Here is a 109,036-nt window from a genome sequence, read left to right on the forward strand (position 1 = left end):
TGCTCAAGGCTAGCACTCTGCCAATTGAGCTACAGCGCCACTTCTTGCCATTATCTATATATGTGGTGCTTGGGAATCGAACCCAGGGCTTCATGTATGCGAGGCAAGCACTCTTGCCACTAGGCCATATTCCCAGCCCTACCTTTATTCTTTTATGTATTATTATAAAGGTGATATACTATTTGATCTGTGCTCCTTTCATCATGGTGCTAGGACATAGTTCTAGGCTAGGAAATCCTAACATTAGCAGATTCTAAGGCTCCATTCCTAGGCTAGTGCCTGACGATGAAGCTTCTAGAACAGTCCAGGGCCAGACAGACATGTGGCCTCAGTCTGTACAATGTCTGCAGAACTTGTATTACAGCTAGGATCATCTGTGGGTATAACAGCAGTGATAGCCTTGGCCCATGCTATTGCTGGGCTGGTCATAGTGGCCCGTGGATTCACTAACACTGAGCACAGCATTGGGGCACTGCATTCCGACTCCTAGGAATCTTTCAGTGTCTATCCACCAGGCCAGAGTCTTTACAGGTGTTTATGGGTGATCCTCATCCCAGACATTCTTCATGAGATGGGCTTCCATATTCAGCTCCTTTCCTGTTCATACTTTATAACATATGAACATGTGGGACAAACCTGCCCCCTTTGGATCACACTTTTAGTAGTACCATGGTGACAATAGAATAACAGCTGCCTCACAGCAAAGTCCATACTTAAAGCACCATTTTCTGCTAAAATAGAGTATCTAATTATAGGCCCAAGAAAGTAAGCAGCCTACTGAGAAATTGTGAGAAGACTATCACAATCAAAGCCAGAGTAGGAAGATTGGAATAAATGCAGACCAGTAAATACACAAGATAAACATCAATGTTCAGAGTCAATCAAACACAAGCATGAGGAACCCTTCAGAAGCCTGCCATCAGTGGGAGACAAAAATGGCCACCAGGGGCTGGGGATATGGTCTAGTGGCAAGAGAGCTTGCCTCGCATACGTGAGGCCCTGGGTTCAATTCCCCAGCACCACATATACAGAAAACGGCCAGGAGTGGCACTGTGGCTCAAGTGGCAGAGTGCTAGCCTTGAGCAAAAGGAAGCCAGGGAGAGTGCTCAGGCCATGAGTCCAAGGCCCAGGACTGGCCAAAAAAAAAAAAAAAAAATGGCCACCAGACACACACCTGGTAGTAACAATAACATGGCAGAAGTCTCAGAGGGGCAAAGGTAAAACAGATGTTTTAAGGAGACTCAGTGAACTGTGAGAAAACTCAGTACTGCCAAAGAGAAACTTAACAGAGAGAAGGAAGCAATTTAAAATTACACAAGAGGAAGTGGCACTGTGGCTCAAGTAGTAGAGCACTAGCTTTGGGCTGAAGAGCTCAGGAACAGTGCCCAGGCCCAGAGTTCAAGCCCCACAACCAACCAAACAAACAAAAAAATTGAATAAATAAAATTACACAAGAATACTTGAAAACCACACAATACCTGATCAAAGTAATCAGTAGCAAATCGAGAAAGCAGAGGAATTATGGGATTAAAGATAGGGCATTTTCTTATAACTTTTTAAATTGTCACTAGAAAGGCGATGTACAGAGGGGTTCGTCAGGTAAAGAGTGCATTTGTTTCTGGACAATCACTTCTTCATTGGCTCTCTCTCAGTTTTTTCCTACTGTCATCACCCAGATAGGCCATCTTCTAATAACTGTCAGTGGAGAAAAAGGAAAATGGAATACACAAAGCTTACAGCTTTAAAGAGCAAATATTCAGATTGGGCCCAGAGGTAGGGAAAGGCACACCCACTCCAGAACAGCAAAGGTGTAGAAAATGTATTGCAATAGGTAACAGGGTTAACATCTCAACTTTAAGAAAGAGGAAGATATTCCAGAAGTGAAAAATGAATGGTGATAGTTAAGTCAACCTAGACCAGGTAAAGGCATGGTTAAATCAAGCTCTCATACTGGCCTCAAACGCTGAATATCAGGAAAGCAATCAATGTATTCAAGAACAATAAACTAGGAGTACATTTTAGTCAGAAGTGTAAGATCTCGGGCTGGGGATATAGCCTAGTGGCAAGAGTGCCTGCCTCGGATACACGAGGCCCTAGGTTCGATTCCCCAGCACCACATATACAGAAAAGGGCCAGAAGCGGCGCTGTGGCTCAAGTGGCAGAGTGCTAGCCTTGAGCGGGAAGAAGCCAGGGACAGTGCTCAGGCCCTGAGTCCAAGGCCCAGGACTGGCCAAAAAAAAAAAAAAAAAAAAAAGAAGTGTAAGATCTCCACAACATCAACCCTACACCTTTTAACTCAAATGCTACCTCTTCCTTGAAAGGAATTAGAACACAAACACGGGGAAATTGGTGCAGGTTAGAGAGCTATTAAAAGGAGCTATGAATTATTGCATGCCACTCACATTACCATATCAATACCAGGGCAGTAAAAGGGCTTCCTGCAGGGTGCAGCATATGTTGCCACTCCCTAGCCTGTCACTCCCATCCAACTGCTTGGCTACACCTGTTGCTTGAAGTGGACATTCCAGCTAGGGTAGGGGGACTAGGGAGTGGCAACTTCTGGGGTGTCCAGATGGGAGCAGACCAGAGAACAGGGGTTTAATGATTTGAGGAGGGCAGCAAATGTGCTTTCCTGCGAGCCTGTGCTGTGGATCCTAACAGCCCTGTACCTACTGACTCAGCCTACCTGCCCTGCTCTGCTCTGCCCCTGATATTTGAGTGAAGTCCTGATGCTTTAGGCCTTCCCCCCAAAATACCCGGTTTGAAGTCATGGAACCAAAGAGACTACTGGTGCAATCATTGAAGAGAAGGGCAGCACCTGTAGACAGAGAGGTAAGTGGAGTCTCAAGTGACATTGTGGCTTAAAGTGGTAGAGCTTGTATGGAAAAAGCTCATGGATAGGGCCTAAGTCCCTGGAGACTCCTGTTCTCCTTGGGGTGTTTGCAGATGAAATGAGGGCTGCCCTGCTGGGACTATTTGAAATATCCATCCTCCACCTTCTGCAGCCTGGATTGTGTTCTTCCAAATATGGACTCTGCTAATGGAGAAACCACGAGGGAAAGAAGGGCAGGGGTTCCTTCCCAACACCATGCTTTCTCCGCCATGCTTTCTCCACCGACATTTTTTCTGTTGGGGGTAGGAGGGGCCATGAGGAACCAGCAAGGGGTAAATTGAAGGCCCTCAGGATTTCAAGCACCGGAAGGAAGACTTTACCACCCCTAGATCTCTCCTCTAGCAGTTGTACATAGGCTAAGGGAGTAAAAACAAGACAGAAGAACAGCCTTGCCTCAGTCCCAGCCAGGACTTGCAAAGACTTGCCTGTCTTTGCTCTTGTCTTTCTTGCCCTTCTGCCTCTCCTTCTGCCCAGGGATCATGTTGTTCCTCCATGCAGTGGGCCTGGCTTGTGCCCTGGCCAGAGGCCTGTCCTCAGCAGTGGAAAGGTGAGTACGCCATGTGGCTCATCAGCCTTCCATCTTACTTCCCTAAGGTGTTCTGGTATTAATGGGCATATGGGCACCAATCAGAATTGCTAGGCTGTGGCGTATTTTTTAAAAATTCTTTTTTAGTGCTGGTCTTGGGGCTTGAAATCAGGGACTGGGGCTGTCCCTGAGCTCATTCACTCAAGACTAGCTAGCACCCTCCACTTTGAGACACCGGGCCACTTCTGGTTTTCTGCCGGTTAATTGTAGGTAAGAGTCTCAGGGACTTTCCTGTCTGGGCTGTTTTTGAACTGAGATCTTCAAATCTCATCCTCAGTAGCTAGGCTACTGCTCTAACTTTTGACCCATAGTTCCACTTCTGGCTTTATCAATTAGAGATGAGTCTCACTGACTTACCTGCTCTGACTGGCTTGAAACTGCAATCCTCAGATTTCAGCCTCATGAGTCACCGGCACCTGGCTCCAGGCATGCATTCTTGTACTTTCCAAACTGCCTTCCAAACCTTGAATCTTTCCCTTGCAAAGAGACATAAATGGAAACAGCTTTTTAATTAATTTTTTATGTTTGCGCCAGTCCTGGGTCTTGGGCCTTGTCCCTAAACTTCTATGTGCTCAAGCCACAGCCCCATTTTAGGCTTTTGTGTTTTCTGGAGTGTGTGTGTGGGGGGGGGGGGGGGGGTGCGGCGGAGGTGCTTGGACTCAGGACCTGGGTGCTGCTCCTGACTCTTTGTGCTCAAGGCTAGGGTTCTAACAGGAGATGTAAGCATCTCCTAGGCTTTCCTGCACAGGCTACCTTTGAATTGTGATCCTCAGATCTGTTCCTGAGTTAGCTACAATTATAGGCACGAGCCACCAGCACCTGGTTTCTTCTTTTTTTGGGGGGGGGTGGCTGGGGGGGGTGCAGGTCCTGGGGTTTGAACAGAGGGCCTTAGTGCTGTCCCTGAGCTTTTTTGTTCAAGACTAACATTCTACCACTAAAGCCACAGTCTGACTTCCAGCTTTTTTGGTAGTTAATTGGAGATAATTTTCTCACAGACTTTCCTTCTGAGATGGGCTTTAATGGCGACCTCGGCACTGGTACACTGCCATCTTGACATTTTTCACGTGTGAAGTAATAAAAGGCGCAAAAGCATTGTCTGGGGGAACTGATCCTAGCCACTTAGATTGGCAAGATGGCTGACAACCAAGCCTCAGTAGTGAAGTCAGAGACCTATTGTCAGACAGAGAAGCTGAGAACTACAGTTTCAGCTCTAGACAAAGGAAGCAAAGCCCTAACTTCAAAATAGCTAGCACACAAAGGGCTACAATTGGGATAAAGCAGTAGAGTACCTGCCTAGCAAGGTTCTACTATCTCAGCCATTGTTATTATTGTACTTACTGATTGGTGCACACCAGGACTGCTAAGCTGTGTTTCTTTATTTTATTTATGCTGGTCCTGGGGCTTGAACTGAGGGCCTGAGTGCTGAGCCTGAGCTTTTTTGCTCAAAGCTACCACTTGAGCCAGTTCCATTACTGGCTATTTTTTTGTTATTGCTATCTGGGGTCTCATTGGCTGCAAATGTGGCTTCATGCATGCATGAAGCCCTAGGTTTGATTCCTTGGTACAACATAAGCAAAAAACAAATTAATTAATTTTGCTGGGTACCTGTGGCTCACACCTGTAATCCTAGCTACTCAGGAGGCTGGGTTCGAAGCTAACCCGGGGAAGTCTGTGATATTCTTATCTCCAATTAACCAGGGAAAAAACATAAGTGATACTATGGAGTAAAAAAAAAACCTAACAGACAGCAACCAGGACCTGAGTCCAAGTCCCATGACCTACAGAAGAAAAAAGATATATAAATTTCATTGGCTTTCCTGCCGAGGCTGGCTTCAAACCATGATCCTCAGATCTCAGCCTTCTGAGTATCCAGGATTACAAGCATGAACCACAAACACCCGGCCTTTGTTTTGTTTCTGGGCTGGTCCTGGAGTTTGAAAAGTCTGGAGGTGTTGCCCCGAGCTTTTGTGTTCAAGATTAGCACTAGCTTCATTTCTGGCTTTTTTGGTGCTTAATTGGAGTTCAGAATCCCAAAGTCTTTCTTGCCCAGGCTAATTTCAAAAGTCACTTCTCAGATGTTACCCTCCTGAGCAGCTAGGATTACAAGTTTAAGTCATCAGCATAAAGCCTTTGATTTCTGGCTGAGATGGGTTCACTCAATGGCTGGTACTATACTACCTGAGCCATGCTTCCAACCTGTACTTCCCAGAGATTAGTGTGTTAGTGACTTTCTGCCTGTTGGCTTAGAATCATGATTCTCAGATTGAAGTTTCATGAGCAACCAGGCTAACAAGGCTTGAACTGGGGCTGGATTAGGCTGTGATTCTTGTTGATAAAATGATGTGTTGTTGTGGCTGGGAATGTGGCTTAGCATTATTAGAATGCTTGCCCAGCCTGCACGAACCCCTGAGTTCAACTCCTCAGCACCACATAAACAGAAAAAGCCAGAAGTGACTCTGTGGCTCAAGAGGTAGAGTGTTAGCCGTGAGCAAAAAGAAGCCAGGGATATTGAGTGCTCAGGCCAAGGTCAAGCCCCAGGACAGGCAAAAAATTTGTATGTATGTGTGTGTAACATTGGTGTTATTTGAGCATTTACATTTGTATATTATGCCTTTCACAATTGTTGTAAAACAAGAATTTTAATAAATATCATGAGAGGGCATGAAGTAACTTGGCTTAGTAGGGGTAATGGCCCTGAGTTTAAACACTAGTCCACTACCCTAAACAATGATTTAATCACCACTGACTAGTGTTGACTTTAGGAGAGCTGTATGGCCTTTTATTTCTATTTCTTGGTCAGACCTAGGGCTTGAACTCAGGGCCTAGGTGCTGTCCCTGAGCTTTTTCAATCAAGACTAGCACTGTACTACTTTAAGCCACATTGCCACTTCAAGTTTTCTGGTGGTTAACTGGAGATAGTCTCACAGACTTTCCTACCCAGGCTGGGATTTCAGCTTCCTGAGTAGCTAGGATTAAAGGCTTGAGCCACCAATGCCTGGCTATTTAAGCATCTGTGTGTGTGTGTGTGTGTGTGTGTGTGTGTGTGTGTGTGTGTGTGCGCGCGCGCGCGCGCGCTCGTGTGCAGGCGCACGCCTATCTTTTTTTTTTTTTTTTTTTGGCCAGTCCTGGACCTTGGGCTCTGGGCCAGAGCACTGTCCCTGGTTTATCTTTGCTCAAGGCTAGCACTCTGCCACTTGAGCCACAGCGCCACTTCTGGCCATTTTCTGTATATGTGGTGCTGGGGAATCGAACCCAGGGTTTCTTGTATAGGAGGCAAGCACTCTTGCCACTAGGCAATATTCCCAGCCCGCGCACGCCTGTCTTAAGGCTTTTAAAGTTTTTGTTGGGCTAACAAGTATTTAATAATAATCGTCACAAGACAGGTGTGACATAACAGAATAACTTGGCTTTGTAGGGGTGATGGCCCTGAATTCATACTCCAGTCCACCATTCTAAAACTAAACAATAGTCTAAACACCCCTGAGCAGTGTAGACTAGCAGTGTAGAAGCTGTATGGCCTTTTTGGTGGTGGTGGTGACTATCTTGGGGCTTGAATTCTGGGCCTGGCTGCTGCTCCTGAGCTTTTTTGCTTAAGGTTAGAGCTCTACAATTTAAGACACAGCTCTACTCCTTGCTTTTTAGCTGGTTAACTAGACATACCAATCTCTTGGCCTTTCCTGTCTCAGTTGGTATTAACTGTAATCCTCAGACCTCAGTCTGTGATTTTTGATAAGATGATGAAATTATTTGTTTACAAGGTGAGTGTTCTTTTATATAGCCAAGTATTTAAGCACATATAGACCTGTTTTACAATTTCACATTTGTACAATTTCACAATTCTCCTTGAAATGTTGGAACCTCAGTCCAACACCTTAAACAACAGTTTAATCAACACTGAGCAGAGTCTACTAGTAGAGTTGTATGGGGTTATGGTTTTCTGTTTGCTTTTTTTTTTTTTTTTACCTGTACCATTTGAGCCACAGCTCCACTTCTGGATTTAAAAGATTCTCACAGACTTTCCTGTCCTAGCTTAGCCCACAACCATAATCCTCAGATCTCAGACTGGAGTAGCTAGGATTATAGGGACAGGCATAAGCCACTGGCGCTTACCCAAGAAAGCATTTTTAAAAATAAAATGCTTAGAAAAAAAAACAAACAGACAAAAAATAAAATAAAATAAAATGCTTAGGGCAGGGAACGTGGCTTAGTGGTAGAGTGCTTGCCTAGCATACATGAAGCCCGTGGTTCTATTCCTCAGCACCACATAAACAAAAAAGGCCAGAAGTGGCGCTGTGGCTCAAGTGGTAGAGTGCTAGCCTTGAGCAGAAGCTCAGGGACAGTGCTCAGGTCTGAGTTCCAGCCCCCAGACAGGCAATAAAAATTAAAAAAAATTAAAACTGAAACAATGCTTGAGTGAAATTGCACCATAATGGAACTAAAACAGAAATAAAAAATAAAACTGGAATGTATCTAAGAATGTGGAAAATAAGCAATACACTTGTAAATAATACAAAGGTTGCCAGACCCCAGAGGCTCATACCTATAATTCTAGCTACTCAGGAGGCTGGTGTTTTGTCCTGTACTTTGGCCTATAGTAAAAGTAAACTCAACCACAAACTTCCTTTTTTTTTTTTTTCCTCTATCCTTTTTTTATTCTTCCTCTTTTTTTTTTTTTTTGGCCAGTCCTGGGCCTTGGACTCAGGGCCTGAGCACTGTCCCTGGCTTCTTTTTGTTCAAGGCTAGCACTCTGCCACTTGAGCCACAGCGCCCCTTCTGGCCGTTTTCTGTATATGTGGTGCTGGGGAATTGAACCCAGGGCCTCATGTATACGAGGCAAGCTCTCTTGCCACTAGGCCATATCCCCAGCCCTTATTCTTCCTCTTTTAAGATAGTGTTTTTGCACTTAGTGCAGGCTGACATTGAAGGATTTATCAATTGGTCTTGCTGCTGTTAAGGCACACATTACCATTACTTGGTTGTGATTCCTGATATTCTCAATACTATAATGATGATTCTTGGTGTTATTTATTTATTGCCAGTCCTGGGGCTTGAACTCAGGGCCTGAGTACTGTCCCTGGCTTCTTTTTGCTCAAGGCTAGCACTCTACCACGTGAGCCACAGCGCCACTTCCAGCTTTTTCTGTGTACATGGTGCTGATGAATTGAACTCACGGCTTCATGCATGCTAGGCAAGCACTCTACCACTAAGCCACATTCCCAGCCTCTTGTAGCAAAGTAAGCTATATGTAATATTTGTATATATCTTTCCAATTGGGACATTTATACTTTTAAAAATAATTTACTTTATTGTTATTGTAAAGGTGATTTGCAGAAGGATTATAATTACGAGTCAGGTAATGAGTACATTTCCTTTCATACAGTATCTTCCCTTGCCTCACTCTCCCCCCATCCCTACCTCCCTCCCGTCTCCACCAGGAGTTGTATAGTTCACATTCATCAATGTCTAGGGCACTCCACTGCTTTGTCCCTCCCCTCATCCTCCCAAACATTTACACTTGAAACTTTTATACTTTCTTGGCTGTTGTTTCTTGTAGGGCTTGAACTCAGTGCTTGGGCACAGTCCCTGGGCATCTTTGTGCTCAAGGTTAGCACTGCACCACATTGAGCCACAATGCCACTTCTGGTTTCCAGGTGGTTAATTGGAGATAAGAGTGTCACTGCTTGTCTGCCCAGGCTGGCTTTGAACAGCAATCCTTAGATCTCAGCCTCCTGAGTAGCTAGGATTACAGGAGTAAGCCACCTGTGCCTGACTGTTTTCTTTTAAATATTTTCAGGACTGAGAATAATTGATTCTGAAATATTGCCTACATTGGTCATGTGGACCATGTGTTCAAACATAAAACATAAATAAACATATGGAGTCTCAAAATAGGAAGAATAAAGAAAAATCCCTGCCCCGCCCCCAAAATAACAAAATCAAAGAAATGAACAAAAGATAGGTATTACACTTCTGAACTCAGATTCTACTACAAAGTTGTGGGATGGCACAAATGCAGTAAGAACAGCTCGTGTTGAAAAAAAAAAAAAAAAGAACAGCTGGTGTGCTGGCTCATATAATCCTAGTTATCCAGGAGGCTGAGTTTCTGTGGATTGAGATTGAAACCCAGCCCAGCACAAAAGACTCCAAAATAACCAGCAAAAAGCCACACTGGAGTGCTCAAATACTAGAACACCAGTAGAACAAGCAAGCCTACCAAAGTGGAGACCCTGAATTCAAACTGTAATATACATATTAACAACCAAAAGACCAGTTACACCGAGGTGCTGGTGGCTCACACCTGTAATCCTAGCTACTCAAGGGGTTGAGATCTGAGGATTGTCCATGAAATTCATATCTCCAATGAAGCACCAAAAAGGAAGAAATAAAATGTGGCCTAAGTGGTACAGTGTAACCGTGAACAAAAAAGCTCAGAGACAGCACCCAGGCCCTGAGTTCAATTCTCAGGACTGACACAAAAATTAAATCAACAACAAGCAAATAAATAAAGCCAGAGGCAGAGCTCTGGCTCAAGCACTAATTTAGTATTAAGGAAAAAAGTGACAGACACTGAGGTCAAGCCCCAGAACCTGCAGAAAGAAAACAAACTATATGGTACCTTTTCTAAATATACCACAACTCTGTTGGTCATAGGGAACTTGGACAGCTGCATGCAGAATAATAAAACTAGGCATCTTCTATCACATATCTTAAAGAAATGCACTCCAATCAGATGAAACCCTTTAATTTAAGATGTATACCAAGGACACAGTAGTAGAGCAGTAGCAGAGGCCCTGAAGCTCGCTGAGGGTTCTACCTGAGTCAGAACTATCACTTAATCTCCCTTCTGTTGCTCTTTTCCAGGTCCAATAGAGAACATGAGATCACACCTAGGACACAGAGATGGGATGCCTAATGAAAGAGAATGGGTGACAGAACTCATTCCCTTCACTATACCAACTGCTCACCCACATCCACAAAAAGATCTCTAGGCAGCCCATTCAGGGATGAAATGTGACCAGCTTACCATCATGGATGTTCATTCAGTGCCCTTGCTTATCAGCCCACCAAGCATTCTATGCTAATTGTTTGGAGCATTAATATACTGTTGCTCTCCTGGGCAACCATGGGTACAGACCCCCTCAAAAGTGAATAGAACACACTGAAGATAGAAGTTGACACCTAACACACACAGTTACTCATGTCCCCCAAAAGTTTATCAGTTGAGCATGCAAAGAAAAAAAGATAAGACACATGATGTAAAATGAGCCACTTTTAAGAAGAGAAAAATAACTAGTCGCTTAAGCCTGTTATCCTAGCTATTCAGCAGGCTGAGATTTGAGGATCTCAGTTAAAAGCCAGACCTGGCAGGAAAGTCATTCTTATGTCCAATTCAGAAGCTAAGGGACAGCACCCAGTGCCTGAGTTTGAGCCTCAGTAGCATTCCAACCAATTAAAAGAATGGTAGTGGTATGCTTGGAACAAAGCTGTAAAGTTATGGTAAAGTATTGTTATGTGAAAAAGTATTGTGATATTTAATACATCTATGGCTTAACACTTGTGAGAGTTAGGAGCTTGACAACAATGGTGTTGACTACCTCTTAAATTACATGTCTGCCAACCATTGGCACCTACCTACCACAAGCACAAGCAACTCTGTTGCTCTTTTGGTAAGTGAACCCTGATTTCGATGTATTTTTAATATGGTGTTTATCTAGCATTTAAAATCATCCTGTGTAGTACTTACATTGCCTCATTGTCCATTCTGATTTAACATTGTTTACGAGTAAAAACTTAACCAAAAGGAAATTTTTGAGCTGTGCACTTGCCTAGCATACATGGCACCCTGGGTTCAATTCCTTAGTACCACAAAGAAAGAAAGAAAAGGCTGGAAGTGGCACAGTTGCTCAAATGGTAGAGTGCTAGCCTTGAGCAAAAGAAACTCAGAGGCATGTCCAAGGCCTGAGTTCAGGCACAAGGAATGTTAAAAAAAAAAAAAAAATGGAAGAGATGTTTCAGATGAAGACGCAAACCCCAATTCTTGAACACACTTAGGGAAGCTAGAGGAGGAAAAGGCTGACTACATATGTGTGACAGAGCCCTGCATCTTCCTCATTTCTGTTGCCACAGAGCAAGGCCCCAGGGCCTGAGGGACCTTGACTTCAAGTTCAAGGGACAAAAGGAAGAAACAACCAATGAACAATATATAATGTAAACCCTATAAGCCCATAGAAAAAAATGAAAGAAAATTGAAAATAAAGTATATTGTAGATACCAGCGGCTCATGCTTGTAATCCTAGCTACTCAGGGGTCTGAGATCTGAAATATGGATGGTGGTTCAAAGCCAGCCCTAGCAGAAAAGTCTTTACAACACTACCTACAGTAGAGTACAAGCTATAAGCAAACACACCCAGTGAGAGCTCAAGGCTCTTGGGCAAAAATGCTGAAACTGGCAACACACACACACCATATATATACACACAACACACACACATATATATAATGTGTGTAAACATATATACATACCAACACACCAGATTAAATAAAATTTGCCTCACAAAGGAAAAAAATAATCCAATTCTTTACATTTCCATGAGACTAGCAGAACTTAAAGGCTAATAAAACTGCAGATTCTCAGTGAAACTATGTGGAATAAAATATAATTTGGGCCCTAAGATTCCATACACAAGCTCTGCTTTAAAGACAAGCCTCATGGAGAATTTCATGAACACCTTGATGACAACTATACAATTTTTTTTAGAACCAGGATTGGAAAAACTTTAAATGGAAGCAACAAGATAAATCTCAAGGCAGATTATCATAAACATCAATGTAAGAAGTACGGAATTTATTTTACTGCCAGTTCAAAGATCTGAGGATCAGGATTCAGGACAGGTCCCAAGTCTCTTTTCAAGGAGCAAAAAGTCGAAAGTGGAATTCTGTGACTCAAATGGTAGTGACAGTGGACAACACATAGACCTTGAGCTTCGCATCCAGGACCGGCACAATAAAGAAATAAAAGATTGCCACAGGTGATGTGGCGAGATGTCTGATTTCTTTGAGTGATTTCCTGACTTGCATAGCCACTTGTGTGTGTGTGTGTGTCCGTCCCTTTGTGCACATGTGCACATGTGCATGGATGTATGTGCATAGAAATGTGCATATATCAAATGGTATTTTCCACAGGTTTGGGTCAGCGACCCTACATTATGTAACTAAAACCAAACAACTACTCAACATATAAAGGCCAAAAATAGACCCCTCAGTGGATCACAACAGCTCAAAAGCTATGTATGTATGTTCATATAAGACAAGGATAAGCAAACTCTATTGCTGACATTACATTTAAAGTCCTACGTGAATTTTCTTTGGCGTAGGCCACGTGGCCACTGTATGTTTTTGGTACACTGTAATGTATATATGTCTACCTGACATAGGGAAGGGAAAGCAAAACAGGGTGTAAGATATCACAAGAAATGTATACACTGCCCTATTATGTAAGTGTACCCCTTTTGCACAACACCTTGTCAAAATTTGTTTAATTAATAAACTATAAAAAAAAATGTGCATACATGCTTTGCCCATGCCAAAGCTTGAACTCAGGGATTGGCTTATCAGGACTATTGCTCTCAGGATGAAAATGTGGCTAAGGCTCTAGGTTGGATTCTCAGGACCACATAAAAATAAAAACCTGAAAGTAGAGCTATTAATTACTTTCATCCACACTAAAAAAAAAAAAAAAAAAGGGCCTGGAGCTTGAAATCAGTGGCTGGCGGCTTTTTATAACTGACAGCTTTTATTGCACCAATTGACCCATAGCACCACTTTCAGCTTTAGATAATTTCACCTTAAGGGGGGGCTGAGGATATGGCCCAGTGGCGAGAGTGCTTGCCTCCTATACATGAGGGCCTAGGTTCGATTCCCCAGCACCACATATATAGAAAATGGCCAGAAGCGGCGCTGTGGGTCAATTGGCAGAGTGCTAGCCTTGAGCAAAAAGAAGCCAGGGACAGTGCTCAGGCCCTGAGCCCAAGGCCCAGGACTGGCAAAAAAAAAGTTTTCTGCCTCAATTGGCTACCTTCATACCTATGAACCGCCAACGCTCAGACACTGAGTCCTTTTGTATGTTTAGTGTATGTTCTTAAATCTAATGTGTTTGCTTTTACATACATTGACCTTTTAGGCCTAGCATTCACATGCGACCATGTCAGTAAAGTGGCAGACCTCTAGCAGAAAGTTGAGGAGCTCACTTGCAAAGATGCCCTTAGCTGCAACTGTTAGCATATTTACTCCTATTTTAGGTTGCCAGCCCTCATTTTGAGCCCCGCATAGTCTAGGCCCAGCTTTAGTAACCCATTCCCAGCCAAACTGCATGTGAACACAGCCCCCACAGATCAACATGTTGAGCCAATCCCACAGCAATTCAGAGTCCAGATACAAAAAAGCATTGTCCTGGCTAAGTGCCAGGATATGGAATGCTTCCACAGTTGCCCATCCCATCTAAAATGCATATGCCTGAACCCTAATTTCTGTCACAATGCCAAGGCGGGTACCGTAGCTATTTCTACTTGTCTAGTCTACAGCTATAGCTGTAGAAGACATTGTCTCAGCTGTGGCAGATATGCTACGTTCCCCCCTCCCTGCCATAAATCACTGCCCCTGCTGTCTGATGCCTCCCATGTCCAGTTGTGGCTACAGAAAGTTCCTGCCCCCCACCTCAGCCTTTTTAATGCTATGTAACTAGCCCCCTGCCTGAGAGCAGGCTGCAACTCTGCTGACAGGAGAGCTAGCCTGTCAGCTTTCCCTAACATTAAGATGCAGTAGTCCCTTCTCACCCACTGGATTCACAGCCCCCCCTTTTTTCCCCCTCCCCCAAGTCATCCCACAATGACAATTATATCTAGACCCCACATGTTACTGATTACATTGCATGCTTATCCCCCAGTCTTGGCAATTCACTTAATATCCAGTTCCTGGTAGGGATATGATTTCCCTATAAGCTGTTGCTGTTATGGACACAGGTATGATGTATTTTGATTTACATTTCCGCAACTATATGCCTAAGCAGTTGGTATAATAGGCAGTTTTATTTTTTGGCCAGGGATGACTTCACTTCTATAGTGACACAACTAATTTACATTACAGCTATGCAGTGAATGAGGTTTCTTGTCTCCTTTTGTATTCCTAGCATTTGTTCTTTACAAAATGAGCCATTGTGGCTGGTGAAATTTGCATTTCCTAAAAACATGTTTGTCTTACTGTTTACCCCCTGCTTAAAATATTCATTGGCAAAAATTTATACTGACTCTTGAAAGCCAAACACAAATAGGTCATTCCATAGCACTGATAAAAAGCTAAGCTCAATTCCTCAGTAAGTCTAAGCCTCAGGACTGGAAAAAAAAAAAATATATATATATATATATATACTATAAACCATTTGCAAAATAATATATGAGACAAATACACATGCATGTATGGGAAGGGGAGCAACAGCACCCATTATACTTAATATGCATGATAAAAATGGAACTGGGTAGCTGTGATTGATGGCAAGCATTGGAAAGGTCCGGAAGAACAAAGAAGCCACACTAAAATCTCTGTCCCTCAAACTGAAGCCCTACCAAGGATGGGGACATATGTCGTTAGCAAGTAAGGTTTTAATCCAGAAATGTGGGCTTGCCTTATGAAAAATTAATTCAATGTGGCCAATATGTTAAAGTTAAGGACAAAAATGGCATTTGACTAAATTCTCACTTGAGACTTTAGAAGCATAACTGAGAATGAAAAATCCTAGTGTAACAAAGGAAATCTGTAAAACAATAGAACCCCAAAACCCCCAAGGCCAGACTTTACAGGTGTCTTTACCACTTCTATTCAAAAGTGTATTAAGAGTGAATTCTAGTAAGTAAATGAGAGGAGAATGAAGACTGCCAATGGAAAGGAATAAAGGTCTATTTATTAGCATATGAAATGTTACTTTCATCTACAATGGAATCTTTAATCCTTAGCCTAGAAAGTCTAGAAAATAAAATATACACCATCAACAAACTAATGCAATTATTTGCTTAAAAAAAAAACTCTCCAAGGGGAGCTGTGATCATAAAGCACTTATCTGTCCATATAGGTAGATGCATATGGGGAGTGAATGTGAGCTCAGGCCTACACACCCTACCCCATCAGCTTGTTTGCTTACAGCTCTACCACTTGAAGATGCCTCCAGCCCTGCCTTTGGCTGCTTATTTGGGCAAGGCAGTGAGGGAACTCCTTTTTGCCTTGAGCGAAAAAGCAAAGATAAGCCAAGCCAGTAAAAAGAATTACTCCGGGTTAGGTTTCCCTGCCCCAGCTCTAGGGAAATGACAGTTTCATTTTAGTGCAAAAAGCATTTAATTAAAAAAAAAAATAGGACAAGAAAAGGAAAAACATCCAACCTTCACTGATGTTGATCACAGATGCTGCCCTGATCTCGGATGCTACAATGACTGATACAGCAGCCTTGGACTTTCAAATAGGCCCCAACTCTAGCTAGCACTTAGCACCAACCAAATAGATCTGCCAGCAATTACACAGGCCCAGTGTCCCCTCCCCAAGAGCCTTGCTAAAATGCAGCCTTGATCCTCTTCCTTATCTGAGTGTTCTTGTTTTTCTTCCTTTTCATTTTCTTTCATTTCATTTTTGCCACCCTGCCTCTGAAATCTTTCAGATGACCAGATTTCTAGCTTCCTCAACTTCATCTCAAAAGTATTTCAGTTATCAAGTTAGAATATCAGGTGAGCCCTGATTGTCCCCTAAGGCAAATAAAAAAAAAGTCCAAGCATGAATAAGTCAGATGATTTTTTTTTGAAAGTTCCAACAGCTAAGTGTTCAAAGGAACTACAACTAAATTCTTTTCAATTGACTAAAGCCTTGAGTAACCTGTATTTCTGTCATTAGGATATACTTTTTAAAAACTATTTCCTGGAGTTAATTTTGATAAATATTAAAATGTATGATCAGATGCAGTTGGAGACAGGAGGGTTGGAAGTTCCAGGCCAGTTTAAAGTAAGACTGGTTTAAACAGTGGAGGATTCTTGGGATGTGACTTGCTGTTAAAATGCTTGTACAAAAACCTCAGTTTTGATGTGTCACACATACATGTAAATATAAAAATAAATGTAGAAGTAGTTGTCTACTTAATTTTGTACCAGAAAGGCTTGATAAAGAGGTTGGCATACTGTAAACGACACTTAGCCCTGTTGTTTTCTTTTTTGTTGGTTCGGCTGTGAACTTAGGGCATGGGTGCTGTCCCTGTGCTTTCTAACTCTAGGCTAGCACTCTAACACTTTGAGCCACTAGGTCACTTCCACTTTTCTGGTGGTTATTGGAGACCTTCAAATCTACCTGAGTAGCAAGGATTATAGGTGTGAGCCAGCTCCTTCCCTCCATACACAACTCAACTCAAAACTCTTGTTTTGTTGTTTTTTTCCATCACAAGGTTCTAACCCATTCTTACCAGGTGAGGTGAACACACCTGTAATCATATCACATGGGAGGCAGAGCAAAAGGAACAAAGGGGTGCTGTGGCTCAAGTGGTATCAGGCCCATTCCACTTTGAAGCCAGGTTTCAGTGGTTTATGATTGTAATATTAGCTATTCAAGAGGCTGAGATCTGAAGACTGTAGCCTGAAACCAACCTGGCCAGGGAAGTCTGATTCTTATCTTCAAATGATCACAAAAAAGGCAGAATTGGAGCTGTGTATCAATAGTATTGGGCAAAAAACACTCAGGGACAGAGTCCACAAGGGACATGCCACAGTACTGGCACAAAAGAGGGGGAGGGGGAGGAAAAGAGCAAGGGGGGAGGGAGGAGGAAGGAAGACAGGAAGGAAAAGAAAGAAGCACACAAACATCTGGGTGCCTGTGGCTCAGGGCTGAAATCATACATACTCAGGAGGGTGAGATCTGAGTATTGCAGAAAGTGCTGAGACCTATCTCCAGTTAATCACGAATATCCTGGAAATGGAGCTTTGGCTCCAGTAGTAGAACACTTGGCTGAAGGACAAAAGCTCAGGGATAACACTCATGGCCCATGGGTTCTGGGGAAAAAAAAAACAGAAAATCGAAATAAGCAGGAGACTTGGGATTTCACTACCATAGGCACAGGCTAGGGCAATAGTTCCAATGATCATTATGTTCACAAACTAAGATGAATAATGGGTAACTGACCTATTTGTCATTTCTGAGCAAACCACGTGAATTTAACGTTTTCCTGGATTCCTTTTACTTACCATTATCCGGTGTGCTGCTCCTAAGCTTCAACTCATGGCCTGGACATTGTCCCTGAGTTTGGGGTTACAACTAGTGCTTAAAGACCCCGCTTGAGCAACGGCTCCACTTTTGGCTTTTTAATGTTGAATTAGAGGTAAGAGTCATACAGATTTCCTGTACCGGCTGGCTTTGAACCACAATCCTCAGAATTCAGTTTCCTAAATTGCTAGAATTATAGGCAAGGGCCACAGATGTCTGGCAAAATGGAATCTTAATGTAATTTTGATTTTCATTCCCCTTAAAAATGTTAAAAACTTGTCATGTGATTATTGTTCAATTTATATTTCTTAATTTGACGACTGTTTAGTCTACAGATTTGTTTCTTGATTTCATTATTTCTACTGGATTTTTTTTCCCCCACAGGGATGTTGAACATTTCCTCATGTTTCTTTTTTTTTTTTTTTTTTTGCCAGTCCTGGGGCTTGGACTCAGGGCCTGAGCACTGTCCCTGGCTTCTTTTTGCTCAAGGCTAGCACTCTTAGACTTGAGCGACAGCGCTACGTCTGGCTTTTTCTACATATGTGGTGCTGAGGAATCAAACCAAGGGCTTCATATATAGAAGGCAAGCACTCTTGCCAATAGGCCACATTTCCAGCCACTCTACTGGAAATTTTATTTCTAACTTCTTTATATATTCTGAATATGAATCCAGTTTCACTGTCTTTGTTGGGCAGGTTTTTAATTTGATGAAATCACTCGTGAATTCTTGCCTGAGCAATTGGAGTTCTGCTCTGAATCATTGTGTACAACGTCAATTTAAACAGCTTCTGTGTAATGGTTTCTTTGTTCCATTTGGAATTATGAATCCAATTTCAGTGTTATAGATATGGATGTGCAGTTTCCCTTACACCATTTGTTGAAAAGGCTATCTTCATCATATATTTTTTTGGATAGCTACAGATAGCTGTACTATTTTATTGGATTTGATTTTATTCTATCTATAGCTTTCTGTTTTCGTCTCCAGCATTACTGCTGTGGTTCAGGATTGCTTGTGTACTTTCTTTTTCTATTCCTGTGAAATAACCTTGGAATTTGGATGGGGATGGCACGTCAAGAAAATTTTAGGTTACATGTCAATGTTTACAATATTAATTGTGCCCACTCATGAAAAACAAAGGTCTTCTGGAGCACAGTGCAACTTCTGGCCTTTTCTGCTCATGTGGTGCTGAGGAATCGAACCCAGTGCTTCATGCATGCTAGCTAGGCAAGCACTCTACCACTAAGCCACATTCTAAATTTCCGTTGCTAAATTTCCACATGTTTGGGTCAGGGACTTTACATTATGTATCTAAAACAATTACTAAACATAAAAAGGCCTAGGATAGACCTATCAGAGGATCACAGTAGCTCCACAGCTATGTACTTGTGATTATATAAAATGAGGCTAAGCAAGATGAAATCCAAGAGGACACAGGAGGACTTTATTGTTGTGGTTACATTTAATATTCTAGGTGAATTTCCTTTGGCATACATCATGGGCTTAGTATATATGATTCTGGTACACTGGATATTGTATATATGCTTACCTGAATGAAGGAAGGGAAAGAAAAATGAGGGCGTAACAACTATGACAAGAAATGTACTCACTACCTTATTATGTAATTGTACACCCTTGTATATCACCTTGACATCATATTCTTCAGATCTCACCCTCCTGAGTAGCTAGGATAAAGGTTATGAGCCACCAGAGTCCAAACTGTGTTTTGATACTTTTTTCACCAATTGCAGGTCTTGAACTCAGGGCCTGGGCACTGTTGCTGACCCTCTTTGTGCTCAAGGCTAGGGATCTCTCACTTGAGCCTCATTGCCACTTCTAGATTTTGAGTAGTTAATTGGAGGTAAGAGACTCACGGGGACTATTCTGACAGGCTGGCTTTGAACTGCAACCCTCAGATATCTGCCTCTTTAGTAGATAGGATTACAGGCGTGAGCCACTGGCAGCTGGCAATTTTTTAATACCAAAATGTTGGGGAAAGCCTTTATCCTTCCTAAGAATTTTCTGGAAGGTCTAGGGTCTCCTAAGTATAAGGCCAGATCATTTTAAAATAATGATCATTTGAGTTTTGCTTTTCCTATTTGTACCCCTTTAATCTCCATTCTTTGGCTTTATTATTCTTGCTAAGAAATCAAGCACTAGGTTGGAAAGAGTGACCTGTGTGCCAGTGGCTCAGGTTCTTTATCATGATGATGATATAGATCTTTTTAATGTGTTGTTGAATTTGGTATACAATGATTTTCACAAAAGCGTGAGCCATTGATAATTGGCTTGATATCCCTGCCCTACCTCCCCAGAATTGGCAATTGCCTTTACTGCTTGAGTTGTAGTTAAGACTACAACTTTGTGTTGTGTCACTGTTGCCTGGCTTTCGAAATATTGTGCATGTGTGCATGTCTGTGTGTGTGCACACGCATACCTGGAACTGGAGCATGAACTCACTGACTGGGCACTGTCCCTTAGCTTTCCTGCTACTTGTAAATTTTTGCTGGTTAATTGAAAATTTTTTCCTCTTCTTTCTGATTTCTTTAATGACTTACTGATCATTCGGAAGTATAATTCTTTTGTTGTTGATTTATTTTATCTCATTATGATGTGTAAAGGTGCTGATTGGTTCAGCTTTTTTGTATTTAAGATTTGCTTCATGTTGCAAAATGTTCTTTATTTTAGTTTCATGGGCTGAAGAGAATGTCTATTGTGAAACTGTTGGATGAAATTTTTCTGTAGATGTCCATTTAGTTAATGTGATCTCTGGTATAGTTCAAATTTTCTAACTTTTAATTAATGATCTATTAATTATGGTGTAACTTTGAGGACATTCTTCATTACTTTATCCAGCCCTTTATGCCCACTACTACTTGCATTTTATCAAATTCAGTGAACTAACATCCATGTTCTTTAGGATTTCTGAAATCTGTGGATATTGTGATGACTTTTTATTTCACGCATTTAAGACTTTTTGCTTTGCTTTTTAGCTCGAAACTGTCGCTCTACCACCTGAGATCCACTTCGGGGCTATGCTGGTTAATTCGATATAATCGTTTTGGATTTGCCTGGTGGACTGAGTTTTATCTCTGATCCTCAGATCTCAGCCACTAGTGCTCAGCACGTTTGATTTTTCCTCACTTCCCACTTCTCTCCCGTGGCCGTCAGTATGCCATGTTATACGTTGTGCATTTGAACTTTATCATGATATTTATCTGTGGTAGATTTTGGAAAACGTATAGTACAAATTTTCTGAGTACATTTCCTTTCTATGAAACAGGGTCTTGAAGCCATCGTTCTCCTGAACTAGTCTTGTGACAGTTGTTACTACGGAATGTGCCACCACACTTGGTTCATTCCATCGATTTTTTTTATGTCTCTTCTTCTTCATCTTCCCCAATAATTCATAGGTTCGGCGTCAATTCTCTTCCAATTTTCTTTTCTTTTGTATCAGTTCTAGAGGTTGAAATCAGGGTCGAGGTCTGTGTCTGAGCTTTTCTGTTCAATACTAGCACTTTACCAGTTGAGTCAGTGGTTCACTCACTTCTGCCTCATGCTTGGGCTGGCTTTGAACTGTCTTCAGATCTCAGCCTCTTGAATACTATTCAATCATGAGCCACTGGCACTTGGCTTGCTCCAGATTTCTTGAAATGTATGGTCATGGATTTTTGTTGTTTTCTTTTTTTGTTTTTGTTTTTTGCCAGTCCTGGGGCTTGGACTCAGGGCTTGAGCACTGTCTGTCCCTGGCTTCTTTTTACTCAAGGCTAACAGACTGCTACTTGAGCTTTTTCTGTTTATGTGCTGTTGAGGAATCAAACTCAGGGCTTCATGCATGCAAGGCAAGCACTGTACCGCTAAGCCATATTACCAGCCCATTTGGTTTCTTATTGCTGTTGAAAAATTAAAATTTCTCAAGCTTGGATTCAACTCCTGATCTTCTTCTGCATGATCTATCTAGTTCATTCTTCTTCACACTTATTCCTTCCTGATGCTGTATTGGTAAACTACCTTTATATTAGAGAATGCACCAATACTGAAGCTCGAACTTGGGGCCTGGGCACTGTCCCTTAGCTTGTTCACTCAAGGCTGGTGCTATACCACTTAAGCCATAGCTCCACTGTGGGCTTCTTGGTTGTCAAACGTCTTTTCCATGTGGCTGACAATCTCATTTACAACGTGAATAGATTTATATCCTACATTCACATTTACTTGAATAATCTTTGTGGTCAGTGATCACTTTAAATGCAGATGTTTAAATCCCTTGTCATTTGAACCATTTTAACTTCCTTTGATTTAGTTATTACAGAATTAAGAACTTTGGGGGGAGTTAACATTGCCTTGTTTTTTTCACATCATTTTGAGGCCATGTCTTGAATGCTCAATTTCATTTTACTCAAAATGGATAAAACAAACCAGTTGTGGTAGTTGCTGTATGTGTGCTGGGAAGGCCTGGCCAGTTCATTCCATGGTTGTTGTCAGTGACAGGACTCCTTCTCCTCAGAAGCTTCCTTTTTGCACATAGGGAGCTGTTAATGGCCTTAGTCAGCTTTGCAGCCTGGGCTGCAGCACCCAGGCAAAGTAAACATCTCAGCTGAATGCTGTGAAGAAAAAGTGAGGAAACAAAATAATGAGATCTCCCCTGGAGGGGGTTTACATGGAGGAATGGGGGCCTCTTAGCTCTTTCAGACCAGGCCTAGCAGTAAACAACCCTCTAAGAGGGAGGAAGGTGCAGAGTTCCGGTGATGCCTCCACAGCTGTGCTTAAAGCATTCAGATTTGGCCTGCAGCATACCACTTGGGGCAGCTCTAGAGACTGAGCCATTTGCTAGTCCCAGGCTTTGTTATCTCCTAAATTCACAGAAATCCACAGGCTATGGGGCTAATTCTGCCGCACAGAATGTGGGGGCTACTGGCCAAGGCATCTCTCACAGCTGGTATTTCCTGTTGCTAAAATTCAGTGTGTCTGAATGAGGAATCCCCTTTCTCCCCAACTGCCTTTCGAAATCAGTATTCTACCCGGATACTGTGGCAGGTTGTCCCCAGTCTCAATGATTGGAAATTCTTCCTTGTTTTCAATGCTGTAGTGTAGGTCAATCTCGAATGAGCATTCTTGTGAGATGGCGCGTAGCTATAGCTGGCCAGGGAACAACGTAATGCTGCTTCTCCTCCCATGAGCAGGAGTCGGTGTTACATTTTGAAAACTGACGTTTCTGCTCCAGCTAAGATTAACAGTTTGCTGTCATCAGTGTTGTGTAACTTACCTTGGTTATGGCTTTGTGGTCCCCTGTACCGGGTAATGCAAGGTTGTAGCAGGAGACTACTGCCTGTTCTCCTCTGTAGCAACTATATGCTGCTTTTTACCTGTGCTCTCATCTGCTCTGCTATTCTCGCTCTGTATCTTCTGAATAGTCAGTGTTATTACCCTGACTCATTTAGTCACAAGGATGAAATTTTTGTTCTGACATCTTACCCCAGAATCTCCATGGAATTCTTTATTTAGCTTTTCATTTCCAAGATTTTTTTTTTTTAAGATGGAGGTAGGGGAGTCCAGAATACAGGATTTTTGGTCTTGTTACTCTGTCTTCTTATTCATGGAATCACTCCAACACAGAGGAAATTTCTAATCCACTGTTTGCCCCAAAGTGATTTTTGACAGTATTTAAGTTTTGAGGTAGAGTTTATATAGACAATGAATTGAATATTTCCTCCAACATCTTGGATTTACACTGAGGGACATCATAAATGGTGAGTAAGTAAATTCCCCCAATATTCTAATACATTACACAGAATTTGAGATTGAGAAGAGAGAGTGTGTGGCTCAACTACTTGATGATTCTGTTTCATGCCCACAAAATCCACTATTGCTTTATGTACCTTCATCAGCTGGCATGTCTGATTTTCTGGAAATAGTCTTGGAGAGCTCAGAAATTTTATTTATTTTTAAATTTTTACCGTCCTTCCCCCCCCACCCCGTCGGTACTCAGGGTTCACACTGGGTACTGTCCCAAGCTCTTTTGCTCTACCACTTTGAGCCACAGATCTACCTGCAGTTTTCTGGTGCTTAATCGGAGATAAGAACCTGAAGAACCTTTGTGCCTGGGCTGGATCTTTCCAGCCTGAGCTCAGATGTCAGCCTCCTGAATAGCTAGTAATACAGTTATGAACCACCAGCTCCTGGCAAAATCTTTTTTTTTTTTTATAGTCAGAAAGACCTTATTTGTAATAAGATGTTCCTCATAACACTCTTTTCTAATATCCGTGGTCTGTTCATCTGTGTTTCACTGATAATCTTTGGGAGCATTCCCATTAAAACCTAGTGCTTTAACCTGGAATATACATTTTTTTTTACTTCGCCCAGTCTTAAGGAACGCATCTTTAAATGAAAGGTAAATAAGGACTTTTCTTCCTATACTTTTATAATGAATATTTCCTTTTCGTCAATTCTAGTCTAGTTTGACTCTTTTCTTGCATGTTCTCTACAGGCCTTTGGCAATTTCACGCTGCCCCCTGGCGGTTAATTATGGCCGCCATTCACGGGTCTTTTTTTGTTCTTAATGTTTCATTTTGGTTTTAGACAGTTTCCCAAAGTAGCTCAAGTCAGTCCCTTAACTTGCAATCGGAGCTCTAATCGTGGCACCTGAAATCCCAACCATGAGCAAATTAGAGTACTAGTTTCCTCACAAAGAGGGTAACCTGGTGGGTAGACAATCCCCATGCTTTTGTTATTCAAATAGGTTCCAAAATACCCAGCTCAAACATTGTTTTGAAATGTTAATTTACCCCTTTCAAATTTAGACAGCAGGTGGGTAAAATGTCTAGTTCTTCTCACACTTAAAAGTTTCTGACCACTTGGAAGTGCGTCTAGTATATAAAATCCTTTGTTCAAGTTAACTGTTTCCTAGGGACGTGTGAGCTCCAGCGGCAAGCTGTCAACCGCGGGTCTCCCGCGGGTCTCCCGAGCTCCGCGGCGCCCGAGCGCATCCAAGCTCTCGATTTTTACATAAGCTTTCTCAGGGTCCACTTGCATGTACTGTTATGACTGGTCCAATTTTGGAAGTCTGGGAATGAACAAATCGTAGGAAAGTAGAAAATATCAAGGACTGATCTTAAGCAATCCAAACAGATGGCCATCAGTCCTCTTTCATTAGTGACAGAGCAAATAGCCACTTTTAAAAATGTCCCCGTTCACATACAGCTTGTCTGGCGTGTCAAGTCCCTCAGAAACGCTTGGGAGTGTTCAGAAGCATGCAAGATAGAATGTTGGAGTAGAAAATAGACAGCTGTCCCTGAGTAGGTCGGATAAACTTTAAACCCCCAGAACAATCCTTCATTAGCATAATAAACGATGCTAGTATCTTTCTGTGCTTTGGTTGGGTTTCATATTTGCCCCTGGTTGTTCAAAATCCATTTTTTTCTTATGACTGGGTATATGCATGTATAGCAAAAACCTCCCAGAAGACGTTAGAGTGACTCTTTGTGGCCACTCCTCCTATTCTCTCCGCCTTCAGCTCCTTCCACTTTAAAAGCGCAGCCACGGGGTTCTGCAGCCATATTGCCCGGGTTCGCGTGATCGCGAGGTGTCTGTCCACGACATGGTGCCTTTGAGGCCATTTTTGGCAATCCCACGCCACTCGCAATGGTGTTTTTTACCAAACGCCATCCAAATTGCATGAAAATGCTTTGCAAATAGCACAGTTTTTACTGGTGATGCACTCTAAGTGTTCTCCATACTTTTTATTCTCCCCTAGGACATGGCACTTTTGTCATTTTTTTTCCCAAAGAAAATTTGTGGTTGTAATAGCTTTTTTTTTGGTTGACACCACTTTTATGTGCTTTAGTTTTCTTTCCTTTATTTCGGTATTTTGCCCATCGGGGCCGCGGATACGTGTTTTGGTTGTTTTTTGTTGTTTGTTTGTTCCTTGCCTCCCCCCACCCCTCTGCCTAATAGACCTGTGGATAACATGTTTTGCATTTGGGGTGCTCAGTTTGCCCATCCGGGCTGCGGATACCTGCTTTTATTGTTTTTTTGTTCTTTCCCCTTTAGCCCAACGGGGCCATGGATACGTGGATTTTTTCACCCCCTGCTTTTGTTGTTAAAATACATTTTGGCCCATCGGGGCTTCGGATACCTGCTTTTTCTTTTTTTCTTCTGTGTTCCTTTTGTTTTCCTCCTTTTTCTGGTCCATCGGGGCCGCGGATAGCTGTCTTTTTTTTCACTCTCGTTTTTTCTCCTGTTTCTCTGGTCCATCGGGGCTGCGGATACCTGCTTTGGTGTTTTCCCATGGCTGGCTGGACATGTAGCTTATGTAAGTTCCTCGGCTCGCTGGAATCCCTGCACTGTTCTGGCCGATCGTTTCGGTGGAGTGTGAGTTAACCTCCGGGCCGTTAACAGACAAGTGACTTAGCTCGGTGGGCGTTACGGGGTGTGGAGACAGGAGAACAAAAATGGCAAACGCCATCTTGGCTTTGCTGTGTCTACTGGCCGAGGGCCAGTGTTACTAAGTGGAAATTACAGCCACAGAATGGACAGGGAGGCAGGTCAAGGCTAGCAGAGTGCAGGACATGAAGAGCCAGAGGTTGTGATTGAGCTGTTGTTGGCTTCTCTGCAGCTCTTGGTGTGAATCAGGGTAAGCGGATGTGAGGATGTTCAGGATCTGGAGGTGAGGGTGTGAAAAATATGGCACACAGAGGTGTGAGAGGCAGGGCCTCACATGGTAATCACATTTTGCTGCATGGATCAGTATAGCTGCCTATGCACTAATTAGCTGTATAAGATGGCGGATCCGTCACTGCAGTGTCCGGAAGGCGGGAAAGTGGCATCCCTGTGCTAACATGGCATCTAGACTGAAAACGGTGTCACTGACATTACAATATGCCAGTAGAAGTTCTTGCTATAGTAGAGGTAGACGCTGTTTCTTTTATTCCCCCATGTTTGTCTCATTTTCCTGCAGAGACAATATAGCACTTTGGTCAGGGGCTAATATGGCGGCTAGTCACGTGAAAGGCTTGAGGCCTAGTGCGGGGTATGGCCTTGGCGGGCTTTGTGGACGTCGCATTGTTAAAGATGGCGGGCACTTCCGTTTTGTAACCATCGAAGCTGGGGGGGGGGAAGTTGGTACTTTTTGCTTGCCACTTGACTTTACCAGTCGGAAGCTGGCACTAAGGAGTTGGATCAGATGGTAGAAGTGAGACTGTTGATGTCACAGTACATCCATCGAGGACTTGGGTGAGCCAGCCTCTCCATCCTCATTCGGCCACTCAGGAGCCGTGGGGCATGCCTGTAATCCTAATACCTGGGAGGTTGAGGCTGAACGGTCTTATGTTTGATGCCAGCTTGTCCTCACAATGAGATTCCGATCTCAAAAAAGGAAAAAGCAAAGATGCCACATTATAGTCTCTCTCTGTGGGCGGTGTCCAAGGTCAAAGTGTTCTGAAAGACATGTATTTGGCTTTTCTACCTCCCTTCATATGTGTCCAGCATGATCTTGTCATGCTGGCTGCTTGCACAGACTGAACCTCACCCATTCCTCTGTACTGATGCTGTGGCCTGAGGCTAGTCTTTTATTTCCTGGTCTCTGGTCTAACCTGCACTGTTTATTATCTGTAGTGTCATTGCAGGCCTGGTGTGTACGTGCTTGTGAGTCTGACCAGAACCATTAGAGCTAGCAGGAAAATTGTTGCCTAAGAGGTGCAGAAAAGGAACCTCTACCGCCCTCTTGCGGAACATCTACCCTATGGCCAAGCCCGGGGTTGGATTGAGATTTATACTGTCCCATTTGGATATCAGTCTTAAGTCTGATTGTGTAGTTTTGTTATTGCTTGAATTTCAGACTTATGTGACTGTTATAGAAATGTATTTAAGAGCATTTTTGGTGTAGAATATATTCGATTTACTTGTGGTTTAATCTTGTTTTTTTTCCTGAATATTTGATTTAGTGGTTCTGGGCTTGATTGAACTCAGGGCCTAGTGCTTGTTAGGTAGCTGCTCTACCACTGAGACACACCTCTGGCCCATTCTGATTATTTTCTTTGAAACTGGCTTAATTCACAACTATAAAATTTTTGAAGACCTTACAGCACAGAAACAGTTACTTAAAATTTTAACTTATGATCAAATGAAAAAAAAAATGTTTGAAGGTCTTCACTAGTCTCCAGGCCTTATGTAGTTCTTGTTCGTAATGCTGCACTATACTGCTTGACTAAGAAGCAAGTTATGCAGGAAACTTTTAACTGCTGTAGTCTTTTATAGGACTTATTATGGGAGCATTAATAACCATATTTCAATTTTCTACAGTTTCCTGCCTTCCTAAATGCCTAGCTCTTTCTACACTTGGCTCCCAGCAATCCCTCAGTCCTTGTCCCCAGCCCCAACCCCGGCCAGGCCCAGCCCTACAAGGGCCAGCCCCAGCCCCGGCCCCAGCCCCAGCCCCAGCCCCAGCCCCGACCAGCCGTGCCCTACAAGGGCTAGCCCCAGCCCCTGCCCCAGCCCTACAAGGGCCAGCCCCAGCCCCAGTGCACTCCAGCCCCAACCCCAGCCCTACAAGGGCCAGCCCCAGCCCCAGCCCCAGCCCCAGCCCCAGTCATCCCAGCCCCAGCCCCAGTGCGCCCCAGCCCCAGCGTGCCCCAGCCCCAGTGCACCCCACCCCAACCCCTGCCCCAGCCCCAGCCAGGGCCCTGGCCAGCCCTAGCCCACCGTGTCCGTAGAGTTGCTCCAATCTTCATTGATTTGGTGCTCAAAGCAAGATGCCCATTGCTCATTTGGTTAGACTGAGTCTACTCCCACCAACCTGACTCCCTAAGTCACATTTTTCAGTTAAAAGTCCCTCTTGTCCGTGATCCCATATTACAACAAAGAATTGCTGCACCTTATCTTGAATGTTACTGCCTTTAAGGAATGAAAAGCCTTTATTCTGTCATTGTTGCAGTAGTCCCAGCTACAATATTCTGAGCTGCTTTCGGTGGTCTTTTTTTACATACTGTGGCTGACCACCTGAAGAAACTCTTTGCAGGGTTATATTCCAATTGTCCATAATCTACCGTTTGGATTCGAATGCAGTCCAAACCCTATTTACACTCACTAAGAGAACTTCCAAGTCTTCACAACATACAATTTATGTGTTCAGTCCTAGCCTTGCACACTAAAGGGCAATGGCATCCTATTTTCATTACTGTGCTTGGGCCGCTTCTCGGGAATTAATGATGTCCATAATTACATTTGCTGAGCAGTAAGGCCAGCGATTATTCTGGTTTTATGTGCTGTGCTAGGGTATGGATGCCAGGCACCATCACTGAGCTACATCTCCAGCTCTTGGTATTTTCAGACATGGACTGTATTAAGCAACAGAGGCTGGCCTGGAACTCACAACCCTCTTGTCTTCCAACTTCCTCCTGTCTTCCTTTTCTGAGAGATATGTGATAGCACTCTTATCTTATTAATGGGCATTCATTTTATTTTTTCCTTTAATTGAGCACTGGGTTAAAAAAAAACCCAAAAATAAACCCCTGACTTTCATCATTACTTAATGTGAATGATGGTAACTGACAAGCTATGGCTTCCTGTGCTCTATTTTATATGAATTACATACATTGTTACCTTTTCTTGGAAAAGGTGGAAATATGAAGAAAATTCCAGAGTTCATAGCCCTTCCCTTTAAACCAATATTTGCCTTCTGATATGATAGCAACCTCAAATGGGTTCTGCAGCATTGAGGCTTGCTTGAACTTGGGGCCTTGGCAATGCCAGACAAGCACTATACTATGAGCTATATCCTCAGCCTTTACTTTTTGAAGACAGGATAGCTCAATCTGGCCTGGAACTCACAATCCTCCTGCCAGGGATTCTAAGCACACCTGTCACGGCCTGGCCCAAACTGGAATTCTTAAATATGTATATTTCCAGTTGAATGTTCCCTTCCCAATAAACTAATATCTTGACTTCTGAATGTGAAGGGGTACTCCCCACATGAAATCTTTCTGCTGGATTATAGATGAACAAAAATACCCTTGTGTAATAGCAAGGGAGTGGCTTTATAGCACTTACCTGCATATAATTAATCACAGTCTGTGCCTCCATATATTAAAGTAAAATCCTGTTTCCTTTTACCATTTGCATTACGGCTGAGGCTTCTACCTACCTGAGATTCACTCTCTGGTGTTTTTGGAGGCATAGTTTTACTGCACAGCCCAAGCTGGCCTCTTATTATTCGTTTGCCTCAACTTCCCAGTTCAGGGATTACTTGCATGCATCACTATGGCCTGCAATGTCTCTGTTAATGTGCACTTCATTTTTCCTCCACTAGTGGGCACTAGTAAAGACTCCAGCCACAATATATTGCAGTAGGGGATGCCCACTACTGAAGATCCTTAAATTAGTAAATGTGCACAGTTTTAGTTGTGTTGTACACATTGTCAGAGTCCACAGCTATTCCTGTTTAAGACTCTTCTATGTATCAAAACAGAGAAGACTATCATAAAGCCCCTTTCTTGAAACTGAATTGCACATAATCCTAATGGCAATTGTTAATGATTCTTTAAGTTTGACTTGTCTCTGTTTATATTCTTTGCTTTTATTGAAAGAGGTTAATGCATAATAGCAATTACAAGGGCCTCCATTTCATACTGCCTTGGAAGTATAACAATCATATTGTACTTCATGCCTTAAAGGCTCCATTTTGAGGCCTGCTGATACCTCTGATTGTATTTGTCTGTTTCTATGCACTGGAAGAGGAAGCCATCTCCCACCTCCTGCCTTTCCCTTTCAGCAAGGAATGCACTATCTGGAAGGCCTTTATATTTGAACAGTCAATATGTACAATTGTAGTGAGCACAACCACATACCTTGAGTATTAATGTGGCTCATTTCATTTGAATGAGATCTTACTCTCAGACCACTAAGGTTTTCATTGGCTTCTTATTCCTGGACACAAAAATAATCTGCAGGAGGGAGTGTCCACTATAAGTGTCAAATATGTGGTTTAATCGACCACAAGTACATTCCTTGAATGTTAATACAAATGATTGGGACATAGGTCATCCTGTTTAATTAAGGTTGCTGACCTGTGAGTTCCCATTAATGTGCAAATGTATTTGTCTGGGTTCTAATGTACCAAACAAGGACATCCCACCTTTGACTTCCTCTGCCTTTTAATAAGTGGTGCCCAGTGCTTAAAAATCTTTACATTTGGACAAGTAATATGCATAACTGCAGTTGTCCACTGCCTATTGACTTAAAGTGCCTTGTAGTTCTTTTGTGTTATGGCATACTATTTTCTCCCAAGGCTCCTGCTAGTTGCCCATTAATATATATAATTGAAATTTTCTTCATCTTACTCCATTGCCTTTTCTTTCAATCAATAAAGGCCTTCTTTTAGTTCATGTGTACAATTGCATTTGCTCTTATTCTGTGCACTAGAAAAGGATCTCATCTTAGAAATGCCAGCAGAAAGTACCATTACTCTCACTTGGAAAGTTCACCTGCCCAAATGCAATTCGCTAAGCATATCTTAAATCAATACCTCAGTGCTCTCTTTGCGTTAGAGAGATGCTGTTACCCAGTGCTCCCTTTAGATTTCAGCATGAAGCAATGCAACTGCTCATTCCCACTCTATTCTAGGAGTTCATCTCCTCACAGTCCCTGCACGTCAGAGGCATGCTAACTATGTATAAGCCTCTCGTACACGAATATTAATATGCATAATTATGCTTCTTTGGACCCCTGTGGTAGAAAAAGACCTTATGTTCCTACCACTACTTAGCGATGGCTGCTGAGGAGCTCTAACAATTTATAACCTCAGCTCTTGGACAATTAAAGCACAGCAATGACAGTTATCAAGAGTACTGGACATTAAACAGGACTCCTGTACTCTTTGTATACATCAGGGGTCCTGACTAAGGCCCCAGGATTGTGAATGTGAATATTTGCAATGAAGGCATGCCAAAGATAATGTGTTCTCCACACTCCTGCATTACTGCAGCTGCTGCTGACCTCACCAGACAGTGGCAATTACAAATGGCTTTCATGTGTCCCTAAAACTTACCTTGGGACTGACTGCAAATAAGCACAATGACAATCAATGGTTTTTTATCCTCCCATGGCTCAATAAACTATATACAGTGCAGCATACCATGGACATGGGCGTCAAACAATGACATATTTCTAGTCCTTCTGCATTGCTTTGGTGCCTAAAATACCCAGAGTTGCCATGTTCTCACCCTTTCTACAGGGTCTGCCCTCTCCTGCCCTGCATCTGCCCCTTGGACCCTTATAACTAAGAATGCTCACAATCCAGGATTGTGCTCCCATTTCCCTTCTCCCTTGCCATGCCGTTAAGCCGGGCAAGGCCTTTTCCCTTGGCCTTAAAAAAACAGTCCTAAGCTTCATTGCTTTGTATAGGTGGAATGCTTCAGCCTCCACTTCCTTTGCATTACTTCTGAGTAATGCCAGGTACCCCCAAACTCCACTAGTGTCCTTAATGGACACAATACCATCTGACTTTTCAGCCCCAGTCCAAGATCTCCCTGCCACATTCAGTTTGTGCAGTGCTGACCATCAGAGCAGCAGGCTGGAACTAGGTAGATAAGCCTTCATCCTTCCTACATCTATTAATTATCCCAGTTTCAATTACTGCCACATTACTGCAGGTGCTGCTACACCTGCCCATCTTTAATATTGCTTTACTGAGCAAAATATTTAAGGCAAGTCGGGCTCAGGGAGCCCCTTTATTCGAGGCTTCCTTTACACTATATGAACTGAAAATTGTCTCTCAGGAGAGGAAGGTTAGTATTTGGTTTATAAAAAGCTTCCTTCCCGAGCTGATTTGCCTGGTTAAAATCTCAACTGTTCTCTTTTGTATATTGCTATCATACAGTGCCAATTGCCAGGATGCAACCAGAAAAGCTGCTGTTCATTTGGCATTTGGATTACAAAGTGGACTGATCATCTAGTCATTAATTTATTGAAGTAAAAACAATGTATTTATACTAGGTATCGGAGGCATTTCTCTGATGCATTTCTCTGATCATATATCTGATGACCAGTGTCTCATTTTACTGAGGTGGTGGATCTGTGGATAGAACACTGACTCTTGATTATTTCAGTATTTGCAGAGGAGTGCAAGTGGACTCAAGCTTAGTATTTGTGGCTGTACTAGCACTGGAAAACCAGTGTTTGTTTGGGCTTTGTTGTGATTCACTTCTAGGAAAACTAGCTATGCTTTATTTGGAGTACTAGTCCCTTATTATAAAAGGATTCAATGAGAGAACATATGCTCAGGTGCTTTTTGCTAGTAATTGGAACTAACTGAAGAACCACCAGCCTGTAGTGTCCAGGGTCAGTGACCACTGAGTATTGAGTAGGAAACTGCTGAAACAAATGATTCAGCCGTCACAACTTCAGAGTATCTCCACTGAAAAATAATACTCCTCCTCTGAGAAGGATATAAAAAAGATCCACCAAGGTCCACGTCCAGCTGTAAGAAGCTATGAGAAGAATCTTCAGAAAGCTCTAAGACTGGCTCTTCAGAATACCGTAAGTACTGCTTGGTAGCTATTAAGTCATCTCTGTCCTATTCAACTTGATTTTTAACATACCACCCATAGAAAAGGCAAATGACTTAATCTCTTTTCACAGTATCTCTGCAATTTATGGGTATATGTCTGTTAAGCATCAAAATTGCAGAATTTGCATGTGTACCGAGCCCTATGCTAGGGTACACTGAAATGAAAGGTAGAAATGATATGATTTCTTCATCTCTAAGATGATTATGGAGAGCTAATGTAAGCTTACACTTGAGTTAACTTTATAGAAAATGATCAAGTGTTGGCTTATGAATTACAAGTCACAGCGGTTATGTTTTAACCCATTCACAAGGGTTTAAAGATAATGTGAATGGAACATTTCCTTTAAGTACATGGTATATAAGTAACTTTGAGCTTGGATCCCTTAATTTTCAAATTAGATAAATCTGCTTGCATACTCTCCTGGGCATCAAGAAGAAGCAGAATAAATACTACATATACTTGTGTAAGAACTGCCTTTGGGTGTAAAGTACCTACCTGCAAGAGGTTGTGAAGCTGGTTCTGCTCAGTGAAATGCCATAAAATAGTTTGGCTTTACCAGGCATCTTATCTAAGGATTAGAGTTGAGTAATTCATCTTCCATTTACTCCTGAGAATTTAAGATATTAACAAAAATCCTTATAGGGGCTGGGAATATGGCCTAGTGGCAAGAGCACTTGCCTCCTACACATGAAGCTCTCAGTTCGATTCCCCAGCACCACATATATGGAAAACGGCCAGAAGGGGCGCTGTGGCTCAGGTGGCAGAGTGCTAGCCTTGAGCGGGAAGAAGCCAGGGATGGTGCTCAGGCCCTGAGTCCAAGGCCCAGGACTGCCCCCCCCCCAAAAAAAAAAATACTTATAGTAATCTGTAATGAGGAATCTGGAAACACGCTTCTTTAAGAGCCCCAGATTCCCTAGCCCTGGTCCATATCATAAGCTTTAAAACTGCACATTTGGCTTAGATCTACTCCACTGAACTCTAATCTAGTAATAAATACACAGCCAATTTATAAAAACAATAAAGAAAATGGCACCTTTAGGTACTAGTAATTGCTCTTCTACCTTGTATCCAACTATTTTTAAGAGACTGCGTGACCTTTAAATACAAATTTAGCCAGCCCTTACTTTTGACCCATAGGTTCATGGGACTTCTTTTTCTTCCTTTTGTATAATTCAGTGCTTTGTCATCTGGCAAAACCAAGCCCTCTAGAAAATAGAAATGGAATACCTACTTTGAATGCTTCAGTTAAGACTTACTAGGTTTTTACTAACATCCTGAGTCCTGTATTTCTTCTCAAAAACATTTCCAGGACACAGACATGAGAACTTCCAGCACCTGTTCATAGGCTCCACTGCAGATCTTCCCTTTTCACAACTCGGCTCAGTTCTGGCCGGCTCCAACCCTGCACAGTGCAGATCTTGCAGGCCACCTGGAAAAAATGGAGGACTTACCTTTGTTTGACTTACATCCTTGTCTTCTGGGGCTTTAGTTTCCTGCAGGTCGTCCTTTTTTGGCCACGCCTTTTAGTTCATTAGGCAGTCCATTATTAGGCACTGGTTATTTTTAAGGATGCCCAGTCTTTTTATTTTGTATAAAAAAGAAAAAGAAAGCAGAATATCAGCCAGCTTCCATCAACCATTTCGTCCACCATTTTCCTTTTGCATATAACTCATCGGTTTTCAACTTTCTATAATGCATTTGGCCTATTTCATTTCTCCCGCAATGGCGAAAACTTAGATCCTCATTTCAAAAAGGAAGAACGAAAGGCTTAAAACCACAAATTTACGTCCTTTCTCATCTACAGCCAGTTAGCCAGTGAGATGGTTGCTTTCTGCTTAGCAGGACTTAAAATGGTTCCCAATGGTTCCCACATTCTGTGGACCAACTGGCTTTAAGTTCTCAAGATTGCTTATGAATAGAACCATTAGTAGCCGCAGGAAGCGCAGCTGGACATGGCGCTCTGTATGGCCAAAGTCATTCGTGATTCCACCTCCTAAGTTTGAAAAACAATAAAAGTTCTTTTAAAGACAAAAAGAGGGACGGCCCAGGTCTCCATAAGCAATTTCCAGGATTCCTGGGCCTTTTCCAGCTTTTCTCTTTCTATACGCTTGTTACTGTCCAGAACTGGGGTTTTTAATGCCAGTTTGAGGATTTGAGGATTTCTCCAGATATTCTAGAATTTGGGTGGCAGCTCTTGTCTACAAGTTGTCCAAGAAATAAACCATGTGCATACAGCCAGAAATGGTTCTATTTACTTTGGCATGTTTACTAGTTAGAATACAAACTAAAAAGAGGGGAATGTGGCAAAACTAGGAGCCAGAAAGGCAGTGCAATTAATGTAGGTTTCTCACTTCTAAGAATTAACAAGAAAAGTCCAGGAGAGGGCTGGGGATATGGCCTAGTGGCAAGAGCACTTGCCTCATATACTTGAAGCCCTGGGTTCGATTCTCCAGCACCACATATAAAGAAAATGGCCAGAAGTGGCGCTGTGACTCGTGGCAGAGTGCTAGCCTTGAGCAAAAAGAAGCCAGGGACAGTGCTCAGGCCCTGAGTCCAAGGCCCAGGACTGGCAAAAAAAAAAAAAAAAGTCCAGGAGAGAAGATCTGGGAGGAGCCCCATATTGTAATAGGATTCCACTAAACTGTTGGAGGCCCCACTCCTAATGGAGAGTCTTCCAACTTTCCTTTCATGGCTTTTCGTTCACCTTCAAATAAATTATCCTCTTTACCTTTCAAAAAATTTTACTAGAAAGAAAAGCAGCTGTTAAAAATTAATAAGAAAAGCCACAATACAGAACTCGTGGGGGCGGGGGGTGGGGCGGGGGGGTGGGGGTGGGGGTGGTATGTGGAAAAAAAATGCAGCAGTGAAGTGCACCGGACATGGATGAAAGTGAACTATGCAACTCGTGAGTGGAGAACAAGAAGGAGGGAATGGGAGAGAATGAGGGAAGGGAAGACTTATGTAGGAAAGGAAATGTACTCATTACTTGACTTATGTAATTGTAATCCCTCTATCACCTCTAAAACAACCACAAAGTAAAAATTTTTTTTAAAAGGAAAAGTGGCTGGGAATATGGCCTAGTGCTAAAGTGCTCGTCTCGTATACATAAGGCCCTGGGTTCAATTCCTCAGCACCACATATATAGAAAAAGCCAGAAGTGGCGCTGTGGCTCAAGTGGCAGAGTGCTAGCCTTGAGCAAAAAGAAGCCAGGGACAGTGCTCAGGAGCTGAGTTCAAGACCCAGGACTGGGAAAAATAAATAAATAAATAATAAAAAGAAGGAAAAAGAAACATCAGTCAGGCGCTGGTGGCTCACTCCTGTAACTCAGGAGGCTGAGACTGACATAGCCCTGCACACTTAAAAAGCTCAGGGACAGGGGCTGGGAATATGGCCTAGTGGCAAGAGAGCTTGTCTCACATACATGAAGCCCTGGGTTTGATTCCGCAGCACCACATATATAGAAAAAAAATAAAAAAGAAAAGCTCAGGGACAGGGTTGGGAATGTGGCTTGCTGGTAGAGTGCTTGCCAAGCATCCATGAAGCCCTGGATTGGATTCCTCAGCACCACATAAACAGAAAAAGCCAGAAGTTGGCGCTGTAGGTCAAATGATAGAGCGCTAGCCTTGAGCAAAAGAAGCTCAAGGACAGTGCCCTGACTTCTCAAGCCCAGTGGGGCTTGAAATAAAATAAAGGAAAAAAACATCAGATGAGACTTTTATTCCATACAGATACTCTGTTTAAACTTGTAGCTAAAATTCCTATTCTGACATGGACCTTTGACTCCTCAGATTCTCTGTTAGTTTATGAACCATTAGCACTGCAAAAGGTCAGGCTATGTATTCCCTCAACATTCCTCCATGTAGCAATTATAGATGTCTGTCTATTCAAAAATTAAGAATTATCCTTAATGTGAATATCAATTCACGTCCTCAAGAAAAAGAAAGAAAAGCTACAAGCATAATCTGGGAATTCTAGTAATTATTCAGCTCTGTTCTTGGAGAGGAAATAGAGCTGAGATACATAGAACTCTCACAGGGCTATGCTGACAGGAAGGATAGAATATACAGCTCTCTATAGCTCTTAAGTGTCCATCTCACTGTTCATACAAAGAAAAGGGAATACATTATTAGTTACTCATTGCAAGATTTCACCAGTGTACTGATTATTTTTAATCATTTGTTTTTCTTCTCTCCTTTCCAGATGTTCCCTAGAAAAACCTTGTTGCTTTGCAGTGTTAGTGACCTCTTCCCTTTGAGGATCTCTAGGTGGAGATGGGGCATGATGATCCTCCAAGGGAAAAGCTCATTATTACTCAGCAACAATGCTAGGTCCGCAGGTTTTAACTTAAGTTCCTGGGCCCAGATAGGAAGATGAAGACTCACAGATCCACATCAAGATGGGTAAGTGAAGCTGGGTACCCTAGCTACTTAGGAGGCTGAGATCTGAGGATCAAGGTACAAAGCTAGCCCAGGCAGAAAAGTCCCCATGAGACTCTTATTTCCAGCTAATCACTCACAAAACCAGAAGTGGCGCTGTGGCTCAATGTGGTAGAGTGCTAGGCTTGAGCAAAAGAGCTCCAGGGTAGCGCCCAGGCCGTCAGTTCAAGCTCCAGAACTTACAAAAAAAAAAAAAAAAAAAAAAAAAAGATGGGTAAGTACACCAAGTCCTAATGGTATAGGCCTTGTCCTGTACTCTTCATGAAGAGTTTGGTATTCACCAGGAGATGCTTTCATGATAGTAATCCTTGAAATGTTATCACTGATGAGAAAGACCCATGAACTATAGTGACTAACAACTTGTTAGACTCACCTAGAGCCAGTAGCCCTTGTAGATTTTCTATTGGTAAATGAGTGCCTCCCCAAAGGGTCCCCTTCTTTATCTCAAAGAGCAATGTTAGGGATTTGAAAACAGTGGCAGTCCTGAGCCAAGATAGTGTTATCTTGGCTGTGTGGTCTTAAAACACTTTATCTCTAGGTTTGTTTTTATGATCTCACTAATTTAGAAGGACCTCTAGTGGACAGGGGTTTTATTTTTTATTTTATTTATTTATTTATTTTTGGCCAGTCCTGGGGCTTGGACTCAGGGCCTGAGCACTGTCCCTGGCTTCTTTTTGCTCAAGGCTAGCACTCTGCCACTTGAGCCACAGCACCACATCTAGTCGTTTGCTATATATGTGGTGCTGGGGAATCGAACCCAGGGCTTCGTGTATACGAGGCAAGTATTCTTGCCACTAGGCCATATTACCAGCCCTGGACAGGGGTTTTAGACATAATCGCAGTCTTTAGCTGCAAATCTAAGGCTAGGACAGGTGACAGCTCCTCCATTGACTCCTCTGCTGTTTCCTGTGCAAGGAAATGGTATTTATTTGATCCCTGTGCCAAGTTTCTACTGCTTATTTAAGTCTTCCACGACTAACACAGTATTTCATACTTCTTTGATGGCATTTTACATGGTTTCTTGTGTTTGTCATAGCTCCATCTGCTGCTGAATCATTATCCTTCCCAAAGGAAGTGCAGAAAGCGGAATCTTCAGCAGGATCAAGAACTGAACATGACAGGACACGGGCTTGCCCACCTGAACATCAACATGTCTGGCAGACCACCATTTTAAAATAACAGAATGAAGTAAGTTGTTTATATTTCCATCCTTTGAGGCTTTCTGTTTGTTGGAGTTGGTATTGGATGGAGTGTGGTGGTCTAAATGGGAAATGGGAAAATGACCAGGCACCCATATTACCAACTGGATTCACTGAACCAGTCTAAAAGACATGGCAGTCTCCTTATGAGATGTGTTACACAGGGGCTTAGCCTCTACTTTGTCTTATTCTGTTTTTATCACATTCCATGCACTGCCATCTGCTGAAGCTTAAATACTGAGAAGCCTAAATGACAGTTTGGGCTTTCTGCTGAAAGAATGAGCCTTCATTTCCCATTGTGAAAGAATATATTTGTGGCTAAAATTTATGAGTGCAGTAGCTCATGCCTGTAATCCCAGTAACTCCAAAGGCAGAGATCAGGAAGAGTGAGGTTCTAGGCTGGCAGCAATAAGTTAGACCTCATCTCAGCAAAAATGCTGAACATGGTAGAACACGTATCTGCTGTGCCACAGTAACTATCAGCGTTCTGTTCACATAGCATGTTTTACTATATGGACCGAAGTCCAGGCTAGGCCAAGCAATTGAAGACTCTGCCTATAAATAAGTGCCTGGGTAGAGAGGGATTAGGTAGTAGTGGCTTAAGGTTTGGAATTTAAGCTCCAGAACTGTCAAAAAAGGGGGGAAAAAGTGTTTAGAGAAACCTAGACTCTAAAATTTTTCATTATAATTGTGAAGGGTGTGAATATCCTGTTTTCTAAAGAAAAAAAAACCCAAGCTAACAAAGGGCCCTTTGTTAAAATATCCATCCCACTGGGACATTCTAGTCATGGAATTTCTCGTACATAATGGTAGCAGAACGTTTAAATCTGCTACTCATTAGATATTGGAACTGGCAATCTAAAGCCTCTCATTAGACTTCTTTACCTGTAAAGTGGAAATGAATGAAAAGTGCTCAGTAATGCCTCACACATGGTCAGTAGCAGGTAACCGAAACCACTCACCCATTCTAGTTGCTGGCAAGTGGATAAGTTTTAGTTCTGCATAAAAGAACATTTCTTAGCTAAACATATGCATGTAAGCAAAGGAGCAATTGTACTGCTGGGGGGTCCTAATTATGTCGCTATTAATATTGATAGTAGTAGAGTGGTCCATAATCACTTATTGTAATTATTAATGGCACCTTTTTTTGTCTTCTTTTTTGTGCCTGTCTCAGGTCCCTCACTGTATGTTGTTTCTTGCAATTTTCGTCCTGCAGTTGTCAGTCCCGTTGCTTTTCCTCTTCTCTGCGTATCTGTTTCTTGCTTGAGTGGTCTTTTACTGTTTAAAGTATTTCTTACCTATTTCCATGTTTCCCTTGCTAATTTCTTCCATGCATGCCTTTATGAACCTACATGTGCCTTTCTCTGACCTGTGCACTGTCTGCTTTTGCTCTAAGTATGATGTACTTCTTTGTCTTCGATGTATGTTACTTTTGTCATTTGTTGCTACTCCTCTTAGCTCTTCTCTTCTGGCTTCTCCTTCATGACTCCTCTCTGGGTCACCTGCCATGTGCTTTCTTTCCCTTTTCTTACTGTGCCTGCCCTCATTTCTTTTTCTCTTTGTAATGTCTGCTTGTCTCTTTTCCTTTTCCTCTTTGTAAAGTGTGATTATTTGTCCCTCTGTTTCCTTCTTTTTGATAGTCTGGTTGTCTCTTTTCCTCTTTCTCTTTGTATTGTCTGGTTGTTTGTCCCTCTTCCTTCATTGTGATACAGTCTGCTTGTCTCTTCCATTTTCTCTTCGTAAAGTCTGTGTGTCCCTCTTTTTCTTCTTTGTGATGTCTGAGTGTCCCTCTTTTCCTTTCTCTAGTGATTTTTGGTTGTTCACTACCCTTTTCCTTCTTGTTGGTTAACATTTCACCTTCTAATTTTGGTTTTCTTCGTGTTTTTCTGCTCCTTAGCTCACATTTCTTGTGCATATATACCTTTTCTGCCTCTCTTGGGCTATTCTCTCTCTTTATTCCTCCTTTGGCCATCTTAATGTCTGCTGCTTGTGACTTCCTGTTTCAGCATTTTTGTTTGCTTATGTTTCTTCCTTCTTTGTTTTTCTTTGCTCACCTTTGGGTATTTCATTCTCTTGGTGAATGTGTGTTTTCTTTCCTCTCTCTATTTCATGTAATCTCTTGGATATTTCTTTGGCTAAGTGGCCGTGTGTGTATATCCTCTGTGACACACACGGGGTTTCCTAACCCCTTCCCAATAGGTACAGACAGTCAGCAATCAAAATAAGCACTGGAGAGCTGTTCATCATGCCAGGCCACCCTGTGAGATGATCCAAGACTACAACACTTCAGGACTGGAATTTAACTGATGACCTATGATGGGCAGAAGTTCGAAGGCTTAAATAAAAGAAGACAGAAGACTTGAGACTTGAGGACTCAGAGGGAGGCTTGAGACCTGAGGCCAACAGAGGCCTCAAGCCAAGATACACAGAAGGCTTGGCTGAGCTGAATGAAACACTCGAGTCTTAATTTCGACACAGAAGCCACAGGATAGAGCCTGTTTCTGTGTGGGACATGGAAAGCCTGAGGACCAAGACTTAGGACACAGGCCCAAGACTTGAGACAAACCCAAGGTTGTAGCTTGCAGAGACACAAATAAGACCCATGTCTCAAGCTTTCCTACATGGACAAATGATCTGAAAGAAACATCTCAAGCCTAAAGGCTAGTAGCTGGAGGGCCGAACTCGGGAAAGATAGAAATGCCAAGACCAAGGGGGAAATCTCAAGATGAGAACTCTAAACCCCAACTCTTCTACTCTAGGACATTATCAGTTCTCCCCTTCTAATTCTCTTATTCTCATTTGAGATGTACTTTTTTTATGTTGCTGTTTACCTTAAGTGCATATATCTTTAGACTGGCGATACTATGCACAGGCTGATTTTGAATCAGCTTTTATCCCTTCATTAAAGTTTTAGTGTCTGTAAATTTCCATTTTTCCTGACATCTGCTCCACCTGAGTGAGTCACAAAAACCAACCAATATCTAGCCTGAGTTTTGTTATTCCCCCAGGAGCAAGCCTTCATAGAGATCTGTATTCTCTAGACTCCCTACCTCAGAGGCCCCAGGCTCATGAGAAAGGCTGTTGGGGCAAAAAAAAAGGGCCAGGCTCTAGAAAGAATGTGAAGAGATGTTCCTGGCCAATGAGAAGAATTAGGCAAGACATAAACTGATACGGCACCCTCTGAGAAGCATTAGCCAGCATCACCTTCCTTCTTTGAGTCTGGGTGAGCAGGATTTCTGGGGTTGGGAATTTCTGGTGACCAAACAGCGACTAGACTTGGCCACAGAGTTATCATCTCTGATCTCCCTGCTCATAGTAGTGGTCAAATAATTTGGTAGATTGTTGGGTTTAACATCCACCTCTAGGCTTAAAGATGAGAGAACTTGGGACTAGTTAATAAATGGATTTAATGTTTTTCTTTGTTTTCCCCTCTTTATGAGGTTAGTTGATTTAAATGATTGGTAGTATGGATAAAATCACAAGAGATGAAAGTCAATAAAGTATGCTCAGTAGCATTATAATTAGCCATGCAGAGTGCCTTGTGCAATATACTTTGGGAAGCACTGTGTAAGTATGGAATCAGCTCCAAAATACTTTACACTTTGTAGGCCACATGGTCTCTGTTACATATTCTTGTTTATACATTTTCAAAAGGTGAAAATATTCTTAACTTGTGGATCTGTCCTGCTGCCCATAGATACCAAATTCTGATATAAAAATGCCAGAGAACATGTCTAAATAATATGAATTATGTTCTCTGTGTTTGTCTCTGAGCTGGGCACTAAGGATGCAATGTCTCTTTGTGCTCCTATTCAAGTGACAGGAAAAAAAAGTAATTTTGTGATCCTACTCAAGTGACATGAAGAGAAACAAATGAATGTGCTTTGTAGTAAACCATAAAGCACGAGAAATATTGTGAACTTCCATGCTGATGGATCAGTACTTATTACCCATTACATATGCTCTATGCTATGCACTGTGGATTTTAAAAGCATTAATGTATCGATCACACTGATGAAGTAATAAGAGTGGATAAATTCAATAAAACACATACTGAGCCATATCTCCAACCCTATGCTATGAAAAAAGTTTTTTAAAAGTATCATGAATAACAAAGTGCTTTTAAAAAAAAAGTAGTAGTGAGGGTTCAATAAGAGAAATTTGTATATGTTTTTACTTCTCTGATGATTTGGAAAAAAAATAGTATTCCAGGTAACAGAAAAGAAACATCAAGCTGCTTTTAAAGTATGAAAAACAGAAATACAAGGGATTAAGCTATTATGATCAATGATAATGTGCCACATAACATGCTAGATATTAGAGATACCAAAAGGACTTCAATAATTTTTTTTTTTTACTCCTGGCATATGTCTATAATCCTAGCTACCTACAGGAAATGGAGATTGAGAAGGCTTTCGTTCTAAGCCTTCAAAAAGTTAATGAGATCTCATGTCAACTTACAAGCCAGAGGGGTGATGGTCATGCCTGTGTGTAAAAGCAGAGGTAGGATTGTGGTCTGACGCCAGCCCTGAGCCAAACCATGAGATCCTATATGAGAAATAACTGAAACAAAAAAAGAGGTGGAAGCATGGCTCAAAGAAATGGTAGAATACATACCTAGCAAGCACAAGGCCCTGAATCCAAACCCCAGTCTGCCCCCCCCCCCACCAAAAATTCAGAAAGTAGCACATAGTAAAGTGCTTTGTAAACTAGAGAAAGCACCATGCAGACATTAAGGAGCTGTTGACAAATGAATATTAAAAGCACCTCTCACATACCAGGTATTGTTTTGGGTACATAGAAATCCAAGATAACTTCTATATAATGAGGAAGTTTATGCTCTGTATTTTGGCATAAGGAATGAGATGATGCTTACTTCTTGAAGTTAACACATTACTGGTGAGGTTCAAGTAATATCAGAAAAACACTTGCCCAGGTAACAGAGCAAGGAGAAATAAAGGAGAACATGTTCTCAAACTGTAAATTACTATGTATATAAGTAAAGCTGCCTGTATTCATTGTCTCGAATTTCTCTGCATTGGCTCCTTGAAGCACAATGAGAAGGAGAGCATACAAGCTGCGTGTTGTACATGCCTGCTATCCCACCACTTGGGAAGCTAAAGCAGGAGCAGCAACACTTGAGCCTAAAAATGTGACGCCAACCTGGGCAACATAATGAGACCTCATCTTCAGAGAATTTTTCAAGTTATACTAAGTAAGAAACTAAATACTTATTGATGAATGATTCAATACTGATTGCCTTACATGTGAACCCACTCATCTGGGCACATTAGAAACACAGATTTCTGTGGCCCCAGCTTAGACAATTTAGCCTTTTGTGAATGCTAAATAACTATTAAATCTAACTTGATCTTCTCATTTGGTGCCAAGTGTAAGGTTTATGAAGTTGTATCACACTTAGCACACTATGCAAATAGAGTAAACAACATTAAAGACCGTTGAAACTGAATATAATGTGCAAAGCATTCAATGTCTGATAAGTGTAAGAGTGGGTGGCAGCCATCCGTCATGTTCCAGTGTCCTTGCTAGGCACTGAGATACAAAGCAGAACATAATATGTGACAAATTAATTTATAATTTAAACTGTCCTACACACATAAGCAGTAACTGCAGAATGAACTCCACCCCAGAGATAACAACCTGGGGATATAAAAATTCGTTATTGTTACTATTGTACCTTCAACAGACCTGAGTATGGGTTGATAAAGCCTACAGTCCTACCCACACAGGAATTGTCTGTTGGCTTGAGCAGTGAACACCTCCAATGAGGTTTACCACTGCATACCGTTGGAGAAAATTATTTCTCATTACAAAGTGCTTACAGGAGAAAATGAAGAAATGTGACAACCAGTCCACTTGGCCACTTCTAAGACAAGGAGGAAATGGAGTTCTCTGGGACATTGGGTTAAAGGTTGGCTAAGTGGAGTCCCCTGTCTAGAGCAAGCCTTGCTCCATGGATTAACAGACATGGAAGTTAAAAAAGAAAAGCAAGGTGTGGTGTTTTTTTTCACCCAGTTTCCTAACTGTTGAATGCTGATGATGGAGGTGAGTGAGAACCATCTTAGCCTGGCTTAAAAGTCAGTAAAGGAGTAAAAACAGTGGGCTCAGGTTTGTGTTTTTATGAGGCCCAGAGTTCGATCCCCATTACCACCAAATAAACAAAACCCTTAGAGGTTCCTGGTGGTTTCATATTCTCTAGGCCACAAGGGGGCAGACTTGGAGCATACTAACATAATGAAGCAACTGTGCTTACCTCATGGCAGCTAAGAAGCAGAGATAGGAAGGGTGCAAGGCACCCAAGGACATGGCCCAGATGACCCATTTCCTCCAATTAGCCCCCAGTGCCTCTTAAAATAGCAGGGGTCTAAGCCCTCAACACAGGAGCCTGTGGAGAACATTTACTTTTCAACTCTTAACAAGGCATCTTTGATGTATGCCATACTAGTCCTAAATAAGAACCATACAGACCTAGTGTGGTAGAATATTACTGACCACATCTTTTAGATACATTTCATTTTTTAGAGACAAGTATATGTTATGAAGCTCAGGCTGGCCTTGAATTCATAATCCTCCTGCCTCAGCCTCCTAAGTGCTGGGGTTTCAGCATGCACCACTACTCTAGGCTTATAAAATATCTTTGATTTAATCATGGAGTAAATATATTTGTTCATTATAAGGTATTAGTGCTTGAGGACTTAGTCAAGTAGGTCTGGTTCAGAGGACCCATTGGCTTGCCTTGGATATTATAAAGCTGAAGAAAAAAGGCAAGATTCATTCCACCAAAAATGGAGACATTTCCAATGCTCCAGAGGTCACTTGCTCATTGGCCTACAATGAAAGCCACAAGAAATCTTGAAGGGCTCAAAAGTTTGTCCTTTGATTCATTCATGATTTTCTAATAGTTAAATGGTTTCAGAGGAGAATCAAGATAAAAATTGATTAAAGGTATTTCCTCATTGCCTGACTTAGACCAGAAGGCACTTGAGCATTAAGAAACCATTTTACATATTTGCTGTATTTAGTAAAAATATATTAAATCTGAATAAAGTGCTATTCTTCAATGCTGATGAGAATGAATAAACTTAAAAGACCTAACACTCAAAGCACTTTATCTTAGTAGCTTATGGCAGAAACACAAGAATACATTAATAAGATTCTACAGTTTTCTCTTTAGTTGAAACCACTTAGCAAGAGCTGTCATATGACAGACAGAAGGAGCAAGTAAACAGAGTACCTTCTCTTTGGCATGCTTGTGAGAATTAGCACTTCCTTGTTTTTCATGTATGTAAATATTGCTGGTGATGCTACATGCTAAATGGATCTGTTCCAAAAGACAACCTCATTTAGAGATATGATGAAAAAGCAATAAACTTATGTATAAAACGTCTGCTTATGAATTGGCTCAGACACTACAACACAGGAAGGTTTACTATTTATTAATTCCTTCATCCATTTCATAAATATATTTATGAACCTATTGTATAGAAGATCCTTAGGTTCTCAGTGGACCCCAGAGGCATGGAAAAAAATGCATACATTCCTAGAGTGCTTCTGAAGCTTTCCTTTGAATCAGTTTTGTGGTGATCTTAGTCCCAAATAACACTGTACAGTTGAATTCCTAACTCCTACCATTCTGGCCACTACAATGAGCAGGCTTGAAACTTGGTCCTTAAGTTGCTGGAACTCTGAATAACTGACACTTCATTTTCCTAGCCCTTGCCTCATTTTACCCATGATTATGACCACTGTTGGGCAGGAAGGATGACAGCCAACGAATTCCCCAACCCCAGTCTCATCAGCCCCAGCTGTGGATAACCACCTATACTTGAGCCACAGCTGTTTTCTGAAGTGCATTCACAAACCTTCACCCTGTAAGACTCACACGTATACACCGTGTGAGGAGATCTCAGACAGTACAGAGTGAGGCAGAGGCAGACATAATTTCACTTGGAATAGCCGCTCAATTTATACCATAGAAAGGTTCACCTGTCAAAATCTACTGAAGAAGTGGCAGTGGAGGGCACAAAACCACATTCTTTACCATGCTTGCTTAAAATTTAAGAATAATAAAATTGGAAATAATTGGCAAAAATGAGGAAAAAACCACCAAAATTAAAACAAAACAGAAAAAACACAAAGAAACAAGCAAAATGCCTTGTAAATATGGAGCTGACAGGGCTTCAACCTTTTCCACTTTTATTCACTCGCAGAGGGTGGGCCAGGAGGAGAGTGAAGGAAAAGGTTCAGCCTGTCTCTCTAAGGCTGGCTTGCCTGGACTCCCTTGTTTTTAACCAAATTACTGGCTTCAGGCCTAACTTGGGATTGCTTTAAGTTTAATGCAGTTCCGATAACCAATCATGGCTGAGATGTGGTGTTGATTTAAGTTTTCTAAGGAATAAGTATTGGAATGGCTATCAACTAAACCATGGGTTAGGTACGAATGAAATTTGTTAACTGAACCGATGTAACCTATATGATAAGGAATGCTCCAGTCACAATATGTGGCAGTAAAAGATCTCATTTGTTGTAGTTTATACATCAAGCATCTGAACAACAATTTGGCAAGCCAATAGCGATCTCCTATTATAAATGGAGAAGGAAATTTTTTAAAAATGGCAAAGTAATGGTGGAGGGTGCAAGGTTGAAGCCGACGTGGGGACATTTTCTACTTTTAACTATGTGTATTTTTAAGTAGGCTCCAGCTTAAGTATTAATAATGTGTGGCTGGACTCAATAGCACCCCTTCATTCAGGTAGGGGTAGGGATGCTCTACTGGAAAGTAGGAAGGAGAATAACTACAAAGCCTTCCTTTCACAGTTTCTGCCATCGCCACCATTACTGGTTGAACAAGAATCTGAGAACATTCTATCAGCATCTGCTTTGTTCCCAGTAAACAGATCTGCTTTTAAAGGAAATGGCTTCATCTCCATCTACGGCAAAAAGGAATCTTGGCCAAAATGCTAAAAGGAATGGAAGACAAATGTGAACTGATGTGAAATGCAGACTGCTGGATTTGGGGTGTCTTAAAAACTGAAAAGCCTTGTTCAACTAGGATGATCACCATACAGAGTCATTTGCATGTCACTAGTGAGGCACACTGGGAACTTTGTTAAATAAAATGTTCTGTTTTGGAAAGTTTGCATTTCTATGTGGTAAATTCTACTCCAGCCTCTTTCTCAGCACTATTTAATTTAGGATTTTTTCCTTCTTTCTTTCCTTTCCTTTCCTCCCTCTCTCTTTCTCTGTTAAATACTTTTAAATCATCCTGCTTGGAAGGATGATCTGAGATCTGATTTCTTGTAGTTTCACTTGCTATGGTAAAAGATCCCAAGAACACAGCCCAACCAAAACAATGTGATAGGCCCCATATTACTTAGGTCAAGAATTGTATAAGAGTAAGCCTAAGTAAACAAGGTTGTGGGAATGGGGAAGCTTGCCTGAGGGACAAACAGTAAGCGATTCAAGAAACCCTGTCCTAGAGCAGGAATCTTTGGTGTTTCTAGAATTCTGAATGACTACACACCCAAAGAGTAGATTGGTGACTTTGTAGACCTACAAACCAGCAGCTTTTTACAGAAAATGAGTTTTCACGACTTTGTTGGAAAGAGGCAGCTTGCTTCCAGAGAAAAGCCTGAAGCAACCACTGGCCAGGTAATAATTCAGTACACATACCTTTTTTTTTTTTTCCCCCAGTCCTGGGGCATGGATTCAGGGCCAGGGCACTGTTCCTGGCTTCTTTTTGCTCATGGCTAGCACTCTACCACTTGAGCCACAGTGCCACTTCTGGCTTTTTCTGTTTATGTGGTACTGAGGAATGGGGCCCAGGGCTTCATGCATGCTAGGCATGCTACCACTAAACCACATTCCCAGCCTGAGTACACATACTTTTAAAACATACCTGAATGGGGCTGGGAATATGGCCTAGCGGCAAGAGTGCTTGCCTCGTATACATGAGGCCCTGGGTTCGATTCCTCAGCACCACATATACAGAAAATGGCCAGAAGTGGCGCTGTGGCTCAAGTGGCAGAGTGCTAGCCTTGAGAAAAAAAGAAGCCAGGGACAGTGCTCAGGCCCTCAGTTCACGGCCTAGGACTGGCCAAAAAAAAAAAACAAAAAAAAAACATACCTGAAGAACTCCTGGCATACATGTTACAAGAAAATCTCTTCATAAGTGAGAAATGTCTGAGGTGATAAAATTGACAGTACCCTGAGGTGTTGCCTCTGAGCTGGGGTGCTCTTAGGTAGCCTTTACTGTTTACTTCCACTCCCCTGCAAGTCTTATATATGAGACAGGAAAATCCATGTAGAGCAATGGGCATAAGTGAAGAGAGTCCTTCCTAAAGTTATTCTTTAGTGTTATAAAGGACCTGACTAGTGGTTCTCATTGCCTAGTCCTGTATGTTTGTTGAGTACTTAGAATGTAGCAAGTCCAAATAGAGATGCATTCTAAGTATACCAAACGTATGGTACTGAACTGACAAGAGAAAGACAGCGTAATACTCTAAGGTTCGCTGGAAAAGAAACCCACCACATGGTTGAGGAGAAAGGGCTTTATTGGGGGCAGAGCAAACTGCCAGCCCACCCAAATAGAGGGAGGCATGGGGAGACAAAGGGGGAGGGAGAAAAGAAAAACAGCAAAAGAAAATAAAGGGGGGGGGACGACTCAGGTTGAGCCAGATTATAGAGGGAAAGGAGGATTGTAGAGGGAAAGGCAGAGATATGGCCAGGTGAATTGGATGTGACCTCAGGGACGGAGAAGGTAACTGCCTACAGGTGTGCCAATTACCTAGGTAACACAGGTACTGGGCATAAACTTAAACAGGCAGGGGGCATCTGCATGGAGCACTCCTGGGGGTAGACCTTACAAAGTAGAGGGGGAAACTGGCTCTGGTGCTCATGCCTGTAATCCTAACTACTCTAGAGGCTGAGATCTAAGGAACATGGGTCAAAGCCAGCCTGGGCAGAAAAGTCCATGAGACTCTTATCTCCAGTAAACTCAGAAAAAGCTGTAAGTGGTGCTGTGGCTCAAGGGGTAGAGTGCGAGCCTTGAGCACAAAGAGGCTCAGGGACAATGCCTAGACACTAAATTCAAGCCCCATGACTGGCAGAAAAAAGGGGGCGGGGAGTGGTAGAGCATTAGCCATGAGCACAAAAGCTCTGGGACAGTGCCCAGGCCCTGAGTTCAAGCCCCATGACCAACAAGAAGAAAAAAAGTAGGCCGGGAGGAAACAGTTGCATTTGAGCAGCACTGCTAGTGCTTAACTACCTAGAGAAGACTTATCACTTTGGGAACTCAGTGGTTAAGACAGAAAGGTCTTAAAGTGGACTTAGTAGGTAAAATGGAAAAAAGAACTACTCTCTTTTTTTCAAAGAAAGAAGCATGCATGTTCTAATACCAAAGAGTAGGTAGAGTAGGTTGTTAGGGATGATCTTTGAGTGGACTCTAATAATATTTTTCAAAGAAACATATACTCCCCACCCCATGCCTCTTCCTTGCAGGTATTATTAATAACAAATGATTCTGAAAATATTCAGGTAGCCCAACCACAGTATGAAAATGGAAGAGTTGAAATAGAATGAAGTAGCAATGAACTATGTGGCCCTCCCTCACCCCCCAATTCCCAGGGATATTTGACAATATTGATGCTGGATGTTAAGCTACTCAGGAGGCTAAGATTTGAGGATCACAGTTTGAAGCCAGAAAACTGGAAGTGGGGATGTGGCTCAAAGTGGAAGAGTGCTAGTCTTGATCAAGAAAGCTCAGAGACATCACCCAGGCACTGAGTTCAAGCCCCATGACGGACAAGATAAGAGGAAGGAAGGAAGGAAGGAAGGAAGGAAGGAAGGAAGGAAGGAAGGAAGGAAGGAAGGAAGGAAGGAAGGAAGGAAGGAAGGAAGGAAGGAAGGAAGGAAGGAAGGAAGGAAGGAAGGAAGGAAGGAAGGAAGGAAGGAAGGAAGGAAGGAAGGAAGGAAGGAAGGAAGGAAGGAAGGAAGGAAGGAAGGAAGGGAAATGAAGAAAGGAAGGAAGAAAGAAAGAGAAAAAAGAGAAAGGAAGAAAGAACAAAAGAAAAGCTACTGTTACTACATAGATAATTCTGTTGGCATTAAGTGGTTCTACTCTCACTGCAGTTAAATTCCACAGACCACCGCTGTAGGGCAGTATTAGCTGCGTAATTTCCATTACAATAGCATATATAAATGCACATAATAAAGATGGGATGCCTTGGAAGCCTGCAGGAAATGACTAGCTCAATGGCCCAGCCTAAAAGTAACTGAGCCTGATTCCTATACTAGTACTTTCCTCAGCAACTGTCCTTATAGTTTCTTTTATAAGGAAGAGGTAAGTAAGCTCGTGTAAAAAAAGTTTGGATTGTAAGCAGTTTCTAGTTAGAATCTCCACTTAATCCTGAGGTGGGGTAACTGCTCAAATAGTTCTAGTCTTGCCAACAGACCATAGAGAGAATAATGTCTCAGCTGGGTGCTGATGGCTCACATCTACAATCCTAGCTGCTCAGGAGGCTAAGATGGGGTTCAAAGCCAGCCCAGGTAAGAAAGTCCTTGAGACTCTTGTCTCCAATTAACTACCAAAAAACTAGAAGTAGAGCTATGGCTCCAAGTAGTAGAGTACACTAGCCTTGAGTTCAAGCCCGATGACCAACATTAAAAAAAAAAAAAAGATGTCTCACCCAAAGTCAATTTCTTTCGTGCCAATAGTGGGGAAAGAGAAAGGAGCCAATGAAAAATGGAAAAGCCTCTTCTGGCACCAGGTTAGCAAGAAGGGATAGCTACATATTGCAATCAAGTGTTTGCTTTGATAATCATTTAACATTTTTTGGAAAATAAGAACTAGCAGTCGTGTGCTTCTAATAGCAAATCTATATCAAGGCAGTGAGGGGACTTCATAATAACATAATGAACCCAAAACATTTTTTTTTTTTTTTTTTTTGGCCAGTCCTGGGCCTTGGACTCAGGGCCTGAGCACTGTCCCTGGCTTCTTCCCGCTCAAGGCTAGCACTCTGCCACTTGAGCCACAGCGCCACTTCTGGCCGTTTTCTGTATATGTGGTGCTGGGGAATCGAACCTAGGGCCTCGTGTATCCGAGGCAGGCACTCTTGCCACTAGGCTATATCCCCAGCCCCCCAAAACATTTTTGTCACTAGAGAACAAAGCAACACAAACACAGGACATGCTATTTGAGCATATGCCTAATGTAGAAATAGTGACCTATCACCAACAGGCTAAAAGCAGACTTGTAAGCAGCCAGGATCATTATGCAAATTTTTATTTACATAAAAATGTATGTCCTGAAGACCTCACAGTAAAATGCATACTTTAATAGCTTAGTCAGCCTGGCTCACACCTGTAATCTTAGCTAATAAGGAGGCTGAGATCTGAGGATCATGGTTTGAAGCCAGCATGGGCAGAAATGTCCCTATGAGACTCTAATGTTTTTACTGTTATTTTGTACCAGTACTAGGGCTTGAACTCAGGGTCTGGACATTGTCCATTCCCTTTTTTTTTTTTCCTTTTGCCAGTCCTAGGCCTTGAACTCAGGGCCTGAGCACTGTCCCTGGCTTCTTTTTGCTCAAGGCTAGCACTCTGCCACTTGAGCCACAGTGCCACTTCTGGCCATTTTCTATATATGTGGTGCTGAGGAATCGAACCCAGGGCTTCATGTATATGAGGCAAGCACTCTTGCCACTAGGCCATATTCCCAGCCCCCTATGAGACTCTTTTCTCCAATTAACCACTCAAAAACCAGAAGTGGTGCTGTGGCTCAAAGTGGTAAAGCTAGCCTTGGGCAAAAGAACTCAGGGACAGCACCTACACCCCTACTTCAAGCCCCACACCAGACCCCCCCCAAAAAAAATCACAACCTGTCATGATAACTAAAATTTGAACCATGAAATGTCATGCATTCTTAAACTGCAAAGACAATCTGAGTTTTTATTACTTATATGAACATTGACCACTTTATTATGAAATAATCATTTATTATTATGTGCATTTACATGTAATGCTGTGGGATATAAATGTATGTTTTTATATATTTACTACTTTAAAGGAGATTTTCTAGACTATTAATTCCATGAAGACTTCAATAGATGGCTCTATTTACATTTATTGACACACAGTAGATAGATGTTGTATGAAGAGAAAAAAAAGATCCTTGCTGGGCACTGGTGGCTCATGCCTATAATCCTAGCTAGTCTGGAAGCTGTGATCTGACGCTGGTGTCTCAAAGCCAGCTTAAGCAGGAAATTGTGACTCTTATCTCTAATTAACCACCAAAAAAAAGCCAGAAGCAGAGGTATGGCTCAAGTGGTAGAGACCTAGCCTTGAGCATTAAAAGCTAAGGGACAGCACCCAGGCTGAATTTAAGCCCCAGTAAGTCTCAGTCTCTCTCTCTCTCTCTCTCTCTCTCTCTCTCTCTCTCTCTCTCTCTCTCTCTCTCTCTCTCTCTCTCTCTCCACCACCACCACCACCACCAAAAAACCCCCACACCACCACCACCAAAAAAAACACAACCACAGAAAACACACCCAAACGACCTCCCTCCCCCACCCACCAACCCCTGCGGCGCCCCCCCCCTTCAGGAATGCCAATAACAGGATATGGAAACAAGTCTATGGCCTTGTATTTTCAGAAATGTAGTTAAGCAAAAAACCTCATTATTTTATCAAACCCGGAACTCATCAAGATAGCAAGAAACTGCAAAGCCAAATGCAAATTTTGCACTGCCAATCACAAGTAAATTCACACACTACATGCAAACGGTCATAGTCCTTACATTCTTTCCCACACAGAAACTTCAGCCATACTTTCCATTGATTATTATTTGGTGGCCTTGGGACACCAAATAATAGTTAAAGGACTCTACCTTCAAGGAGAAAGTGGCCAGGTGCCAGTAGCTTACATCCGTAATCCTAGCTACTCAGGAAGCTGAGATTGAGGATCATGGTTCAAAGCCAGCCCAGGTAGGAAAGTCCTTGTGACTCTCATCTCCAATTAACCTAAAAAGAAACTGGAAGTGATACTGTGACTCAAAGAGATAGAGCACTAGCCTTGAGCAAAAGAGCTCAGGGAAAGTGCCCAGGCCCTGAGTTCAAGTCCCACAACTAACCACCACCACCACCACCACAAGAACAACAACAAAAAAAAACCGGATAAAGTGTCCTTCACATTCCCATTAAGTGACTTCTCCTAAAAGGCAGTGCCTAATTATCTTTTTTTTTTTTTTAATCAGTGCTGGGGATAAAACCCAGGGCCTCACTGAAGCTAGGCTTAATGCTATACCACTGAGTTACATCCCTAGACTAATATACACACCATCCCCCTTATTTGTTTGTTTATTTATTTTTGTCAGTCTTGGGGCTTGTACTTGGGGCCTGCATGGGGTCCCCCTCAGCCCTTTATTTACTCAAGGCTCTATCACTTTGGGCCACAGAGCCACTTGTGATTTTCTGGTGGTTAACTGGAGGTAAGAGTCTCAGATTTTGTGGCCTGGGCTGGTTTTGAACCATAATCCTCAGATCTCTGTCTCCTGAGTAGCTAGGACTATAGGCATGAGACACCAGTGCCCAATTCAACTGCCTAATATTTAAAGCAATATCCCAAAATGTCACGGTCCAATACAGAAGCCACTAACTATATATGTCTATTGTGCCCTTAAAATGTGGCTTAAAGGGCTGGGAATATGGCTTAGTGGTAGAGTTCTTGCCTCACATACATGAAGCCCTGGGTTCAATTCCTCAGCACCACATATGTAGAAAAGGCCAAAAGGGGCGCTGTGGCTCAAGTGGCAGAGTGCTAGCATTGAGCAAAAAGGAAGCCAGGGGCAGTACTCAGGCTCTGAGTTCAAGCCCGAGCACTGGAAAAAAAAAAAGGCTTAAAGTTGAAATTGAGATGCACTTTATAAAGGTAACAGATACTGAATTTATGAAAATGTAATTGTCAAACTGGGAATGTGGCTTAGTAGTAGAGTGCTTGCCTAGTATGAATGAAACCCTGGATTTGAGTCCTCATAAATAAAAAAAAGCCAGAAGTGGCACTGTGGTTCAAGAGGTAGAGTGCTAGCCTTGAGCAAAAGAAGCTCAAGGATAAGGCCCAGGCCCTGAGTTCAAGCCAAGACTGGCAAAAAATAAACAAGTAAAACATAGTTGTTATATAGTATTGTTTGCTTATATTGATTTAGTATATATTATTAAAATATTAGAAGAAACAAAACATTACTTGGAAACTGGCTCTTGACTTATTTTTATACACTGCATAAGCTAACAATGGTTAATCTAGTTCTAAATTCTTTTTCTCATAAGGTAATCTTCATTAACTTAGTTACTTTTTCTTTCTTTTTTTTTTGGGGGGGGGGCAGTCCTGGGCCTTGGACTCAGGGCCTGAGCACTGTCCCTGGCTTCCTTTTTTTTTTAATTATTATTTTTTTTTATTAATTGAACATAAATTTTTTTACAAGGTGTTGTGCAAAGAGGGTGCAGTTACATAGTAGGGCAGTGTGTACATTTCTTGTGATATCTTACAACCAGTTTTTCCATCCCTTGTCTAGGTCAGGTAGACACATATGCAATATACAAGGTATCAAGAACATATACAGTGTTCACAGACTTGGTCTCTACTGTCTCTCCGTCTCCCTTTGTTAACAGTCATATATCAGGGAGATCATGCCCCTTTGTTTTCTGTGTTCTAGGCTTGTCTCACTCAACATTATTTGTTCGAGTTCTGACCATTTCCCTGCGAATAACAATATTTCACCATTCCTAATCGCTATGTAGTATTCCATTGTGTATAAGTACCATATTTTTTGGATCCATTCGTCTGTGGAGGGGCATCTGGGTTGTTTCCATATTTTGGCTATTGTGAATTGTGCCTGGCTTCCTTTTTGCTCAAGGCTAGCACTCTGCCACTTGAGCCACAGCGCCACTTCTGGCCGTTTTCTGTATATGTGGTGCTGGGGAATCGAACCCAGGGCCTCATGTATACGAGGCAAGCTCTCTTGCCACCAGGCCATATCCCCAGCCCCAACTTAGTTACTTTTTATCCAACATTAGTGGTTTGCTAAAAAAATTTTGCAAAATAAAAAAATCTACTTGTGGTTAAAATATAGTTGCCCAGATAGACATGCATGCATAAACATATATACACATAGAAATATATCTACTATATACATATATCTGTATATATGGATATATGCCACCTTCATTTTCATCACCTTCAATCATAACAGAATGCCCTCAGTAATTTGTGTGGGTGTGTGCACATGCACCAGTACTAGGATTTGAATTCAGGGCCTCAAGCTCTGAGCATGGCTTTTTTGTTCAAGACAGATAGATGCTCTACCACTTGAGCCACAGCTCCACTTCTGGCTTTTTTATTTCTAAAAATTTCCCCAACATTGTTAGAACAAAAACTTAGGGCTAGGAATATGGCTTAGTGGTAGACTGCTTGCCTCGCGTACCTGAAGCCCTGGGTTCCATTCCTCAGCACCACATATATAGAAAAAGCCAGAAGTGGCGTTGTGGCTCAAATGGCAGAGTGCTAGCCTTGAGGAAAAAGAAGACAGAGACAATGCTCAGGCCCCGAGTCCAAGCCCCAGGACTGGCAAAAAAAAAAAAAAAAGAAGAAGAAAAGTTTGTATCTTACCAAATTTCAGTTTCCACAAACAAAATTTATTGGCAAACAACCCTAGTCAATAGCACATGGCTGGTTTTGTGTTAAAACAGTATAGCTGGATAATTGTGACAGAGCACATGTGGACTGCAAAGCCTGTAACTAGTCATTCTCAACCCAGGGCAACTTTTCCCCAGAAGACATTTAGCAATTGCAGGGAAAATTTCTTTGAAGTCAAGGATGTTTCTAAACACTTTACAACACACAGACTTACAGAGTAGGCCTACTCTAGCTCTTTTCAGAAAAAAGTTTTCCAGCCCATGGTCAAAAACTCATTCTAGCCCGCTGCCAGGAGGCTGACATCTGAAGATTGTAGTTTGAAGCCACCCTGGGCAAGAAAGTCCATTAGACACTTTACCTCCAATTAAGCACAAAAAAGCTGGAATTAGACCTATGGTTCAAGTGGGAAAGCTCAGAGACAGTGCTCAGGCTGTAAGTTCAAGCCCCAGGACCAGGAAAAAAAGTATATGTTAATATGAATAAATATCTGTATTGATATACACATACATAAGTAGGACTATTAAGTAGTATATATCTTTCGCCTCCAGATTGGAAGCTCAGGGAGCTCTAAGTAAATACTGGCTTTTGGCTTAATCACTATGCATACTCCACACATTCTCTCTGCATACCTTTCCATTGTTTAAAAAAATACTTTCCCTTTTCTCTTTCATCCCATAGAAGAGATGCTGAAAAAAGTTCTTTCAGGATTTCCTGTGTTTTGCACCACTATTTCTTTCCTAAATTTTTCAACTCTGTTGAAAATGTTTTGATTAAAGAATGGACTCCCTATACTCAGGGAAAGCAGCTTACTAGGTGCTGTCGACGTATTTTTTTCCACTGTGTTCACTTCCTTTTAATTGTTATTATTATTATTTTCTTTTGCCAGTCCTGGGGCTTGGACTTGGGGCCTGAGCACTGTCCCTGGCTTCTTTTTGCTCAAAGCTAGCAGTCTACCACTTGAGCCACAGCGCCACTTCTGGCTTTTTCGCTATATGTGGTGCTGAGGAATAGAACCCAGGGCTTCATGTATGCAATGCAAGCACTCTACCACTAGGCCATATTCCCAGCTCCCTTTTAATTATTTTAATAGATATGTTCCACTTACAAAGGTACATCCTGTTGTTGAAAACAGGGAATATTTGATAAACGAATTTAAAAAATCGATGCCTCCCATAATTCCATCAGCCAGAGACACAGAAGTATTTTAGCAGATTTTTACATACTTTTGAAACTCCTGCTTCTCTCTCTTGATTTCTGTGATAGCTTTCCAGTGGTTTACCTTCAACCTTCCTGGGCTTTTACTGGAAGGATTTACCACTATATTTCTAGCCAAAAGTATGTTGATAACAGAAGCTTTATCTTTACCATAACAGAATTAAAGAAATAGTTTCTTATACTATAATAAAAGGGATAAATATGAGGAACAAAGAACTGGTCAAAATGTAGGGACACAAAGCAACATTCCTTCAAAACCACTTGTACACGATTACATATTTTCCAAATTCAGTCAAGGAGGAGTTGAGGCCATATTCTGCCTAGATGCCAGAACTTTGACTATACTTTGCATTCTACTATTTACACTATGTTTTATGGGGCTTTGAAAACAGCCTCCAGCAAGCTGAGCTCACCTGGCTCACCCCATAATCCTAGCTACTCAGGAGGGTTGAGGAGTTTGAAGTCAGCTGTGACTCTTATCTCCAATTAACCGCCCGAAAACTGGACATGGCACTAAGGCTCAAAATGGTACAGCACTAGCCTTGAGCAGGGACAGTGCCTAGGTCTTTAGTTCAAGTCATATGACAAACAAAAAATAAAAACCCGTCCAACAGGTTACTTACTTTTTAGGTAGTGCCTGCCTGTGGTTGCTGATCCACAAGGGGTCTAACAATTGCAGCGAACGCCATTTTAAGATACTCAGATACCTTCTCCATTTTGTTTGTGTGGGTCTAGACTTTTTTTTAAAAGCATTCTGCATTAAGGACAAAGCTAAAATAATCAGGTGTGATTTTTTTCACTCGCTAGTTTGCTGTGATAGACTGTATAACTTCTGGTTGCCTCACATCTCTCACTAGGTAATAATAGATTCATTGTGTTCTCTTCAGAATTCGTATGTTAAACCCCTCACCCAAAGATGAATGTATTTATCAAGAATACAAAACGGAGTGCAAGATGGTGGCTCAGGCGTGGCATCCTGGCTGCTCGTGGGGCTGAAATTTGAGGATGGCGATTTGAAGCCAGCCCGGGCAGGAAAGTCCATGAGCCTGGTCCCTACAATTCACTTCCAGGCAACCGGAAGTGGCGCTGCGGCTCCAAGCGCTAGTTTTAGGGGGAAAGAGCTGGGCACCAGCGCGCCCTGAGCCCCCACGACCAACGCAATAAAGACGTATATAAATCAAGAATCTTAAAAACAAAAGTTCAATTTAAAAAATACAAATAAGCGTTCCCCAGGTGGGCTCACTCCGGAGCTGGAGACAGCGTTCCGGTGTGTGCGGGTGATATCTAGAAACAGGAGCCACCAGCATCTGCCCGGGTGCGCGTGGAAGTAGTAAGTCCCATAGGAAGCTCTTAAACATGGCGCCCACGCGTGCCCCGCGGCCAGTGCAGCTGGTGCGGGTTCCCCAAGCTAGGGCGGGAAAGTGAAAAAAAGGAGGGAGCGCAGTGAATGCTCATCCCCGTGGACGTGAGTGGGACTCCCACGAGAAGAGGAGCGGGGGTCCAAAGCAGTGATCATGCGTGGGAATGTCCCGTAGAAACCAGGGCGCCCGCAAGTTTGGAAGGCTGGGCGGCGACCGAAGGGCGAATGCAGCGACCGACCGACCGCATGTTCCCCTGGGATTGCAACTCCCTGGTGGGATTTGGGGCGATCGGGGAGCAAACAACCCACACCCGGTGCCCCACGGGAAGTGCGAGGAGCACCGTAAGCGCCCATCCGCGCTGGGTGAGCAAATTCGTGGCGGATCGCGGCGACGGCGGGGCGCGGCGGGCGGTGCCGCAAGAGAAAGGGAAGCCCAACGATCGCGTGCTTGCGCGGGAAGGAGGGCGACGAGTTCGCTTACCGGGGCTTCCGAGGCGAATCACGGGGAGTGGGGATCCGATGGGGCGCCACGGGAGATGCGTGGAGGTCCCTGGGAAGTCGTGGCAGGGACGGATGCACCAGAAAGTGCCTGGAACTCGGCAACCGCGTGGTGCGCGCGCGGGAAAGGCAGGCAGAGAGCTCTCCGTTTTCATGGCGAACAGCGCAGGTACTACTGGGAGCTCGCTCGACTGCTCGTCTCGGTCGCCTCCTCTTTTGTGCCTGCATTGTGGGTGTCAATTTCCGCTGCCACCCACCACCTCAGTTTGCTCCGCGGCAGCCTCTGTCACCGCCCAGGTTTTGGAAGAGAGCCGGGATTGATGAAGCGGCAGCAATTACTTCTTACTTGATTCCGATAGTTTTTTACAGACCGAGAATTAATTTGCTAATGAAGCGCTTGATTCACAATAGATACCGGATCTCAAGAAAAGGATTACAGCCAGTATTAAAATATAGGGAACATAACAGTCTCATTATAAATTTGTCGTGAGCAAAATTCTTTACTAGTGCAGGATATAAATATCAGTAATGGAAAACGGGGGGGGGAGGGGAGGAATGTAGTATTGCCTGGAGCACGTGAAAGAAATCTAAATGCCAAAAAAAAAAAAAAAAAAGCAGCTTCTTAAAAATGGCAAAAGAACTAAATCTTTTTTTCACATAATAAAAAAAGGGCTGAAGCTAAGCTGGAATTGAGAAAGAAACAATTTCTATTCTTAGTACCATGGGTGAACTTTAACACATATTAGAAAATAAGTAACAATAATGACAATATTAATAAACTTTTGGAGGCACAAGCAGCTTAAGAAAAAGGTTGTGGAGGATTCTAAGCTAAATGCTTCCTATTTCTAAGAATATTGTGTGTGTAGAATTTATGCTCTTGAGGTAAAGTTTTGGCAGTTTTGCTTCCAAATGTCAGATGAAGTAACTTAAGAGTATAATTTGCCTTTATTGAAATGCATATTTCTTTTTTAAAAGATACAAAGCAGCATTCAAAAATGTAAATGAGATGTCCCCAGGTTCCATCAGCATGCTTAGTAATATTCTAATATTGATTGCCTTACAAATTAAGTTGAATATAGGTGGCATCTATAGGATGTGTGTAAGAAAAGGAATGTTTCTAGTTATTCCTACCACTTTTTTCTTAAAATGTGCTACTCCTGGGTGCTGTTTCTGAGCTCTTTTGCCCACAGCTTCCCTCTAGTACTTGAGTCAAATATCCACTTTGGCTTTTTTGTAGTTAATTGGAGGTAAGTCTCATGCACTTTTCCTGCTGGCTTTAAATCACCATCTTCACCCCCACTGAGTAGGGTTACAAGCATGAGCCACCAGTGCCTGCTTTTTTTTTTTTAATTATTTATTTACTTAGGTCAGTCTTGGGGCTTGAACTCAGGGCACTGTCTCTGAGCTTCTCTTGCTCAAGGCTAAACATTCTACCACTTGAGCCACAGCACCACTTCAAGCTTTTTCTGTTTATCTGGCACTGAGGAATTGAATCCAGGGCTTCATGAATGCTAGGCAAACGTTCTACCACTAAGCCACATTCCTAGCCCTAAAAAATGTATTGTTATTATAAAGGTGATGTACAGAGGGGTTACAGTTTCATAAGTCAGATAAAGAGTACATTTTTGGGGATAATATTACCCCTTCCCTCAGTCCTTCTCAATTTTTCCCTCCCATCCCACCCACAACTTGTATATTTCATTTTCAACATAGTGTCCAGTGAGCACCATTGCTGCATTTCCTTACTCTTTCCTGGCCTTATTCTTATCACTTTGGCAAATTAAGTATAGGAATAAGCTTTCAGGGGGGCCACGATCTTGTGACATGTGTGCCTAGTGTTTGGAATGCTTGTTGTGGTTGCAAAATTCCACAGTTTTAAGACATTGGTATCAGAACTGTATTCATTTCTGCATTGCTTTCAATGTCTCTTTCAGTACTTAAGGAAAGTAGTTGCTAAATACTTTATTATATACTTTATCTCTCTAATCTTTTTAGTCCTTTAATCATTTTCAATAGAACAAAATGTGCTAGTAAAACAAAGAGTTGTTTGAGGTCATAAAAACAATGTAGGGCCGTGAATGAAAGTGGCAGAGTGCCTGTCTAGCAATCACAAGGTCCTAAGTTTCAAATCCCAATACAGCTTGAAATCAAAGCCAAAATAACCACAAGGAATGTAAATAGGCAAGCCACAGATAAGGGCAAAAATATTTACTGTAGGTATACCTGAGTATAAACTATATACAAAACATCTAGTTTTTAGGACTGGGAATGTGGCTTAGTGGTAGAGTTCTTGCCTCACATACATGAAGCCCTGGGTTCAATTCCTCAGTACCACATACACAGAAAAAGCCAGAAGTGATGCTGTGGCTCAAGTGGCAGAGTGCTAGCCTTGAGCAAAAAGAAGCTCAGGGGCAGTGCCCAGGCCCTGAGTTCAAACCCCAGGACTGGCAAACAAAAAGCAAAGCATCTGGTTTTTATATTCATATTATCAATCTTCTAAAATAATTAATAATAAAACAGAAGCCAATAGAGCAAAAAGTAGCACCACAAGAAGTATAGAAAGTGTCCTATAAAAGTAAAAATCTGTCAGAATCAACTGTTCAGAACTCTGGAATCTGATTGTAAGAACTTACAAGATGGTGGTATCAACAAGATGACTGAGTAGGAAGTTCCAGGCCCTCATTTACCCCTCAAAATGCATTTCAACGAAAAGGTATTATAACTCATGTATAATTATAGGAAATAATTATAAACTGGCTAAAATTATTTCCTAGGAGCCCAGGCAAGAGATGTTTGATTAAAAATACTGTACAGTAGACTAGCTCAGGCCTTACAAAAAGACATAAATGGAGTCTAGTGCGCAGCTCCTTCCTGCCCCGCTGTCTGCTCGCCGACAGCACCGCCATTCCTAAGTGCTCCATGTGTGACAAGGAGGTGTACTTCGCTCAGCGAGTTACCTCGCTGGGCAAAGACTGGCATCGGCCGTGCCTTAAGTGTGAGAAATGTGGAAAGACACTGACCTGGGTGGAGGGCATGCCAAACGCGAAGGCAAGCCCTACTGCAACCATTCCTGCTACTCTGCCATGTTTGGGCCCAAAGGCTTTGGCCGAGGTGGGGCTGAGCGCCACACTTTCAAGTAGACCCAGGTTGTAGAGATCCTATCCTCAGCCATCCACCCAGGCTCCTGGTAGCCCTTCATACTCTCAATAAAACCAGAGTGCTTTCACAGAAAAAAAAAAAAAAAAAAAAAAAAAAAAAAGACGTAAATGAGATTTGATTAATTAAGAAAAAAGAAAATGCATCCTAAAAAAAGCAATTGTGGAGACGGTAAATTTTTTTCCAAGTATACTATATGCATGCATGGAAATACCACAGTAAAACTGCCTCATATCACAGATGTATTTTAACTCCACTGTATTATAACTCATTTATAATTATAAGAAATAATTATCAACTGACTAAAGCTAAGGCATAATTTCTGCAGTTTGGAATTGCTATTTGTCTCATAAAACAAAATGGAGGGACTGGGAATGTGGCTTAGTGGTAGAGTGCTTGCCTAGCATGCATGAAGCCCTGGTTCCATTCCTTAGCACCACATGAACAGAAAAAGCCGGAAATGGTGCTGTGGCTCAAGTAGTACAGAGCTAGCCTTGAGCAAAAGGAAGCCAGGGTCAGTGGAGGGGACTGTCTTTCAGTAAGGAAGCTGTCTGTAGCTCCAGAAAATATTTTCATACATAGCTGACTTTGACATTTCTCAGGATCAGAAAAACAGTGACAGAGTCTAGGGTTTTAGCTGAGGTCACAAAACATATCAAAGGCTTGGTGCTAGTGGAATTAGAACTTGCTATCTTGCTATTGTAGGAAAGATTGTTCAATTTTTTTTTCTTGGCCCCTGCACGTCTGTCTAGTTCTGTGTACTGCAGTTGGAGGAAGTAGTAGCGTTATAGCTTACCTTTTGAGAACCAGAGAAATCAGGGAAGACCAAATTTGTTGTGTTCTGACTTGTTTCCATACTTCTTCAAGGGCGAGTCTAAATGAAGCCTAAATTAGAGCTCAAATGGCCAAAATCACTTTGGATTTCAAGCTAAGGGGAGCCACTGGAAGTAATGGACATGGTTTAAGGAAACCACAAGCAGACTTGAAGTTGGCTGGAGGCAAGACATGAATGATTTTAGGAATACTGTACAGTAGAATAGCTAAGGCCCTGAGAAGATGTTAAGTGGGATCTGTAAGAAAATTGAGACATTTAAAAGCAATGGAAAGGGTGAATTTGTTCCAAGTATATGATGTGCAATATATGGAACTACCATAGTAAAACTGCCCCATATTGCAAATGTATTTTATTTTATTTTTTATTTTTTTTTAGATCGTTGGAAAATATAATTCATTGGGAATCTTTTCAGCAGAATCAGAGGCATGGTCGCCCAGGATCTCTGGCAGCTATCTGGGTCAATAGGCTGCACTAATTATTGGTCTGCTATTGACTCAGCTAGGTCCAGTCCTTCATGGTAAAGAGGCATAATGTACAGGCCTACTGGATTGATAGAAATGCAAATGATTCCTGTTGCTAATCATGCAAGTGAGTGATTGTTACTGCAAAATACAAATTACAAATTTATTTTAACTAAAAAAAGTAAATAAAAGCAATTGTGAGTCTGGCTGCTTGAAGTGGGAGAACCACCTGTCCAGCAAGCTTGAAACCCTGAATTCACCCCAGTACTAAAGAGAAAGAGAGAGAGAGAGAGAGGCAGAGAGGAAGAAAAACAAAATGAACAACAACTGCACATTCACTTGTTGATTTCAAAACTTACAGCAAAAGTACAGTAATAAAAAAAGTGGGGCTGAGATGTAGCTTAGTGGCAGAGTGCTTGCCTAGCAAGTACAACATCCTGGGTTTGATCCTCAGTACCAGAAAAATAAATGTGTAGTACTTGCATGAATACAGGCATCCCAATGGAATAGAATAGAGAGCCAAGAATAAATCCTTTATATATATATATATATGCTCAAGTGATTTTGAAAGGGATGAGGAATATTCAAGTTATTTTTTTCTTTTTTCTTTTTGGTGTGTGCCTATACTACAGCTTGAATTCAGAGCCTGGGTGGTGTTCCTTAACTTTTTCACCCAAGGCTGCTGCTCTACTGCTTGAGCCACTCCTCCACTTTCTGCTTTTTGGTACTTAATTAGAAGTAAGAAATAAGTGTCTTATAGACGTCTCTATCTGAGTTGGTTTGGAACTGTGATCCTCGAATCTTAGCCTTCTCAGTAGTTAGGATTACAGGAGTGACCAGGCTTCAAATAATTTTGAAGAGTGATGAAAGAATTTTCCAACAAATAGTTCTGGGGAAAGGGGACATTTGTGTGCAAAGAACACTTAAACATTACATAATAGATAAACATTAAATTAAACTGTATCAAAGGAGCTACCACCAGTGCAGGAACTTTTGAGGAGCTGGAGGGGTACTGTGGCATGCAAGGCTCATCTTACCTACTACCTGAGGCAGCCATCTCCACTAGTGAGGAGGGCTAGGGGCAGAAGGCTGGGCTTTGGCCCCCCTCCAACATGGGGAGCTCAGCTGGTTTGGGGTGAGACTCAGGAGCACAGCCCCTGCCTAATCAGCAAGGCCCTGAGTTTAATCCTTGATACTGTGTGTGTGTGTGTGTGTGTGTGTGTGTGTGTGTGTGTGTGTGTGTGTATGTATATATATGTTTGTGTTTTTTTTTTGGCCAGTCCTGGGCCTTGGACTCAGGTCCTGAGCACTGTCCCTGGCTTCTTTTTGCTCAAGGCTAGCACTCTACCACTTGAGCCACAGGGCCACTTCTGGCCATTTTCTATATATGTGGTGCTGGGGAATCGAACCCAGGGCTTCATGTATGAGGCAAGCACTCTTGCCAGTCCTAATCCTTGATACTGAAAAAAAGAAAAAGAATTTCTCTAGCTCCCACCTGTAATCCTAGCTACTCAGGAGGCTGTCACTCAAGTGGCAGAATGTTGATCTTGAGCAAAAAAAGCTCAGGGAAAATACCCAGGCTCTGAGTGCAAGCCCCAGGACCAGCGCTTAAAAAATAAGGAAGAAAAAGGCCAGCGCACTGTCCTTGAGCTCTTCAGTTCAAGGCTAGTGCTCTACCACTTGAGTCACATAGCCACTTCCGGTTTTCTGGTAGTTAATTAGAGATAAGAATCTCACAGACTGTCCTGCCTGGGCAGGATCCTCAAATCTCAGCCTTCTGAGTAGCTAGGATTATAGGCATGAGCCACCAGCACCCAGCTTTATCATCTAATTTAATAGTTTCAATACATTTGATAAGCACTTTAAAAAATGTGGAAATTAAATGCTATGAAAGTGTAGTTTTAATGAAACATTGTTTTGTGTGTGTTTGTCTTTTTCTTTTTTGGGGGAGTCAGTCATGGGGCTTGAACTGAGGGCTTGGGTACTGTCCTTAAATTCTAAAGCTCAAGGCTAGCACTTTACCATTTTGAGACACAGCACCACTTCTGGTTTTCTGGTGGTTAATAGGAGATAAGAGTCTCATAGATTTTTCTGCCCTGGCTGGCTTTGAACAGCAATCCTCAGATCTCTCAGCCTCCTGAGTAGCTAGGATTACAGGCGTGATCCACCAGCACCTGGCTCAAAATAGGTGTTTTTCATAACTGGAGAAGTTCACCTGAGAATTCATTGTCACAGTGTTATTTGTTTCTGGTGTGTGTTTTTTTCCAACTCGTTGATGTGCTGACTGTCTAGATACAATTTGTTTTAACCACGGCATCAAACATATTTAATCCTTATTTTAAATTAGTCAAGCTATGGTAAATTGTTACAAAACTTACAGAGGGAGAAGCAATATTATATAGGCATTTGTTTTGCATATTACAACTGAACAAGTTATCTGCTGTAGCTTTGATATTGAGGTAAGGGAAAATTTCATAACTTGCTGAATCAGGCAAAGCAGCTTCCTAGTTTATAGGACAAAGGGCAATGGTTGTGTCAATATGAGATACATAAGCTGAAACTTCAAATTTCCCAATGAAGGGGCTGGGCATATGGCTTAGTGGCAAGAGTGCTTGCCTTGTATACATGAAGCCCTGGGTTCGATTCCTCAGCACCACATATATAGAAAATGGCCAGAAGTGGCGCTGTGGCTCAAGTGGCAGAGTGCTAGCCTTGAGCCTAAAAGAAGCCAGGGACAGTGCTCAGGCCCTGAGTTCAAGACCCAGGACTGGCTTACATTGGAAAGGCATACAATGTATACACAGAATCCTATCTGTCTTCAGCAGCCTAAAAATATTGCCTAGGGAGCACATTTTCTTAGGAAAAATTTTCTTTAGAAGTTCATGTTAAAATAGGCATAAATGGGGGCTAGGACTATGGCCTAGTGGCAAGAGTGCTCGTCTCCTATACATGAAGCCCTGGGTTTGATTCCTCAGCACCACATATATAGAAAATGGCCAGAAGTGGTGCTGTGGCTCAAGTGGCAGAGTGCTAGCCTTGAGCAAAAAGAAGCCAGGGACAGTGCTCTAGCCCTGAGTTCAAGCCCCAGGTCTGGCAAAAAAAAATAGGCATAAATGTTATACACTGCAGTATATAGAAGACATTCCCACCTTAAGGCCAGCAGATAAACTCTTCTTTTGTTCCTCTATGGCACAACTTGAAAATCACGTAGGTATGAGGTAGTATAGTTACTTGTAATACATGTTGGGTATTAAAAAGTAAAGCTAAATGTTAAGCAGTATTCCAGTTGCCTAAGTATTAGATATCAATAAAACAAACCCTTAGTGCTAATCTGTTCATAGGTAGAGAGACACTTAAACCAAATGTTTTAAAAATTGTACAATATTTAGACTGTGGAGACAGCTAGGTTTCATCAAAAAATAGTCATTTTTCAAACTGAATATTTATACTTGGAATTAAGAGCAAAATATTTGTTATTTGTACATACACAAACAGATGACAGACCAAGGTAGGAAATTAAGAATTCCATTGGTTTGGAGAAGATGTTACATTTTGTAAACTATAGAAGCTTTTAAAAATATTTTATATTGTGAAGTTGAAATTTACATGAGTGAATATCAAAGAACAGCTACCTGGAACATTTGTACATGACAACTCTTCTGCATCTCATAGAATGATCAGTCTCCCTGAAAAATTGGATGTACTGGTGAAAGATTGTAGAAAATAGTTGCAATGAATTTCCACCTAAATCAGTAATGAAGATAACATATACATACTGAAAATAACAAGTACAGCCCTCCCTTTTGCCCTCCTTGCACCCCAAAGCAAAAGGAAAACATATGACACGCTACTCTGAAAGACAGTCTAGTCCCCATAGATTCTCAAGGCGAAGATCTCCTTTCTCTCCACTGGCTTACACACTGTGAAGGGCAGTATCTCCAGAAGCAAACTCTGCACTCAAAATACAGACTCTTCCCAGAATTCAACTTGATAAAATGAAGTACTTGGTATTCCAAATACTATCGACCATTCCTTTGGTACCATTTAAATGAATACTGGCTGAATAGCTCTAGTCTAGCTCTAGGACCAGAAGTGCCTCAGATTTCAGACCTTTATTTCAATCAGGTCATTTTATTTTATTGTAAAGGTGATGTACAGAGGGGTTACAGTTAAGTCAGGTAATGAATACATTTGTTGTAAAGCAATGTTATTCCCTCCTTCGTTTTCTCCCACTTTCCCTCCCCCCATGACTCCCCTACTTTAATGAGGTTTTTGAAGATTTCCATATACACAATGGGCTAGAACTGAGACCTAAGTCCCTCAACATTAAGTTCATTTATGTTTCATATGCCACTCACACATATACCTAAAGTAATTTAAATAATGTTTTTAGGGTGTCTGTGTTTTCACTGCAACCTGTCACCTGCTCAGGAGACCTGGGGCCACTTGTGGCAATTTGTTAGTGCTCAAAACGTTTCAGATTTTGGGGCTGGTGATATGGCCTAGTGGCAAGAGAGCTTGCCTCGTATACATGAGGCCCTGGGTTCGATTCCCCAGCACCACATATACAGAAAATGGCTAGAAGTGGCGCTCTGGCTCAAGTGGCAGAGTGCTAGCCTTGAGCAAAAGGAAGCCAGGGACAGTGCTCAGACCCTGAGTCCAAGGCCCAAGACTGGCCGAAAAAAAAAAAAAGTTTCAGATTTTGAAGCATTTCAGATTTTTTCAACTAGGTATACTGAAGCTGTATTTATAATTTTTTTAAGTTGCCAAGGTCCATAGCTTTTACTTGCCTCTCGAGTATGTCATTTTTAGCCGCTAAGAGTTGCTGCCCCATGTAATGGGGTAAGTACTCAGATTATAAATAAATCTTGAAAGAGAATCAAATAAACACAAAGGCCGAGTTTTAAATGCCCAAGTCAAAATGCATGTACCTTTCTATCACTCTGGATTTGGGCAAGAAAACAAGAATTAAACTTGGTTCTCCAGTGCAAGCTCTAATGGAAGAAGACTTCAACTTTTAACCTTTTTCAAAACTCTTCAGAGTTGTCATAAATTCATTTTTTATCCACAATAGCGATTTTTTTCCAGTTCTGGGGTTTGAACTCAGGGCCTGGGCGCTGTCCTTGAGCTTCTTTTGCTCAAGGCTAGCACTCTACCTCTTGAGCCACAGCGCTACTTCTGGACTTTTTTGTTTATGTGGTACTGAGGAATTGAACCCCAGGCTTCATGCATACCAGGCAAGCACCCTACCACTAAGCCCTGCTTTTTTTTCTTACTAGATGTGTATCACAGAAGTTTAAAAATAGGATTAAAAAATGAGTGGCACACCTGGTAAGTATAAACTATGTTTTTTTTCCCCTCAATCTCTTCAATTGCTTTGCTGGCATCTATGACCAGCATCTGGAGAAGGAGGCCATGCATTCTAGGGAGTGCTGCTACCAGGGTGTGTACTCAGCCTACATGTCCTAAGTCCAGGAAACTGAAGTTCATAATGGGCCTAGATGTGATAGAGACGGAAGAGGCAAAATGCTTTAGCTACTATTTAGCTAGAAATTCTAGAGTCATTACTGAGAAGCAGCAGAAACCTCCGCCAGAGCCCATCCCAGCCCATTCACAAAATGCAAGCCAGTGTGGCCAGGATTCACCAGGAAGTCCCTTCGAGCAAAGCTCTAGGATTAGGGAAAAATAACTCTTATAGAACTCAGGGCCTAAGTACTGTCCCTGAGCATTTTTTGCTCAAGGCTAGCATTCTACCACTTTGAGCCATAGTTCCACTTCAAGTTTTGGAGTGGTTAATTGGAGAGCCAAGTCTCTTGGCAACATTTCTTTGGGTCAGGCTGGCTGAGTACTTAAAATTACAGGTGTGAGCCACAGGGTTCCAGGCAACACCCTCTTTCTGAATAGACCAGACTGTTATTGCCTGGGGAGGAACTTGCTCTTAAGCTCTATATGGAAAGTAGGTAGATTATTCAACTCCTCAGTGCAGATTATGTGCGATGGTTCAAGCTTTTCAAATTGTGTGGCAGGCTGTAGTTTTCACTCTTGTCATTACTTTGAATACTGGAAAGTGATTACTAACCATTATTCATGGAAGCATTAGTTCTGGCTATGGATTTATGGAATCTATGGAAGCATGTTCACAGGTGGGTGTTCCCCCCGCCCCCTCCCCCTACCTAGGAGGTAAATTATCTTGGTGTTTTCTTGTTAAACCCAAGAAGCAAATTGGGGTTGGCTTAAGAGAATTTCCCTGAGCACAAGGCTGAGTATTGTTAAGCAAGAGAGGGCCATGAGGCTTTCAAGACAATACCACATGTTCAGTAGCAGATTGCATGGCAGTGGGGAGAAAGCACACAATCTATTCACTAGTAGTGCATTTAGTCTGGCCAACCTGCCGACCCTGTTCACCCAGCTGCTGCTCCCTGAGGGCTCCCAGCTGCCCTCCACCTCCCCGCCCGCTGGAAGGCGGTGCCATTGCAGACACATTGGCTAAATTAAAAATGGACGCTAGTGTAAGTTCACCTTCAGTGGCTCTTTGTCCTTCCCCCCCCCCCCCCCCCGAAAGTAAGAAGGAAAAGGAAGCATTCTGAAGCCGAGTACCTGGATTTGTTCTTGACTCAGAGCAGCTCAGCTTTATAAATTTGCTGGCAAAGTCCACTTAGGTTCTGCTTTGTTTCACCCAGAGTAGAAAAAATGTCTGCTCTGTCCTTGAACAAGCTGGCTTGCTCGTGTTGCAGCTTCTTGCTCTCAGATTGGAGATTCTGGACGCAGTCAAGCTTCCTCTGGCGACAGTGCTGGGCGGCCATCCAGTTTTCACTCCCTGTGCAGATATCATGGATACAGTCCAGTTGTTCCAGGGTCAGCTTGTGCATCTTCAACAAGGACTGAACGTCATTTCGCAAGAGGAAGAAGATTCTCTGTGTGGTCAATGCCAATTTTACCTCACATTCTTGGTTTCTGCTGGGGCTCTGACACCTACTCAATTGTTTCCAATTTCCAAACGGCTCCAACATCCCTTGGTACTCAGAGTACTTTTTTGTTTCTTTGTTTCAGTCCATGGTTGGGTTTGAACTCCAGGTCTGGGCACTGTTCCTGAGTGCTTTTGCTCAAGGATAGTGCTCTACCACTTTGAGTCAACTTGAGGTCTTCTGGGGGTTAATTGGCAATAATAGTCTCATGGATTTTTTATTTTTATTTTTTTTGCCAGTCCTGGGCCTTGGACTCAGGGCTTAAGCACTGTCCCTGGCTTCTTTTTGCTCAAGGCTAGCACTCTGCCACTTGAATCACAGCGCCACTTCTGGCCATTTTCTGTATATGTGGTGCTGGGGAATCGAACCCAGGGCTTCAAGTATACGAGGCAAGCGCTCTTGCCACTAGGCCATATCCCCAGCCCTCTCATGGATTTTTTTTTCTGTCTAGGCTGCCTTTGAACAATGATCCTCAGATCTCAGCCTCCTGAGTAGGACTACAGGTGTGAGCCACCAGTACTTGGCTTTCAGAGCATTATGAAGGAGCAGTTGACAGAACTTAAGGTTGTAAAAGTCCTTGGAACTGGTTCTGGGCTTTCACTAATCCTGATACTGTAAGGGCTGACCTGAAAACTGGAGTAACTAAATATAAGTTTTAGTGTTAAAATTATAACAGCTTCTAAACTCTGGTGATGACTCCATGATAGAGGGCTGCACCCCCACCTGTGAGACTAGTTTCTTGTAGTTTGACATTTAAAAATGTAGGGAGCCCTTGTTCACCTCTGTACCTGGGTAGCAACCATGGTAACGGACAGTAAAAATGACCATAGTCATAGACTATAGAAATAACCATAATAATAGTAGAAATGCCATGGTAACTGTAAGGTTGGTTTACTTATGATTGAGTTCTGGATTGTTTTAGCCCTCTCAAGCTTGCTTAGTGGTAATGGGAAAACATGGTCGCAATTATTAAAATAAAGTTGGTACTAGGTCAGCCTGACTGCATATTCTGCTTCTGTAAATGGCTTGCTTAACCCATTTGTGCCTTGCTCTACCCCCCTGCACTAACCCCCTGCATCAGTGCTACGTGACCACCTGTTGTCAATTCCTGATATCGAGGCCAGTTCCCGATATCAAAGCCAAAATAGATAACTGAAAGGGTAGATAGCCAATAGAAATAGGACAAGATTTGCTTGCTAAATGCCGTCCAATCAAGTATCTGCCAAGTTGGAAATACCCTGCCCCTGTTGTAATCACAATAAAAACCCTGCCTATCTGAGGGTCGGGGCTCTCAATCCAGATCCGCTGTGTTGGTGACGGTTGAGAGTCCAGGCTCGAGCCTGCAATAAAGACTCTCATGCGTTTGCATCGGTATCGGCTCCTTGGTGGTCTTTGGGGACCGGAAATCTGGCATAACAATACCTAACCAGGAACACTCAGATCACTTCTGGGAGTAGATCTGTTCTGGGCCATCTTTGACCATGGTGGGTAACAGCTGCATTGGGCAAGGAGAGTCCATGGGGGCAAATGCAGCTCCAGAAGCCTCTTGCCAGGTACTCTGCCACCCCTTGCTCCATTCTACTCCAATTGCTAGATATAATGCTACTATCTTCCTTACAGCCCAGTCAGGTTTCAAATATAAATCTTGACTTTCCCACAAATGCTTTCTCTTCTTGGACATCTACATCTGCCAAAGGCTTCTCTGTTTTCACTGTTGTGCTTTACATTCCAGTGAAATTCTAGTTGCAGGATTGGTCATATGTGTGTAAAAGAGACAGAGAATAGACAACAGGAGGATGGATCTACAGAACTGTGGGGGAGGGGAGTCCCCTGTGTTTGTTCACTTGGGCACTGAGAAACAGGGTTGTTTTGTTTTGTGTCTTCATGCACCATTGCTAACTTATTTTCTTTATGTTTTATTTTATTTTTCCAGTCCTGGGTCTTAAACTCAGGCTCTGTCCCTAAGCCTCTTTGTGTGCAATGCTGGTGCTCTACCACTTGAGCCACAGTGTCCCTCTGGCTTTTTAAAAATTGTCTTTCATACTGTATTTTTTCTTTTTTTATTGTCAAGATGATGTGCAGAGGGGTTACAGTTACATGCTTAAGGTAGTGAATACATATATATTTCTTGTCATACCTGTTATCCCCTTCCTTCCCTCCCCCCTCCACCGCACCCCCTTGCTTTCTTCATTATTTTTTCTTTCTTTTTTTTTTGCCAGTCCTGGGCCCTGGACTCAGGGCCTGAGCACTGTCCCTGGCTTCTTTTTGCTCAAGGCTAGCACTCTGCCACTTGAGTCACAGCGCCACTTCTGGCCATTTTCTGTATATGTGGTGCTGGGGAATTGAACCCAGGGCCTCATGTATATGAGGCAAGCACTCTTGCCACTAGGCCATATCCCCAGCTCCCTCTTCATTATTTTTTCAAAACTAAGAAAAGAAATCTTATCCTTAATGTACATCCTCTGGCTTTTTGAGTAGTTTGTTGGAGGTAAGAGTCTCACAGATTTTTCTGCCCAGGGTGGCTTAGAACTATGATCCTCAGACTTCAGCCTCCCGAGTAGCTAGGAGTACAGGCATGAGTCACCAGCACCTGGATTCTTCACATTTTAAAATTCTCAGCAGGTCTTTGCAATCCAGGGCCACCCCTGGATATTCATTCCCAGTCATCTCCTTTGTCTCAGCAGCACCAGCATGAGTGTCTTTGACACTGGATTCCACAGCACAGCAGTTATAACTGCTTTCTGGAGTTTTCTGTGTTTAAGGGCATAAAGATGGCAAGCTAGGGCAGCATTTTTTCTACACACTTGGATTCATATGTCTGACATGGTTCTCTAGGGAAGGCAATGATTTTATACTTCCTCAATACAGTGAGGAGTCAGGACATTTTTATTTTCCAGAAATTCTTCAACTTAATTCATTTCTAGATCTTTGTGGTCTGAAAGTGAAAACTGAAGGTGTCTTTTCTTTTATTTTTGCCAGTCCTGGTGTTTGAATTCAGGGCCTGGACTTTGTCCCTGATCCTCTCTGTGCTCAAGACTAGAGCTCTGCCACTTGAGCCACAGCCCCACTTCTGACTTTTTCTTTTTTCTGTGTATGTGGTACTGAGGAATCAAACCCAGGGCTTCATGCATGCTAGGCAAACACTCTACCACTAAGCCACAATCCCAGCCCAAAGGTGTGTTTTCTCATAGTGTTATGAGGAGCCATTTTTTCCTCTTGGGTGTTCTTGCTGCTCTGCAATGGAGTCCATAAACTTGTGAAACTGAAAGCAAGGTTCCTCGATGTTGTGTGCCTTTAAGAATTGCACACACCTGCAGACTTCACGCACACTGTCGTTACTTAAAATCAGTTTAGCCGTGTAGGGTTGAAATCCTTTTACTATCACCTCTTCGTGCAGTGGGATGCTCAGCTTGGAAATGGCTTAGCCACTGATCCTGGTGTGGAAGAAACTGCTGCTTTGCGACCAGTACCGGGAGGTGGGTCCGGAAGAGCCCAACCCTCCATCACCACGGTGACGTCACACATACCATCCTACTTCCGCCACCACTCATTGAGGCTGAGCAGTACTTTCCTGCTGTGCACAAAGGATTCGTAAAGGGACTCCATGTTCTGGCTCACAGACATCCTGCAGGACAAATGGCGTCGGGAAGTGCAGTAGAGAGCTTGCTTCTGTCATCTGCCCAGCCTATATGAAGTGTCGAGACCAGACGTGACCACTGGCAGCCAGCGAGCTCCTGGTGGTGTGGACAGCAATCAGGTGACTCATTCCCTCCGCACTGTCCCCACTCCTCCGTGTCTCCCCCCCCCCCCCACTCCTCTGCCCACCATCCAGTCTTTTTTTTTTTTTTAAGAAAAAATTTAATGGAAAAGCAGAGAAAAACTTAAAAAAAAAAACAAATTCCATTAAAAAAAAGTTTGTGTTTTCTTTAAAAATACAGTATAAACTTGGAGCCGGTGGCTCATACTTGTAATCCTAGCTACTCAGGAGGCTGAGATCTGAGGATCGCGGTTGAAGCCAGCCCAGGCAGAAAAGTCCTTGAGACTCTTATCTCCAATAAACTACTCAGAAAAAGCCAGAAGTGCTTTTGTGGCTCAAGTGGTACAGCGCTCGCTTTGAGCACAGAGGCTCAGGGACAGTGCCTATGCCAGGCCCCAGTACCGGCGAAAAAACAAAAACAAACTCTATGTCTTTACTACTGCACCCTTCCCCCCATTTGCACTCCTCCTTGTGCCCTTTCTCCTAAGTGCCTTGCCCTCATCCCTCCACTGTTAGGAAAATGGAGGAGCGCGGAAAAGGAATAGGCCGGACTCTATCATCAACAGGCCCCTCTGGTGGGTTTGGAGCTTTGTTGGGGGGGGGGGTGAATTTGGGAGCAGGCTTATAAGGCGTCTGAGCAAGGAGGCAGAGGTTATTGAAAGCACCACTAGGTCTAGGAAGTTGGTGTCTTTTCCTTTTGGCCCACAAAAGATTATTTACAGCTGGGCCTAGGTGCACATCAAAGCAGGTTTGCTTAAGTTTGGAGTTTTCCATTTCAGGTAGGCCTAGGTGAAATGTCCTGCCTGCATATCAAAGCAGGTACACAGATTGAGGTTCCCTCTGGAGTGTATTAGGGCCCGAGGCAATAGGGTGGAGGTCAATCCTTCATCCTTTATTCATTGTTCTTGCTACTGTATCCTTACTTCCCAATCATCTACCCCACAATGCTCATTCCACCATTTTCTTTTCTTTTCTTTGTTTTTTATTGCCAGTCCTGGGGCTTGGACTCAGGGCTGGGGCACTGTCCATGGCTTCTTTTTGCTCAAGGTTAGCACTCTACCTCTTGAGCCACAGCGCCACTTCCAGCTTTTCTGTTTATGTGGTGCTGAGGAATCGAACCTAGAGCTTCATGCATGCTAGGCAAGCACTCTACCACTAAACCATATTCCCAGCCCTCCACCGTTTTCTTATGTTGTTCTTTCTCCCTCAGTTTTTGTGAGCCTTATACCTACAGCCCCAATTTCCCCAGCATGCTAGAACTGTCTCCCTTTCCTTTTCTGGGATTCAATAATCATTTCCCACTATCATACCCTCTCCCAAGAACCCAAACAGGAGCAAGTAAGCTGCCAATTGCCCAAGTGTCTTCCCAATTTCCTTCCACCCATCCCCACCTCAAAAAATGACACAACTTTGGGGCTGGGGATATGGCCTAGTGGCAAGAGTGCTTGCCTCGTATACATGAAGCCCTGGGTTCGATTCCCTAGCACCACATATATAGAAAATGGCCAGAAGTGGCGCTGTGGCTTAAGTGGCACTGTGGCTTAAGTGGCAGAGTGCAAACCTTGAACAAAAAGAAGCCAGGGACAGTGCTCAGGCCCTGAGTCCAAGGCCCAGGACTGGCAAAAAAAAAAAAAAAATGACACAACCTCCCCCTAGGCAGCCTTTGCCAGAATAAACAAAAACTTTTCCAGCCTTTGCATTTTCTTATTCTATAGAACCCTTGCTCTCTCATATCCATGCACCTCTCCAGGAAGAAATCTTTCTCGAGGACCCAATATTCTCTTGGCCTGTTGTTCCATCCTTTTCTTCTGCCCCCAAGAGATAGGGTCTTCTCACCAAAGAATCTTCCTCCCTTCTCCCTTAGGATATGTGTCTCTTCCCAGGATCCCCAGATTCCTCCCACCTCCTCAGTTCTACCAAACTCAGGAGCCTCTATCCCACCCAGCCCAAGGACCCCAGCCTCCTGGCCCTGCTAGCAGCAAATGAGGGCATTGACCTCCGCCATGCTGGCCTCCAGCACATTCTCTGCTGAGGTCTCGCCACTTTGTTTCTTGAGGTGCTGCCATTGGCAGGCTTGTGAGCAAAGTGCACATCACAGTAGAAGCAACAAATGTGCAGTGCTTCCCCCCCCCCTTCATTATGAAGGTGAAGTACAGAGGGGTTACAGTTTCATATGTAAGGCAGTGAGTACATTTCTTGTTGTACATGTTACCTCCTCCCTCATTTTCCCCCGCCTCCCCCCTCCCTCCTTCCCTCTCCTTCCATGAGTTGTTCAGTTGGTTTACACCAAATCGTTTTGTAAGTATTGCTTTTGGAGTCGTTTGTCTTTTTATCCTTTTTTTCCCCCTAGATTTTGGTATCCCCTTTCCTTTCCCTAGTTCTAATACACCCATATATATACTATCCAGGGTACTCAGATGAGATAGTGATAGCTGGGGGTGGGGGGTGGGGTGGTTACAACCACAGGAAGGGAATACAAGAGGAAAAAAAGGGTACAGTTTCACATGGCATGTTGAAAATAATTTCAACCACGATATAACACTTGTTTCCATAACGTGGATTATTTACAGCTTGAGTATAGGTTGAGGTAGCTGTGCAGTATGGACTTGTGTGTGACTCGCTTGCCACAGATGCCACTCAAGTGTGACTTGGTTCCGTGGTGCACATTCATGTGGTGGTTGGGGTTGTTGCTATGGCTTTAACTGCTTGGCACCACGTGGGCATATGAAGATGAAATGTTGTGTACATACATGGACCAACTTCCATGCCTGGGAACCCTTCTAGGCACTTGATGTTATTTAAAAGGAGTTTCCATTCGTAAAGCCGCCTGGCAAGGATCCCGGGCTGCCCCTTGCCCCTAGACTGCTCCCGGCCCTCCGAGCAGCCATGGCCACTGCTGGTGCTTCCAGCAGGCGAGAATTGGCCCTCACACTGGCCTGGCTTCCAGGAATCAACAGCAGGCCTTCCCTTTCTGTGTCCTCCCACAGGCTGTAGCAGGCTTTCACCACTCCTTGTGGTAGAGCTACAATGCTGGGGGGGGGGGGGGGGGAAGGGCACACTATTCTGGGCTAGTTCCCCAAGATGGCTGCTCACAGATCCCCCAATATAGAGATAATCTCCTGGGCCTCCAGGGGGTTTGAGGTGGTGTGCCACCTCAAGGGCAGACTCCACCTTCTCCAAGCAGATGTCAGACACCTCCCCCTTCCCTCCGTCCTCCTCTTTCCCCTCCCCTTCCTCTTCCTTGTGGATGTCAGACACTTCCTTCTCCTTGGTCTTCAGTTCTAGATCCTCATCCAGCTTCACAGGCCACGGCCGGGGCTTGGGATCTGGCTTTGGGGTCCTGGCTGGAGGGAAGAGAGACTTGGTGGCACTGATACTGCTCAAGAGGTTCGCCTTGCTGACCCCATCCTCCTTGAGGCTTATTTTGGGTTCCATGAAGTGGCTGAGAGCATTCCACCATTTCCCCACCACGTGCTCCATTTGCAGGTAGGAGACAGCTGTTAGGCAGTTGACTGTCCCTGGCAGCAAATTCCGGGGCGCCCGCGCAGCAGGAGCGAACAGGTCAACCACGATGTCTGCATTGCTGCAGGGAGACCTGCAAGTCGGAGCTGGAGTTCAGCAAGAACGGGTCCTGAAGAATGGGTCAGCAGGCGGCCATGACCTGGTGGTGGCCGCGGAACTTGAACTGTTGGGACACAATGGGGTCCCATCACAGAGCTGCGCCTCGCCCCGGAAGTGGCTCTCGTTCCTCCTAGGAGCTGCAAGCATAGGACTTCCACCTCAGAGGCCATTGTGGCGGGAACGGGCGACCCTGACTCATCTCTGCAGCACCGTTTCTTTTTTTGCCCTCTTTCTCTCCCCGCCTTCCTGCCCCACATGGGCAGGGCCTGGGCAGTGCGCATGCATGGAGATGGGGCACGCACGCTGGCAAGCACTCAAGGCCGGCTCCACGTGGACTTGGGGAGAGGGGTGGGGAAGCTGGTACAGTGTGCTCCGGGCTTCCCTCCAGGCAACAGGATGTGGGTAGTGGGCAGGCTTAAGGGGAGGGGGAGGTTGCACAGGGCACCCTTGCGGGGGTCCTGCAGAGCATTCAACACCCAGAGCTCAGCAGCATTGGCTAGGACTCAGAGAGGTGGAAAGGGGAAGGGAATTAAAGGAGCAGGTTGATATGAATACATAAGATGATGCTAAGCCAAATGACCTCCAAGTTATGGAAACAAGTGCTTTATCATTGTTATTGTTTTCAACAGTACCATGTGAAATTAGGCCGTTTTCTTTTGTCTTTCTTTCCCATGGTTTTACCCCTGATATCACTGTAACTGATTTTAATACCCTGGATATTGTATATATGTGTATTGGAACTAGGGAAGGGAAAGGGAACACCAAAATGGAGAGACAAGGGGTAAAAAGACAAACCAATGCAACAGCAATACTTACAAAACTCTATGGTGTAACCAACTGTACAACTCATGGGGAGGGAAGGAAATGGAGGGGGGGGACGCTGCTGGGGGGGGATGAGGGAGGTGGTAACAAGAAATGTACTCACTGACTTAGGTATGAAACTGTAACCCCTCTGTACTATAATAATAAATTTTAAAAAATAAATAAAGGAGCAGATTGCTCCCCCTTTCGCCTCCCCCTTTCTTCTCCCCCTTCCCTCCCTGCACCCACACACTGTTAAAGTGCCTGCCCTTTGACCAGGATTATTTGTCCCCCAGAGCAGAAATATATTCCCCACTGTGCCCTTCCCCCCCACAGTGTTTAAGAATTAAACGTCCTTGACCTGAATTTGCCATTGTGAGTGAGGCATATTTTTCCAAGTAGCATTAACAATTTGTTTTTAATTCAGTTTGCTTAGCAGGTAATCTACCATGTAAACCATGCCTACAGTTTTTTTTTTGTGTTTTATAAAAAGTTACTTTTTTTTTTTTTTTTTTTTTGGCCAGTCCTGGGGCTTGGACTCAGAGCCTGAGCACTGTCCCTGGCTTCTTTTTTTTTTTTTTTTTTTCTTGCTCAAGGCTAGCACTCTGCCAACTTGAGCCACAGCGCCACTTCTGGCCGTTTTCTATATATGTGATGCTGAGGAATCAAACCCAGGGCTTTATGTATACAAGGCAAGCACTCTTGCCACTAGGCTACATTCCCAGCCCCTAAAAAGTTATTTTCAGATAAGTTATCACTTGTGGGTTTGTTTTTTTTGCTGGTCCAGGAGTTTGAACTGGGCCTACGCACTGCCCCTGAGCTTCTTTTGTTCAAGTCCAGCACTGTACTACTTGAGCCACAGGGCCATTTCCAGCTTTTTTGGGGTAATTTATTGGAGATGAGAGTCTCATGGAGTTTCCTGGCAGGCTGGCTTGAAACCACGACCCTCAGATTTCAGCCAGTTGAATAGCTAGGATTACATGCGTGAGCCACCAGTGCCTACTCAAGTTTTCATTATTTTGGAGAATAACATGTTCATTTTTTGTGAAGACTGGCATGTTTCTCTTGCCAAGGTTGTTTGTGAGACAGGATGTTTCCTATATTTTTTTCCTGGACTAGGAAAAAAACTGCACTTAGTCCTTGAGATCTTTGCTTCCCTGAGTAGCTGGGATTTCAGGTATAAGTTACCACAACTGGTTTTAGTCTGCAAATTTGTTATTTCTTATTTTAGGAGTAGAAACTTTAAGATTTTTTTGCTGGTCCTAGGGGCTTGAACTCAGGGCCTGGACTCTGTCCCTGAACATCTCTGTGTTCAAGGCTAGCGCTCTATCACTTGAGCCACAAAGCCACTTCTGGCTTTTTCTGTTTATGTGGTACTGAGGAATTGAACCCAGGGTTTCATGTATGCTAGGCAAGCACTCTACCACTAAGCCACATTCCCAGCCTCTAAGATTTTTTTTTGCTTCTGTATTTTCTTCTTCTATTACATAAAGGCATTGCTCAATAATATAAAGATGCAAATATTTTGACTGCTTTAAAGAATTGAGTAAGAAATAACTTGACTGAAAATATCTTGGTTTACTTAAGGCACTTTTTAAAAATACCAAAGCCAGGCACTGGTAGCTCATGCCTCTAATCTCAGCTACTTAGGTGGCTGAGATCTAAGGTCACAGTTCGAACCTAGCCCAGGCAGGAAACTCCATGAGACTCTTATGTCCCAATTCCAATTAATCACAGAAAAAGCCGGAAATGGCTCTCTGGCTCAAAAGGAGGCCAGAGCCAGTGCTTAGAGTTCCAACTCTAGGATAAGCAAGAAAACAAAAGTTGAAAGCATTTTTTATAAGTATAATAAAAATTATGTTGTGTTAAAACATTGTTGGGTAGGTTATCCAATTTACATGTCTTTGAAGATTAGACTGGCATGTTGTAGAATAGTCAAGAATATAAATAACTTATTGTTTTTTTTGTTTTGACATCTTTTATTTTTTTAAGTTTTTATTATAAAACTGATGTACATAGAGGTTACAGTTTCATACATTAGGCATTGGATACATTTCTTGTACTCTTTGTTACCTTGTCCCTCATACCCCCCTCCCTCCCCCCCTTTCTCTTCCCCCCCCCCAGGTGTTCAGTTCACTTACACCAAACAGTTTTGCATGTATTGCTTTTGTAGTTGTTTCTCTTTTTTTTTTTTACCCTGTTTTGACATCTTTTATTATTATTTTTTGTTTTGTTTTGTTTTTTTGCCAGTCCTGGGGCTTGAACTCAGGGCCTGAGCACTGTCCCTGGCTTCCTTTTGCTCAAGGCTAGCACTCTACCACTTGAACCATGGTGCCACTTCCAGCTTTTTTCTATATATGTGGTGCTGAGGAATCGAACCTAGGGCTTCATGTATACGAGGCAAGCACTCTTGCCACTAGGCCATATTCCCAGCCCTATAAATAACTTTTAATACTAGCCCATTAAGTCCTTTGAATATTTTGGTGAGAAGTAATAGTATACTGTAAGCACTGATAGAAATAATTTTAAGTTCTTTCTTTAAAATAACCATGTGTGATGGCTGGGAGTGGCTTAGCAAAGTAGAGTGCTTGCCTAGCATGCATAAAGCCCTGGGTTTGATTCCTCAGCACCATATACACAGAAAAAAGGCAGAAGTGACAGTCTGGCTCAAGTGCTAGAGTGCTAGCCTTGAACAAAATGAAGTCAGGGACAGTGCTCAGGCCCTGAGTCCAAACCCAGGACTGGCAAAAAAAAATTAGTTAAAAAAATATATTCCATGTCTGAATTGCAGTCCAGTTTTGGAGAAAAGCATTAACATCACATGTTTTACATTTTAATATACTTATTGTAGTATTCAAAATGCAGATTTAAAATTTAATATTTGTAAGTTGTCAGTGGCACATGACTATTAACTTAAACTACACAGGCAGTTGCGATGTGAGGATCTAGGTTTCAAGACAGCCCACCATAGGAAAGTCCATGAAATTCTTATCTCCAATTAAACAGCAAAAAGCCAGAAATGGTACTATGGCTCAAGTGCAGAGCATCAATCTTTGTTTAGTTTTGTTTTTGTTGCCAGTCCTGGGGCTTGAACTCAGGGCCTGAGCCCTGTCCCTGGCTTCTTTTTACTCAAGGCTAGCACTCTGCCACGTGGAGCCCCAGCGCCACTTCTGGCCTTTTCTATATATGTAGTGCTGAGGAATCAAACTCAGGGCTTCATGTATACGAGGCGAGCACTTTACCACTAGGCCATATTCCCAGCCCCAGAGCATCAATCTTGATAAAAAAAATCTAAGGGACAGCATCCAGGCCTTGAGTTCAAGCCCTAATACAAGCACACACACACACACAAAATTAATATTTGTTCATTTTCTTTGCCAAAAGCAACCAGGCGTGTGGCAGTGCCTGAAATCTCAGCACTTAGGAGACTAAAGGCTTTGGACCTTGAATCTGAGGCCAACCTAGGATCAAAAAACAAAACAAAACAAAAACCAAGTCTGGTGAGGTGAATCAAACTTGTAATCCTATCTGCTTGGAAGGTAGGATTACCCAAGGATGGTGGTTCAAGTCCAAGCCAGGCAGAAAGACTAGACACACAGCTCAAGCAGTAGAGTAACTGCCTAGGAAACAAAGTACTACTAAAAGAATACGGTGATTTACCTGGACATTGGTGGCTCATGTCTGTAACCCTACTTAGTGAGGAGGCTAAGATCTGGACAATTGAGCTAACAAGCTAGTGTGGGAAGAAAAATCCATTGGACTTCATCTCCTAAATAAGCAGCATAAAGCTATTTGGAAGCATGGCTCAAGTGGTGGAACACCAAGGGAGCAAGAAAGCTAAGCAAGCCTGAGGCTCTGAGTTTAAGACCCATTACTGGCAAACAAAATTCTCCTGACTCCATCTTAACCAATGGGTGTAGTGACATGAAACTATTATCCTAGCTACAGAAGAAACAATGTCTGGGTACAGTGTACTCTTGCCTGTTATCCCCAGTGACAGTAAAGTCAAATAGGATTGCAGCTCAGTGTCTCTGGACATAAAGTGAGACTCCATCACAAAAATGACCAACATAGCCAGGTGCTGGTGGCTCACACCTATAATCCTAGCTACTAGGAGGCTCAGGTTTGAAGATTGCAGTTTGAAGCAAGTCCAGACAGAAAAGTCCATGAGACTCTTATCTCCAATTAACCACCAAAAAGCCAGAAGTGATACCACACTGGGGAGAACTGAGTGCTGAGCCTTGGTAGCCCCTGCCAGCCACATGCAACTGTGGACCATTAAGTGGGATTACTCCCCTCTCGGAGCACAAATGCAACCCCTTCCCCTACAATCCCATTCTGAGCCATTGCTGGGGGTTGGGACCTCACCCCGACTCCCCAAAGCCTTGTCACTGAAAAGGCCTGGGGACAGGGGTGGCATATAGCCCTGTCCCCATTAGGCACTAATGGGAACATCCCTTTCCCAGGTCTTTTGTTTATGTTATTTTTGCACAAATCACTCTTTTATATTGATTTTATATTATTTTTTTTGTCGGTTGTAGGACATGAACTCTGGGCCTGGGCACTGTCTCTGAGCTCTTTTTGCTCAAGGCTATTGCTCTACTACTTTGAGCCACAGCTCCACTTCCAATTTTTGAGTGGTTAATTGGTTTTTGTTTTGTTTTGTTTTTGGCCAGTCCTGGGGCTTGGACTCAGGGCCTGAGCACTGTCTCTGGCTTCTTTTTGCTAGCACTCTGCCACTTGAGCCACAGCGCCACTTCTGGCCATTTTCTGTATATGTGGTGCTGGGGAATTGAACCCAGGGCCTCATGTATACAAGGCAAGCACTCTTGCCACTAGGCCATATCCCTAACCCTTGAGTGGTTAATTGGAGATAAGAGTCTCACAAGGACTTTTCTGCTCAGGCTGGTTTGGAACAGTGATCTTCAGATCTCATCCTCCTGAGTAGCTAGGATTACTGGTGTGAGCCACCAACGCCTGGCCAGTTTCTTTTTATATTTAATTCGACTTCATTGCCTCTTGCCTTAAAACCAGCAGGCCCAATTTACAAACCTGAGAGCTACTAATGGCTGCTGCCCTCCTTCCCGGTGAAAGGTACAAAGCAATAGGCATCATGCATCCCCTCACCCCTTCAGCCCCCCCTCCCCCCCCCCCCAGGTTGCTCAAGCACAGATTCCCCTTTTATCTTTGTTCCCAAGTTTGAAACTCATAGCCTCATCTCAAGGTGTAGCCTCCTGCTTTCCTCTGGGATATAAAAGCAGGTAAGGGGACAAAGAGAGCCCTTTGGGCCTCTCCTCCCTTATTACACTACTCCCTTTCCCCTCCCATCAGCAGAGGTGTTGTGAGGATGTGACAGGATTATGCAATTTGGCCTAGGGCTGCCTCCTCCCTTTTCTTTTGTAAAAACAAGACAGTTGGGAGTTTTCATTCTGTTTTGTACTTGCCCTGTGGGGCCTCTACTGCTTCACTATGGGAGACTCTCTTAATTTAACATATGAGAATGTTTCAAAACTCTGGAGCTTTCAATTTGCAAGTAATCAAATGACATGCATAATTCTAATTTTTGGTTCCTAAAGTTAAGGTAGCTTGAATATTGTTTCACATTCCTTTAACTCTTTAAATAACCAAGTCTTCTTTGCAAAAGGCTTAATAATGGAATGTTAGCATCTTCACCAGTGCAAGGGAGAATAATAACAATCCTGAAACAAAATATTCAACACTTTCTCTAGTTTTATTAGTTATGGTCTTAAAAAAATTAAGTCTCTTGACCTAAATATCCACTGGTTTTACTTTGACACAGTTAAACAGCACTGGGTTAAGTCTCTTTGGTATTTGTGTTGGAAATATATATTAACCATATTTTAAAAGTACCAATTTTGGTTTTTTATGCAAAAGGTAAAACTCAAAAGAGAACAGTGTAAATCCTTTTGAGGAGTTTTTATAAATTCTTAAATATAATATGTGATGGATTTTTTAATATTTCCTTACCGTTTGGTGGCTACTAATTGAACTTAGGCTTTTTTGGCATATGCCTATATAGGTAGTCTGAGCTTTGAGGAAGACTCTTGGACATGTCAATTTTCATTAGGTGAATGAGGACATTTTAAGAAGTTGAATTTGTTTTCAGGTTGATAATAAATTCTCTTTTAAATTTTATCTGATTATTAAATAACTTAATGTTTATTTTTGAAAGCCAAGAACTTTTTATGAATCTTTAAGTAGAAAGTTCCAAAAATTGCAACTCAGATATCGACAAGCTATGTTAAATGTTTTTCAGTTTTACAGCAGAGAACACTGATTAGTGTATACAAAGAAATGCCCACATCAATGTTTCTTTTGTTTTGTTTTTAAATCTTAATTCATGTGTCCCTGAGTGACATATCTCAAGTGTTGGGGAGTGGGGTGTCAGAACTAGTTACCTGGCTTTCTATTTTGTCCATTGCTTAGGTTTGTCCTGTTGTCAGAACTGCCCCCCTCCCCCCAAAATGTGTGGCACATGCTCATGCATAAAATGTTAAAATAAGTACATCCTTGTATTTGTATTTGTTTTCAACATTGTCAAGGTGCTATGGGAAATTAAAATAACTAAATTAGAAAAAATAAAATTATTAAAAAGCAAAAAAAAAAACCCCACAAAACTCTGGAGCTTTGGCTCAAGTGACAGAGGGTTAACTAACCTTGAGCAAAATAGCCCAGAGTTCAAGCCCTAAGACCAGCAAAAATAATGGGGTAGATGCATGGCTCAAGTGTTAGAACACATACTAAGCAGTACTGAGGCCTTGGGTTCAACCCCCTATACCACCATAAAAAAACAATAGCAACAACAGCAAAAAACAGTTTGCCACTGCTGCCACTGGAAGACCAGCCACCTGCCTCCCTGTTTCTCACATCATGTGCATCCTCAGACTTATTCCATCCAGCTGTTATAGTAAATTGCTATTAAGTTCTGGATATGCAGAGACATGCCACACCTCAGGATATATATATATATATATATACATATATATGTATATACATATATATACATATACATATACATATACATACATATATGTATATACATATACATATACATGTATATATATACATATATATATATATATATATAGTCAGAAACTGGCACTAAAGAGGGATACAGATGAAACCTTTGAGAATAAAAAAGCTGCAGAGAAAAAATTCAGATATGTAGTTGAGGTGTGTGAGATGTCAGCTGGTAAAAATTGGGACATCTATGAGAGACAGAAAAGAAGGACCAAGGAGGAAGAAGGGAAGAAGGGGAGGTTAGGTTTATAAAAACTGTTCTGGGTGCCAATGGCTCATGCTTATAAGCATATCTACTCAGGAGCCCAAGATCTGAGGATCAAGGCTCATAGCCAGCCCAGGCAGGAAAGCTGATATGACTTTTTTTGTCAGTTGTAGGACTTGAACTCAGGGCCTGGGTGCTGTCCTTGAGCTCTTTTTGCTCAAGGCTAGTACTCTACCACTTTGAACTATGATGCCACTTCCAGTTTCTGGTGGTTAATTGGAGTTAAGCACCTCAGGATCTTTCCTGCCCAGGCTGGCTTTGAATTGTGATCCTCATATCTCAGCCTCCTGAGTAGCTAGGATTATAGGCGTGAGCCACAAGCACCTGGCATCCATGAGACTTCTATATTCAATAAACTACCAAAAAGCCCAGAACTGGAGCTGTAGCTCAATTGGTAGAGTTCTAGCCTCAAGCAAAAGAAGTCAGGGACAACACCTAGCCCCACGACTGGCACACAAAAATACTTAAGAAGCAAAATATAAGACCAGAAATGTAGCTCAAGGGTTAGATCACCCACAGAGCATGATGGAAGCCCTGTATTCAAACCTCAAAACTGGAAAAAAAAAGTATGAAGGATAGCAGTGGAGACATCTACACTTTGATTTCCTTAGCTGAAATCATGACAATTTTAATCTTCTCCCACTTCTGGTTTGTTTTTTTTTTTGTAGTTAATTGGAGATAAGAGTCCCATGGACATTCTTGTCCAGGTTAGCTTTAAATCTTGACTTTCAGATCTCAGCATCTTGAGTAGCTAGGATTACCAGCATGAGCCACCAGTGACCAGCTTCCATCTCCTTTTGAGCTGATAAATAGAAGTGAGCCAACTATATGACATCTGAGCTAAACGCACCTGAAATGTAACACAGTAGGTTGAAAATGCAACAGGATTTAAAAACTCATAGCATACAAACAATACAAAGCAAGCAACAGTGGCTGTTTCAGTATCAGATTAGAAGACAATTCCAGGGACAGAGGAATTATAGAAAGACAAGAATGTCCACCTTCTCAGAATCCATAATAATGTTAAACATGTATGTAATGTGCAACAGAGATTCATCCTTCAAAAAGAAATGAAAGTGGATATACACAGATCCATCATTAAATTTTTGCAGTATAGCAACCCATAATGACTGAGAAAGTCAATAGCTAATAAACCATGGTCCAGATACAGAAGAAGACAGCAAGAGCTTATATAATATCACCCTGACTCAGCAGAATGGTATTCTTTTTTTTTTTTAATTTTTTTTATTATTAATTGAACATAAATTTTTTTTTACAAGGTGTTGTGCAAAGAGGGTGCAGTTACATAGTAGGGCAGTGTGTACATTTCTTGTGATATCTTACAACCTGTTTTTCCATCCCTTGTCTAGGTCAGGTAGACCCATATGCAATATACAATGTATCAAGCACATATACAGTGTTCACAGACTTGGTCTCTACTGTCTCTCCATCTCCCTTTGTTAACAGTCATATATCAGGGAGATCATGCCCCTTTGTTTTCTGTGTTCTAGGCTTGTCTCACTCAACATTATTTGTTCGAGTTCTGACCATTTCCCTGCGAATAACAATATTTCACCATTCCTAATCGCTATGTAGTATTCCATTGTGTATAAGTACCATATTTTTTGGATCCATTCATCTGTGGAGGGGCATCTGGGTTGTTTCCAAATTTTGGCTATTGTGAATTGTGCTGCGATAAACATGGAAGTACAAATGTCCTTTTGATATCTTGGGTTTTGCTGTTTAGGATAGATGCCTAGGAGTGGTATGGCTGGGTCATAGGGTAGGTCTATATTGAGCTTTTTGAGAAACCTCCATACTGTTCTCCAAAGTGGTTGTACTAATTTGCACTCCCACCAACAATGGAGAAGGGTTCCTCTTTCCCCACAGCCCCTCCAGCATTTGTTGTTTCCTGAGTTCAGAGTATAGGCCATTCTAACTGGGGTGAGGTGGTATCTCAGGGTTGTTTTTATTTGCATTTCCTTTACTAGCAGGGATGTTGAGCATTTCCTCATGTGTTTCTTTGCCATTTTTATATCTTCTCTTGTGAAGTCTCTCTTTAGCTCTTTTGCCCATTTCCTAATAGGTTTATTGGGCTTGGAGGGGCTTAGTTTTTTGAGTTCTCTGTAGATGACCGATATCAGGCCTTTGTCTGTTGCTGTGCTGGTAAATATCCTTTCCCATATCGTTGGCTGTCTTTCTATTTTGGTGGCTATGACCTTAGCTGTGCAGAAACTTTTTAATTTGTAGTAGTCCCATTTGTTGAGTCTTTCCCCTATTTGTTGTGCCCCTGGGACTCTATTCAGGAAGTTCCTTCCTGTGCCTATAAGTTCTAGTGTCTTTCCTACTCTGTCCTTCAGTAGTTTCAAGGATTCAGGTCTGATGTTGAGGTCCTTGATCCATTTTGAGTTGATCTTGGTGCATGGTGATAGGCTTGGGTCTACTTTGAGTTTTCTGCATATGGCTGCCCAGTTCTCCCAGCACCAGTAGTTGAAGAGGCTATTTTTATTCCATTGTACGTCTTTAGCTCCTTTGTCGAATATCAGTTGGCTGTAAGAGTGCGGTTTTATTTCTGGGTCTTCAATTCTAATCCACTGGTCTTCCGATCTGTTTTTATACCAATACCATGCTGTTTTTGTTATGATGGCCTTGTAGTAGAGCTTGAAGTCTGGTATGGTGATACCTCCTGCACTATGTTTTTTGCCTAGAATTGCTTTGGCTATTCTAGGTTTTTTGCTGTTCCATATGAATTTATGGATTGGTTTCTCTATTTCAGTGAAGAATGTGGCTGGGATTTTGATAGGTATTGCATTGAATTTGTATAACAATTTGGGCAATATGGCCATTTTCACTATATTGATTCTGCCTACCCATGAGCATGGGAGGTCTTTCCATCTCCTTGTGTCTTCTTTGATTTCCCTTATTAGATTTTTGTAGTTTTCATTGAATAGGTCCGTCACGTCCTTGGTTAAGTTGATCCCTAGGTACTTTATTCTTTTTTTGGCTACTGTAAATGGAATTGTTTCCATAATTTCCTTTTCTGTTTGTCTATTGCTGGTGTACAGAAAAGCTGCTGACTTTTGTGGATTGATTTTGTATCCTGCTACTTTGCCAAATTGGTTTATTAGATGTAGGAGTTTGGGTACTGAGTTTTTTGGGTCCTTGAGATATAAGATCATGTCGTCTGCGAATAGGGATAACTTGATTTCTTCCTTGCCGATGTGGATCCCTTTGATGTCCTCCTCTTGCCTTATTGCTATGGCTAGGGATTCCAGCACTATGTTGAACAGAAGTGGGGAGAGTGGGCATCCTTGTCTTGTTCCTGTGTTTAGGGGGAATGATTTAAGTTTCTCTCCATTTAATATGATATTAGCAGTTGGTCTGTTGTATATGGCTTTTATTGTTTTGAGGAATGTTCCATCTATTCCTGTTCTCTCCAAAGCTTTTAATAGGTATGGATGTTGTATTTTGTCGAAGGCTTTTTGGGCATCGACTGAGATAACAATGTGATTCTTGATTTTAGTTCTGTTTATGTGGTGAATTACATTGATTGATTTACGGATGTTGAACCATCCTTGTGACTGAGGGATGAAGCCTACTTGGTCATGATATATGATATTCTTGATCACTTTCTGGATCCTGTTAGCTAATATTTTATTGAGGAGCTTTGCATCTGTGTTCATTAGTGATATTGGTCTGTAGTTCTCTTTTTTTGTTGGATCTTTGCCTGGTTTGGGAATGAGTATGATATTAGCTTCGTAGAATGAGTTTGGGATTTCTCCCTCCGTTTCTATTTCGCGGAAGAGTTTGAGGAGTATTGGAATTAGCTCCTCACTAAAGGTTTTGTAGAATTCGTTTGTGAATCCATCTGGGCCTGGGCTTTTCTTAGTAGGGAGGTTCTTGATTACCTCTTGTATCTCACCGTAAGTTATTGGTTTATTTAGTTGATTTATTTCTTCTTGGTTCAGTTTGGGCAGTTTGTACTTCTCTAAGAATTGATCCATTTCTGTAAAATTATTGTTTTTTGCTGAGTAGAGGTTTTGGAAATAGCTCCTTATGATTGTTTGAATATTGTGTGTACTTGTTGTAATTTTTCCTGTGGAGTCCCTGATTTTACGAATATGAGTCTCTTCTCTTCTTTTTTTTGTGAGTCTTGCAAGCGGTCTGTCAATTTTGTTTATTTTCTCAAAGAACCAGCTTTTAGTCTTATTTATTTGTTGAATGGTCTTTCTATTTTCAATCAGATTTATCTCTTCTTTAATCTTTGTAATCTCTCCCCTCCTAGTCGTTTTAGATTCTGTCATTTCTTGTTTCTCCAGTTGTTTTAGTTTCATCGTGAGGGTATTCACCTGCTCTGCTTCCATTCTTTTAATGTGGGTACTGAGTGCAATGATCTTGCCCCTCAGTACTGCCTTAGCTGTGTCCCATAGGTTTCTTTGTGATGTGTTTTCTTTGTCATTGTGGCTTATGAATTCGTTGATTTCATCTTTAATTTGATCTGTGACCCAAGTGTTGGATAGCAGCGTGGGGTTTAGCCTCCAAGAGTGTGTATAGGCTCTGTGGTATCCTTTGTTGTTGAGGGTTACCTTTAATCCACTGTGATCAGATATAATACATGGGATGATGTCAATACTTTTGTATTTGCTGAGGTTCTTTGTGTGGGCTATGACGTGGTCTATTTTGGAATATGATCCATGGCCTGCTGAAAAGAAGGTGTATTGGGTCTCTGTAGGGTGGAAGGTTCTATATAGATCTGTTAGATCCATTTGGGAAATGGTGTTATTTAGGTCCTCAGCTCCCTTACCAATCCTCTGGGTGTTGGATCTGTCTCTTGGAGAGAGAGGAGTATTAAAGTCACCCACTATGATTGTGTTTGCATCTATCTTGCTCTGTAATTCTGTGAGAATTTGCTTGACATATGTCGGGCCTCTTTTGTTCGGTGAGTATACATTTATCACCGTGATGTCTTGGTTCTGGATTTTTCCTTGTATTAATATGTAGTGTCCTTCTTTGTCTTTTTGAGTGGACTTTAAAGAGAAGTCCAGCTTGTCTGAGATCAGAATGGCTACACCTGCCGTTTTGGTGGGTGCATTTGCTTGGTAGATCTTGCTCCATCCTTTCATTCGAAGCCTGTTTTTGTCCCTTGCTGTAAGGTGGGTCTCTTGTAGACAGCAGATGTCAACTTTTTGTTTGCGGATCCATTCTGCCAGTCTGCTCCTCTTGATCGGGGAGTTTAAGCCATTTATATTTAAAGAGATCAAGGATAAGGGTGTTTTTTCTCCTTCCATTTTCTTGTTGGGCTGTTTTTTCCTGATTTTTTTTTTATTTTATTTTTTTCCTTCTTGTCTTTAGTGAGCTGGTCTTTCTGCTGGACTTTGGCTGTTGAAGTTTCTTTCTGATTCTGTCTGTGTGTCTTTTACGATCTCTGTTGGGTGGGCTTCCCCTCTTAATATTCGCTGTAGGGCTGGTTTTTTATTCACATACTCCTTTAGCTCCTCTTTGGTGTGGAAAGATCTGGTTCTCCCTTCGAATGTGAACTCCAGTTTCGCTGGATATTTGATCCGAGGTTGTAAATTGTTAGTCTGAAGTACTTGGATGGTGTTCTTCCACCCACTTCGAGCTTGGTAAGTTTGTGTGGATAAGTCGGATGTTATTCGAATCCTCTTCCCATTGAAAAAAGTTTCCTTCTTCGCTTTGGCTGAATTCAGAATTTGCTCTTTAATCTTGAGGTCTGTGGTCCTGAATATTATGTGCCTTGGGGTGGTTTTCCTGGGGTCTGGCCTGCCAGGTGTCCTATAGGCTTCGGTTACCTGGATGGGGTCCCCTGTGAGATTGGGGAAGTTTTCTGCAATAACTTTATTGAGAACATGATTAAGCCCTCTGTTGAACCTGGGTAACTGCAGTCGAAATCAGGACACGGGGGATGCAAGGCGAGTGAACCAATGCATACTTTATTCCAAGAGGGCCAGGGTTTATATAGGGTTAGAAACCAATTTTACAATTACAGGGTAAAAGATCAATACAGCATGACATTTGTCTCAAATACAAAAGTGGAGGAAATTTCCTACTGTGAGGGCAGGAACTTGGTACAAATGCCTTTCTAATTACAGGAGGTAGTGACTACAAAGATTATAGATATCAAGACAAGGAACTGTATACAACTGAGGTAGAACTAATTATCTCCTAGCTATTATCTCCTTAAGGCTAGATAACATTAATCTTGACTTCTCCAAATACTTGTGAAATAACAGTGAGGAGACTTTCCTGTTTACAGAGATAATCTAACACTAAAGGCAGCTGGTCTAGCAAGTCTCCTAAGAGAGACTTGCTAAGTAGGGGGAAAAAGGAGATTCTCGCAACAACTGGTGGCTTCCTTTGGCCCACAAACACCAGAAACTCCTTACTGGGAATGAGTTCCCAAGGGCCTATTAGTGTGCTAATGAGGCATCGGAGTAACCGTGCCGGGGCTAAATTTTTCCACTGGTTGGAGACTTTAATTCTCCAACAATTCCCCCTTTTTTATTAATTTTATTAATTTTATTAATTTTCCACAGCCGCTTCTCTAGAAAGTTTAAGGGCAGTTAGTAAAACATCAGAGGAATTATTCCTAGTGTAACGCTTTATTATAGCTATGATAGAACAATATCCTAAGAAAAAGACACATATCATAAGTATTAAGGCAATAGAAGCACTTCCAACACTATGGGTAATACTTTGCCACCACCCCCTAGGGTCTAGTCCTTCTAAGGTCTGAGCTAGTCCTTGGGCTATATCATCAATAGAAGAGGCATCTGGCAATTCCTTTTGAAAAGCTTCAAAAACCTCCCTGTACAAGCTTTGTTCACTTAACGTACCATTTAGTAGGGCTCCATCTATAAGCATTTGTATATCATTCCATTCACATTCAGAGGCATTATATTTATAAGGTGTTACACAGACATGACTAGAATTCCAATCACGAGTCAAAAACAATCGTTGCTGTAAAGCCAAATATTTCTGTCCAAGCCAAAACACTCCTCCTTTAACAGCTTCTAACTCATCTTGAAGGTGGGCATTTACTTCCAGCTGGTGTTGCCACAGATTGTGGGAGTCCTGGTGCCACTGCACCATAACGTCATGAGTTTGTACAGATTGTCGCAATGCAGCTCCGGATACTGCTGCAGTTGTAGCAATGGCAATTAGTCCAACAAGTCCTGCAATAATCAGTCCAATGGCACGACGACTCCTCCTCAGAAGCCGCTTGAAAAACTGCATTACCAATCCTTGCACAGGTCCTCCAGCCCAGGGACGGTGCATGCGAACAGGAACCCAAAGGGAGTTGCGCTGGGTTAAAATCATGATCCTATCTTGACTAAAATTAAAGGTGACATTGTTATTCAAACAAGTATACAATTTACAATTTATGCAGGTAATGGCATTCTTAGTTATGTTTATGGGGCCGACCATCAGTACATGTGGAAAATGAACACAAGCAGAGATATTATAGGTCTTTACAACTGTGAAGTTGTAGGAGGCCGAGGATCTTTTAGTTCCTGAGTAAGTTCCATTGGCCAGCAATACAGGAGCCAGAGAAGCTGCTAATTTCCAGAGATGACGTTGTGGAGGAAATAGCCTGTTTCCATGGGCGAGAGCAGGCCGGGGGTCACCAAAGCCTGCTCCAAACCACCCTAAAAGCTGTTTAGCAGACATGGCATTGGACATGTTCATAGATAAAGTAGGGTCACAAGATGAGTTATATTCAGTGCAGTTTTTCAACTACACACCAAAAGGTCCCCAATCATACCAAGTATGCTGGGATGTATTCCAAATAGTTGGAAAAAGTTCAGGTTCAGATAAGTAAAATTGTCACATTTAGGCAGGCCAGCAGGGCTAGGATAATTATCTAATTTATAGGTATGAGATCCCACAGACCAGGAAGACAGTCTAATCAGCCGAGTTCTACTGGAGTTATATGAACCTCCATGCTGAATCCAATATTGATATCTAAAAGGGTAACATGGGGAGCGGCCTTGACAGATAGCTTTAGAGAACTGAGAATAAGAGAAGTTAAATGATCTTTCCTCTTCCATAGGAAAGACTGGAATGCCAGACCCATAGGGGGAGAGAGTAAATTAGTAATAGATGTAAAAGAGACAGGGGCTTTTGTCCATAAGTATGGACATAAAGGAGGGTTAGAAATATAGGCCCAATACATTACCTCTGATGTAGCCCCTACAGGTTACCAGTGCACACCTGTCCATTAGAATGGCCTTATCACTTGGATGAGAATGTTTCACCCCGGTCTTGATGCACAGAGGGGTGTTTGTTGCTGGATCCACTGGAGCAGGTGCTAGAAAGATGGGCTGTCTTCTGTAGAAACATAAGCATACCCTCGCCCCTGGGTTAACAACTCCCCGGGGACCCAATTTAGCCCAACCCCCAATCTAATCCAAACCGGCTGCGGTTTGTTTTGCATAGGCGGAGCTAGGAAGTGTCGCTCAGCTCTTGCTAAAACATCTCCTTGAGACAAATTTAAAAAGTTAAGGACAAATAGTGCTTCTGCAATAACGGCTTGGGCTGTTTTGTAAATACTTTTCATAGAAGTTGCATATCCCTCAGTACTATCCATACTCCCCCTCTTTAGTTTTTTAATTTGTGTTTTTAATGTATAATGAGCTCTTTCTACTATACCTTGACCTTGAGGATTGTATTCAATTCCTGTAACATGAAAAATGTTATGAAATTCTAAAAATTTTCGTACTTGTTTACTGGAATAAGTTGGTGCATTGTCAGTTTTTATTTGAGAAGGAATCCCCATGACTGCGAATGTTTCTAGTAAATGTTGAATGACATGAGTCCCTTTTTCCCCTGGTAGAGGAGTTGCCCAAATAAAAGAAGAATATGTATCAATGGATACATGCACATATTGTAAGCGGCCAAATTCAGGGATGTGCGTTACATCCATTTGGTAAATTTTGTTAGGAGCCAATCCTCGAGGATTTGCACCGTGGGGAAGAGTTTGCAGATGTAAGGGTCTGTAAGTAGGACAGTTAGCAATGATTTGTTTAGCTTGTTTAAAGGGAATTTTATAAGTAACATGTAAATGACCTGCATTAGAGTGCCGGGCAGCATGATCTTCTTCTGCTGAGGCAAAAGAGACTAAAGCATCTACTTTAGCATTACCGTATGCCATAGGACCTGGCAAATTAGAATGAGCTCAAATATGGACTACATACAAAGAGTGTTGCCTCTGGCGCAACAGGTTCTGTAATTGATTAAATAGTGAACTTAGTGTGGGTTTTATTTGAGAAATAACAGCAGAGTATATATTGCATAAAACATGTGCTGCATAAGCAGAGTCAGTAATTAAATTAAAAGGTATCAAGAAATTTCCCAGAGCATATATAATAGCCTGTAACTCATTTTGTTGTGCTGATTGCCAAGGGGTAAAGAAAACTTGATATTTATCTTCTGTCCAGAAAGCACATTTGTTATTTTTAGTACCATCTACAAAAACATTGGGAGCATTTAGAATGGGCTCAGAGAGTAAAATATTATCAATAACATAAGTTTGTCTTTGAAAAAATTGCCAAAGAGGACTAGAAGGTAAATGGTATAAAATTTCCCCTGTAAAGCCATTTAAAGCCAGAGGGAGAAGATCAGAGGTTTGTAACATAAACTCAAACTGCTGTTTAGGTATAGGGGTGATAATGAAGTAGGCGTCTTGCCCACTGATTTGCAGGCATCTCTTACGGCCTTGCATGATAATGAAACTGATCATCTCTGGATAGGTGGATAACGTTTTGGAGAAAGTGTGTTTGGTATATATCCATTCCAAAGGCTTATTGTACTGAGCTAGCACCCCTGTAGGGTAGTCTTTGGTAAGTAAAATTAGCAACCCAATAGGGGCAGATAGGTCTACCCAAGCTAAGGAATTTTGAGCCAGGGCCTTTTCCACTAGAAGTAGCTCCTGACGTGCCTCATCAGTTAATTTTTGGGGGCTTTTTAAGTCCGAATCTCCTTGAAGGATGGAAAATAGGTTAGGAATTCTGGGAATTACCAGAATTCCTAAGGAAGGGCAAAGCCAATTGATGTCCCTAGTAACTTTTGAAAATTATTAAGAGTTTTAAACTCTTCAGTACGAATTTTTATTAATTGGGGGGTAATTACTTGTCTTTTAACTAAATATCCCAGATACTTAAATGGTTCTTCTGTTTAAATGAATTTTATCAGGGGCAATTATTAAATCATACTGTTGAAAGTCTAAAGGCAAAATTTGTAACAATTTTGATACAATATTTTTATCAGGTGCAGCAAATAATAAATCATTTTATTGAAAACCTGTAAAACAAACTGGAGTAGTAATTAAACAATCATCTTGATAGCCATCGTTTTCCTATATCCAACTTAAAACAAACATTTTAAATTTCATATCTCAGAATACATTTTTGATCTCAAGTCTTTTACCAAGCCTGGTTGTATTAAAAGAAATCTGGAGCCTAGGTATCACCCATTGCTTCATGCTGCTTGTTTTTCACTTCCAAATTTCTTATCTAGAAAGGCATTCTAAAACCTTTTAAAGTAGAGGCTTTCACACCTTTACCTCAGCCTGTATTTGCATAGAAAAACTGAGGCCCAGGGGGCACATTGCCTCCTGGTTGTCTGCTTTAAAAGAGCCATTTTCCTATATACAGAGAGTTAATGAAAGTTGTGTACTTCTATCCCCCATTAGTTTATATACTTTAAAATATTTACCTGATTATATGTGACTTAAGATAGTTAATCTTACTGTTACAGTACAGTTTACACTTAAAAAATTTAGTACCTGATTCATTAAAGTGATACCCAAAACAATTGTAACAAGAGTACACTTAGCAGTGTGCCCCAGAATTATAACTATGAGATTTCAGAGTTAGCATATTTGCCTTTTTAATACATCCAAATTGCAAACCTGTACAGGAATCGAGTTATATCAGGTAAATAAACTTTCAACTCTCCTTTAAGATATTCCAATTTTAATCCATCCTAAGGGGCAATTTTTAGAAGTATCAGTCAAATCATACATTTTACCATGAGGTTTCCAATGTTTACCTGAAAACAAAAGAAATAAAAGAAAGGCCTCCATTGGCCTGTCCTATAGAATGGGCCTATCTCCATCCTACTCCTTAGAGCTTGATGAACTGCCTTGGGGCCAGCTTGCCCTCTCCCACTATGAATGGACGCCACCCTACGGCTGTCCCATCACGTGGATGGCTAAACTGTACTTTTGTCAGTTTACCCCTCACTACTGAGGATAGGTTCAAGGGCCCTTGCTAAGTTCTTATTTATTTATTTATTTATTTATTTTTAACCATGAATTAAAGAATTTTTAACTATACTTCCTTTCAAAATAAATAATCCTTTAAAGCTTTTGGTAATGCCCAAATTCTATGATCTTTTGAAGTTTAAAGTTAAACTAACCTATTTTTACATCATACATTTTTAATCTTGAACACATTCACACCCACATACATTTGTGCGCGCGCACACACACATACATACATTCACATATGTAGGTATTAATGTAAACAGAACTTAAAAGCAGTCCAAACAACTATCAGCCGTACATTTTTTAGTGGCAAAAGGTATATTTTCCAATCTTACTCTTGTAATGACCAAAACTTAAAACAAAACCTTTAATGAATGATTTTAGCATTGATTAGTCTTATTCACTAGGGCCTATTAGTTTTAGCAAAGTATCTTAGCATACTAATTAATTTTTAGCTGAAGATAACTGGGTTGGGGTCCCCTGGAGTATTACTGAGTCCACCTAGCACTTGACTCTTAGTGTTTACTCTCAGGCTAAGATTAGCCTAGCCGGCTGTTTGAACTCAGCTCTTAGCAGCCTGCACTTTTTCTGCCTTCTTGCAGAAGGAGACACAGTACCTAGTAAATGTTTTGCCCATAGACATGTAAATGGACAACAGAAATAAGGGAAACAAAAGTTTATGTTTAAAACTGGTACCAATCTCAAAGACAAAACTAGTCAAGACAAAACAGAACATAGAAACAGAGGCTTTTACGCCTTGGATGGCATGTCCAGCGTCCACAAGCTGCCAGCCAGAGTGATGGAAAGTCCATAGGGCCCTGAAAATTCTCAGGGGGATCCTCCCCAGTGGAGATTTCCATCCCCTGGCAATCAACCTGCCGAGGCCGCTCACCAGAGGACTTCTTTCCCAATTTACCACTCCACACGAAACACAACTAATCAAACAAGGACAAAGACACATGAAACATGCAGCGCAGGCGCAAATTAAAAGTGCAATTGCAGTAAAAATTCTCTTAAGAAGTAAAAGAAAAATCACTAGTCCTTCCCCAATTCCAGGCTGATGGACTAAAACAGGGAGTGTCAGCTCCCCTGCTAGTGCCTGGTTGTAAAGAAAAGATGATGGGGAAGCCTCCTTCACTGGAAGGGAGCCATGAGACGGCCCTGTATTACAGCTGTCCTAAATTGAGTGAATCTGGTCAATATCTTGATAATGACGGGGCTGTGCCACACCTCTGGTTGGAGGGGGTTCAATGACAGGAAAAGTTTGATAGCAAGAGAGAGAGGCAGAACCATAGGACTTAGATTAATTAAAGTAAAAGTGGGCTCCGCGGCCGCAATTATTTGTTCTTTACTTTCACCTTCCTGACTGCCCCTGGCAGATCGAAAGAGCATCTGTAGCACTTTGACTGCACTGCTGAGCTGCCTAAATTATCATCATTCTCTGAAGGAGCATAGGTAGAGGCTGAAGGCTTATTTGATGTTAATTTTTCTTTAACAAAACTGACAGGAGATAGTTCAGGTGTTGCCATGTCTTTTAGCTCCTGCCCAATTTGAGTTTTTACCTCCCCGGACAAATTATAAGCCTTCATAGCTTTTTCCACGTCAGCCTCTGGCTCAGCAGCTGATGTTATGATAGCATCAGGAGACATCATGCTCACGGCTGTATGTATTAATGCCCAAACAGACCAAAATGTAACTGGAACCTTGTCTCCACACCGATATTCATTTTCCATATTATTCTCTACTCGTTCCCAGACTTCTAAATCTAAAGTATCTCCCTCTGGGAACCATAGATTATACTCCACTACCTGTACACACTCATCTCTTTGTGAACACGAGACCATAGCTCCGTCCCGTTTCAATACATGGTGGATAAAATTAGAAAATGGAGTTGGTTTAGCTTGTCCCATAACCCCGTAATTTTTTAAGAATAGGAGCTCACCACACAGATCCCTTGTCTCCTGTGAATTACACACAGATCCCTTGTCTCCTGTGAATTAAAAATATCTCTCACCTCACTCGAGAGCTCGGCAGTTCCGCAATCTCCTGTGGATCAATTGTCAGGTCCCTGGGTCCGGACGCCAGATGTTGAACCTGGGTAACTGCAGTCGAAATCAGGACACGGGGGATGCAAGGCGAGTGAACCAATGCATACTTTATTCCAAGAGGGCCAGGGTTTATATAGGGTTAGAAACCAATTTTACAATTACAGGGTAAAAGATCAATACAGCATGACATTTGTCTCAAATACAAAAGTGGAGGAAATTTCCTACTGTGAGGGCAGGAACTTGGTACAAATGCCTTTCTAATTACAGGAGGTAGTGACTACAAAGATTATAGATATCAAGACAAGGAACTGTATACAACTGAGGTAGAACTAATTATCTCCTAGCTATTATCTCCTTAAGGCTAGATAACATTAATCTTGACTTCTCCAAATACTTGTGAAATAACAGTGAGGAGACTTTCCTGTTTACAGAGATAATCTAACACTAAAGGCAGCTGGTCTAGCAAGTCTCCTAAGAGAGACTTGCTAAGTAGGGGGAAAAAGGAGATTCTCGCAACAACTGGTGGCTTCCTTTGGCCCACAAACACCAGAAACTCCTTACTGGGAATGAGTTCCCAAGGGCCTATTAGTGTGCTAATGAGGCATCGGAGTAACCGTGCCGGGGCTAAATTTTTCCACTGGTTGGAGACTTTAATTCTCCAACAGCCCTCTGCTCTGGTATTCGGCTCCTTCTTCTATTCCAATTATGCACAGATTATATCTCTTGTCTTTGTCCATTAGTTCCTGGATTAGTCTGCCCTGAAGCTTCACCTTTTCTTGGAGTGTGGTCATTTTCTGGTTGTTGTCAGCTGCTTCATCGTCCAGGCGAGAGATTCTGGATTCCATATGGTCAACTCTTTGTGTTATGGTTTCAATTGCGGAGTTTATGGATGTCAGAGAGCTATTCATGGTTGTCATATCAGCTCTGATCGTGGAAATTTCTTCCTTTAAAGAGTTGTATTTTAAATCTATTTTTTCATGCATTTCAATTCTCAGGGTGTGGAGATTTTCTTTAAAGGCAGCTTGCATTGTATCCATTTTTGCTTCCATTTCTTTAAACGAGGCTTGCATTGTATCCAGGTTTGCTTCCATTTCTTTCTTGGCTTCCTGGGTGTCCTTCCAGATTTCCGCTCTAAACTCCTGGAATTGTTTTCTGATTTCATTTCTGACGCTTTCGATCATTCCTGTTAACATGGCCTCATTTGCTTTTTTATTCTCCATCTCCTCTTCAGTCGTGCTGCTTTTTGGAGCTGGCGAGTTGGCTTGTCCTTTGATGAACTGAGTTATGTTTCTTTGTGATTTGCGCATCTGGAGCTCTGTGTAGGTCTTCCCTCCCTTCTGTGTAGGCGTATCTACGGCAGCAGGTGCTGTCGCTGTGGCCCCGCCCACCAGTGCAGGGCACGCCTACCAGAGCAGGCGCTTTCGCTGGGGCCCCGCCCTCCTGTGCACTGTGAGTCCCCTACAACAGGCACTTTAGCGGGGTCTGCCTCCCAGAGCGAGCCCTGGGTTGTTGGGTTGTGCTTGCGCCCTCCCGCGAGTCCGTTGGGGGGGGGAGGCAGTATGTGTGGGGCCCAGTGGGATCGACTGTCCGGGTGTGGCTTGGCACCCTCAGACCTCGCCTCCGCTGCGAGGAGGGGGAACGAGATCAGGCTCAGGTGACCCGCGCCTGTGATTTTAGTTGTAAGAGTCCGCAAGATCTAGGTGCCTCGGGTGGGGCTTGCCCTGCCGGCCATCCCCCGGCCCCTGTTGGGAAGGGGACGGGGCCGGTTCTGCCAGTTCAGGAACCTTTGGGGGCTTGGGGCTGTTCCGCCCTTCCCCTGCTAGACTGGCTTCCCAGCGCCTGATGGGAGCTTCCCGCCTGATTTGGGGGATCTTTGTTCCCACGGGAGTGGGGAGGGGGAGGGAGGGAGATATAGCTTCTTTGTCGGGCTTGGGTCTCCCGTTGGGGGAAGGGATTATGGGGGACTCACTTTTGCTGCTTTGTGTGTGTGTCCCGCGCAGCCGTTGGCCCTTCAGGGGTTGGCGAAGTGTTTGATATTCTTTTCATTTGTCTATGGCATATTTACAAAGAAAGTTCCTATCTGGGAAATAAATATTGACTTTTTTTTTTTGGTCTTGGGCTTGAACTCAGAGCCTGGGCTGTGTCTCTGAGCTTTTTCAGCTTGTGGCTAATGCTTTACCACTTGAGCCAGAAGATCAAGAGAGAAGCTCTGGCGTGTGTGTGTGTGTGTGTGTGTGTGTGTGTGTGTGTGTGTGTACGCACACATGTGATTAATTGGAGATAATAGTCTCACACTTTGTTGCCCCAACTGTGATCCTCAGATCTCTGCCTCTAGAGTAGCTCAGGTTATACAAGCATGAGTCACTGGTGCCTGGATAACTTTGAGTGGTTTTTTTTTTCTTTTTCTTTTTTTGTCGGCCATGGGGCTTGAATTCTGGGCCTGGGAGCTGTCCCTGTGCTCTTCAGCTCAAGGGTAGTGCTCTACCACTTTGAGCCACAGTGTCACTTCAGGTTTTCTGGTGGTTAACTGGAGATAAGAATCTCATGGACTTTTCTGCTAGCTTCAAACAGGGATCCTCAGATCTTAGTCACCTGAGTAGCTAGGATTATAGGTGTGAGCCACTGACACCCAAGTAACTTTGACAGTTTTTATTATTATTATTATTATTATTATTATTATTATTATTATTTTTGGCTAGTCCTGGGCCTTGGACTCAGGGCCTGAGCACTGTCCCTGGTTTCTTTTTGCTCAAGGCTAGCACTCTGCCACTTGAGCCCCAGCGCCACTTCTGGCCATCTTTCTGTATATGTGGTGCTGGGGCATTGAACCCAGGGCCTCATGTATACGAGGCAAGCACTCTTGCCACTAGGCCATATCCCCAGCCCACTTTGACAGTTTTTTTTTTTTTTTTTTTTTTTTTTTTTTTTTGGCCAGTCCTGGGCCTTGGACTCAGGGCCTGAGCACTGTCCCTGGCTTCTTCCCGCTCAAGGCTAGCACTCTGCCACTTGAGCCACAGCGCCGCTTCTGGCCGTTTTCTGTATATGTGGTGCTGGGGAATCGAACCTAGGGCCTCGTGTATCCGAGGCAGGCACTCTTGCCACTAGGCTATATCCCCAGCCCCTACTTTGACAGTTTTTAAAAGTGAAATAATCTTGTGGTTTCTTTGGTTGAAGTGGAATCAAACTAGAATTCAATAACAGAACAATTTCAAATTCTTGAAGCTTCAAAATATAGTAAAAGTAATCCACTGGTGAAAATGGAAATCTCATAAGAAAATATTAAAGAAAATGAAATACAACATGTAAATATTTGTGTGATATAGAAAAGCAATGTATGGAAGGAAATTTATATCACTAAATTTTTAGAATAGAAAGAAAATTCTTAATTCAGTCTTTACAGCCAGGCATCAGTGGCTCACACCTGTAATCCTAGCTTCTCAGGAGATTGAGATCTGAGGATTGTGGTTCAAAGCCAGCCAATACTGGCACAACTAACTAAGCAAATACCCTTACACTTACAAGAACTGATAGACTCCAACACAATAATAGTGGGAGACTTTAACACCCCCACTACGAATAGGGATAACTTGATTTCTTCCTTGCCGATGTGGATCCCTTTGATGTCCTCCTCTTGCCTTATTGCTATGGCTAGGGATTCCAGCACTATGTTGAAAAGAAGTGGGGAGATTGGGCATCCTTGTCTTGTTCCTGAGTTTAGGGGGAATGATTTAAGTTTCTCTCCATTTAATATGATATTAGCAGTTGGTCTGTTGTATCTGGCTTTTATTGTTTTGAGGAATGTTCCATCTATTCCTGTTCTCTCTAAAGCTTTTAATAGGTATGGATGTTGTATTTTGTCAAAGGCTTTTTGGGCATCAACTGAGATAACAATGTAATTCTTAATTTTAGATCTGTTTATGTGGTGAATTACGTTGATTGATTTATGGATTTTGAACCATCCTTGTGACTGTGGGATGAAGCATACTTGATCATGATGTATGATTTTCTTGATCAGTTTCTGGATCCTGTTAGCTAATATTTTATTGAGGAGCTTTGCATCTGTGTTCATTAGTGATATTGGTCTGTAGTTCTCTTTTTTTTGTTGGGTCTTTGCCTGGTTTGGGAATGAGTATGATATTAGCTTCGTAGAATGAGTTTGGGATTTCTCCCTCTGTTTCTATTTTGTGGAAGAGTTTGAGGAGTATTGGTGTTAGCTCCCCACTAAAGGTTTTGTAGAATTCGTTGGTGAATCGATCTGGGCCTGGGCTTTTCTTTGTTGGGAGGCTCTTGATTACCCCCTGTATCTCACTGTAAATTACTGGTTTATTTAGTTGATTTATTTCTTCTTGGTTCAGTTTGGGCAGTTTGTACTTCTCTAAGAATTGATCCATTTCTGTAAAATTATTGTTTCTTGCTGAGTAGAGGTTTTGGAAATAGCTCCTTATGATTGTTTGAATATCGTGTGTACTTGTTGTAATTTTTCCGGTGGAGTCCCTGATTTTACGTATATGAGTCTCTTCTCTTCTTTTTTTTGTAAGTCTTGCAATGGGTCTGTCAATTTTGTTCATTTTCTCAAAGAACCAGCTTTTAGTCTTATTTATTTGTTGAATGGTCTTTCTATTTTCAATCAGATTTATCTCTTCTTTAATCTTTGTGATCTCTCCCCTCCTAGTTGTTTTAGATTCTGTCATTTCTTGTTTCTCCAGTTGTTTTAGGTTTATCGTGAGGTTATTCACCTGCTCTGCTTCCATTCTTTTAATGTGAGTGCTGAGGGCAATGATCTTTCCCCTCAGTACTGCCTTAGCTGTGTCCCATAGGTTTCTTTGAGATGTCCTTTCATTGTCATTGTGGCTTATGAATTCGTTGATTTCATCTTTAATTTGGTCTGTGGCCCAAGTGTTGTATAGCAGTGTGGGTTTTAGCCTCCAAGAGTGTGCATAGCCTCTGTGGTATTCTTTGTTGTTGAGGGTTACCTTTAATCCACTGTGATCAGATATAATACATGGGATGACGTCAATACTTTTGTATTTGCTGAGGTCTTTGTGTGGGCTATGATGTGGTCTATTTTGGAATATGATCCATGGGCTGCTGAAAAGAAGGTGTATTGGGTCTCTGTAGGGTGGAAGGTTCTATATAGGTCTGTTAGATCCTTTTGGGAAATGGTGTTACTTAGGTCCTCAGCTCTCTTGCTAATCCTCTGGGTGTTGGATCTGTCTCTTGGAGAGAGAGGGGTATTAAAGTCACCCACTATGATTGTGTTTGCATCTATCTTGTTCTGTAATTCTGTGAGAATTTGCATGACATATGAAGGGCCTCTTTTGTTCGGTGAGTATACATTTATCACCGTGATGTCTTGATTCTGGATTTTTCCTTGTATTAATATGTAGTGTCCTTCTTTGTCTTTTTGAGTTGATTTTAATGAGACGTCCAGCTTGTCTGAGATCAGTATGGCTACACCTGCCGTTTTGGAGGGTGCATTTGCTTGGTAGATCTTGGTACATCCTTTCATTCAGAGCCTGTTTTTGTCCCTTGCTGTAAGGTGGGTCTCCTGTAGACAGTAGATGTCAACTTTTTGTTTCGAATCCATTCTGCCAGTCTGCTCCTCTTAACGGGGAGTTTAAACCATTTATATTTAAAGAGATCAAGGATAAGGGTGTTTTTTTCTCCTTCCATTTTCTTGTTGGGCTGTTTTTTCCTTTTTTTTTTTTGCTTGTCTTTAGTGAGCTGTTCTTTCTGTTGGACTTTGGCTATTGTAGATTCTTTCTGATTCTGTCTGTGTGTCTTTTACGCTCTCTGTTGGGTGGGGCTCCCTTCTTAGAATTCGCTGTAGGGCTGGTTTTTTATTTACATACTCCTTTAGCTCCTCTTTGGTGTGGAAAGATCTGGTTTCCCCTTTGAATGTGAACTCTAATTTTGCTGGATATTTGATCCGAGGTTGCAAATTGTTAGTCTGAAGTACTTAGATGTTGTTATTCCACTCACTTCGTGCTTGGTAAGTTTGTGTGGATAAGTCAGCTGTTATTCGAATCCTCTTCCCATTGTAAAAAGTTTCTTTCTTCGCTTTGGTTGAATTCAGAATTTGCTCTTTAATCTTGAGGTCTGTAGTCTTGAATATTATGTGCCTTGGGGTGGCTTTTCTGGGATCTGGCCTGCCAGGTGTCCTATAGGCTTCGGTTACCTGGATGGGGTCCCCTGTGAGATTGGGGAAATTTTCTGCAATATCTTTATTGAGAACATGTTTAAGCCCTCTGCTTTGGTATTCGGCTCCTTCTTCTATTCCAATTATGTGCAGATTATATCTCTTGTCTTTGTCCATTATTTCTTGGATTAGTCTGCCCTGAATCTTCACCTTTTCTTGGACTGTGGTCATTTTCTGGTTGTTGTCGGCTGCTTCATCATCCAGGTGAGAGATTCTGGATTCCATATGGTCCACTCTTTGTGTTATGGTTTCAATTGCAGAGTTTATGGATGTCAGAGAGCTATTCCTGGTTGTCAGATCAGCTCTGCTCGTGGAAATTTCTTCCTTTTAAGAGTTGTATTTTAAATCTATTTTTTCATGCGTTTCAATTCTCAGGATGTGAAGATTTTCTTTAAAGGAGGCTTGCATTGTATCCATTTTTGCTTCCATTTCTTTAAAGGTGGCTTGCATTGTATCCATTTTTGCTTCCATTTCTTTCTTGGCTTCCTGGGTGTCCTTCCAGATTTCCGCTCTAAACTCCTAGAATTGTTTTCTGATTTCACTTCTGATGCTTTCTATCATTCCTGTTATCATGGCCTCATTGCTTTTTTAATCTCCATAGTGATAGGCTTGGGTCTACTTTGAGTTTTCTGCATATGGCTACCCAGTTTTCCCAGCACCAGTAGTTGAAGAGGCTATGTTTATTCCATTGTATGTCTTTAGCTCAGAGTAGCTCACCACTCAGGCAGTTCGACTTCCTGTGTGGACCGCTCTGGGGCCGGTGTTGTTGAGGTGCGGCCCACCCACTTGTGCGAAATGCACCAAACTGAGTGGGCACGGGCCGATGGACAGCTCTGCCCTTCTGTGTAGGTGCCCCTAACCAGAGTGGGCCCTGCCGCTGTGGCCCCGCCCACCTGAGCGGGGTACACCTAACAGAGCGGGCGCTGTTGCCGGGGGCCCCGCCCACCTGTGCGCTGTGCGCCCACTACAACGGGCCCTGCCGCTGTGGCCCCGTCCACCTGAGCCGGGTACGACTACCAGAGCGAGCCCCGCGTTGTTGGGTTGTGCTTGCGCTCTCCCGCGAGTCCACTGTGGGGGGCGGTATGTGTGGGGCCCAGTGGGATCAACTGTCCAGGCGTGGGTAGCAACCTCAGACTGTGCCTCCGCTGGGAGGGGGGTGCGCGTGTTCAGGCTCAGGTGTCCCTGCTGTGCTGGTATTGCCCACTAGGGCCTGTGATTTTAGTTGTAAAAGTCTGCGAGGTCCAGGCGCCTCATGTGGGGCTTGCACTGCCGGCCATCCCCCGGCGTGCTTTTCTTGCTCAGTTGTTTTGCCCATGGCTGGCACTCATTTTTTTTTTTTTTTTGCCTTTCTTGGGGTTTGAATTCAGGGCCTGAGTGCTGTCCCTGAGCTTCTCTGTGCTCAAGGCTAGCAGTCTTCCACTTGAGCCACCGTGTCACTTCTGACATTTTCTGAGTAGTTTATTGGAGTTCGTGGACTTTCCTGCCCAGGCTGGTTTCAAACCTCGATCCTAAGATCTCAGCCTTATGAGTAGTTAAGATTAAAGGCGTGTACCACTGGCACCTGGCTCAGCAACATTTTACTCTCACCTTTTAATTCATTTTTATGTGTCAGTCTCTGAACCCGGTCCCTGTACTTTTCATGCTTACTGAAAACATTTATTATTTACATGGTGTCATTTCTTTTTTTAAAAATTTAATTTATTTATTAATTGAACACAATTTTTTTTCACAAGGGGAGGGAGGGAGGGAGCTTCTTTGTAGATTTTGGGTCTCTGCTAGAGTTGGTCTCCCGTTTTGGGGGGGGGGTTAATGGGGAACTTAGTGGTCCTGGGTTGTGTGTGTGTCCTGCGCTGCTGTGGGCTTTTCGGGGGTGGGGTGCTGGGGTGTGGTGATTGGTCGTTTGGTGTTGGCGGCTCCGTCTGCACCGTGGGTTCCCCTGCTGCTTATGCGTGATCCCTGCTATTCGGTTCTGTAGGTCCGTCCCTCGACGCTGTCTATCTCGGTTGGTCTGTGTTCCGTCTGGGGGTCCGTGGAGTACTGCTGTCTGTACTCTGAGCTCCTGGTGTGACTTTTCAGCAGTTGGTTTGCCAGCGCCGGGTCCCCTTTCCCAGCCAGGCCCTGTTCGGGCCAGGGTCGGCAGGTGGGGGGCGTACCCCGGAAATTTTCCGGCTCCGTGCAGGCTATAGGCTCTTCTTTTTTTGTGTTTTGTTTTTTGTTTTTTTTTCCTGTTTCCTGCATTTCTCTGTTGCTTCTGGCTGCTGGGTTTGCTGGGTTCCTGATGGGGTGTCAGGTGTTGGAGTTCCCAGCTCGCTATTCAGTTGGAGCGAGTTGGGGTACCTCCCTACTGTGGCGGTGCCATCTTCCCTCCTCCCAGAATTGAACTACTTGACAGGGCCTAAAAGCAGTGAAACACTTCTTCAGGAAGTTTGTCACATTTTTATGTTTGTTGTAAGGCAGGTCTGAGGACCTTGAACCCTCTGAATCACATCATTTGCATAGCATCCTCTCTCCAATAGAGGTGAACTAATAAGCAGAGACTTAAAGCACTAAGACCCTGAGAATAGATACTAGTGCCTTGAGTTCAGACCCTCCAAATCGTGTTATTTTCACAGTATCCTCGTCACCACAGGGTGGTGAACTTATGGGAGTGAAAGCACAGTGTTACATTTCCAGGAACAGAATCCTAGTGTGTATTTGCTTACAGACAAAGGGTAAGGACTCTGAGTTCAGTTCCTCTGCTTCATAAGACAGTCACAGCTTCCTGTTTTCCACAGGGAGGTGAACTTCTGAATGAGATCTATAAGCATTGAGATCAGTAGACAGAGTACCTTGGTTCCTCAGGTCTCCCCCAACCAGTGACTCAGTGATCTGT

General features: G+C 42.5%; 3 long non-coding RNA genes and 3 pseudogenes across 3 annotated transcripts; 2 read left to right on the top strand and 4 right to left on the bottom strand.

Moving 5' to 3' along the window:
- Positions 1-16,318: 16,318 nt before the first annotated feature.
- Positions 16,319-35,798, bottom strand: LOC125343969. Its single transcript, XR_007209396.1, has 3 exons — positions 34,769-35,798; positions 23,928-23,933; positions 16,319-16,329 (listed from the first exon to the last, which is right to left on the bottom strand). It is a non-coding gene; the product is annotated as an uncharacterized LOC125343969 (long non-coding RNA).
- LOC125343964 lies at positions 32,179-40,469 on the top strand. The gene is made up of 4 exons (XR_007209391.1): positions 32,179-33,285; positions 37,518-37,717; positions 38,790-38,941; positions 40,127-40,469. It is a non-coding gene; the product is annotated as an uncharacterized LOC125343964 (long non-coding RNA).
- Positions 40,470-43,077: 2,608 nt separating this feature from the next.
- LOC125343966 lies at positions 43,078-60,209 on the bottom strand. Its single transcript, XR_007209393.1, has 3 exons — positions 59,712-60,209; positions 45,227-45,358; positions 43,078-43,500 (listed from the first exon to the last, which is right to left on the bottom strand). It is a non-coding gene; the product is annotated as an uncharacterized LOC125343966 (long non-coding RNA).
- Positions 60,210-62,423: 2,214 nt separating this feature from the next.
- Positions 62,424-62,902, top strand: LOC125343061 (annotated as a pseudogene).
- A 7,633-nt stretch (positions 62,903-70,535) lies between these two features.
- LOC125343062 lies at positions 70,536-72,628 on the bottom strand (annotated as a pseudogene).
- Positions 72,629-76,529: 3,901 nt separating this feature from the next.
- LOC125343961 lies at positions 76,530-78,757 on the bottom strand (annotated as a pseudogene).
- Positions 78,758-109,036: the final 30,279 nt, after the last annotated feature.

This window comes from Perognathus longimembris, chromosome 28, assembly GCF_023159225.1.
Source record: "Perognathus longimembris pacificus isolate PPM17 chromosome 28, ASM2315922v1, whole genome shotgun sequence".
In the NCBI taxonomy this organism is placed as follows: Eukaryota; Metazoa; Chordata; class Mammalia; order Rodentia; family Heteromyidae; genus Perognathus; species Perognathus longimembris.